This window comes from Rhinoraja longicauda, chromosome 37, assembly GCF_053455715.1.
Source record: "Rhinoraja longicauda isolate Sanriku21f chromosome 37, sRhiLon1.1, whole genome shotgun sequence".
Classification (NCBI taxonomy): Eukaryota; Metazoa; Chordata; class Chondrichthyes; order Rajiformes; family Arhynchobatidae; genus Rhinoraja; species Rhinoraja longicauda.
The window spans coordinates 4,532,561-4,667,029 of NC_135989.1; the positions used below are offsets into that span (position 1 = coordinate 4,532,561).

A 134,469-nucleotide genomic window follows, 5' to 3' on the forward strand; every position below is an offset into this window, starting at 1 on the left:
TAGAACAATGAAATTGGTCCTTGCAGCAGCACAACACAATATGGAAACAGTGAACTGGGCGGTCACGGTGGCGCAGCGGTAGAGTTGCCGCCTTACAGCGAATGCAGCTCCGGAGACCCGGGTTCCAACCCGACTAAGAGTGCTGTCTGTACGGAGTTTGTACGTTCTCCCCGTGATCTGCGTGGGTTTTCTCGGGGATCTCCGGTTTCCTCCCACACTCCAAAGACGTGCAGGTTTGTCGGTTAATTGGCTTGGTAAATGTTAAAAATGTCCCTAGTGGGTGTAGGATAGTGTTAATGTGCGGGGATCGCTGGTCGGCGCGGACCCGGTGGGCCGAAGGGCCTGTTTCTGAGCTGTATCTCTAAACTAAACTAAATAATATATAAAAAAGGCAGATACGATAGTGATGTTTAAGAGACATTTGGATTGGCGCATGGGCAGTATGGGGTGAATGGAATTATGTTATGGCAGATAAGAGTTGGTCTTGGCATCATTTGTTCGAGTGCTGTGCGGTTCGAAGTTCTATGTTCTCTGCTCTGGCCACAGGGGGCACGTGCAAACTCCACACAGACAGAACCGGAGATCAGGATCGAACCCGTGTCTCTGGCGCTGGGAGGCAGCAGCTGTGCCACCTCTCCTGTCTTTTCCCTGGAGATCAGTCTCCTACGTCTGTGTTACCAGCCTCTCCTCACAGATCAACACCAATACTACTGTTGCGGCTGACGGACACAAAAAGCTGGAGTAACTTAGCGGGACAGGCAGCATCTCTGGAGAGATGGAATGGGTGACGTTTTGGGTCGAGACCCTTGACTGTTGAGCCTTCCCGAGCTGTCATGGACCTAACTGAACGAGACACCAATGAAGGGAGGTGCCCACTTAAAACCCCCATTGACATACTGGCATAGACAATAGACAACGGACAATAGGTGCAGGAGGAGGCCATTCGGCCCTTCCAGCCAGCACCGCCATTCAATGTGATCATGGCTGATCATTCTCAATCAGTAACCTGTTCCTGCCTTCTCCCCATACCCCCTGACTCCGCTATCCTTAAGAGCTCTATCTAGCATCTACACATAGATAGCTTATTACTGAATATGGAGTAAGTTATTGTCCCAAAGCATAGAAAAATAGCATAGAAAATAGATGCAGGTGTAGGCCATTCGGCCCTTCAATCCAGCACCGTCATTCACTATGATCATGGCTGATCATCCACAATCAGTACCCCGTTCCTGCTTTCTCCCCATATCCCTTGATTCTGTTAGCCCCTAGAGCTCTATCTAACTCTCTTTTAAATTCATCCAGTGAATTGGCCTCCACTGCCCTCTGTGGCAGAGAGTTCCACAGATTCACAACTCTCTGGGTGAAAACGTTTTTCCTCACCTCAGTTTTAAATGGCCTCCCCTTTATTCTAAGACTGTGGCCCCTGGTTCTGGACTCCCCCAACATCGGGAACATGTTTCCTACATCTAGCCTGTCCAATCCATTAAGACATGTATATGTTTCTATCAGATCCCCTCTCATCCTTTCAAATTCCAGTGATTACAAGCCCAGTCTATCCATTCTCTCGAATAAGTGTAGAAAGGTAGTTCCGATACTACTTTGGCCTTGGGCTTGGTTTTGCTGGTTGCGTGCTTATCCTGGTGTTAAAACACAAGTACTTTGTGCTTTAACATTACAAAAAAGTAGTAGTTTCGTTTATTGTCACATGTACCGAGGTACAGCAAATACCTCTGTTTACGTGCTATACAGTCACAAACATACTGTATTAGCCAAGTATGTTTTGCAACATATGAGGAATATCATTTGCCGTACAGTCATACCAATAAAAAGCAACAGGTCACGCAAAATACATTTTAACATGAACATCCACCACAGTGACTCCTCCACATTCCTCACTGTGATGGAAGGTGAAAAAAAGTTCAATCTCTTCCATTCTTTGCCGTCCAGCGGTCGAGGGCCTCGAGCCTTCCGTTGACAGGATGATCTTAACTCCCGTAGCCGGCGGCTGGCCTTCCTCGTCGGGGCGATCAAGCTCCTGCATCGGGGGGGGGGGAATCACAGCTCCCCCACGCCGGCCGGATCTTCCCGACACCGGTCTCAACCCGAGACTGCGAGCTCCGCGATGTTGAAATCCGTAGGCCGCGGTTGGAGCGTCGATCCCAGGCAAGGGATCGCAGGCTCTGATGGTAAGTCCACGCCCCGCGGTGGGGCTCAAAGTCAGTCGCAGGCAAGGCTGCCAACTCCACAATGTTAGGCCGCAGAGCGACCGGAGGTACCATCCGGAAAACAATCGCATCTCCAGCAAGGTAAGAGATTGGAAAAAGGTTTCCCCCTCCCCCCTCCCCCCCCCCCACCCCCACATAAAACAAACCAGAGAACATCAACACAGACTTTAAAACACACCAAAAATAACAAAAAAAGTTTGAAAAGGACAGACAGACTGTCGGCGAGGCTCCCATCGTGCGGCACCTCCTGGTGGTCAGAGAAAAGACTGTACATGACTACAATCGAGCCGAGCACAGTGTACAGATGAAGGATCAAGGGTACAACAAACATACTGTGCAAACATATAACATTAAAGTCCAAAATCAACCAATTCACGTAATACAAATTTGTCAAAGATAACCGGGACGCAGCGGTAGAGTTGCTGCCTCGCAGCGTCGGAGACCCGGGTTCCATCCCGACTACGGGTGCTGTCTGTACGGAGTCTGTATGAAGGGAGGAGGGGAAAGGGGGGCTCCACTAACAGCTTGGAAAAATGTCTTTCGAAATGAGATGTCTGAACTTTAAAATGTCTACAACTTAAGAAATATAAGACGGATTTAAATAAAATTGTTATGGGCAGTCGCCGCAAGAGTGGTGATTAAGGTGGCGCAAAAATTGTGGTGCTACGGTTTACCGTTTTGGAAAGATCACAGATACATACAGATATATATATATAATCGCTGGATGGTGCAGACTCGATGGGCCGAAGGGTCTGTTTCCGCGCTGCATCTCTAAAGTATAACTCAGTGGGTTGGGCAGCGTGTCTTGTGGGTTAATTGGCTTCTGTAATAATTGCAAAATTGTCCCTAGTGTCTGCAATAGAACGTTTCCTCCCACACTCCAAAGACGTGCAGGTTTGCAGGTTGATTGGCCTCTGTAAATTGTCCCTAATGTGTAGGATAATCCAGTGACCCTGGTCTGATCCTGACTACAGGTGCTGTCTGTGCGGAGTTAGCACGTTCTCAGTGAGGCAGTGCAGCGGAGGTTCACCAGGTTAATCCCCTGGATGGCGGGACTGTTATACGAGGAAAGATTGGAAAGACTGGGCTTGTATTCACTGGAGTTTAGAAGGATGAGAGGGGATCTTATAGAGACGTATACAATTATAAAGGACTGAACACGCTAGATGCAGGAAAATTTTTCCCAATGTTGGACGAGTCCAGAACCAGGGGCCACAGTCTAAGAATAAAAGGGAGGCCATTTAAAACTGAGGTGAGAAGAAACCTTTTCACCCAGAGAGTTGTGAATTTGTGGGATTCTCTGCCACAGAGGGCAGTGGAGGCCAATTCACTGGATGGATTTAAAAGAGAGTTAGAGCTCTAGGGGCTAGTGGAATCAAGTTATATGGGGAGAAGGCAGGCACGGGTTACTGATTGTGGATGATCAGCCATGATCACAACGAATGGTGGTGCTGGCTCGAAGGGCCAAATGGCCTCCTCCTGCACCTATTTTCTATGTGACCGCGTGGGTTTGCTCAGGGTCACCGCTGGTCGGCGCGGACACGGTGGGCCGAAGGACCTGTTTCCGTGCTGTATCTCTGCACTGAACTAGACTGTGTCAGTGTACCCTGCTCACAGCATGGATGCTGTGGCTGAAACCCTGGCGATCAAAGACCTGGTGGGGAGGAGGTATGTGCCCGTGACAGCTGACACACACTGGCGTGACTTTGTGCTTCTTTGTGCATGAGAACGCTGTTGATTAGAGATTTTGCAAGTCACAGCTGCAGTTCCCTTGTGTCCTGGGAGTTCCGCCGCCCACTAAATCCTGTGACTGCCTTCAAGTGTGAGCTCCTCGCGGCACGGTGACGCAGCAGTAGAGTTGCTGCCTCACGGCGCCAGAGACCCGGGTTCCATCCTGACTACGGGCGCTGTCTGTACGGAGTTTATACGTTCTCCCCGTGACCTGCGTGGGTTTTCTCCGGGTGCTCCGGTTTCCTCCCACACTCCAAAGACATCCAGGTTTGCAGGTCAATTGGCTGCTGTAAATTGTCCCCTAGTGTAGAGAGAGGGTAGTGCTAGTGTGCAGGGCGATCGCTGGTCGACGACAACGACGACGACTCGGTGGGGAAGGAAGGGCCTGTTTCCACGCTGCATCTCTAAACCAAACTAAACTAAACACATAGTGGGATATGTCACAGGTCCATCAGTGTTACAGTGTGAGGTGTATCAGTGTTACAGTGTTACAGTGTGGGGTGTATCAGTGTTACAGTGTGGGGTGTATCAGTGTTACAGTGTGGGGTGTATCAGTGTTACAGTGTGGGGTGTATCAGTGTTACAGTGTGGGGTATGGTGTGTTACAGTGGGGTGTATCAGTGTTACAGTGTGGGGTGTATCAGTGTTACAGTGTGGGGTGTATCAGTGTTACAGTTTGGGGTGTATCAGTGTTACAGTGTGGGGTGTGTCAGTGTGGGGTGAGGGGTGTATCAGTGTTACAACAAGCCTTGCAATAGATTAGAGGAAATACATAAGAATGCAAGATGTTGTGTGTGTGACCGTGTTAGGTTTGAGATGGGAGGAATGTGAAAATGTTTTATCGTCAAAGTGAGATACGTCCGTCCTAGCAAGGGTGAGTGATGCGTGTGGTTAGGTCAGGGTGTTTAGGTGAGGGAAATGGGATCCATCACTGCCACCGTGAGACATGTGGAGTTTAGCAGAAGGTTACCGTGAGCACATGGAGTTTTACCTTGAGAGCAAGTGCCAAGGGAGTGTCACAGCGAGCAAGAGTCCAGAGTGCTTTAGTGTCACACCAGACCAAGTGGACCCGTTGGGCCCAAACCTCTCCTGCATTGGTGCAGCACCCTCTCCCCCTCCCCCTCCCCTCGCCCCCTCCATCCCCCTCCCTCCTCCCCTCCCCTCTCCTCCTACCTCCCCTCCCACCTCCCCTCCCCAATCCCCCTCCCTCCTCCCACCTCCCCTCCCCACTCCCCCTCCCCCATCGCTCCCTCCATTACACCTCCCCACTCCCCCTCCCTCCCGCCTCTCCCCCTCCTCCTCCCTCCTCCCTTCCCCCCTCCCGCTCCTCCTTCCCTCCCCTCAACCTCCCCTCCCTCCTCCTCCCCTCCCCACTTTCCTCCCCCTCTTCCCCTCCCCCACTTCCCCTCTCTCCTTTCCCTCCCCCCCTTCCCACCCCCTCTTCCCCCTTCCCCTCCCCCCTTCCCCACTTCCCCTCCCCCTCCCTCCTTTGGAGATAGATTTAAACTTGAATAACTTTAAAAATATAACACCGATTTCAATGAAACTTCTTCCATTAGCACCAAAGGGACGACGGTGAGTAAGGTGGACCTAAAATTGTCGCGCTATCGTGTACCGTTTTGGCTGTAGTTCAGGGACAAACAAACAAACAAACGAGAGTTTTAGTGCATAGATGTCCCAGATAGAGCAATGACAATCTTACTTGCAGCAGCACAACAGAATATGGAAACATATTACACTGTAAACAGTATAATAAACAAGAAGAAAACGTTCAGTGTGTGTATATATATACATGCACATACTCACACATACACGCACATATCATTTAGTTTGGTTTAGAGTTACAGTGCAGAAACAGGCCCTTCGGCCCACCGGGTCCGCGCCGACCAGCGATCCCCGCACACTAACACTATCCTACACACGAGGGACAATTTACCAATTTTACCGAAGCCCATTAACCTACAAACCTGCACGTCTTTGGAGTGTGGGAAGAAACCCACGCAGGTCACGGGGAGAACGTACAAACTCCATACAGACAGCACCCGTAGTCGGGATGGAACCCGGGTCATTGGCGCTGTGAGGCAGCAACTCTACCGCTGCGCCACCGAGTTCCTCCGGCACTTTGCTTTTTGTTCCCGATTCCATCATCTGCAGTTCCTCCTGCCTCAGTTTAGTGCAGTGAACCTGGGGTGAATAATTTTGCCATGTACTTTGGAACTTTCCTGGAAACATGAGTGATATTATCAAACTGGGAAATATTCTAGCGTCTATGGTACAGGGTCATCTACTCAAACAGAAAGCTGGAAATAGTCACTGAATCATTTCCTGTAGTTGAATGCAGTCAGAACAATTCAAACACAAGCCTTAATAAGGGTGGCGCAGCGATAGAGTTGCTGCCTCACAGCGCCAGAGACCCGGGTTCCATCCCGACTACGGGCGCTGTCTGTACGGAGTTTGTACGTTCTCCCCGTGACCTGCATGGGTTTTCTCCGGGATCTTCGGCTTCCTCCCACACTCCAAAGACGTGCAGGTTTGTAGGTTAATTGGCTCGGGTAAGAATGTAAATTGTCCCCAGTGTGTGTGTGGGATAGTGTTAGTGTGCGGGGATCGCTGGTTGGCGCTGTCTCGTTTTTTTCCGCGCTGTATCTCTAAACTAAACTAAACTTATACCAGGACTATATTATCACAGAAAGAAAGATAGAAAGAGAAAGAGAGTACATTGTTTACAGTGTACTATCTGGGACATCTATACACTAAAACTCTCGTTTGTTTCTTCCTGAACTACAGACAAAACGGTACACGATAGCGCGACAATTTTAGACCCACCTTACTCAGGAAGAAGATGCAGAGAGTTATGGATGTAGCCCACTCCATCACACAGACCAGACTCCCCGCCACTGAGTCCATCTACACCTCACGCTGCCTCAGAAAAGCAGCCAACACAATCAAAGACTTGTCCCACACTGGTCATTCCTCCTTCTCCCGTCGGGCAGAAGATACAGAAGCTTGAAAGCGCGCACCACCAGACTCACGAACAGCTTCTTCCCCTCTGTTATCAGGCTTCTGAACGGCCCTTCCATAAGCTAGGGAGCTGTCTGATTCACTCATAGTCATACTCATAATCATACTTTATTAGCCAAGTGTGTTTTGCAACATACGGGGAATTTAATTTGCTGTACAGTCATAACAATAAAAAGCAACAGGTCACACAAAATCCATGTTAACATGAACATCCACCACAGTGACTCCCCCACATTCCTCAAGTATGTTACAAAATACTTGCCGATAACTACAGGTCCACCACCGATATTCATCTCCATATGTTCTTGGAGCAGAATTGTGCGGTCACGGTGGAGCAGCGGTAGAGTTGCCGCCTTACAGCGAATGCAGCGCCGGAGACCCGGGTTCCATCCCGACTACGGGTGCTGTCTGTACGGAGTTTGTACGTTCTCCCCGTGACCTGCGTGGGCTTTCTCCGAGACCTTCAGTTTCCTCCCACACTCCAAAGACGTGCAGGTATGCAGGTTAATTGGCTTGGTAAATGTAAAAAATGGCCCTAGTGGGTGTAGGATGGTGTTAATGTGCGGGGATCGCTGGGCGGCGCGGACAAGGTGTGCCTGTTTCCGCACTGTATCTCTAAACTAAATTAAACTAATTAGGCCATTCAGTCCATCAAGGCTACTCCGCCATTCAATCATGGCTGATCTATCTCTCCCTCCTAACCCCATTCTCCTGCCTTCTCCCCTTAACACCTGACACCCGTACTAATCAAGAATCAAGAATCTATCTCCGCCTTAAAAATATCCATCAACTTGGCCTCCACAGGCAATGAATTCCCTCTGACTAAAGAAATTCTTCCTCATGTCCTTTCTAAAGGAACGTCCTTTAATTCTGAGGCTGTGGCCTCTGTCCTGGACTCTCCCACTAGTGGAAACATCCTCTCCACATCCACTCTATCCAGGCCTTTCACTATTCACTCCTCATTATATTCCAGCAACTGGTGGTCTGGTACCTCCTTTCATCCGGACAAAATTACAAAATCTATTGCAACGTAAGATGTAAGAGTCAGGATATAGATGTTATGGCAAGAAGGGCAGTTTCAGGGACTATTGGCTGATAGACAATAGGTGCAGGAGGAGGCCATTCGGCCCTTCGAGCCAGCACCACCATTCAATGTGATCATGGCTGATCATTCTCAATCAGTACCCCGTTCCTGCCTTCTCCCCATACCCCCTGACTCCGCTATCCTTAACAGCTCTATCTAGCTCTCTCTTGAATGCATTCAGAGAATTGGCCTCTGAGGCAGAGAATTCCACAGATTCACAACTCTCTGACTGAAAAAGTTTTTCCTCATCTCTGTTCTAAATGGCCTACTCCTTATTCTTAAACTGTGGCCCCTGGTTCTGGACTCCCCCAACATTGGGAACATGTTTCCTGCCTCTAACGTGTCCAACCCCTTAATAATCTTATAGGTTTCGATATGTGGCGTTGCAATGTATTTCCTGTTTGTGGCTATATATGGCAATGTGTGGCATCCAGTGTGATTGTAATGTGATATGGTACAACTTACCTACTGTCAAAACTCTCACTCAAACCATACAACTCTCGAAAATCCTTTTTTGTTTGTTTGTTTTGTTGTTTTGTTTTGGTCTGTTTTTTCCCTCCCTTATACTGTGCATAATTGTAAAATTAATTCTCATTTGTATTTTTATGAAGCTTAATAAAATAATTAAAACAAAACAAAAAAAAATCACAAAAAAAAGTCACTAGAACGCACTTGAAATCTCCCTGGAAGTCCCCCCGAGAATGTGGTGCCCAGGCCGGGTGAGGCGGCCGATCCCGACCTCATCGGGACTTCCGCGGCCGATCGGCGGGTCGAATTTGCTCCCTGCGGCCGGGGCTCTGGAACTCCGGCCCGGCCGGCGCCGGCAGATCCGTTCCCATGGCCGACTACCGAGGGTGACTTTGGTGGCCGGTATCTCAGCTCCTCGGCGGCCTAGGCGGAACTTTCCGGTACCGTTGGACTCCTCTCGGAGGCCTCGACCTCTGAGGCAAATCGGAGAATCCAGAAGGGCTCTGGAACCGAGCGTGACGGAAAATCACTGGTGGACCCCTACGTCCATTCCTTCGACACTCCAACTTGATCTTCATCATCATAATCATAATCATACTTTATTAGCCAAGTGTGTTTTGCAACATACGAGGAATTTCATTTGCCGTACAGTCATACCAATAAAAAGCAACAGGACACACAAAATACATTTTAACATGAACATCCCCCACAGTCACTCCTCCACATTCCTCACTGTGATAGAAGGCGAAAAAAAGTTCAATCTCTTCCCTTCTTTGTCCTCCAGCGGTCGGGGGCCTCGAGCCTTCCGTTGACAGGACGATCTTGGTTCCCGTAGCCGGCGGCTGGCCTTCCTCGTCGGGGCGATCAAGTTCCTGCATCGGGGGGGGGGGTCTGAAGAAGGGTCTCGACCCGAAACGTCACCCATTCCCTCTCTCCTGAGATGCTGCCTGACCTGCTGAGTTACTCCAGCATTTTGTGAAATAAATGCCTTTGATTTGTATCAGCATCTGCAGTTATTTTCTTAAACTTAATATTATTTCTAAACTCTGGCTGTGAGCTTCAGCAGAATGGATGAATTTCGCCCTTATCTCCTTCTTATCAACCAACATGAAGTGTTTTTTCCTGCCTGCGAGCATTTCCCCTTACTCATTTCAGCTTTGTATTTATAAAGTCTGCTCTCTATCCATAGAATCATCCGTTAAGCAGCACACTGACTTGATTGCAATCTCCGCTCTCCTGATAACGCAGATGACTGCAGTTGTGGACTGTCAGTGAGGGGAGGGAAGCTGAATGCAGAGGTGTAGTCCGCGACCTTGTTGAAACATAGAAACATAGAAAATAGGTGCAGGAGGAGGTCATTCGGCCCTTCGAGCCAGCACCACCATTCATTGTGATCATGGCTGATCGTCCACCTTCTCCCCATATCCCTTGATTCCACTAGCCCCTAGAGCTCCATCTAACTCTCTCTTAAATCCATCCAGTGAATTGGCCTCCACTGCCCTCTGTGGCAGAGAATCCACAAATTCGCAACTCTCTGGGTGAAAAAGTTCCTTCTCACCTCAGTTTTAAATGGCCACCCCTTTATTCTAAGACTGTGGCCCCTGGTTCTGGATTCGCCCAACATTGGCAACATTTTTTCTGCATCTAGCTTGTCCAGTCCTTATATAATTTTATGTTTCTATAAGATCCCCTCTCATCCTTCTAAACTCCAGTGAATATAAGCCTAGTCTTTTCAATCTTTCCTCATATGACAGTCCTGCCATCCCAGGGATCAATCTCCTGCACCTACGCTGCACTGCCTCAATTACAAGGATGTCCTTCCTCAAATTAGGAGACCAAAACTGTACCCAATACTCCAGATGTGGTCTTACAACTGCAGAAGAACCTCTTTACTCCGATACTGAAATCCTCTCGTTATGAAGGCCAACATGCCAATAGACGCAAAAAGCTGGAGTACCTCAGCGGGTCAGGCAGCATCTCTGGAGAGAAGGAATGGGCGACGTTTTGGGTCGAGACCCTTCTTCAGACACAGGGGAGACGTAGAGATATGGAAGGGTACGGTGTGAAAATGAGAGATCAATGGGGATGATGGTCAAGGAAAGTGTAGAATGTGTTAGCTGAGGGGAACAGTCAGTAATATAACACAATCAGTAATATTTAATCAGGAGGACAGAAAATGTAAGAGCACTAGGGTGGGGGAGAGATGGAGAGAGAGGGGAAGCAAGGGTTACTTGGAGATATAGAGAGTTTCTCCAGCACTTTGTGATTTAAATTGGAGTGTTCACTCCTACTCTTTCCACAGATGCTGCCTGATCTGCTGAGTGTTTCCGCTATTTACGGTTTCTATCTCAGATTTTCAGCATCTGCAGGTTTGTTTTGATTTCTGTTTTTGCTTTGTTCTACGCGTGACCCTTGCAGTCCCGGCTAGTGTGTGACAGGACCGGACAGCCTTATTCTTTTAGCACTTTTCCAAATTATTTCTTATTTAGTCTGAAGTCAAATATGTTTGTGCTGCAAAGCCTCATTAAATGATTTATTAGGGCCTATGTAAATACAAGGCACTGGTCTTAATATTGTGCTGCAGATTAATATGGATGTACTGGCCAGTTTACTGCCCTAGCAAAGGGAATGAGACCGATTGCAGTTGTAGTTTAGCTTAGAGGGTGGTCATGGTGGCCCAGCGGTAGAGTTGCTGCCTTACCGCAAATGCAGCGCCAGAGACCCGGGTTCCATCCCGACGACGGGCGCCGTCTGTACAGAGTTTGCACGTTCTCCCCGTGACCTGCGTGGGTTTTCTCCGAGATCTTCGGTTTCCTCCCACACTCCAAAGACGTGCAGGTTTGTAGGTTAATTGGCTTGGTAAATGCAAAGATTGTCCCTAGTGTGTGTAGGATGGTGTTAATGTGCGGGGATCGCTGATCGGCGCGGACCCGGTGGGCCGAAGGGCCTGTTTCCGCGCTTTATCTCTAAACTAAACTAAACTAGCAATACAGCACAGAAACAGGCTCATCGGCCCACTGAGTCCTCTCCGACCAGCGATCTCATGTTCACACAAGTTCTGTTATCTCACTTTCTCATCCACTCTCTGCATACCAGGTATGAATGACAAAAACCAGTGTCCGGGCCTACAGTGTCCGGGCCTACAGTGTCCGGGCCAACAGTGTCCGGTCCTTCAGTGTCCGGGCCTACAGTGTCCGGGCCTACAGTGTCTGGGCTTACCGCGTCCGGGCCTACCGCGTCCAGGCCTACATTATCCGGGCCTACAGTGTCTAGGCTTACCGCGTCCGGGCCTACAGTGTCCAGGCCTACAGAGTCCGGGCCTACAGTGACCAGGCCTACAGTGTCCGGGCCTACAGTGCCTCCCGGGCCTAATACAGGACAAGGGCGGAGCAATTAGGCTTGTATACACTGGAATTTAGAAGGATGAGGGGGGATCTTATTGAAACATATAAGATAATTAGGGGATTGGACACATTAGAGGCAGGAAACATGTTCCCAATGTTGGGGGAGTCCAGAACAAGGGGCCACAGTTTAAGAATAAGGGGTAGGCCATTTAGAACGGAGATGAGGAAGAACTTTTTCAGTCAGAGAGTGGTGAAGGTGTGGAATTCTCTGCCTCAGAAGGCAGTGGAGGCCAGTTCGTTGGATGCTTTCAAGAGAGAGCTGGATAGAGCTCTTAAGGATAGCGGAGTGAGGGGGTATGGGGAGAAGGCAGGAACGGGGTACTGATTGAGAGTGATCAGCCATGATCGCATTGAATGGCGGTGCTGGCTCGAAGGGCTGAATGGCCTACTCCTGCACCTATTGTCTATTGTCTATAAACCAATTTAGTCCAAAATACGGGATGTCCCGGCTAATACGGGACAGTTGGCGACCCGTAGTCAGGATGGAGCCCGGGTCTCTGGCGCTGTGAGGCATCAACTCTACCGCTGCGCCACCGTGCCGGCCTTGTTTTAATACTATACACAGGGTTAATGAAAATCTGAGAAGACCTATTCTAAAAAGAGTCTCGCTGTCACTTGCTGATTCACACAGCAATATCTAATGTCAAGCAGCTTGTTCTTGTCATGAAATGGCTGTTTGAACTCTCTGCTCTGTCTGAGTGGGGTCGATATTTAGAAACATTCTGCGTTCACTAATTTTAATTCAACTCATCGAGAAGCCACCAGCGTGCAAAGTGGATTAACTACACATCAACTACTTTGAAGACACAAGGAACTGCAGACGATGGTTTACAAAACAAAAAAACACAAAGTGCTGGAGTAACTCAGCAGGTCGGGCAGCATCTCTGGAGAACACGGACAGGCGACATTTCCGGTCGGCATCCTACTTGAGACTGATTGTTTAGAGATACAGCGCGGAAACAGGCCCTTCGGCCCACCGGGTCCGCGCCGACCAGCGATCCCCATTTTATTAACACTATCCTACACCCACTAGGGACAATGTTTACATTTACCAAGCCAATTAATCTACAAACCTGCACGTCTTTGGAGTGTAGGAGGAAACCGAAGATCTCGGAGAAAACCCACGCAGGTCACGGGGAGAATGTACAAACTCCGTACAGACAGCACCCGTAGTCGGGATGGAACCCGGGTCTCCGGCGCTGTATTTACTGTTAGAACTAGTGTAGTAGTGTAGGGGATCACAGGTCGGCCCACACTCGGAAGGCCGAATGGCCTGTTTCCACGCTGTATCACCAAACTAAATGAGGTTGTAAGCTATCCAAGTGGGAGCCTTGAAGACTGACACGAAAAGCTGGAGTAACTCAGCGGGACAGACAGCATCTCTGGAGAAAAGGAATGGGTGACGTTTCGGGTCGAAACCCTTTTCCAGACGTGAAGACTGGTTTCCTGATTAAAATCTCCCCTGTAATAGGGGGAGTCCCAAGCTTGGTTACTCACTGGTTAAGTTTCTCTCCTGAGTTGACTTTTGAAATCCTCTCGTCTGCCACTAAAATTGTATAATATTGTCATAATCCAATAATGAGAATCAATTCAATAACACATGAAAAGATCAATTAGACACAAAATGCTGGAGTAACTCAGCGGGTCAGGCAGCATCTCTGGACAGAAGGAATGGGTGACTTTTCGAGTCGAGGCCCTTCTTCAGTCTGAGAGTCAGGGGAAAGGGAAACGAGAAATATAGACGGTGATGTGGAGGGATATAGAACAAACTAGACCAAGTGGACCCGTTGGACCCAAACCTCTCCTGCATTGATGCAGCACTATCTCCTTCCCCTCCCCTCTCCCCCCTGCTCCCCACCCCTCCCCTCCACCCCCTCCCTCCCCCCATCCCCTCCCTAACCCCCTCCCTCCTGTGCTCCCTCGTCCCCTCCCCCTCCCTCCACCCCTTCTCCACCCCCTCCCTCCTCCCCTCCCCCCTTTCCATCCCCCCCACTCCATCCCCCTTCTCCTCCCCGTCCCTCCCTCCCCCCCTCCCTCCCTCCCTAGGAGATAGATTTAAACTTTAAAATGTGAATAACTTTAAAAACATAACACCGATTTCAGTGGAACTTCTTCCATTAGCACCAAAGGGACGACGGTGAGTAAGGTGGGCTTAAAATTGTGGCGCTACCGTGTACTGTTTTGGCTGTAGTTCAGGAACAAACAAACAAACAAACGAGAGTTTAGTATATAGATTATATGAAATATATATGAAATATGAAAGATATGCAAAAAAGTAACGATGATAAAGGAAACGGGCCGTTGTTAGCTGTGGGCTAGGTGAAAACAAGTGACAGACAACGAGACTCAACAAGATGAGTAGTGGCAGCTGGTGGGACTGGGTTGGGGGGAGGGACGGGGAGAGAGGGAATGCAAGGGTTCCTTGAAGTTAGAGAAATCAATATTTGTACCGCTGGGCTGTAAGCTGCCCAAGGCAAATATCAATTGTTGCTTTTGTCAAATGAGTGGGTTGTTTTGAAAAAAAAAATGTATTTTAACAAATACTTTATTCCAAAACAAAACCAAACATTCAAAGTAGTAACGCGGTCAAATCAAAAGCTGCCCGTGTCGGCAGTTTACAAACAAAACATTTATCAAATTAAAATCCCGCCAACTTTGTCGATAATACATTGGACCTCCCGCGGCGACCGCCGTTCACGGAAGCCCCCCCAGGGTCCCCTTGGGCACCGCGTGTGCGTGTTTCCGCTCCAGGGACACGCGGGCACGGACGTTACTGTCGACTGTCCGCTGCTTGGACCCGCTGCGAGCGGCCATCTTGGCCAGGCCCAGGAGCAGACCAACAGGGAGACTCCCTCCCTCCTGACCCTCCTCCCTCTGTACCGGGTGCCCAAAAATCTGGAGCCAAATGCTGAGTGGGTTGTCGGGAGTGAGTGCTTGGCTCGGTGAAACAGCTGTCCTAGCAACAGCTGTGGTGGGGTGGGGTGGAGTGTGGTGTGTCCACAGGCTTCTGTCTCATGTCATCCTCAGGACCGCTCGTCGGACCTCACCCCCCCCCATCCAACATCTGCGGAGTTTCCCCGCACCGATAGCACGCCTATTATTCATCTCTGAGCCACATGCTCGTGAATCAAAGGAGGATTCATGTAGAATACTCTGGGCTCTGACCTTGCCCCAAGCAGCTTCCTGGTTTTGTCACGGTTATAATGAGAGGATGTGGCAAGCAGCGATCACATTGAGCACGGCCAGACTGTACAACACTCTGACCATACCCTCGGCACCATGGCAAGCACAGTAGTCCTACTGGGTAAGAGACTTTTATATAACTAACTCTAAGCTGCCTTTTATCTAAAGATCGGAGTGAACACAGACGGAATGTAGAGGCACTGAGATTCTCTGAAGTGTTTTTGCACAGTTTGTGTATATTTGTTCTGAATAAAACTTACTTTTGAAGTAAAAGTACTGTAATCCCCCTCCCCAGCTGGAGAATCATTCTCTCCTGCAGATTTTCTTCTTTTATTTAAACAAGGTGATTTAATTTTCGACTCGCTGTGTTTGCTGATCACCACATCAAAGCCACATCACCGCTCTGAGCATTGGCTCAGTGGGTCTGATTTAGGACAGAGTACTACATGAAAATAACTGCAGATGCCGGTACAAATCGAAGGTATTTATTTCACAAATTGCTGGAGTAACTCAGCGGGTCAGGCAGCATCTCCGGTACTGTTGTTTTGGATCTCTGAAGTGCTTGTGAAGGGTGCAGTATCTTTCCAAGTCAGGCCAAGGTGCTGAGAAAAGTGGAGCGGATTTTGATATTCTGGAGAGGCAGCGAGGATTTTCAACAAGAAGGATGCCAGTAACCAGGATATCGCTTGTCCTTTGCTTGTAGCTCAGCAACTTGTTGCGATCTGGAATTCATTGCCTTTGAAAAGCTCGGTGGAGGCAGATTACGAAGAATTAAAACACTGGAGCAGGGACGGAACTAATTTGGCAGCTCCAGAATAAATGCTAATGTGCTTTGCAGCAAGACCACGAAATGTTATTTTAATAATATTTCCTGCTATCAAATTGTCTTTTTTTTTCAGTGCTAGTTACTTTTGAGTTCAATTATTTATCGATTTATTCTTTCTTTCTGAGGGACAAGAAATAGCAAATTGTTAGGAAAGTGGTAACTGTAAAGATAGACTCGAAATGCTGGAGTAACTCAGCGGGACAGGCAGCATCTCTGGAGAGAAGGAATAGGTGAAACATAGAAAATAGGTGCAGGAGGAGGCCATTCGGCCCTTCGAGCCAGCACCGCCATTCATTGTGATCATGGCTGATCATCCACAATCAGTAACCTGTGCCTGCCTTCTCCCCATATACCTTGATTCCGCTAGCCCCTAGAGCTCTATCTAACTCTCTCTTAAATCCATCCAGTGAATTGGCCTCCACTGCCCTCTGTGGCAGAGAATTCCACAAATTCACAACTCTCTGGGCGAAAACGTTTTTTCTCACCTCAGTTTTAAATGGCGTCCCCTTTATTCTAAGACTGTGTGGCCCCTGATTCTGGACTCGCCCAACATTGGGGAAAAAAATTCTGCATCTAGCTTGTCCAGTCCTTTTATAATTGTACACGTTTCTATAAGATCCCCTCTCATCCTTCTAAACTCCAGTGAATACAAGCCTAGTCTTTCCAATCTTTCCTCATATGACAGTCCCGCCATTCCGGGGATCAATCTCGTGAACCTACGCTGCACTGCCTCAATAGCAAGGGTCGAGAAGAAGTCTGAAGAAGGGTCTCGACCCGAAACGTCACCTATTCCTTCTCGCAAGAGATGATGCCTGAACCGCTGAGTTACTCCAGCATTATGTGTCTTTCCTCCACTATGTAAAGTCAGTTGTTGTTAGAGGTGAGCCCCATTGTTAGTCTTCACTCCTGCCCATATCTTCACTTCCTTTGTTCCTTTTATTGCTTTGCTTTCTTTACCTTTATTCATGACAAAAGCAGTGGGTTTCTCGTGTCAGTGGCCCTGTTAATGCAGAGGATAGGCACAAAATGCTGGAGTAACTCAGCGGGACAGGCAGCATACATGGATACTGAGATACATAGACAATAGGTGCAGGAGTAGGCCATTCGGCCCTTCGAGCCAGCACCGGCATTCATTAACATATAACATATAACTACAGCATGGAAACAGGCCTGTCCGGCCCTACCAGTCCACGCTGACCATTCTCCCTGACCTAGTCTCATCTACCTGCACTCAGACCATAACCCTCCAATCCCCTCCTATCCATATACCTATCCAATTTTCTCTTAAATAATAAAATCGAGCCAGCCTCCACCACTTCCACCGGAAGCCCATTCCATACAGCCACAACCCTCTGAGTAAAGAAGTTCCCCCTCATGTTACCCCTAAACCTTTGTCCCTCAATTCTGAAGCTATGTCCCCTTGTTGGAATCTTCCCCACTCTCAAAGGGAAAAGCCTACCCACGTCAACTCTGTCCGTCCCTCTCATAATTTTAAAAACCTCTATCAAGTCCCCCCTCAACCTTCTACGCTCCAAAGAATAAAGACCCAACCTGTTCAACCTCTCTCTGTAGCCTAAGTGCTGAAACCCAGGCAACATTCTAGTAAATCTCCTCTGTACCCTCTCCATTTTGTCGACATCCTTCCTATAATTTGGCGACCAGAACTGCACACCATACTCCAGATTCGGCCTCACCAATGCCCTGTACAATTTCAACATTACATCCCAACTTCTATACTCGATGCTCTGTTTTATAAAGGCAAGCATACCAAACGCCTTCTTCACCACCCTATCCACATGAGATTCCACCTTCAGGGAACAATGCACAGTTATTCCCAGATCCCTCTGTTCCACTGCATTCCTCAATTCCCTACCATTTACCCTGTACGTCCTATTTTGATTTGTCCTACCAAAATGCAGCACCTCACACTTATCAGCATTAAACTCCATCTGCCATCTTTCAGCCCACCCTTCCAAAAGGCCCAAGTCTCTCTGTAGACTTTGAAAATCTACCTCACTATCAACTACTCCACCTATCTTAGTATCATCTGCATATTTACTAATCCAATTTGCCACACCATCATCCAGATCATTAATGTAAATGACAAACAACAGTGGACCCAACACAGATCCTTGGGGCACTCCACTAGACACTGGCCTCCAACCTGACATACAATTGTCAACCGTTACCCTCTGGTATCTCCCATTCAGCCATTGTTGAATCCATCTTGCGATCATCGTCCACAATCAATACCCCATTCCTGCCTTCTCCCCATATCCCTTGATTCCGCTACCCCCTAGAGCTCTATCTGACTCTCTTTTGAACGCATCCAGTGAATTGGCCTCCACTGCCCTCTGTGGCAGAGAATTCCACAAATTCACAACTCTCTGAGTGAAAAGGTTTTTCTGCATCTCAGTGCTAAATGGCCTCCCCTTTATTTTTAAACTGTGTGACCCCTGGTTCTGGACTCCCCCAACATCGGGAACAATTTTCCTGCATCTAGCCTGTGCAAACCCTTAAGAATTTTATATGTTTCTATAAGATCCCCTCTCATCCTTCTAAATTCCAGTGTATACAAGCCTAGTCGCTCCAGTCTTTCAACATAGGACAGTCCCGCCATTCCGGGAATTAACCTAGTAAACCTACGCTGCACGCCCTCAATAGCAAGAATATCCTTCCACAAATTTGGAGACCAAAACTGCACACAGTACTCCAGGTGCGGTCTCACTAGGGCCCTGTACAACTGCAGAAGGACCTCTTTGCTCCTATACTCAACTCCTATTGTTATGAAGGCCTTTCTTCACTGCCTGGGACGGGACTCCCATCCATTTTCCAACGTCACCTATCCATTTTCTCCACAGATGCTGCCTGACCCGCTGAGTTACTCCAGCACTTTGTTTCTTTCCCCCCCCCCCTCGTAAACCAGCATCTGCAGTTCTCTCGTTTCCCTGATTTTGGTAGCTTGTTCAGAATGGGGCTGTGGAATGGGACTCCTTCTACACCATAAGGTTCAATGGTAAGATGTTTTGTGAAGGAAGGAAGACAAAACAAGGTACACAAAAACATGGGGGGGGGGGGGGAAAGGAAACGATAAGTAACTGTTGGCTGGCTGCCGTGCACACGGCCCCTTCAGCGGAACAAACAAACAAACAAACAAACAAACATACACAGACTTATCCCCTGGGTAGAGGATTCTAAACTAGAGTGCCCCCCCCCCCCCCCCCACCGGGTCTTCCTTTGTCCTCCCACCGTCCCTCACGGCGGTCCTCCCCACACCAGGTCCTCCATTGTTCCTCACGGCGATCTCCCCACATTGTCTTCCCTTAGAAGGAATGGGTGACGTTCCAGAAGTTGAGACCCTTCTGTGGTGTGCCCTGTGTTTCACTTCATCCACTGACACATGGAAGATATCTCTCCAGAGAGAGCTACTGGGCACGTCTCTTTCAGTTGGCAGTGATCTTGCATTTTTTTATGGTGAAGGACTTATAGTTTCCAAATTACTGTTGTCACTTAATGTAATAAAAAGGGACTGCAGATGCTGGTTTATACCAAAGATAGACACAAAACGCTGGAGTAACTCAGCGGGTCAGGCAGCATATGGGTGACCTTTCAGGTCGCGACCCTTCTTCAGTCATAAGTTCATCCGTTCATACGTTCTAGGAACAGAATAAGGCCATTCAGCCCATCAAGCTAGAGAACATAGGTTCGAGGTGAAGGGGAAAAGATTTAATAGGAATCTGAGGGGTAACTTTTTCACACAGAGGGTGGTGGGTGTATGGAACAAGCTGCGAGAGGAGGTAGTTGAGGCTGGGACTATCCCAACGTTTAAGAAACAGTTAGACAGGTACATGGATAGGACAGGTTTGGAGGGATATGGACCAAGCGCAGGCACGCGAGACAAGTGTGACTGGCTAATGTTGGCCGGTGTGGGCAAGTTGGGCCGAAGGGCATGTTTCTACCTTGTATCGCTGAATGGACTTTGCTGGCTTTACCTTGCACTAAATGTTATTCCCTTGTCATGTATCTATACACTGTAAATGTCTCGATTGTAATCATGTATTGTCTTTCTTCTGACTGGACAGCACGCAACAAAAGCTTTTCACTGTACCTCGGTACACGTGATAATAAACTAAACTGAACTGACTCTAAGTCCACTCAGCCATTCAACCATGGCTGATCTATCTCTCCCTCTCCATCCCATTCTCCTGCCTTTTTCCCATAACCCCTGACACCCGCACTAATCAAAAATCTGCCAATCTATAAAAATATTAAAAATATCCATGGCTTGGCCTCCACAGCCTTCTGCCTGAAGGGTTAACTCTCCATATTCTCCAGAGATGCTGCCCGGCCCACTGAGTTACCCGGAATTTTGTGTCTATCTTTACAAACTTCACTTTCCTGCCCATTTGTCATGTCTCTTCCCTCAGGAAGAAAGAATGAATCGGTAAATAATCCAGCTCAAAAATAACTCACAATGAAAAATGACATTTTTGGTGCAAGAAAGAGTATTATCAAAATAACCCCATTGTTCCGTTTTGGTGCAGATGACAATTAAACGCTCTTGACCATTGTCTGAGAAAAACTGCAGATGCTGGTTTAAATCGAAGATAGACACAAAATGCTGGAGTAACTCAGCGGCTCAGGCAGCATCTCTGGAGAGAAGGAATGGGTGACGTTTCGGGTTGAGACCCTTCTTCAGACTGACATATGAATCAGTCTTAAGAGTTATGAATCTCTTGAGTTTGAGGGTTTAGGTTTAGCTTCATTATTGTCTGAGTAGTTCATCACGACTGTAGTTTAGAGAAACAGCGCGGAAACAGGGTCTTCGACCCACCGGGTCTGTGCCGCCCGGCGATCCCCGCACACTAACACTATCCTACACCCACTAGGGACAATTTTTACATTTACACCAAGCAAATTAACCTGCAAACCTGCACGTCTTTGGAGTGTGGGAGGAAACCGAAGATCTCGGAGAAAACCCACGCAGGTCACGGGGAGAACGTACAAACTCCGTACAGACAGCACCCGTAGTCAGGATGGAACCCGGGTCTCTGGCGCTGTAAGGCGGCAACTCTACCGCTGCGCCACAGTGACCGCCTTGACAGTGAAAGGCTTTTTGCGTGCTGTCCAAGCAGACCAGATCATGCTATACATGGAAATGCACCTCGACCCGAAACGTCACCCATTCCTTCTCTCCAGAGAAGCTGAGTTACTCCAGCATTTTGTTTCTATACATGGATACAATCAAGTGTTGTTGTGCCTTCTTGGCCAGTGCACTATTTTTGTATTTTATTGATTTTATTTTGTTTCATATTTTTTATATGATGACTTTGTTAGTTTATTATGTTTTGTGTTTACAGACCTGTTATGCTGCTGCAAGTAAGAATATAATTGTTCTGCTTTATTGGCACATTTGATAATTAAACATGCTTGATTCTTGAATGTAGCAGCTTTGTATAAAACGAAGAGGACTCTTCCTTCTTTTACCCGAATGGTAGGTGCAGAATAATTCTATGTCGGAAAAAAACTGCAGATGCTGGTTTAAATCGAAGGCAGACACAAAATGCTGGAGTAACTCAGCGGGTCAGGCAGCATCTCAGGAGAGAAGGAATGGGTGACGTTTCTGGTCGAGACCCTGGCAGTCTGAAGAAGGGTCTCGACCCGAAACGTCACACATCCCTTCGCTCCAGAGATGCTGCCTGACCCGCTGAGTTACCCCAGCATTTGTGTCTACCTGCAGAATAATTCTGGTTAGGTTTAATTTAGTTTCTTATCAGCACTTGTACTGAGGTACAGTAAAAAGCTGTGCTGCTACGTACTATCCAGTCAGTGAAATGATTACAATCAAGTGTGCAGATACAGGATAACTTTACTGTTACAGGGCCCTTCCAAAGGGGTTAATTAAGAGAGGGGAAAAAAGAGCATGAAAGAAAGCTTGCGAGGAATATAAAAACTGACTGTAAAAGCTTCTTTAGGTATGTAAAATGGAAAAGGTTAGTGAGGACAAATGTACTGTTGGCCCCTTACAGTCAGAGCCAGGTGAATTTATAATTCCCGATTGTTCCCGATGTTGGGGAGGAGGTGGCTGATTTGGGATCTGGTGTCAGGACAATAGCCTCCTCTTGAATGTCACTAAAACTAAGGAGCTGATTGTGGACTTCAGAAGGGCTAAACATCCAAGGACGTACACGCCACTGGAGATAAATGGGTCTACTGTGGATAGGGTGAGCAGTTTTAAATGCTTGGGAGTCCGCATCAAAGAGGATCTGACATGGACAACGTACATTGCCGCACTGGTGGGTAAGGCAAAGTAGCGCCTTTACCACCTTAGACAGCTGAGGAAATTCAGAGTGTCTCTCAGGATCCTTCATTGCTTCTACTCTGGGGCTGTAGAGAGCATCCTGTCCGGCAACATCACAGTCTGGTTTGGGAACAGCTCTGCCCAGGGCAGGATGGCCCTGCAGAGAGTAGTGCGTTCGGCAGAACGCACCATGGAAACTACACTCGTCCCCCTGCAGGACCTATACATCAGGAGGTGCAGATCCAGAACAAGCAACATTATGAAGGACCCCTACCACCCCAGCAACTGACTGTTCCAGCTGCTACCGTCAGGCAAACGCCTCCGCTGTCACGCTGTGAAAACGGAGAGGATGAGACGGAGTTTCTTCCCACAGGCCATCAGGACTGTCAACTTCTATAACTCCAGAGACTACATTTTTGTCTACACTATAGTAACTTATTAACATTATTTATATGCTGTAACTGTAATTCTTCTTTTTGCACAATCCGCAGGCATTGCCACTTTCATTTCACTGCACATCGTGTATGTGTATGTGACAAATAAACTTGACTTGACTTGGGGAAGTCCAGAACCAGGGGTCACAATTTAAGGATAAGGGGGAAGTCTTTTAGGACCGAGATGAGAAAACATTTCTTCACACAGAGAGTGATGAGTCTGTGGAATTCTCTGCCACAGAGGGTAGTTGAGGCCAGTTCATTGGCTATATTTAAGAGGGAATTAGATGTGGCCCTTGTAGCTAAAGGGATCAGGGGGTATGGAGAGAAGGCAGGTACAGGTTACTGAGCTGGATGATCAGCCGTGATCATATTGAATGGCGGTGCAGGTTCGAAGGGCCGAATGGCTTACTCCTGCACCTTGTTTCTATGTTTCTATGTTTCTATAATGGGAAACAAGGAAATGGCACAACAGTTCAACGAGTACTTTGGTTCCGTCTTCATTAAGGAAGGCACAAACAATCTCCCGGGAATACTAGGGGGACCGAGCATCTCGTGGGATGTTGTGGCATTGGAGAGGGTCCAGAGGAGGTTTACAAGAATGATCCCAGGGATGATTGAGTTAACGTATGATGAGTGTTTGACAGCACTGGGCCTGTACTTGCTGGAGTGTAGAAGGAAGAGGGGGGACCTCATTGAAACTTACAGTAATAACTAGACCAAGTGGACCCCATTGGGTCCAAACCTCTCCTGCATTGGTGCAGCACCCTCTCCTCCCCCTTCTCCCCCCCACCACTCCATCCCCCTCAACCCCCCTTGTCCTCCCTCCCTCCCCCTCCCTCCCTAGGAGATAGATTTAAACTTTAAAAGGTGAATAACTTAAAAAATATAACACCGATTGCAATGAAACTTCTTCCATTAGCACCAAAGGGACGACGGTGAGTAAGGTGGGCCTAAAATTGTCGCGCTATCGTGTACCGTTTTGACTGTAGTTCAGGAACAAACAAACAAACAAACGAGAGTTTTAGTATGCAGAAGATGAAAGGCCTGGATAGAGTGGATGTGGAGAGGATGTTTCCACTAGTGCGAGAGTCTTGGACCAGAGGGCACAGCCTCAGTGCCAGAGACCCGGGTTCGGTCCTGACTACGGGTGCTGTCTGTACGGAGTTTGTACGTTCTCCATGTGACCGCCCGGGTACTTCGGTTTCCTCCCACACTCCAAAGACGTACAGGTTTGTAGGTTGATTGGCTTGGTATAAATGTAAAATGTCCCTAGTGTGTGTGGGACAGTGTTAGTGTGCGGGGATCGCTGGTCGGCGCGGACTCGGTGGGCTGAAGGGCCTGTTTCCGTGCTGTATCTCTAAACTGAGCGAAACTGGGCTGCATGTACAACTCTCGGCAGTTCCATGCGGTCTTGGTCAGAGCTGTTCCCAAACCAAGCTGCGATGCAACCCGACTATCGTTGCTATGGTGCATCTGTAGATGTTGGTAAGAGTTGCTGGAGATGTGGTGAGGTTCCTCATCATGCTGTGGAAGTGGAGGCTTGGTCGGGCTCGTGGTGACGTGACATTCCGGGGCGTGGTCAGCACATGACTCAGTGACGTGGGTTGCCAACTTCTGTGGTGACTAGGGTTGCCAACCATCCCGTATTAGCCGGGACATCCCGTATTTTGAGCTAAATTGGTTTGTCCCGTACGGGACCGCCCTTGTCCCATATTAGGCCCGGGGGGCACTGTAAGCCCGGACACTGTAGGCCCGGACAGTGTAGGTCCGGCCACTGTAGGCCTGGACACTGTAGGCCCAGACAGTGTAGGCCCGGACACTGTAGGCCCGGACAGTGTAGGCCCGGACACTGTAGGCCCGGACACTGTAGGCCCGGACACTGTAGGCCCGGACACTGCAGGCCTGGACACTGTAGGCCCGGACACTGTAGGCCCGGACAGTGTAGGCCGCCAACTCCTCAACAGTGATCTAGTCTACATTTTCTTTGACCTGCATCCCCTTTGATCTCTCGTTTTTCACACTTTATCCTTCCATATCTCCCTCTCCCCTGACTCTCGGTTTGAAGAAGGGTCTCGACCTGAAACGTCACCCATTCCTTCTCTCCAGAGATGCTGTCTGTCCTACTGAGGTACTCCAGCATTTTGAGTCTATCTTCAGTGTAAACCAGCGTCTGCAGTTCCTACCTACGCCACCTCCCTTCATTGTCCTTTGTTTGTACTTGTTACCTCCCTCGGTTGCTCTCTCTGTGGTGATCCCACAGCTCAACCTATGTTTCGGCCCAGATCCTCACATGAAACCACTGTTTATTTTCACATGCTCCTTTAAGATCCACTCCCCCTTTCTAGTTATTCTCATTGAACCCGTGTAAACAAGGCTCCAAAATTATTAAACAAAGTCTTCATCATTTGTCATTTCAAATTTGTATGAGATTAATTACATTGGCAGCAAACATTGTCATCCAGAGAAAGCCAATCTCCTTTCCAAATGCCTTAGAGTCTTGGAGAGTCATCGAGTCATACAGTATAAGACTTTACAATAACTTCCTCCTTCAACACACTGACCCATGAAGGCAAGCATACCATAGCCTTCATAGAGTCATTGAGTGATACAGTGTGGAAACAGGCCCTTCGGCCAAACATGCCCATATCGGCCAACATGTCCCAGCTACACTAGTCCCACCTGTCTGCGCTTGGTCCATATCCCTCCAAACCGGTCCTATCCATGTACCTGAAGGTTTTTAATATGTAAACAGCAATTGGTCCATGAATGTTGGGTAGAGTGGATCTGAGAGAGGTTTCAAAGGTCACATGTACCAATTAAGGTACAGTGATATGCGAATTACCATACAGCCATATGAAAAAAAAGGAACAAGACACACAACTACATAAAAGTTAATATAAACATTCACCACAGCAGATTCCCCACATTCCTCACTGTAATGGAAGGCAAAAAGGTCCAAACTTCTTCCTCTTTATTCTCCCGCGGTCGGGGCAGTCGAACCATCCGTCGGGGCGATCGAAACTCCCGCAACGGGGCGGTCGAAGCTCAAACGGCTTGGAGCGCCCGAAATCGGTCTCTGACCAGAGACCGCGGGCTCCACGATGTTAAAGTCCCACAGGCTCCCGTGGTTGGAGCTCCGAGGTCGACCCCTGGCAAAGGGATCTCGGCCTCCGCGATGGAGCTCTCAACACCGGTCTTCAGCAGAGGCCGCCAGCTCCACGATGTTAGGCCGCAGTGCGGACAGAGATACGATACGGTTAAAAAATCGCATCTCAGTCGAAGTAAGGGACTAGATAAAGTTAACATCACCGCAAAAACTCCCACAAAAGGCTTCAGTACAGCGCATTTGGTTTACAAAGCAGTGAAATACTTACAACACAAGTAACAGATACAGGAATAGGCCATTTATCTTGTATCTGGTCATCATTTATCTGAAGGAGGGTCTTGACCCGAGACGTCACCTATTCCTTTTCTCCAGAGATGTTGTCTGACCCGCTGAGTTACTCCAGCTTTTTGTGTCTATCATTATTTAACAAGATCAATGGACCACAGGGTTAATTTCCTGCTATAACCACAGATCCCTTAATACACAAGAGTCTCTCACTCTCTGCTGTTGAGATATAAACACTTTAACAGGCACGCTCAGAGTTACTGCTTCCTCTCGTAACGGTGAAACAGGGCAAGATGCAAATGTGCCCCTCACAAAGGGCTGGAAGCACTCAGCAGGTCGGGCAGCATCTGTGGAGGGAATGGCCAGGCAACCTTCTAACCCACCACTCTATCTCCAGGTCCCTCAGGTCGGCCGACTTGGGGCTACTGACTATCCCGCGATCTAGGCTTAAGCTCAGGGGTGACCGCGCTTTTGCGGTTGCAGCTCCTAGACTGTGGAACAGCATCCCTCTCCCCATCAGAACTGCCCCCTCCATCGACTCCTTTAAGTCCAGGCTCAAAACCTATTTCTACTCCCTAGCGTTTGAGGCCCTCTGAGGGGGCGCTGTGGAGTGTTTATGTATGTGCTGTTATGTTTGTGTGCCATTGTATGTTCGTTTTCTTAGTACCTGAACTGATGTACAGCACTTTGGTCAACGTGGGTTGTTTTTAAATGTGCTGTACAAATAAAATTGACTTGACTTGACTTGAACGTCTCGGGTCGGGGCCCTTCTTCAGAATGAAGAAGAGTCCAGACCCAAAACGTCACCTCCTGTTGTGTAGGAAGGAACTGCAGGTGCTGGTTTAAACCGAAGATAGACACAAAAAGCTGGAGTAACTCAGTGGGACAGGCAGCATCTCTGGAGAGAAGGAATGGGTGACGTTTCGAGTCGAGACTTTCTTCAGTCTGAAGAAGGGTCTCGACCTGAAACGTCACCCATTCCTTCTCTCCAAAGATGCTGCCTGACCTGCTGAGTTACTCCAGCATTTTGTGAATAAATTGGGAACATGTTTCCTGCCTCTAACGTGTCCAACCCCTTAATAATCTTATACGTTTCGATAAGATCCCCTCTCATCCATCTAAATTCCGGTGTATACAAGCCTAGTCGCTCCAGTCTTTCAACCTATGACAGTCCCGCCATTCCGGGAATTAACCTAGTAAACCTAGGCTGCACGCCCTCAATAGCAAGAATATCCTTCCTCAAATTTGGAGACCCAAAACTGCACACAGTACTCCAGGTGCGGTCTCACTAGGACCCTGTACAACTGCACACAGTACTCCAGGTGCGGTCTCACTAGGGCCCTGTACAACTGCTAGCTAGACCATCGATTAGCCTGCGCAGTAGCACTATCCTACACACTGGGGAGAATTTACAAGTATCACCAAGGCCAATTAACTTCCCCCGCGGTCACGGGGAGAACGTACAATCTCCATACAGACAGCGCCCGTAGTTAGGATGGAACCCGGGTCTCTGGTGTTGCGAGGCAGCAACTCTACCGCTGCACCACTGTGCTGCCTCAAAGGTGATGCCCAATGTACAACCCAACATGCCACCAGAAGAGAATCATGCTCCCAGATGCCCCTCCAGGAAGCCCATCTACGTCACCCTGGAGAACGTCTGAAGATGCATGTCATTAGGCAATCATGTACGTTTAACCGTGTAGGAAAGAACTGCAGATACTGGTTTAAATCGAAGATAGACACAAAAAGCTGGAATAACTCAGCAGGTCAGGCAGCATCTCTGGAGAGAAGGAATGGGTGACGTTTCGGGTCGAGACCCTTCTACAGACTAGTGTAAATTTAACCAATGAGTTCCAATGATTGACCGGTGAGTTCGGATTTACTTGTTAAAATAATGTTTGTACGTTCTCCCTGTGACCTGGGTTCGGTTTTCTCCGGGTGCTCCGGTTTCCTCCCACACTCCAAAGACGTGCGGGTTTGTCTGTTAATTGGCTTCTGTAAATGTAAGTTGTCTCTTGTGTGTTGGATAGTGCTGGAGTAGAGGGTGCTCGATGGTACAGTGTGGACCCTGTGGGCCAAAGAGCCTGTTTCCATGCTGTATCTCTAAAGTCTAAATCTGCTTGTTTATCTGTCTATTACGTTCTTGTATTCTGGTTTATATAAATTGGCTGTTTCTTCCCCAACATAAACAATAATGTCCACACTTTAATGTACTGGAATTTAGAAGGATGAGAGGGGATCTTATCGAAACGTATAAGATTATTAAGGGGTTGGACACGTTAGAGGCAGGAAACATGTTCCCAATGTTGGGGGAGTCCAAAACAAGGGGCCACAGTTTAAGAATAAGGGGTAGGCCATTTAGAACGGAGATGAGGAAAATCTTTTTCAGTCAGAGAGTTGTGAATCTGTGGAATTCTCTGCCTCAGAAGGCAGTGGAGGCCAATTCTCTGAATGCATTCAAGAGAGAGCTAGATAGGGCTCTTAAGGATAGCGGAGTCAGGGGGTATGGGGAGAAGGCAGGAACGGGGTACTGATTGAGAATGATCAGCCATGATCACAATGTATGGTGGTGCTGGCTCGAAGGACCGAATGGCCTCCTCCTGCACCTATTGTCTATTGTTTATAAGTACAAGATTTCAAGATTCAAGATCAATTTATTGTCACGTGCACCAATTAAGGTACAGTGAAATTTGAGTTACCATACAACCACACTAAGTGAAAAGCAACAAGACACACAGTCACATAAAATAAGTGGCCATAAACATCCACCACAGCGGATTCCACATTCCTCACTGTGATGGAAGGTAATAAAGTTCAATCACCTTCCTCTTTGTTCACTCGCGGTCGGGGCTGTTGAACCGTCTGCAGTCGCCGCTGCCGACGGTCCAATATCTGAGCCCTCGCGTCGTAACGATCGAAACTCCCCGCGTCGGGGCGGTTGAAACTCTCTCCGTGGCGTGGAGCTCCCGAGTCGGCCTCTTCCCACCAGAGACTGCGGGCTTCACGGCGTTAGAGTCCACAGGCCCCGCGGTTGGAGCTCTCCACAGTCGATCCCCGGCAAAGGATCTCGTTGCATGGTCTCCCCTCCATTCCGTCCAACAGTTTTCAAACCGCATTCTCACGCTGTTTAAATCATTGTTTGTTGTATTCAGTGCAGTAGTCAGTATGCCACTTTACAGTCATAGAGTCACACAAAGTGGAAACAGGCCCCTGCTGACCAAGATGCACCATCTAAGCTAGTCCCCTTTGCCCACAATTTTGCCATAAACCTTTCCTACTGATGTATCTGTCCAAGGGTTTTTTAGGCCTGCAGAAGAGTCTCGACCTGAAACGTCACTCCAGAGATTCCTTCTCTCCAGAGATGCTGCCTGACCCGCTGAGTTACGCCAGCATTGTGTGTCTACCCCAGTGTTTTTAAATGCTTTTAGAGATACAGTGCAGAAACAGGCCCTTCGGCCCACCGAGTCCACACCGACCAGCGATCCCTGCACACTAACACTGTCCTACACCCACCAGGGACAATTTTACACATACATCAAGCCAATTAACCGACATACCTGTACGCCTTTGGAGTGTGGGAGGAAACCCACGCGGTCACGGGGAGAACGTACAAACTCCGTACAGGCAGCATCTCAAGGGAGAAAGAATGGGTGACGTTTCGGGTCGAGATCCTTCGAAAAACTCTGAAGAAGGGTCTCGCCCTGAAACGTCACCCATTCCTTCTCCCTTGAGATGCTGCCTGACCCGCTGAGTTACTCCAGCATTTTTTGCGTTCATCTTGAGAGCAGGACATGTGCCAGGGCACCAGAGACAATGTGCCGCTCCTCAGTAATGGTTCCCTCAGAGGGATGGTTTATACCCGTGGAAGGGGTGGAGTGTGACCTTGCGTAAATAGCTCACCCAGAGGGCCATAACTTGGGCTGTGAATTCACCCTCAGTTGGATCATCTACACAGAGTGAAACATGATTCCACGAAGATAGACGCACAAAACTGGAATAACTCAGCGGGTCAGGCAGCATCTCTGGAGAGAAGGAATGGGTGACGTTTAGGGTCGAGACCCTTTAGTTTAGCTTAGTTTAGTTGAGAGATAGAGGGCCGAAACCAGCCCTTTGGCCCACTTAGTGCGCACCGACCAGCAATCCCCGCACATTAGTCAAGTCAAGTCAAGTCAAGTTTATTTGTCAAATACACACACACACACACACGATGTGCAGTGAAATGAGAGTGGCAATGCCTGCGGATTGTGCAATTTTTTTTTTACAATTACAGCGTATAAATTAAAATTAATACAGAAAAAAAAATGTAGTCCTTGGAGTTATAATAGTTAACAGTCCTGATGTCCTGTGGGAAGAAACTCCGTCTCATCCTCTCCGTTTTCACAGCTTGACAGCGGAGGCGTTAACATTCTACACATCAGGGTCCATTTCACATTTACACCAAGCCAATTAACCTACAAACCTGCACGTCTTTGGAGTGTGGGAGGAAACCGAAGATCTCGGAGAAAACCCACGCAGGTCACGGGGAGAACGTACAAACTCCGTACAGACAGCACCCGTAGTCAGGATGGAACCCGGGTCTCTGGCGCTGTGAGGCAGCAACTCTACCGCTGCGCCACCGAGTCACCCTTCTTCAGACCCTTCCCTCCAGAGATGCTGCCTGTCCCGCTGAGTTACTCCAGCATTATTAAGGGGTTGGACACGTTAGAGGCAGGAAACATGTTCCCAATGTTGGGGGAGTCCAGAACCAGGGGCCACAGTTTAAGAATAAGGGGTAGGCCATTTAGAAACTGAGACGAGGAAAAACGTTTTCAGTCAGAGAGTTGTAAATCTGTGGAATTCTCTGCCTCAGAGGGCAGTGGAGGCCAATTCTCTGAATGCATTCAAGAGAGAGCTAGATGGAGCTCTTAAGGATAGCGGAGTCAGGGGGTATGGGGAGAAGGCAGGAACGGGGTACTGATTGAGAATGATCAGCCATGATCACATTGAATGGCGGTGCTGGCTCGAAGGGCCGAATGGCCTCCTCCTGCACCTATTGTCTATTTTGTGCCTGTCTCCTGTAAACCAGCATCTGCAGTTCCTTCTTACACATAAATTCACTAATGTCCAGCCTCCAGAGTTAAAATCTCAACAACGTTTTTTAAAGAGGTCAGTCAAACTCTATTAATATTGGCTCGATCCCCAGATGAAACTATAGTACTTGAAATATAATATATAGTGGTCTGTTCTGCTTCTTGTTTACACTGGACTGCAGCCAGTTGTGAAGCACTGATCAAAGCCTTCCAGTAATGCACTTGCTATTTCCAGCTCCCTTCCTCCCGGGCATCTTGTCCTTTACTAAACCACTACAAATCTTCAGCCACTCATCTAGGGATTAAGTTAAAAATCTGCAGATACTAAGGCTTCAGGCTTTAAAATTGGCTTTCATGGAGGGTAGCAGAGAAGGATACTGTGGAATTCACGCCGTGGAGGCCACGCGTGGACTTACAAACATAGAAACATAGAAAATAGGTGCAGGAGTAGGCCATTCGGCCCTTCGAGCCTGCACCACCATTCAATATGATCATGGCTAATCATCCAACTCAGTATCTGCCTTCTCTCCATACCCCCTGATCCCTTTAGCCACAAGGGCCACATCTAACTCCCTCTTAAATATAGCCAATGAACTGGCCTCAACCACCTTCTGTGGCAGAGAATTCCACAGATTCACCACTCTCTGTGTGAAAAAAAACGTTCTCATCTCGGTCCTAAAAGACTTCCCCCTTATCCTTAAACTGTGACCCCTTGTTCTGGACTTCCCCAACATCGGGAACAATCTTCCTGCATCTAGCCTGTCCAACCCCTTAAGAATTTTGTAAGTTTCTATAAGATCCCCCCTCAATCTTCTAAATTCCAGCGAGTACAAGCCGAGTCTATCCAGTCTTTCTTCATATGAAAGTCCTGCCATCCCAGGGATCAATCTGGTGAACCTTCTCTGTACTCCCTCTATGGCAAGAATGTCTTTCCTCAGATTAGGAGACCAACTTGGTGGGCTGAAGGGCCTGTTTCCACGCTGTGTCTCCATAAGCCCCTGTCCCACTTAGGCGATTGTTTAGGCGACTGCAGGCGACTAGGCTGTCACCACACGGTTGCCGGGGTGTCGCCTGTACGGTCGTGAGTCGTCTCCAAAGAGTCAGAGCGTTTTTCTGGTCGCCGCTGGATTTTGAAACGTTTAAAGATTTTCGGCGGCTGTTGGTTTGACGCCAATGATGGTAGCTTGACGTCTCCTGACGGGGGCGCTGTCGTAGGTTGTGGCCAGGTGATGTAGGTTGTGACTTCGGTGAATTCCATTGGCGACAACCTACATCAACCGGCGACAGGCACCGACCGGCGTCAAAACCGGAGGCCAAAATGACGTGAAATGTCTTCAGTTGTAGCCGACACGGTCGTAGCTTGTCGCGGGTCGACGTGGGTTGACTTTGGTTGTCGTAGGTTGTTGCCGGTTTGGTCATAGGGTGTCGTAGGTGCTGCCGTAGGTGGAAGTCCTAAGTCGCGCCGATTGGGTCGCCGGTTGTCGGTAGCTTGCCGCAGCTTGACATCGACTAGGTTGTTGGAGTTTGTCGTAAAAATCGAGTCTAAAGGTTCTAGGTTAATTGGCTTTGGTAAAAAAACATTGTAAATGGTCCCTTGTGTACAGATACTGCTGGAGCACAGGGTGATTGCTGGTCGGCACGGACTCAGTGGGACTCTCTAAACTAAACTAAACTGATCTAAACTCTAAACTGCGTTTTGGTCTTTTATTAGAAAATTAATGGTTTCAAAGTAGTTGAGTGGTTACAGTGATTCAGTTGGATAACAGTAATTATTTCCTCTGATGAGGAACTGGATCGATACAGGGCACGAGCATTAAGAGCTGGTTGAGAAGGCAGCCAAGTCTTGCAAAGTCTGTGGAAATCTGGGCCTGCTCGCCAAATGATAAGGGGTAGCAGGACGGGTTGAGTTTACAGGTAGGGTTGCCAACTGTCCCGTATTAGCCGGGACACCCCGTATATTGGGCTAAATTGATTTGTCCCGCACGTAACTGCCCTTGTCCCGTATTAGGCCTGGGAGGCACTGTAGGCCCGGACACTGTAGGCCCGGACGCTGTTGGCCCGAACACTGTAGGCCCGGACACTGTAGGCCCGGACGCTGTAGGCCCGGACGCTGTAGGCCCGGACGCTGTAGGCCCGGACGCTGTAGGCCCGGACACTGTAGGCCCCGACACTGTAGGCCCCGACGCTGTAGGCCCGGACGCTGTAGGCCCGGACGCTGTAGGCCCGGACACTGTAAGCCCGGATACTGTAAGGCCCGGATACTGTAAGGCCCGGACACTGTAGGCCCGGACACTGTAGGCCCGGACACTGTAGGCCCAGACACTTTAGGCCCGGACACTGTAGGCCCGGGGGGTGCTGTAGGCCCGGACACTGCAGGCCCGGACACTGTAGGCCCGGGGGGCGCTGTAGGCCCGGACACTGCTGGCCCGGGCACTGCTGGCCCGAACACTGTAGGCCTGGACACTGTAGGCCCGGACGCTGTAGGCCTGGACACTGTAGGCCCGGACGCTGTAGGCCCGGACACTGTAGGCCCGGGGGGTGCTGTAGGCCCGGACACTGCAGGCCCGGACACTGTAGGCCCGGGTGGCGCTGTAGGCCCGGACACTGCTGGCCCGGACACTGTAGGCCCGGACAGTGTAGGCCCAGACACTGTAGGCCCGGACACTGTAGGTCCGGAGGCCCGGGCACCGCCTAATGGAAGTTGCTTAGCAAACCGCCTCCCGGCCCGGGCGGCCGCCATTGGTGGAGCGGGATCACATGGCCGATGGCTGGGTGAGGTCACCTTTCGTCCCGTATTTGGGAGTGAGAAAGTTGGCAACACCTATTTACAGGTCTCTGATGGGACGGTGCTTGCTGAGATATCCTGGAGCATGCAGCAAAGTGTGGTGGTTGTGCAGAATGTTGACGAGGCTTTTGACTTGAGATTACAACATGGAAACAGGCACGTCAGCCCACCGAGTCCACGTTGTCCAGCGAGCTGGACACTAGCACTATCCTCAACACTCACTGCTCATTGGAGATCCTCGGACTATCTTTGATCGGACTTTACTATACTTTATCTAGCACTAAACGTTATTCACGTTATTCCCTTTATCATGTATCTATACACCGTGGACGGCTCGATTGTAATCACGTGTTGTCTTTCCGCTGACTGGTTAGCACGCAACAAAAGATTTTGACTGTACACGTGAATCAGAAACTAGAGGACAAAGGTTGAGGTGAGAGGGAAAAGATTTAATAGGAACCTGAGGGGTAACTTTTTCACACAGAGGGTGGTGGGTGTATGGAACGAGCTGCCGGAGGAGGTGGTTGAGGCTGGGACTATAACAACATTTGAAGGACATTTGGACAGGTACATGGACAGGACAGGTTTAGAAGGATATGGGCCAAACGCGGGCAGGTGGGACTTGTGTAGATGGGGCATCTTGGTTGGCATGGGCAACTTGGGCTGAAAGTGCCTGTTTTCACACTCTATGACTCTCAATGCACCTCAAAGACAGATCAAAGTAACTCGAGACCCAAAACGTCACCTATCCATGTTCTCCAGAGATGCTGCCTGTCCCGTTGAGTTTAGATTTTTTAGATTTAGATTTAGAGATACAGTGCAGAAACAGGCCCTTCGGCCCACCGGGTCCACGCCACCCAGCGATCCCCGTAACACTATCCTACACCCACTAGGGACAATTTTTACATTTGCCCAGCCAATTAAACTACAAACCTGCATGTCCTTGGAGTGTGGGAGGAAACCGAAGATCTCGGAGAAAACCCACGCAGGTCACGGGGAGAACGTACAAACTCCGTACAGACAGCGCCCGTAGTCAGGATTGAACCTGAGTCTCCGGCGCTGCATTCGCTGTAAGGCGGCAACTCTACCGCTGCGCCACCGTGCCGCCCTCCTTTACTCCAGCACTTTGTGTCTACCTTCGGTGTAGAAACATAGAAACATAGAAAATAGGTGCAGGAGGAGGCCATTCGGCCCTTCAAGCCTGTACGCACGGCCATTCAATATGATCATGGCTGATCATCCAGCTCAGTAACCTGTACCTGCCTTCTCTCCATACCCCCTGATCCCTTTAGCCACAAGGGCCACATCTAACTCCCTCTTAAATATAGCAAATGAACTGGCCTCAACTACCTTCTGTGGCAGAGAATTCCACAGACTCACCACTCTCTGTGTGAAGAAATGTTTTCTCATCTCGGTCCTAAAAGACTTCCCCCTTATCCTTAAGCTGTGACCCCTGGTTCTGGACTCCCCCAACATCGGGAACAATCTTCCCGCATCTAGCCTCTCCAACCCCTTAAGAATTTTATATGTTTCTATAAGTATGCTGTGTAAACCAGCATCTACAGTTCCTTCCTACACATGGGGTAAATGAACTTTGGCAAGGATTGAATAGCAAGGTTGTGTAAAGGACTGATTGGGCCCATCCCCATTCCTCATGCTAAATCCAACTGCTCGCCATGGAACGGGAAAAGCCCAAGCAACAATGAATACCCAACAAGGAAATGAAAATGATAACATTGGAAAGGAAGCCAAGGGTCACACAGAAAATAGATAACATACTGGCTGATATATTTCTGTGCCATTGTGTAAGAGACATTCATAAATCAGTGTGGCTGGAGGGTTTTCCCATGGTAACTAACTGGTAAAAGACCAGGAGCTGGATTTCATTCCCATGGGAAAATTATGAAGTATAAAATTATAAAAGGACTGGATAAGCCAGATGCAGGAAAAATGTTCCCAATGTTGGGGGAGTCCAGAACCAGGGGCCACACAGTCACAGAATAAAGGGGAGGCCATTTAAAACTGAGGTGAGAAAAAAACATTTTCACCCAGAGAGTTGTGAATTTGTGGAATTCTCTGCCACAGAGGGCAGTGGAGGCCAATACACTGGATGAATTTAAAAGAGAGTTAGATAGAGCTCTAGGGGCTAGTGGAATCAAGGGATATGGGGAGAAGGCAGGCACGGGTTACTGATTGTGGATGATCAGCCATGATCACAATGAATGGTGGTGCTGGCTCGAAGGGCCAAATGGCCTCCTCCTGCACTTATTTTCTATGTTTCTATGGAATAGTGATGAAGCTCCCAGTCAAACACATGCAGATGAACAAGTCAGTCTATAATGGTCAGGCACGCAAAGATTTCTACCTGCACCTCCTCCAACCTCATCTATTGTATCCACTGTTCCAGATGTCAACTTCTCTACACCGGCAAGACCAAATGTTTCGTTTCACTCAACTCCTTCGCTCAGTCCGCCTTAACCAACCTGATCTCCCGGTGGCTGAGCACTTCAACTCCCCCTCCCACTCCCAGTCTGACCTTTCTGTCATGGGCCTCCTCCAGTGTCATAGTGAGGCCCACCAGAAATTGGAGGAACAGCACCTCATATTTCGCTTGGGCAGCATGCAGCCCAGTGGTATGAACATTGACCTCTCCAACTTTAGATAGTTCCTCTGTCCCTCTCTTTCCCTCCCCCTTCCCAGTTCTCCCAGTAGTCAACCTGTCTCCAACTACATCCTATCTTTGTCCCACCCCCTCCCCTGACATCAGTCTGAAGAAGGGTCTCGACCCAAAATATTGCCCATTCCTTCTCTCCAGAGATGCTGCCTGACCCGCTGAGTTACTCCAGCATTTTGTGATACCTTCGATTTGTACCAGCATCTTCCCACTCTATTTTCCTACTCTATTTCTCTTTAGACTTTAGAGATACAGCGCTGAGAAAGGCTTGTTGACTCACCCACTCCACGCCGACCAGCGATCACCCCGCACACTAGCACAATCCTACACTTTATCATCTTTTTACCGAAGCAAATTAACCTACAATCGTTAGATTTTAGACAATAGACAATAGACACTAGGTGCCATTCGGCCCTTCGAGCCAGCACCGCCATTCACCGTGATCATGGCTGATCATCCACAATCAGTACCCCGTTCCTGCCTTCTCCCCATACCCCCTGACTCCGCTATCCTTAAGAGCTCTATCTAGCTCTCTCTTGAATGCATTCAGAGAATTGGCCTCCACTGCCTTCTGAGGCAGAGAATTCCACAGATTCACAACTCTCTGACTGAAAACGTTTTTCCTCATCTCTGTTCTAAATGTCCTACCCCTTATTCTTAAACTGTGGCCCCTTGTTCTGGACTCCCCCAACATTGGGAACATGTTTCCTGCCTCTAGCGTGTCCAACCCCTTAATAATCTTATATGTTTTGATAAGACTTTAGATATACAGCGCGGAAACAGGCCCTGCGGCCCACTGACTGCATCCGCCAGCGATCATCCCGTACATTCACACTATCCCACACACAAGGGACAATTCAGACCAAATTTTACCAAAGCCAATTAACCTACAAACCTGCACGTCTTTGGAGTGTGGGAGGAAACCGAAGATCTCGGAGAAAACCCACGCAGGTCACGGGGAGAACGTACAAACTCCGTACAGACAGCACCCGTAGTCAGCATGGAACCCGGGACTCCGGCGTTGCGAGGCAGCAACTCTACCGCTGTGCCACTGTGCTGCTCTCCTCTCCTTTAACATGAGGGGCCACTTAGGAAGAATGTAGTTTTTGTTCTCCAGAATAATTGATTTACTAGACCAAGTGGACCCGTTGGGCCCAAACCTCTCCTGCATTGGTGCAGCACCCTCTCCCCTCTCCTCTCTTCCCCTTCCCCTCCCCTCTCCTCCCCTCCCTCCCCCTCCTCCTCCGCCCCCTCCCCCTCCCCCCCTCCTTCCATCCCTCTCCCTCCCCCCTCCCTCCCTCCCCCCTCCCTCCCTAGGAGATAGATTTAAACTTTAAAATGTAAATATAACACCGATTTCAATGAAACTTCTTCCATTAGCACCATAGGGACGACGGTGAGTAAGGTGGGCCTAACATTGTCACGCTATCGTGTACCCTTTTGGCTGTAGTTCAGGAACAAACAAACAAACAAACGAGAGTTTGAGTATACAGATAAACCTCGCAGAAATACAATCAGGATGTGAGCAAATGGGCCTCAAGGTCATCAGAAAGCAGATTGATTTATTTAGTCGCGGTTAATTCCCCCATGCCATGGCTAAGGTTTGTATCCCGATCAATGGTCCAGAATCCAGCTGCTGATCCAGTAACTTCATCACACAATTGTGACTCTTAATTGTATAACATTTCCCCCGGCAAGCAGACAGTGTTTATGTGTATCATCTTTCATACAGCACGAATGATCTAATGCAGTCCCAGTTACTGTCTAATGGAGAACATCATCTTCCACAACAATTTATTCCTGGATAATTTCTTTTGAGTACAAGATACTTTGTAGAACTGCGATCAATAGGAAAATAATGTTATCTACTGATTTTAGTTTTAGTTTAGTTTAGAGATACAGCGCGGAAACAGGCCCTTTCGGCCCACCGGGTCCGCACCGCCCAGCGATCCCCACACACTAACACTATCCCACACCCACTAGGGACAATTTTTACATTTGCCCAGCCAATTAACCGACCAACCTGCACGTCTTTGGAGTGTGGGAGGAAACCGAAGATCTCGGAGAAAACCCACGCAGGTCACACGGGGAGAACGTACAAACTCCGTACAGACGGCACCCGTAGTCGGGATGGAACCCGGGTCTCCGGCGCTGCATTCGTTGTAAGGCAGCAACTCTATCGCTGCTCCACCTTGACATAAAGGGACATTAGGAGTGTGTCGGGGGGACTGCAGGTGCTGGTTTAAACCGAAGGTAGACACAAAATGCTGGAGTAACTCAACAGGACAGGCAGCATCTCTGGAGAGAAGGAATGGGTGACATTTCGGGGCGAGACCCTTCTTCAGACTGCAGTACATACATTAAGAAGGCAGGATGAAGAAGTCATGAACATAATATGTCATGGAAGTCATGGATGTCCCAAAACATATTTGGGATATAGTGTAGAAACTGGCCCTTTGGCCCACTGAGTCCGTGCCGACCAGCACCCCCCTACACAGGCAATGTCCTACACACTAGGGTCAATTTACAATCTTACTGTAGCCAATGAACTTACAAACCTGCAGGCCTGTTAGTGTGCGGAGATCGCTGGTCGGCGCGGACTCTGTGGACCGAAAGACCTGTTTCCGCACCCTATCTTTAAAACTAAACACTAAATAGTATTTCATAGTATTCACATTACAATGGTCACATATAGATAGGGTTGCCAACTGTCCCGTATTAGCCGGGACATCCCGTATTTTGGGCTAAATTGGTCTGTCCCGTACAGGACCACCCTTGTCCCCTATTAGGCCAGGGGGTGCTGTAGGCCCGGATGCTGTAGGCCCAGACACTGTAGGCCCAGACACTGTAGGCCCAGGCACTGTAGGCCCAGGGGGCGCTGCAGGCCCAGACACTGCAGGCCCGGACACTGTAGGCCCGGACACTGGGCCCAGACACTGTAGGCCCGGGGTGCGCTGTAGGCCCAGACACTGTAGGCCCAGGGGATACTGTAGGCCCGGACACTGCAGGCCCGGATACTGCAGGCCCGGACACTGTAGGCCCATGGGCCACTGTAGGCCGTTGGGCCGCTGTAGGCCGGGACATTGTAGGCTAATGGAGTGTGTTCGGAGAGCGGGGCCGAGTGTGTTTGCAAAGCGGAGGTTGCGTAGCAACCCGGGCGGCCGCCATTGGTGGATGGGTGAGGTCATGTGGCGGTGACGTCACCTTGTCCTGTATTTGGGAGTGAGATAGTTGGCAACCCCTAAAACCAGAGCACCCAAGAAAACCCACATGGTCACAGTGAGAACATATAAATTCCGTACAAACATCAGTCGTCAGGATCGAACCTGGGTCTCTGGCGCTGTAAGGCAACAACTCTGCTGCTGCTCCATGCCATCCCAGGGTGAAGATACTCCAGCACATGATGTCCTTTTGTGTAAACCAGCATCTGCAGTACCAAAATCTATCCAAGACTTGGGGGCCTGAGCTATAGTTTTTTCTCACCTCAGTTTTAAATGGCCTCCCCTTTATTCTTAGACTGTGGCCCCTGGTTCTGGACATTGGGAACATTTTTCCTGCATCTAGCTTGCCCAGTCCTTTTATGATTTTATACGTCTCCACAAGATCCCTGCTCATCCTTCTAAACTCCAGTGAATTCCTCCTCACCTCCTTCCTAAAGGAACGTCCTTTAATCCTGAGGCTGTGCCCTCTAATCCTAGACTCTCCCACTAGTGGATACATCCTCTCCACATCCACTCTATCCAGGCCTTTCACTATTCTGCCTGTTTCAATGAGGTCCTCCCTCATCCTTCTAAACTCCAGTGAGTACAGGCCCAGTGCTATCAAACGCTCATCATATGTTAACCCATTCATACATCAGGAATAACATTGAATTAGAAACAAAGGAACTGCAGGCGCTCATTTCCAAAAAAAAGAGACGGAATGCTGGAGTAACTCTTCATGTCAGGCAGCATCCCTGGAGAATGTGGATAGGTTGGGGCCTTTCTTCAGACTCAATGATTTTGATATTGTAGTGAGGAAGAATTTTTGTGAGATAATGGTGATAAACCAGGTGGCTCAGCGGTAGAGTTGCTGCCTCACAGCGCCAGAGACCCGGGTTCCATCCCGACTACGGGCGCTGTCTGTACGGAGTTTGTACGTTCTCCCCGTGACCTGCGTGGGTTTTCTCCGAGAACTTCGGATTCCTCCCACACTCCAAAGACGTGCAAGTTTGTAGGTTAATTGGCCTGGTATAAATGTAAAAATTGTCCCTAGTGAGTGTAGGATAGTGTTAGTGTGCGGGGATCGCTGGGTGGCGCGGACCCGGTGGGCCGAAGGGCCTGTTTCCGCGCTGTATCTCTAAACTAAACTAAACTAAAGTTTACGGACCTCATTCCTGGAGAGGGAGGGCTAGGCTTTGTGACCCTTCATTGACCAGTATTGACATAATGGGCCAAATGGACTCCTCCTGTGCCAAAGTCCTTCTGAACATTATAGTGGCATTTCAGAAGCCTCTGGATCGGCTTATATGCAGGGTTTGGCGAGAGATGGATTATTTGCAGGCTGATAAGAGTCTGAAGTAGGATCTCGACCTATAAGGACACCCATCTTTTTTCTCAGTTCAGTTTAGCTTATTGTCACGTGTACCGAGGTACAGTGAAAAGCTTCTGTTGCGTGCTAACCAGTCAGCGGAAAGACAACACATGATTACAATCGAGCCATTGACAATGTACAGATACATGATAAGGGTGTAATGTTTAGCGGACAGTAAAGCCTGCAAAGTCCGATCAAGAACAGTTCCAGGATCACCATTAAGGTAGATAGTGGTTCAGTACTATTCTCTGGTTATGGTAGGATGATCTCTCCAGAGATGCTGCCAGTCCTGCTGAGTTACTCCAGCCCTGCCACGATCTTCAGTATAAACCAGCATCTGCAGTTCCTTTCTCCACAGGTACATTTGGTCATAGAGTCATAGAGTGATATAGTGTAGACACAGGCCCTTCGGCCCAACTCGCCCACACCGGCCAACATGTCCCATCTACACTAGTCCCACTTGCCTGCGCTTGGTCCATATCCCTCCAAACCTGGCCTATCCATGTACCTGTCCAACTATTTGCCCAGAGTAGGGGAATCGAGGACCAGAGGACGTATGGGGAGAGGGCAGGAACGGGGTACTGATTGTGGATGTTCAGCCATGATCACATTCGCGGCACGGTGGCGCAGCGGTAGAGTTGCTGCCTTACAGCGAATGCAGCGCCGGAGATTCAGGTTCGATCCTGACTACGGGTGCTGTCTGTACGGAGTTTGTACGTTCTCCCCGTGACCTGCGTGGGTTTTCTCCGAGATCTTCGGTTTCCTCCCACACTCCAAAGACGTACAGGTATGTAGGTTAATTGGCTGGGTAAAATGTGTTTTTTTTAAATTGTCCCTAGTGTGTGTAGGATAGTGTTAATGTGCGGAGATCGCTGGGCGGCACGGACCCGGTGGGCCGAAGGACCTGTTTCCACGCTGTATCTCAAAATCTAAATCTAAATCTAAATCTGAATGGTGGTGCTGGCTCGAAGGGCCGAATGGCTTCCTCCTGCAGCTCCTGTCTATTGTCTATTGTTACCTCATCTGGCAGCTTGTTCCATACACCCACCACCCTCTGTGTTAAAATGTTACCCCTTGGATTCCTATTAAATCTTTTCCCCTTCACCTTGAACCTATGTCCTCTGGTCCTCGATTCCCCTACTCTGGGTAAAAGACTCTGTGCATCTACCCGATCTATTCCTCTCATGATTTCTTAGCATTATGACTTGCACAGATCGTGTGGGCCGAATGGCCTGTTCCTGTGCTGTACTGTTTTATGATGACACGATGAATTGATTCTGGGAAGATGATATAGTAAGCTGATGTTTGGGCAATAATGTTAAAATATTGAAAACTCCAAGAAATTAAGTTTGTGCGTATTAAAGTTAAAATTAGACGGGAGTTAGTTTACACTTGTTTGTAGAAGTTAGTGTGGCAAGTGTGTAGTTGGTAACCACAAGCATTGTCACACATCCTGTGGAATCTCACACTGCCATCGGCCTCCACTGCCTTCAGAATCTTTCTCAGTCTGAATCAATCTGAAGTGCTGAATCAGCAGAATGGTGAAAGGCCTGTAAAGGAGTGGATGTGGAGAGGATGTTTCACTAGTGGGAGAGTCTAGGACTAGAGGGCACAGCCTCAGAGTAAAAGGACGTTCCTTTAAGGAGATGAGGAGGAATTTCTTTAGTCAGAGGGTGGTGAATCTATGGAACTCATTGCCACTGAAGGCTGTGGAGGCCAAGTCAGTGGGTATTTTTAAGGCAGAGATAGATAGATTCTTGATTAGTGCGGGTGTCAGGGGTTAAGGGGAGAAGACAGGAGAATGGGGTTAGGAGGGAGAGATAGATCAGCCATGATTGAATGCCGGAGTAGACTTGATGGGCCGAATGGCCTAATTTTGCACCTATCACTGATGACCTGATGAAGAGAGCGGCAGTCATTGGCATTCGGAGAGTTGAACAGTTTCTCTTCCCTCTCCTCTCTCTCACTCCAGCAGAGGTGCCCCACACATCCCATTTGCCCGCTCTCCCAACGATTACAGGCCAAGGGCGGCACGGTGGCGCAGCGGGTAGTGTTGCTGCCTCGCAGCGCCAGAGACCCAGGTTCCATCCCGACTACGGGCGCCGTCTGTACGGAGTTTGGACGTTCTCCCCGTGACCTGCGTGGGCTTTCTCCGAAACCTTCGTTTTCCTCCCGCACTCCAAAGACGTGTAGGTTTGTAGGTTAATTAGCTTGGTAAACGTAAAAATTGTCCCTATTGTGTGAAGGCAATAGACAATAGGTGCAGGAGGAGGCCATTCGGCCCTTCGATACAGCACTGCCATTCACTGTGATCATGGCTGATCATTCTCAATCAGTACCCCGTTCCTGCCTTCTCCCCATACCCCCTGACTCCACTATCATTAAGAGCTCTATCTAACTCTCTCTTGAAAGCACCCAGAGAATTGGCCTCCACTGCCTTCTGAGGCAGAGAATTCCACAGATTCACAACTCTCTGACTGAAAAAGTTTTTCCTCATCTCCATTCTAAATGGCCAACCCCTTATTCTTAAACTGTGTGGCCCCTGGTTCTGGACTCCCCCAACATCGGGAACATGTTTCCTGCCTCTAGCGTGTCCAACCCCTTAATAATCTTCTACGTTTCGATAAGTAGGACGGTGTTAGTTTGCGGGGATCGCTGGTCGGCGCAGACCCGGTGGGCCGAAGGGCCTGTTTCCGCACTGTATCTCTAAAACTAAAAACTAAACTAAATAACAATATTTAAAAGACATTTGGACAGGTGCATGAACAAAGGGAGCCATCTTGGCTGGAGGCGTTGGGACAGTGGGCCTGTTTATCTGCTGTGTGATTCTATAACTTTTTACTCCATGGTGTCGTAAGCAATTGGCAAGGAATAGAAATGTAACAGGCAGAAGATGAGATGGAAAATACAGATTAGATTTGTGTCGGGGTAGAACTACTGTATGGTTTCCCCATTGTATCCCAAACCCAAATTAAACTAACCTAAACTAAACTGACCGTAACTAATCCAAAACTAATCTAAACTAAACTAAACTTAAAAGTCGTGACCCAAAATGCCACCGATTCACTGGCAGCTCATTCCATACACCCACCACACTTTTTTTTGGTGACAAAGGATGTATTATGACTGTGGTTTCTGAGATGCCATCAGTGAAATTGCAGACTGAGTTTTTCTACAAACCATGTTACCAGCTCAATAGGGGATTTCCACACTACACCACTGAGAATTGGTGCTAACTGAAGGCGTGTTTGATTGAACAGTCTTAACGCAAGCTGACCGCTGCCTTGTATAATCGCAATAAGTCTTCCTTCCACTTTCCACATTGATAGATTCTTGATTAATAGTTTTTTAGTTCAGTTTGGTTTAGTTTAGAGATACAGCGCGGAAACAGGCCCTTCGGCCCACCGGGTCCGCACCGACCTGATGCCTGACATTGCCAGAGACCCGGGTTCAATAGACAATAGACAATAGGTGCAGGAGGAGGCCATTCGGCCCTTCGAGCCTGTACGCACCGCCATTCAATGTGATCATGGCTGATCATTCTCAATCAGTACCCCGTTCCTGCCTTCTCCCCATACCCCCTGACTCCGCTATCCTTAAGAGCTCTATCTAGCTCTCTCTTGAATGCATTCAGAGAATTGGCCTCCACTGCATTCTGAGGCAGAGAATTCCACAGATTCACAACTCTCTGACTGAAAAAGTTTTTCCTCATCTCCGTTCTAAATGGCCTACCCCTTATTCTTAAACTGTGGCTCCTGGTTCTGGACTCCCCCAACATTGGGAACATGTTTCCTGCCTCTAACGTGTCCAACCCCTTAATAATCTTATATGTGTCGATAAGATCCCCTCAATCCTGACCTCGGGCGCTGTCTGTGTGGAGCTGGCACGTTCTCACTATGACCGTGTGGGTTTTGTCCGGGTGCTCCGGTTTCCTCCCACATCCCAAAGACGTGCGGGTTTGTGGGTTAATCGGCCCCTCTGTAAATTGCCCCCTGGTGTGTAGGGAATGGATGAGAAAGTGGGATAACACAGAACTAGTGCGAACTGGTGATCGATGGTCAGCGTGGACTTGGTGGGTCAAAGGATAGACACAAAACGCTGGAGTAACTCAGCAGGTCAGGCAGCATCTCTGGAGAAAAAGGAATAGTGATGTTTCAGGTCAGAAACCTTCAGACTGGCATCAAAGGGCCGATTTCAATGCTGCATCTTTCAATTCAATTCAATACTCACAATGGGGTTGTTTAGAGTCACAGAGTCATAGAGTGATACAGTGTGGAAACAGGCCCTTCAGCCCAACTCACCCATACCGGCCAACAATGTCCCAGCTACACTAGTCCCACCTGCCTGCGCTTGGTCCATAACCCTCCAAACCTGTCCTATCCATGTACCTGTCCAACTGTTTCTTAAACGATGGGATAGTCCCAGCCTCAACTACCTCCTCTGGCAGCTTGTTCCATACTCCCACCACCCTCTGTGTGGAAAAGTTACCCCTCGGATTCCTATTAATTCTTTTCCCCTTCACCTTGAACCTATGTCCTCTGGTCCTCAATTCCCCTACTTTGGGTAAGAGATTCTGTGCGTCTACCCGATCTATTCCTCTCATGATTTTGTACACTTCTATAAGATCTCCCCTCATCCTCCTGCGCTCCATGGAATAGAGACCCAGCCTGCTCAACCTCTCCCTGTAGCTCACACCCTCTAGTCCTGGCAACATCCTGGTAAATCTTTTCTGAACCCTTTCAAGAGGTTTAAGAGGTGCAGGTGCAGTACCACTGGAAGGCAATGAGTGCTCTGAGTGTAGACAGGGTTAATCAAGTAGGGAAAGATGGTTACAAGAACAAATTCATAGAATACATTTGTGATTGTTTCCTGGAATAACCCAGAGGGTAAACACAGTAACTCAGCAGGTCAGGCAGCATCTCGGGAGAGAAGGAATGGGTGACGTTTCGGGTCGAGACCCTTCTTCAGACTGAGTTTGAAGAAGGGTCTCGACCTGAAACGTCACCCATTCCTTCTCTTCCGAGATGCTGCCTGACCTGCTGAGTTACTCCAGCATTTTGTGGATAAATACCTTCGATTTGTACCAACATCTGCAGTTATTTTCTTATACTAGGGTAAACACAATGCCTGGGGAATATGGGCAATATGGCAGGTTTAATAAAAGACACCAGGGTTAGAGATCTCACTAGAAGATTAAAGCACGATAGAAATTTGTCGTTAGCACGAGTAAGAATCTCGGCTCAGAACTCAGAGTATTTATCTTCATTGAGAGGATTTACAGTGGAACGCAAAGAGTGTTGGCTAAACTAAACACAGCAAAGAGTAGGCAAAAGGCCGCAAATTTTAAGGAGGTATTTTAACCAGTAAAGAGGAAAGATTCTAAAGGAGGGAAAATTGCCAACAGTGGCAATCCAAAGTTAAAAGCTGATGGCATGTTGGCCTTCAAAACTAGATTGGAGGATAGCAAATGTTATCCCACTTTTTAAGAAAGGAGGGAGAGAGAAAACGGGTAATTATAGACCAGTTAGTCTGACATCAGTGGTGGGGAAGATGCTGGAGTCAATTATAAAAGACGAAATTGCTGAGCATTTGGATAGCAGTAACGGGATCATTCCGAGTCAGCATGGATTTACGAAGGGGAAATCATGCTTGACAAATCTACTGGAATTTTTTGAGGATGTAACTAGGAAAATTGACAGGGGAGAGTCAGTGGATGTGGTGTACCTCGACTTTCAGAAAGCCTTCGACAAGGTCCCACATAGGAGATTAGTGGGCATAATTAGAGCACATGGTATTTGGGGGTAGGGTACTGACATGGATAGAAAATTGGTTGACAGACAGAAAGCAAAGAGTGGGGATAAATGGGTCCCTTTCGGAATGGCAGGCAGTGACCAGTGGGGTACCGCAAGGTTCGGTGCTGGGACCCCAGCTATTTACGATATACATTAATGACATAGATGAAGGGATTAAAAGTACCATTAGCAAATTTGCAGATGATACTAAGCTGGGGGGTAGTGTGAATTGTGAGGAAGATGCAATAAGGCTGCAGGGTGACAGGTTGTGTGAGTGGGCGGATACATGGCAGATGCAGTTTAATGTAGATAAGTGTGAGGTTATTCACTTTGGAAGTAAGAATAGAAAGGCAGATTATTATCTGAATGGTGTCAAGTTAGGAAGAGGGGATGTTCAACGAGATCTGGGTGTCCTAGTGCATCAGTCACTGAAAGGAAGCATGCAGGTACAGCAGGCAGTGAAGAAAGCCAATGGAATGTTGGCCTTCATAACAAGAGGAGTTGAGTATAGGAGCAAAGAGGTCCTTCTACAGTTGTACCGGGCCCTGGTGAGACCGCACCTGGAGTACTGTGTGCAGTTTTGGTCTCCAAATTTGAGGAAGGATATTCTTGCTATTGAGGGCGTGCAGCGTAGGTTCACTAGGTTAATTCCCGGAATGGCGGGACTGTCGTATGTTGAAAGGCTGGAGCAATTAGGCTTGTATACACTGGAATTTAGAAGGATGAGGGGGGATCTTATTGAAACATATAAGATAATTAGGGGATTGGTCACATTAGAGGCAGGAAACATGTTCCCATGTTGGGGGAGTCCAGAACAAGGGGCCACAGTTTAAGAATAAGGGGTAGCCCATTTAGAACGGAGATGAGGAAAAACGTTTTCAGTCAGAGAGTGGTGAAGGTGTGGAATTCTCTGCCTCAGAAGGCAGTGGAGGCCAATTCTCTGAATGCATTCAAGAGAGAGCTAGATAGAGCTCTTAAGGATAGCGGAGTCAGGGGGTATGGGGAGAAGGCAGGAACGGGGTACTGATTGAGAGTGATTAGCCATGATCGCATTGAATGGCGGTGCTGGCTTGAAGGGCTGAATGGCCTACTCCTGCACATATTGTCTATTGTTTATTGTCTAGAGGGTTTGAGTACAGGAGTAAAGAGGTCCTTCTGCAGTTGTACAGGGCCCTGGTGAGACCACACCTGGAGTATTGTGTGCAGTTTTGGTCTCCTAATTTGAGGAAGGACGTCCTTGCTATTGAGGCAGTGCAGCGTAGTTTCATGAGGTTAATCCCCAGGATGGCAGGACTGTCATATGAGGAAAGATTGGAAAAACTAGGCTTGTATTCACTGAAATTTAGAAGGATGAGAGGGGATCTTATAGAGACGTATAAAATTATAAAAGGACTGGACGTGCTAGATGCAGGAAAAATGTTCCCAATGTTGGGGGAGTCCAGAACCAGGGGCCACACAGTCTAAGAATAAAGGGGAGGCCATTTAAAACTGAAGTGAGAAAAACTGAAGTCAGAAGAAGGGTCTCGACCCGAACCTTCTCTCCAGAGATGCTGCCTGTCCCGCTGAGTTACTCCAGCATGTTGTGATACCGTTGGATAAATGATTAATTGATTGAAAGATACGGCAGGGTAGCAAGTCCTTTGGCCCACTGTCCATGCTGACCATCGATCACCTGTTCACACCAGTTCTCTCTTCTCCCACTTTCTCATCCACTCCTAGCTGTTGCCAACTGTCCCGTAAAAGCCGAAACATCTCGTATTTTGGGCTAAATTGATTTGTCCCGTACTGGACCGCCCTTGTCCTGTATTATGCCTGGGGAGCGCTGTAGGCCCGGTCACTGTAGGCCCGGACACTGTAGGCCCGGACACTGTAGGCCCGGTCACTGTAGGACCGGACACTATAGGCCCGAACACTGTAGGCCCGGTCACTGTAGGCCCGGTCGGTCACTGTAGGCCCGGACACTGTAGGCCCGGACAGTGTAGGCCCGGAACTGTAGGCCCGGACAGTGTAGGCCCGGACACTGTAGGCCCGGACACTGTAGGCCCGGACACTGTATGCCGGGTCACTGTAGGCCCAGTCACTGTAGGCCCGGACACTGTAGGCCCGGACACTCTAGGCCCGGACACTGTAGGCCCGGACACTGTAGGCCCGGACACTGTAGGCCCGGACAGTGTAGGCCCGGACACTGTAGGCCCGGACAGTGTAGGCCCGGACACTGTAGGCCCGGACAGTGTAGGCCCGGATGCCCGGGTGCCGCCTAACGGAAGTCGCGTAGCAACCCCCTCCCGGCCCAGGCGGCCGCCATTGGTGGAGCGGGAGAACGTGGCCGCTGGCTGGGTGAGGTCACTTGTGGCGCGGGGCGGTGATGTCACCTTGTCCCTTATTTGGGAGTGAGGAAGTTGGCAACCCCTGTCCACTCCCTACACACGAGGGGGCCAGTTTGCAGTGGGCCAGTTCGCCTACAGACCCGCATGTCTTTGGGATGTGGGAGGAAACCGGTGCACCTGGAGAAAACCCTCGCGGTCACACGTGCAAACTCCACACAGACAGCACCCGAGGTCAGAATCAAAGATGGGTCTCTGGCGCCGTGAGGCAAGATTATTAAGGAAGTAATTATGCCATTTTGGAAAATAGTAATCTGATCAATCAAACTCAGCTTGAATATAGGAAGAGAAATTGTGTTTGACAAATTTATTCGAGGTTTTGTGAGAAACGTTTATCAGGGGTGAGGAAAGTGGTCAGGACTTGCCTTATAGTCAGGCCATTGAGTAACCAGCAGGACAGGCAGCACCTCTGGAGAGAAGAAACGCGTGACGTTTCAGGTTGAGATGATGTGGCATGGTGGCGCAGCGGTAGAGTTGCCGCCTTACAGCGAATGCAGCGCCAGAGACCCGGGTTCCATCCCGACTACGGGCGCCGTCTGTACGGAGTTTGTACGTTCTCCCCGTGACCCGCGTGGGTCTTCTCCGAGATCTTCAGTTTCCTCCCACACAGAGAGAGGAGATCTTATCGAAACGTATAAGATTATTAAGGGGTTGGACACGTTAGAGGCAGGAAACATGTTCCCAATGTTGGGGGAGTCCAGAACCAGGGGCCACAGTTTAAGAATAAGGGGTAGGCCATTTAGAACTGAGGTGAGGAAAAACGTTTTCAGTCAGAGAGTCGTGAATCTGTGGAATTCTCTGCCTCAGAAGGCAGTGGAGGCCAATTCTCTGAATGCATTCAAGAGAGAGCTGGATAGAGCTCTTAAGGATAGCGGAGTCAGGGGGTATGGGGAGAAGGCAGGAACGGGGTACTGATTGAGAATGATCAGCCATGATCACATTGAATGGCGGTGCGTACAGGCTCGAAGGGCCGAATGGCCTACTCCTGCACCTATTGTCTATTGTCTATTGTCCAAAGACGTACAGGTATGTAGGTTTATTGGCTCGGTAAGTGTAGAAATTGTCCCTAGTGGGTGTAGGATAGTGTTAGTGTGCGGGGATCGCTGGGCGGCGTGACCCGATTGGGCCGAAGGGCCTGTTTCCGCGCTGTATCTCTAAACTAAACTAAGCTAAAGAAGGGTCTGAAGAAGGGTATCGACCCGAAACGTCACCTCTCCAGAGATGCCGCCTGTCCCGCTGAGTTACTCCAGCATTTTGTGTCTATCTTCGGTTTAAACCAGCACCTGCAGTTCCTTCCTACACCGATGTCTCTTTTGTTTCCTAGTGCTCTACATCTGGTTCACTTCGGATCAACATGTCACTTGTTTAACATGTCAAGATGGATACATACCGCGTGACAACATCACGTGTGTCGGTGAGTTTCAAGCTTTCTTTTCAGATATGGTTTCCAAAAACGTAACATTATTCTGAGTTCAGTCTTCATGTTTTAGATTTGACGCCTTACTCACCTTGAACCATTGTTTTTCATTGTTGACCCAAGTTTTGGACTTGATTTAATTCAAAGCACATCACCTTAATAAAAGCAAGCCAGGCCTATCTACCTAGATACACAACAGCGTGGATTTCCCTCCCTCTCCCTCTCCCTCTCCCCCCTCTCCTTCCCCCCTTCCCCATCTATCTTTCCCTCTCCCTCTCCCTCTCCCTCTCCCTCTCCCTCTCCCTCTCCCTCTCCCTCTCCCTCTCCCTCTCCCTCTCCCTCTCCCTCTCCCTCTCCCTCTCCCTCTCCCTCTCCCTCTCCCTCTCCCTCTCCCTCTCCCTCTCCCTCTCCCTCTCTCTCTCCCCCATCTCCCTCTCCCTCTCTCCCTCTCACTCTCCCCTCTCTCCTCCCCCTCCCTCTCCCCCTCTCCCTCTCTGTCCCCCTCACACCCTCACCTTGACCCGAAACGTCACCCGTTCCTTCTCTCCAGAGATGCTCCCTGCCCCGCTGGGTTACTCCAGCACCTTGTGCCTGTCATGTATGGGGTACCTATGTGCAAAGATGTGGCAGTGGCCCTTAATACCTCAAAAATGTTTCACTCTAAAGTGCTTCAGCTTCTCATGATTAACTTCGATCAAAGTGCAGAAAACTGGGCAGGATGTAAACTGGGTGGGATGTACAAAGGGTCGAGACCCTTCCTCAGACCTCTGAACATACCGAACTTGCTTATTCTCCAGATGCAAGTATATTGATTTATTTTATACAATCACAAGATTATAACAGAAAATTAGATTATCAAATACTGATTAAAATTATCCAGTGCTTTTTTTTGGAAAATATTATTTTTATTACTTTTTCAAATAACATACAAAAACATTTAACATAACATAAAATAACATAACATAACAAGGCACATCAACAGCAAGGTCACTTTTAGGCACTTTAAATATAAAGGAAGTAAGGCACGTTTCTGCTATAGTACATGTTTATATATAAATATATATCAGTCTCCATCAGTCTGAAGAAGGGTCTCGACCCGAAACGTCACCCATTCCTTCTCTCCTGAGATGCTGCCTGACCCGCTGAGTTACTCCAGTATTTTGTGAATAAATCGATTTGTACCAGCATCTGCAGTTATTTTCCTATATATATATAGATATATATATATATATATATATATATATATATCGATATATATATATATATATATAGATATATATATATATATATATCTATATATATATACAAACTGCTCCCACCTTTAATAACCTAACCAGACAACAATCATAATGAAAATAAAGACAGTCAGCAGTTCACTACAAGGCCTTAGTAAAATCTTTCCCCTCCAGAAATTTCATAAACGAGCCCCAAATCTTTTCAAAAGTGTTGTATTTCCCCTTAACTATATATGTAAGTTTCTCCAAAGCAAGACACTGCAGTAATCCATCAACCCAACTTTGCTTGTCTGGTCCAGTGCTTGTTATTCATCGTCACGGTCTCGCTCGCTCACTGAAGCGTAAAGCAATAAAACCTACCAAATCATCGTCGTTTTGTACAAATGAACCATAGGTACACCCGGTTAATAGTTTTGAAAGCAGTATTTTCTTACCTCGAAGAAGCAAAACTTGGAAATACGGATGAAACGCACGTCTGTATACACGCAGCAGCTCGGCCGGCGAGAATGTTTAGCACGAGAGACCGATGACCTGGGCAGGCACAGTCGAGATACCAAATTCGCTTATTCTTTGCCACAGACGGCTGTGGAGGCCAAGTCAATGGATATTTTTAAGTCAAGTCAAGTCAATTTTATTTGTATAGCACGTTTAAAAACAACCCACGTTGACCAAAGTGCTGTACATCAGTTCAGGTACTAAGAAACGAACATACAATGCCACACAAACATAACAGCACATACATAAACAGTTCACAGCGCCCCCTCAGAGGGCCTCAAACGCTAAGGTGGACATAGATAGATGCTTCATTAGTACAGGTGTCAGGGGTTATGGGGAGAAGGCAGGGGAATGAAGAGATAGATCGGCCATGATTGAATGGCAGAGTAGACTCGATGGGCCAAATGGGCCTAATTCTGCTCCTCCAACTTATGATCATTAGCTAAAATCAACTGAACTAAAGTGAATTGTATGAGCGAGGACATCTGCCTGTGGCCCTGCTCACGACATCTTCTCTCTGTCTCAGATAAAGATGAATGCACTGAAGGTCTGTGTGGCCCCCATGCATCCTGCAGAAACACAGACGGGGGGTTCCACTGCAGCTGTTTGATGGGATTTGTCACAATATCAAACCGGCTACTGGATGATAAGGTGGTGTCCTGTGTAGGTGAGTGGGACTGAAAGGCCACACTGCCTCTTGCTCACGGTCACTCTCATTTAGTTGTTTCACACAGCTGTTTAGTTTAGTTACGTTTGGTTATCATTACTTAAGTTTGGTTAAGTTTAGTTCAGTTAAGTTTGGTTATGGCCAGTTAAGTTTGTTTAAGTTTAGTTCAATAGTTTAGTTTAATTTAGTGTACTTGTTTAGTTTGGTTTAGTTTCGTTTAATTCATTAGTTTAGTTTAGTTTAGTTTTATCGTTTAGCTTAGTTTAGTCATTTGGTTTAGATTAGTTTACGTTTAGTTAACAATGTTTAGTTTAGTTAAGTTTGGTTATGGCCAGTTAACTTTGTTTAAGTTTAGTTTAATAGTTTAGTCTAGTTTAGTCGTTTAGTTTAGTGGTTTAGTTTGGTTTCGTTGTTTAGTTAAGTCTAGTTTAATGAAGTTTGGTTAAGTTTAGTTGCTTTTTCTGTGGATCATAAGACAAGACGTGATATTATCAGCCTGTTAGTTACAATAATGTCCTCCTTTCTCTGACGATGCTCATTGTGGCACGGTGGCGCAGCGGTAGAGTTGCTGCCTCACAGCGCTAGGGACCCGTGTTCGATCCTGACTACGGGTGCTGTCTGTACGGAGTTTGCACGTTCTCCCCGTGACTGCGTGGGTTTTCTCCAGGTGCTCTGGTTTCCTCCCACACTCCAAAGACGTGCGGGTTTGTAGGTTAATTGGCTTCGGTAAAAATTGTAAATTGCGTGTAGGATAGTGTTAGTCTACGGGGTGATCGCTGGTCGGCGCAGACCCGGTGGGCCGAAGGGCCTGTTCCCGGCTGTATCTCTAAACTAAACCGTGTGCAGGGCCAGTATTGAACCTGTGGTGACTGAAGCTCTCACTAGCTTGTCACTCTGCAGTCAGAGTGCGGTGAATCTGCGGGATTCTTTGCCACAGGAGGCTGTGGAGGCCAAGTAAGGCAGAGATAGATAGACTCTTGATTAGCACGGGCGTCAGGGGTTACGGGGAGAAGGCAGGAGAACGGGGTTAGGAGGGAGGGATAGACCAGCCATGATTGAATGGCGGAGAAGACTTGATGGGCCGAATGGCCTAATTCTGCACCTATCACTTATGACCTTATGACTCTTGTTCTGTAGATGCAAACGAGTGCCTCTCTGGTCCATGTGGGTCCATAGCGTACTGTCACAACACTGTGGGCAGTTTTTACTGCTCCTGCAATAAAGGATTTAACTTAATTCCCGGTAATTGCAGTTTGGCTGGCTCCTCTGAGCTGTGCTGTAGAGGTAAGTGCAGTTATACCCTTGGCCACTGGGTCTTCATCTTACACCCGCTGCCTGGATTCTAGCCCCTTAACTCTTTTCCTGTTGACAACTACCAGCTACTTTTGCTCAAAGCCGTTCCACACTTCATCCTCTTCGTGCGGCGCGATGGCACGGCGGTAGAGTTGCTGCCTCACACGACCAGATGCCCGGGTTCCGTCCTGACCTCGGGCGCCGTCTGTGCGGAGTTTGCATGTTCTCCCCCTGACCTGCGTGGGGTTTTTCCGGGTGCTCCGGTTTCCTCCCACACTCCAAAGACGTGCAGGTTTGCCGGTGAATTGGCTTCGGTAAAAATGGCAAATTGTCCCTAGTGTGTGTAGGACAGTGCTAGTGTACGGGGTGATCGCTGGCCGGCGCGGACTCGATGGGCCGAATGGCAACAGTTTAAGAATAAGGGGTAGGCCATTTAGAACTGAGATGAGGAAAAACTTTTTCAGTCAGAGAGTTGTAAATCTGTGGGATTCTCTGCCTCAGAAGGCAGTGGAGGCCAATTCTCTGAATGCATTCAAGAGAGAGCCAGATAGAGCTCTTAAGGATAGCGGAGTCAGGGGGTATGGGGAGAAGGCAGGAACGGGGTACTGATTGAGAATGATCAGCCATGGTCACAATGAATGGCGGTGCTGGCTCAAAGGGCCAAATGGCCTCCTCCTGCACCTATTTTCTATGTTTCTATGTTTCTCTTCAATACCTTTCCTTCCTTCTGTGACTACTATCCTCAATCTCCCTTGAGAAAATTTGCCTCTAAATTTGCAGCATCCCATCTCCCTCTCTGTCCCTCCCCCACCCTGGTCGTCCTGCTAGTTTCACTGTCGTCCTGTTGAGTTTCACTGTCCACATAACTCGTAATCCCCTACCCCACAGCCAACAATGCACCATTGTGGGCTCCACCCTTCCTTGATCCTCGTTCATTCACTTGTCCTAAGTACCTGCCCTATCTCTGTGTCTCCCTCTCCCCCTGATTCTCAGTCTGAAGAAGGGTCTCGACCCGAAACGTCACCCATTCCTTCTCTCCAGGAATGCTGCCTGACCTGCTGCATTTTGGGCCCATCTTCGGTTTAAACCAGCATCTGCAGTTCATCCAAACACATGTTGTCAGAACTGTGTAGTTTAGTTTAGTTTAGTGATACAGCGCGGAAACAGGCCCTTTCGGCCCACCGGGTCCACGCCGCCCAGTGATCCCCGCACACTAACACTATCCTACACACACTAGGGACAATTTTTACATTTACCAAGCCAAGTAACCTACAAACCTTTGGAGTGTGGGAGGAAACCGAAGATCTCGGAGGAAACCCACGCAGGTCACGGGGAGAACGTACAAACTCCGTACGGACAGCGCCCGTAATCAGGATCGAACCCGGGTCTCCGGCGCTGCATTCGCTGTAAGGCGGCAACTCTACCGCTGCGCCACCGTGACCACCCTGCTCATCCCCACCACCTTCATTAGTCAGGAACGAATCTCTCTCTCCTCACCTCCCTCATAGTTTTGACATGGTTTAGACCCAGCTCTTTGGCCAAGTGTCTCTTGAGTCTTCCCCCCTGAGCTCACTTGGCTTTGGGGTCAGGGCATGAGGGCAATGGGTGCAGTCCAGACCATCACACCAACCAACCTCCCTCCCACTGACTCCATCTACACCTCACGCTGCCTCGGCAAGGCCAGCAGCATCATCAAGGACCAGTCTCACCCCGGCCACTCCCTCTTCTCCCCTCTCCCATCGGGCAAAAGGTACAGAAGTGTGAAAACGCACACCTCCAGATTCAGGGACAGTTTCTTCCCGGCTGTTATCAGGCAACTGAACCATCCTACCACAACCAGAGAGCGGTCCTGACCTCCTCATTGGAGACCCTCAGACTATCTTTGTTTGAACTTTATCTTGCATTAAACATTATTTCGCTCAACCTGATCTCCCGGTGGCTGAGCACTTCAACTCCCCCTCCCACTCCCAGTCTGACCTTTCTGTCATGGGCCTCCTCCAGTGCCATAGTGAGGCCCACCGGAAATTGGAGGAACGGCACCTCATATTTCGCTTGGGCAGCTTGCAGCCCAGCGGTATGAACATTGACTTCTCCAACTTTAGATAGTTCCTCTGTCCCTCTCTTCCCCTCCCCCTTCCCAGTTCTCCCTCTATCTTCCTGTCTCCACCTATATATATCCTTCCTTTGTCCCGCCCCCCCTGACATCAGTCTGAAGAAGGATCTCGACCCGAAACGTCACCCATTCCTTCTCTCCTGAGATGCTGACTGACCTGCTGAGTTACTCCAGCATTTTGTGAATAAATTCCCTTGTCATGTATCTGAACACTGTAAACGGCTCGATTGTAACCATGTATTGTCTTTCCGCTGGCTGGACAGCAAGCAACAAAAGCTTTTCACTGTACCTCGGTACACGTGACAATAATCTAAACTGAACTGAACTGACTCTAAGTCCACTCAGCCATTCAACCATGGCTGATCTATCTCTCCCTCTCCATCCCATTCTCCTGCCTTTTTCCCATAACCCCTGACACCCGCACTAATCAAAAATCTGCCAATCTATAAAAATATCAAAAATATCCATGGCTTGGCCTCCACAGCCTTCTGCCTGAAGGGTTAACTCTCCATATTCTCCAGAGATGCTGCCCGGCCCACTGAGTTACCCGGAATTTTGTGTCTATCTTTACAAACTTCACTTTCCTGCCCATTTGTCATGTTTCTTCCCTCAGGAAGAAAGAATGAATCCGTAAATAATCCAGCTCAAAAATAACTAAGACTGTTGCCGCTGTTTCTCATTGCTGTTTGGCTCCCGTTGATCGACACAAAATGCTGGAGTAACTCAGCGGGTCAGGCAGCATCTCAGGAGAGAAGGAATGGGTGACGTTTCGGGTCGAGACCCTTCTTCAGACTGATGTCAGGGGAGGGGGTGGGACAAAGATAGGATGTAGTCGGAGACAGGAAGACTAGTGGGAGAACTGGGAAGGGGGAGGGGAAAGAGAGGGAAAGCAGGGACTATCTGAAGTTGGAGAAGTCAATGTTCATACCGCTGGGGTATAAACTACCCAAGCGAAATATGAGGTGCTGTTCCTCCAATTTGCGCTGGGCCTCACTCTGACAATGGAGGGCCCCATTGACGGTGGGCTTGAAGATGTATGGACCACAACGTGCCGTCTGTTCACTTATACAAGCGGACGCCCTGTCACTGAAGATACAGCAGGGATTTGCCATAGCCACAGTCACAGAGTGACACAGCGTGCAAACAGGCCCGCCGACCCAACTTGCCCACACCGGCCAACATGTCCCATCTACACCAGTCCCACCTGCACGGCGTTTGGCCCATAACCCTGTCCTATCCATGTAACTGTCCAAATGCTTCTTAAACGTTGCGATAGTCCCTGCCTCAACTACCTCCTCCGGCAGCTCGTTCCGTACACCCACCACCATTTGTGTGGAGAAAGTTGACCCTCAGGTTCCTATTTTTCCCCCTCACCTTAAACCCATGTCCTCTGGCTTTGTGTGGTGGCTTTAACGGGTTCAAGTGATGAGGTTACAAGAAGATTAACCCAAAGATGCTAAATGTACTCCTTGCAATCTTTAGTTTAGCTAAGATAGAGTGTGGAAACAGGCCCTTCGGCCCACCGAGTCGGCAGCCACCAGCGATCACCGTGTACACTAGTTCTATCCTGCACACTAGATAACCGCATGAGTTTTCTCTAGGTGCTCTGATTTCCTCCCACATTCCAAAGACGCATAGATTTGTAGCTTAATTGGCCTCTGTAAATTGTCCCTAGCGTGTAGGATAGAACTAATGTATGTGTGATCATTGGTCAGTGTGGACACGTAGAGTCATAGAGTGATACAGCCTGGAAACAGGCCCTTCGGCCCAACTTGCCCACACCGGCCACCATGCCCCAGCTACACGAGTACTACTTGGCTGAGCTTGGTCCATATCTAGGGTTGCCAACTTCCTCACTCCCAAATAAGGGACAAGGTGACGACACCACCCTGCGCCCCGTGTGATCTCACCCAGCCAGCGGCCACGTGCTCCCGCTCCACCAATGGCGGCTGCCCGGCCCGGGAGGAGAGTTGCTACGCAACCTCCGTTAGGCGGCGCCCGGGCCTACACTGTCCGGGCCTACAGTGTCCGGGACTACAGTGTCCGGGCCTACAATGTCCGGGCCTGCAGTGTCCGAGCCTACAGCGTCCGGGCCTACAGTGTCCGGGACTACAGCGTCCGGGCCTACAGCGTCCGGGCCTACAATGTCCGGGCCTGCAGTGTCCGAGCCTACAGCGTCTGGGTCTACAGCGTCCGGGCCTACAGCGTCTGGACCTACAGTGTCCAGGCCTACAGTGCCCCCCAGGCCTAATATGGGACAATTGAGCCCAAAATACGGGATATCCCGGCTAATATGGTAGCGCAGCGGTAGAGTTGCTGCTTTACAGCGAATGCAGCGCCGGAGACTCAGGTTCGATCCTGACTACGGGCGCTGTCTGTACGGAGTTTGTACGTTCTCCCCGTGACCTGCGTGGGTTTTCTCCGAGATCTTCGGTTTCCTCCCACACTCCAAAGACGTACAAGTATGTAGGTTAATTGACTGGGTAAATATAAAAATTGTCCCTAGTGGGTGTAGGATAGTGTTAATGTGCGGGGATCGCTGGGCGGTGTGGACTTGGTGGGCCGAAAAGGCCTGTTTCCGCGCTGTATCTGAAATATGAAAATATGAAAATAGTTGGCAACCCTCGGTAAAGGGTCGGTGGACTGAAGGGCCTGCTTTATCTCTAAACGAAACTAAACTAAAAGAAGGATGTGAAGGGTTTTGCGAAGACTGTAGATGAGGTTCAACAGAAACCAAACGCAGTCAGTCAATATGTACAAATCCAGAATCGACAAATTTACCCCCTGGGTTGGGGACATTTACCCCCTGGGTTGGTGTGACATTTACCCCCTGGGTTGGGGACATTTACCCCCTGGGTTGGGGACATTTACCCCCTGGGTTGGGGACATTTACCCCCTGGGTTGGGGACATTTACCCCCTGGGTTGGTGTGACATTTACCCCCTGGGTTGGTGTGACATTTACCCCCTGGGTTGGTGTGACATTTACCCCCTGGGTTGGTGTGACATTTACCCCCTGGGTTGGTGTGACATTTACCCCCTGGGTTGGGGACATTTACCCCCTGGGTTGGTGTGACATTTACCCCCTGGGTTGGTGTGACATTTACCCCCTGGGTTGGTGTGACATTTACCCCCTGGGTTGGTGTGACATTTACCCCCTGGGTTGGTGTGACATTTACCCCCTGGGTTGGTGTGACATTTACCCCCTGGGTTGGTGTGACATTTACCCCCTGGGTTGGTGTGACATTTACCCCCTGGGTTGGGGACATTTACCCCCTGGGTTGGTGTGACATTTACCCCCTGGGTTGGGGACATTTACCCCCTGGGTTGGTGTGACATTTACCCCCTGGGTTGGTGTGACATTTACCCCCTGGTTTGGGGACATTTACCCCCTGGGTTGGTGTGACATTTACCCCCTGGTTTGGGGACATTTACCCCCTGGGTTGGTGTGACATTTACCCCCTGGGTTGGGGACATTTACCCCCTGGGTTGGTGTGACATTTACCCCCTGGGTTGGGGACATTTACCCCCTGGGTTGGTGTGACAATCACCCCCTGGGTTGGGGACATTTACCCCCTGGGTTGGGGACATTTACCCCCTGGGTTGGTGTGACATTTACCCCCTGGGTTGGGGACATTTACCCCCTGGGTTGGTGTGACATTTACCCCCTGGTTTGGGGACATTTACCTGTAAGAGGGAACTGCAGATGCTGGCTTACCCTGAAGGTTTACGCCAACTTATTCATCCCATCTGCTTATTGCCTCCAACCTCATCTATTGCATCCGCTGCTCCAGATGTCAACTTATTTACATCGGCGAAACCAAGCGCAGGCTCGGCGATCGCTTCGCTCAACACCTGCGCTCGGTCGGCATTGACCAAACTGATCTCCCGGTGGCTGAGCACTTCAACTCCCCCTCCCACTCCCAGGCTGACCTTTCTGTCATGGGCCTCCTCCAGTGCCATAGTGAGGCCCACCGGAAATTGGAGGAACAGCACCTCATATTTCGCCTGGGCAGCTTGCAGCCCAGTGGTATGAACATTCACCTCCAACTTTAGATAGTTCCTCTGTCCCTCTCTTCCCCTCCCCCTTCCCAGTTCTCCCTCTATCTTCCTGTCTCCACCTATATCCTTCCTTTGTCCCGCCCCCCCTGACATCAGTCTGAAGAAGGGTCTCGACCCGAAACGTCACCCATTCCTTCTCTCCTGAGATGCTGCCTGACCTGCTGAGTTACTCCAGCATTTTGTGAATAAATACCTTCGATTTGTACCAGCATCTGCAGTTATTTTCTTATACAGCTTATTGCCCTTCATGTGTTGCAGATAATGACGAGTGTCTGTCTGATCCGTGTGGAGATAACGCAGTCTGCCAGAATACTGCTGGCAGTTTTAAATGCAAATGTGACAAAGGGTTTTACTCTGGAGAACACATATTCACCGACCCCACTCTGTCTGTCTGTAAAGGTGAGTGCAGCCACAATCAACGTCTGCCTGCTCTGTTGTAATATGGGGCCACCTCTCCAGCTTAGCTTAGTTCATTGTCACCTGTGCCGAGGTACAGCTAAAAGCATTCTTGTCACCCGCTAACCAGTCAGTGAAAAGACGATACATGGTTACAATCATGATTACATTTGGCAGCACGGTGGCCCAGCGGTAGAGCTGCTGCCTCACAACGCTGGAGACCCGGGTTCCATCCCGACTACGGGCACCGTCTGTACGGAGTTTGCACGTTCTCCCCGTGACCTGCGTGGGTTTTCTCCGAGATCTTCGGTTTCCTCCTACACTCCAAAGACGTACAGGTATGTAGGTTAATTGGCTGGGTAAATGTAAAAATTGTCCCTAGTGGGTGTAGGATAGTGTTAATGTACGGGGATCGCTGGGCGGCACGGACTTGGTGGGCCGAAAAGGCCTGTTTCCGGCTGTATATATATGATATGATATGATATGATATGATAATATGTACAAATCCAGAATCGACAAATTTACCCCCTGGGTTGGGGACATTTACCCCCTGGGTTGGTGTAACATTTACCCCCTGGGTTGGTGTGACATTTACCCCCTGGGTTGGTGTGACATTTACCCCCTGGGTTGGGGACATTTACCCCCTGGGTTGGGGACATTTACCCCCTGGGTTGGTGTGACATTTACCCCCTGGGTTGGTGTGACATTTACCCCCTGGGTTGTTGTGACATTTACCCCCTGGGTTGGGGACATTTACCCCCTGGGTTGGTGTGACATTTACCCCCTGGGTTGGGGACATTTACCCCCTGGGTTGGTGTGACATTTACCCCCTGGGTTGGGGACATTTACCCCCTGGGTTGGTGTGACATTTATCCCCTGGTTTGGGGACATTTACCCCCTGGGTTGGTGTGACATTTACCCCCTGGGTTGGTGTGACATTTACCCCCTGGGTTGGTGTGACATTTACCCCCTGGGTTGGGGACATTTACCCCCTGGGTTGGTGTGACATTTACCCCCTGGTTTGGGGACATTTACCTGTAAGAGGGAACTGCAGATGCTGGCTTACCTTGAAGGTTTACGCCAACTTATTCATCCCATCTGCTTATTGCCTCCAACCTCATCTATTGCATCCGCTGCTCCAGATGTCAACTTATTTACATCGGCGAAACCAAGCGCAGGCTCGGCGATCGCTTCGCTCAACACCTGCGCTCGGTCTGCATTGACCAAACTGATCTCCCGGTGGCTGAGCACTTCAACTCCCCCTCCCACTCCCAGTCTGACCTTTCTGTCATGGGCCTCCTCCAGTGCCATAGTGAGGCCCACCGGAAATTGGAGGAACAGCACCTCATATTTCGCCTGGGCAGCTTGCAGCCCAGTGGTATGAACATTCACCTCCAACTTTAGATAGTTCCTCTGTCCCTCTCTTCCCCTCCCCCTTCCCAGATCTCCCTCTATCTTCCTGTCTCCACCTATATCCTTCCTTTGTCCCGCCCCCCTGACATCAGTCTGAAGAAGGGTCTCGACCCGAAACGTCACCCATTCCTTCTCTCCTGAGATGCTGCCTGACCCGCTGAGTTACTCCAGCATTTTGTGAATAAATACCTTCGATTTGTACCAGCATCTGCAGTTATTTTCTTATACAGCTTATTGCCCTTCATGTGTTGCAGATAATAACGAGTGTCTGTCTGATCCGTGTGGAGATAACGCAGTCTGCCAGAATACTGCTGGCAGTTTTAAATGCAAATGTGACAAAGGGTTTTACTCTGGAGAACACATATTCACCGACCCCACTGTGTCTGTCTGTAAAGGTGAGTGCAGCCACAATCAACGTCTGCCTGCTCTGTTGTAATATGGGGCCACCTCTCCAGCTTAGCTTAGTTCATTGTCACCTGTGCCGAGGTACAGCTAAAAGCATTCTTGTCGCCCGCTAACCAGTCAGTGAAAAGACGATACATGGTTACAATCATGATTACATTTGGCGGCACGGTGGCCCAGCGGTAGAGCTGCTGCCTCACAACGCTGGAGACCCGGGTTCCATCCCGACTACGGGCGCCGTCTGTACGGAGTTTGCACGTTCTCCCCGTGACCTGCGTGGGTTTTCTCCGAGATCTTCGGTTTCCTCCCGCACTCCAAAGACGTGCAGGTTTGTAGGTTAATTGGCTGGGTATAAGTGTAAATTGTTCCCAGTGGGTGTAGGATGGTGTTAGTGTGCGGGGATCGCTGGTCGGCGCGGACCCGGTGGGCCGAAGGGCCTGTTTCCGCGCTGTATCTCTAAACTAAACTGAGCCATCCACTGTGTACAGATACACGATATAGGGAATTATAAGCATGAAATGCTGGAGTAACTAATCAGGACAGGCATCTTCTTTGGATAGAAGGAATGGGTGACATTCTGATCCGTTGTTCCTTGTGTGTATCTGTCACATACCTTACTGCTGTGTGGGAAGGAACTGCAGATGCTGGTTTAAACCGAAGATAGACACAGAGTGCTGGAGTAACTCAGCGGGTCAGGCAGCATTTCTGGAGAACATGGATAGGTGACGTTTCACAGAGTGCTGGAGTAACTCAGCGGGTCAGGCAGCATCTCGAGAGAAGGGATGGGTGGCCCATCTTCAGATGTCTTAACACTGCTTGGCGCCTGCCTTTGCGGCATTTGATAACCTCGGCCATCACGGCAGAGCTGCCCAACGGACGGAGCAGTCAGTGGATAGAGCTGTGGAAGGCTGATTGCTGCCTGTGTTTGCTCCTACAGACTACAATGAATGCTACAGCAGCCCCACCATCTGTGGTAGCAACGCCACCTGCTACAACACCTGGGGGAGCTTCTACTGCCTCTGCGAGATGGGCTTCGCCGGACGGTCCGGGGAGACCAACTTCACCGGCTACGGGGGGCGATGCTGGGGTGAGACCCTCAGTCACCAGGCAACAGGGTCTTATTGCCATGTTCCCCAGCCCCCCACAACAATGGACCTCACATTTGCAGCAGCACAACACCATGTGGAAACATAGTGCACTGGAAACAACATCATAAACCAGAAACACACACGCACATGTATACACACACGCACATGTATTCACACACATGTATACACACACGCACACATGTATATACACACGCACATGTATACACACACACTCACGCGCATGTATATATACACACACACATGTATACACACACACATGTATACATACACACACGCACATGTATATACACACACACATGTATACACACACACATGTATACACACACATGTATACACACACACATGTATACACACACACATGTACACACACACACGCACATGTATACACACACACTCACAAGCACATGTATATATACACACACATCATGTATACACACACACACATGTATACACACACGCACATGTATATACACACATGTATACACACACGCACATGCACATGTATATACACACATGTGTAAACCTAGGGGGGTTGATCTACAACATGCACATGGATACACACACACGCACATGTGTATACACACACACACATGTATACACACACACGCACATGTATACACACACACGCACATGTATATACACACACACATGTATACACACACACGCACATGTATATACACACACACATGTATACACACACACGCACATGTATATACACACACACACATGTATACACACACCCATGTGTATACACACACGCACATGTATATATACACACACACATGTTTACACACAAGCACATGCACATGTATATACACACACATGTGTAAACCTAGGGGATTGATCTACAACATGCACATGGATACACACACACACTCACACACATATATCCCTCTCCACTGCCTGACCTGGAGAGGGATAAATGTTTTCTTTCTCTCTCTCTCTCTCTCTCTCTCTCTCTCTCTCTCTCTCTCTCTCTCTCTCTCTCTCTCTCTCTCTCTCTCTCTCTCTCTCTCTCTCTCTCTCTCTCTCTCTCTCTCTCTCTCTCTCTCTCTCTCTCTCTCTCTCTCTCTCTCTCTCTCTCTCTCTCTCTCTCTCTCTCTCTCTCTCTCTCTCTCTCCTTCCCTCCCTCCGTCCCTCCCTCTCCTCCCTTTCCTTCCCCTTCCAAGGGTCGGCTTTGCACCTTCCACAGAGTGCAGTGTTTCAGGCTGCATTGCGGTAGTGAAACACCTTCTTCCTCTCTCTCTCTCTCTCTCTTCCTCTCTCTCTCTCTCTCTCTTCCTCTCTCTCTCTCTCTCTCTTCCTCTCTCTCTCTCTCTCTCTTCCTCTCTCTTTCTCTCTCTGTCTGTCTCTAGACGTGACACAGAGCCGTGGCTGTCTGCCTTCACCACCGAGACAGCCCACACGCCATGTTTCATCATCATTGCACGAAACGCCTGCCACAAACCCCACAACAGGCTGCAAACAATGACACAGACACCATGCACCCATGCAAACGTCAACAGGCCTGGTGTCAGCTGGACTCTGTTTAAACAAAAAAGACACAAAGTGCTGGAGCACAAGACATCAGTGAGGCCACATTTATAGCATCGGAAGGAACTGCAGATGCTGGTTTACACCGAAGAAAGACACAAAATGCTGGAGTAACTCAGCGGGTCAGGCAGCATCTCTGGAGAGAAGGAACGGGTGACGTTTCAGGTCGAGACCCTTCTCCAGCACGAGAGACTGAGAGCATTTTGTGTCTTCCTTCGGTGTAAACCAGCATCTGCAGTTCCGTCCGACACTATCAATGTGGCCTCACTGATGTCTTGAACTCCAGTTCCTTCCTACAAATACATTTTAGGTTCAGGTTTATAATTGTCGCCCGTGACTATCAGACAGAAGAAGGGTCTCGACCCACAATGCCGGAGTAACTCAGCGGGTCAGGCAGCATCTCTGGAGAGAAGGGATGGGTGATGTTTCGGGTGGAGACCCTTCTTCAGAATATTGAATATTGAAAGTATTGGTTTGGACTCTGTGTTGCAGATGTTGACGAGTGTCTATTGAAGCCGTGCGATCCCAACGCCAGCTGTAATAACACGGTGGGCAGTTATTCCTGTGCCTGCAATCTGGGATTCATTTCATCACCGGGGGGCAGCAGACAGAACCCTGGTGGTGTCTGTGTCAGTAAGTAGCGTGATACACAGTCTCCACACCCCCTACTCACACAACACAAGCCTGAAAGGGTGCAGAGACCATTACCTTGAGTTTTGTGTAAGAAGGAACTGCAGATGCTGGTTTACACCAAAGACAGACGCAAAGTGCTGGAGTAACTCAGCGGGTCAGGCAGCATCTCTGGGGAGAAGGAATGGGTGACGTTTCTGGGTCGAGACCCTTCTTTAGTTTTGTTTAGTTTAGTGATACAGGGCAGTTTAGTTTAGTTTAGTTTAGTTTAGTTTAAAGATACAGCGCAGAAACAGGCCCTTCGGCCCACAGAGTCCACTCCGCCCAGCGATCCCCGCACACTAACACAATCCTACACACACTAGGGACAATTTCGATTTTACCGAAGACAATTAAACTACCAACCAGTATGTCTTTAGAGTGTGGGAGGAAACCGGGGAGAACGTACAAACTCCGTACAGACAGCACCCCTAGTTAGGATGGAACCCGGGTCTCCGGCGCTGTGAGGCAGCAACTCTACCGCTGCGCCACCGTGCCGTCCATCGCTCACCCGTTCACAATAGTTCCCTGTGATCCCACTTCTGCATCAACCAGGGGGCAATTTACAGAGGGCCAATTAACCTAAAAACCCGCACGTCTTTGGGATGTGGGAGGAAACCGGAGCACCCGGAGAAAACCCACGGGGTCACACGGAGAACGTACAAACTCCACACACACACACACACACACACACACACACACACACAGACAACAGCAGAGTTCAGGATGGAACGTGGGTCTCTGAGGCAGCAGCTTTACCCGCTGCAAGAATGTGCTGTCCCAACGCGTTCTCAAACGTTGTGACCCACTCTTAGGGTTGCCAACTGTTCCGTATTAGCCGGGACCACCCGTATATTGGGCTAAATTGGTTTGTCCCGTACGGGACCGCCCTTGTCCCGGATAGGCCCGGAGGGGCGCTGTAGGGCCCGACACTGTAGGCCTGGACACTGTAGGCCCGCGGGCCGCTGTAGGCCCGGACAGTGTAGGCCCGGACACTGTAGGCCCGGGGGCCGCTGTAGGCCCGGACAGTGTAGGCCCGGATGCTGTAGGCCCGGACACTGTAGGCCCGGACACTGTAGGCCCAGAGGGGCGCTGTAGGCCCCGACACTGTAGGCCCCGACACTGTAGGCCCGGACACTGTAGGCCTGGACAGTGTAGGCCTGGATAGTGTAGGCCCGGACACTGTAGGCCCGGACACCGTAGGCTAGCGGAGTGTGTTCGGGGAGCGGGGCCGAGTGTGTTCGCCTAACGGAGGGTGCGTAGTAACCCGCCTCCTGGCCTGGGCGGCCGCCATTGGTACAATGGGAACACGTGGCCGCTGGCTGGGTGACGTCACCTTTTGTCCCTTATTTGGGAGTGAGAAAGTTGGCAACCCTATCCACTCTTATCAGGAGGTATTGGGACAGGTGACTGGCGGAGAGCTGGGTTGTAAAAGGACAATTATTCTCCTGTTATGTAATGTCGCATTCACAGGGAACAGGAGTACCACAGTCCCTGTGGGGCCGGAAGCCTTCTAGTTGGCTGCTTGCTCTCTGGCACTCTCTGTAGTGGATTCCATTGCATTCACTGAATGAAACTTGATCAGGAGACTACAGACGCTGGCTGTGTGCCTTGCCCTTTATCACTTCCTCAGTGTTAGGGCCGGCACGGTGGCGCAGCGATAGTTGCTGCCTCACAGCGCCGGAGACCCGAGTTCGATCCCGACTACGGGCGCCGTCTGTACGGAGTTTGTACGTTCTCCCCGTGACCCGGGTGGGTTTTCTCCGAGATCTTCGGTTTCCTCCCACACTTCAAAGACGTGCAGGTGTGTAGGTTAATTGGCTTGGTATAAATTGTAAATTGTCCCTAGTGCGTGTAGGATAGTGTTAGTGTGCGGGGATCGCTGGTCGGTGTTGACTCGTTGGGCCGAAGGGCCTGTTTCCGTGCCGTATCGCTAAACTAAACTACACTAAAAATTCCTGCCTCAATGTTTGCCCAAATTAGAACCCTATTGGACAGTTACAGGGATAAATAAAGGTTTAGGTGTCTTGGTCGAAATGTGGGCAGGTGGGATGAGTGCAGATGGGGCATTTTGGTCAGTTTTTAGTTTTAGTCTAGAGATACAGTGCGGAAACAGGCCCTTCGGCCCACCGGGTCCGCGCCGACCAGCGATCCCCGCACACTAACACTATCCTACACACACTAGGGACAATTTTTACATTTACCAAGCCAATGAACCCACAAACCTGCACGTCTTTGGAGTGTGGGAGGAAACCGAAGATCTCAGAGAAAAATCCACGCAGGTCACGGGGAGAACGTACAAACTCCTTACAGACGGCGCCCGTAGTCGGGATGGAACCCGGGTCTCCGGCGCTGCATTCGCTGTAAGGCGGCAACTCTACCGCTGCGCCACCGTGACCGCCCTTGACAAGCATTGACAAGTTGGGCTGAAGTGTCAGTTTGCATGCTGTATGACTGACTCTATAGCTCTATCAATACGTTATGGTTCAGTTGAGTTTATTGTCACGTGTACCGCTTTTTGTGTAAAGCTTTTTGTTGCCTGCTAAGCAGTCAGCGGAAAGACAACACATGATTGCAATCGAGCCGTTCACAGTATACAGATACAGGATAAAGGGAATAACGTTTAGTGCAAGGTAAAGCCAGCAAAGTCCAATCAAAGATAGTCTGAGGATCTCCAATGAGGTAGATAGTAGTTCAGCACTGCTCTCTGGTTGTGGTGGGATGGTTCAGTTGCCTGATAACAGCTGGGAAGAAACAGTCCCTGAATCTGGAGGTGTGTGTTTCCACACTTCTGTACCTCTTGCCCGATGAGAGAGGGGAGAAGGTTATTACATTATCATATCATATCATATATATACAGCCGGAAACAGGCCTTTTCGGCCCTCCAAGTCCGTGCCGCCCAGTGATCCCCGTACATTAACACTATCCTACACCCACTAGGGACAATTTTTACATTTACCCAGCCAATTAACCTACATACCTGTACGTCTTTGGAGTGTGGGAGGAAACCGAAGATCTCGGAGAAAACCCACGCAGGTCACGGGGAGAACGTACAAACTCCTTACAGTGCAGCACCCGTAGTCAGGATCGAACCTGAGTCTCCGGCGCTGCATTCGCTGTAAAGCAGCAACTCTACCGCTGCGCTACCGTGCCGCCATTACCATTGTTACACTCATCTCTCCTTCCCAGTTCTACATTACCATGACTAGGGTACGTAATTTTGTTACGAATTTGCTGATAGCTTCTCGATTTATTTTTGGATTGGTGAGAGTTTACTGAAGAAAGATGTGACCGTTCTGTGTGGATTCATCTCTTCGTTTCTCCCCAGAATTTGACTGCCCAAGCCCTGTTTATAACAGATGCCCAGCAGTACCCAAGGAGGTGGGATCAGTACAGGTAAGACTTCCCTCCTCAACACCTTTCTTTACTTTGACTTATTTGCTACTGTAGATGCTATCTGATGATTTTACAAAATCATGAGAGGAATAGATCGGGTAGGTACACAGAGTCTTGCCCAGAGTAGGGGAATCGAGGACCAGAGGACATAGGTTCAAGGTGAAGGGGAAAAGATTTAATAGGAATCTGAGGGGTAACTTTTTCACACAGAGGGTGGTGGGTGTACGGAACAAGCTGCCAGAGGAGGTAGTTGAGGCTGGGACTATCCCATCGTTTAAGAAACAGTTGGACAGGTACATGGATAGGACAGGTTTGGAGGGATATGGGCCAAGCGCGGGCAGGTGGGGCTAGTGCTGGAGTAACTCAGCGGGTCAGGCAGCATCTTTGGAAAGAAGGAATGGGTGACGTTTTGGATCAAGACTCTTCTTCAGACTGAGAGCCAGGGGAGAGGGATGGAAGAGAGAAAGAAGAAAAAAAACGACCCGAAACATCACCTATTCATTTTCCCCACAGATGCTGCTTGTCCCGTTGAGTTGCTCCAGCACTCTGTGTCTAGACGTGGTGTAAACCAGCATCTGCAGTTCCTTCCCACACATAGTGTAATGTAAAGTCCATTAAAGACAATTCGCAGATCTCCAAATGAGGTAGATGGAAGGTCAGGACTAGGGTTGCCAACTGTCCCGTATTAGCCGGGACAACCTGTATTTTGGGCAAAATTGGTTTGTCCCGTACGGGACTGCCCTTGTCCCGTATTAGGCCCGGGGGGCACTGTAGGACCGGACGCTGTAATCCCAGACGCTGTAGGCCTGGACAGTGTAGGCCTGGACGCTGTAGGCCCGGACGGTGTAGACCCGGTCACTGTAGGCCCGGACGGTGTAGGCCCGGACACTGTAGGCCCGGACGGTGTAGGCCCGGACGGTGTAGGCCCGGGGGCCGCTATAGGTCTGGAGGCCCGCACGCCACCTAATGGAGGTTGCGTAGCAACCCGCCTCCCGGCCCGGGCAGCCGCCATTGGTGGAGCGGGAGCACGTGGCCGCTGGCTGGGTGAGGTCACGTGGGGCGCGGGGCGGTGATGTCACCTTGTCCCTTATTTTGGAGTGAGATAGTTGGCAACCCCTAGTCAGGACCGCACTCTAGCTGGTGAGAGGACCGTTCAGTTTAGTTGCCTGATCAAAATATATTAAGGGAACTTTAGCAGGTGCATATGTTTAGTGGAAAGGTGGGTTCCAAAATGAATGTGCGTGTGGTTTGTTTCATGAATTCGGAATCTGCCTCAAGACTTGGCATGAAAGCTGGTGTGAGTCATGTACCATCCAGCTGCTCTGGAAGCAAGTCCAGATGTTCATCTGACTGTATGTTTTCGAACATACAACAGTACAGCACAGGAACAGGCCCTTCGGCCCACAATGTCTGTGCCTAGCCGTATGCAGAAGGCAATTAACCGACAAACCTGCACGTCTTTGGAGTGTGGGCGGAAACCGGAGCACCCGGAGAAAACCCACGCAGGTCACGGGGAGAACGTACAAACTCCGTACAGGCAGCGCCCGTAGTCGGGATGGAACCCGGGTCTCTGGCGCTGTGAGGCAGCAACTCTACCGCTGCGCCACCGTGCCACACTGGTGTGCAGTGTAAGGAATGGATGAGAAAGTGGGATAACATTGAGCCAGGATAAACGGGAGATCAATGGTCGGCGTGGAATCGGTGGGCCGAAGGGCCTGTTCACATACCGTACCTCTAAACTGAACTATGCTAAGCATAGGACTAGTGTGAAGATAGACGCAAAAAGCTGGAGTAACTCAGCAGGTCAGGCAGCATCTCTGGAGAGAAGGAATGGGTGACGTTTCAGGTCGAGACCCTTCTTCAGACTGAGAGTTGGGGGAATGGGAAACGAGAGATATCGACGGGGATGTGGAGATTTCTGGGAACTACACTAAACATAGTGTGTATGGGTGGTCGATGGTTGGCGTGGACTCAGTGGGCCGAACAGCCTATTACCATGGTGTATCTCTAAACTGAACTATACTAAACATACACTGATGAGCCAAAACATGATGCCATCATGGGCACTCTGATACGCAGGGATATGCCCCATACGCAGCAGGGTGCGATGCACTGTGTATTGTGACACATTCCTCCCGTGACCACCATTAACATTTTCTGTGACTTGTGCCACAGTCGACCTTCTGTCGGTTCGGACCAGACGGGATAGCCTTCGTTGCCCTCGCGCATCGATGAGCCTTGGGCGCCCAACACCCTGTCTGTCGCCGGTTTGTGGTTTGTCCCTCCTCGGACCACTGTCGGTCGGTACTCACCAATGCTGACCGGGAGCACCCCACAAGCCTTGCTGTTTCAGAGATGCTCTGACCCAGTCGTCTGGCCATAACAATTTGGCCCTTGTCAAAGTCGCTCAGGTCTTTACTCCTGCCCATTTCTCCTGCATCCAACACATCAACTTCAAGAACTGACTGTTCACTTGCTGCCTAGTATATCCCACCCCTTGACAGGTGCCATTGTAACAAGATCATCAATGTTATTCACTTCGCCTGTCAGTGGTCATAATGTTTTGGCTCATTGGTCTAGAACTAGTGTGTACAGGTGGCATGGACTCGATGGGCTGAAGGGCCTGTTTCCACGCTGTATCTCTGAGCTACACTGAACCTTTAGGCCACTGCTGATGTGATGCATCTTTTCCCTGCAGATGGTTGGGTCTGGTGTGGTGACTGATGATGTGTTCTGCTCCATCATGGGCTCTCTGCAGCAACACAGCGTGTGTGACAGGTTACAGAGTGAGGAGCACTTTGACCCCGAGCAACACTTCCAGGTGAGCAGAGCCTTGAACGAATATCGCAGACGGATTCTCATCCCCTGCATCCTGCTAGGTTCAGCTCAGGCCCTGACACAGCATGTCAGTACTAGTCAGCGGAAAGATTGCACCTGATTACAATCGAGCTGTCCGCAGTGCACAGATACCGTTTGGTGCTGTACTGCTAATAGGGGTTGCCAACTTTCTCACTCCCAAATACGGGACAAGGTGACGTCACCGCCCCGCGCCCCACGTGACCTCACCCAGCCAGCGGCCACGTGCTCCCGCTCCACCAATGGTGGCCGCCCGGGCTGGGAGGCGGGTTGCTATGCAACCTCCGTTAGGCGGCGCTCGGGCCTCTGGACCTACACTGTCCAGACCTACAGCGGCCCCCGGGGCCTACAGTTTCCGAGACTACAGTGTCCGGGCCTATAGTGTCTGGGCCTACGGAGGCCTCCGGGCCTACAGAGGCCTCCGGGCCTACAGTGTCCGGGCCTACAGAGGCCTCCGGGCCTACAGTTTCCGGGCCTACAGTGTCCGGGCCTACTGTGCCTGGGCCTACAGTGTGCGGGCATAGAGCGGCCCCCGGGCCTAATACGGGACAGGACAAACCAATTTCGCCCAATATGCAGGATGTCCCAGCTAATAAGGGACAGTTGGCAACCCTAATTGCAAACATTCCCATGCCGTACTGTCCCATGTTCTAATGTTTGCTGTTCAGCATAGACAATGTGGGCCGAAGGGCCTGTTCCTGTGCTGTAACGTTCTATGTTCTAATGTTGCTGTTCGACATGGATATTGTGGGCCGAAGAGCCCTTTCCCGTCCTGTGTTGTTTTACGTTACCATGTTGGATGTTCGGCATGCACATTGTGGGCCGAAGGGCCTGTTCCCGTACTGTACTGTTGTAATATCAGTTGTTCAGCACAGATATTGTGGGCCGAAGGGCCATTTTTGTGCTGTTCTGTTCTATGTTCCAATGCTTGATGTTCGGCACAGACATTGTGGGCCGAAGGGCCTATCCCGTACTGTACTGTTTTACGTTGTAATGTTTGCTGTTCAGTATGGACATTGTGGGCCGAAGGGCCTGTTACTATGCTGTTCCACGTTCTAATGTTCACTGTGTGGGAAAGAACTGCAGATGCTGGTTTAAAACGAAGGTAGGCACAAAATGCTGGAGTAACTCAGCGGGTCAGGCAGCATCTCGGTAGAGAAGGAATGGGTGACGTTTCGGGTTGAGACCCTTCTTCAGACTGAAGAAGGGTCTCGACCCGAAACGTCACCCATTCCTTCTCTCCCTAGATGCTGCCTGACCCACTGAGTTACTCCAGCATTTTGTGTCTACCTTCTAATGTTCACTGTTCAGTACAGACATTGTGGGCTGAAGGGCCTGTTCCTGTGCTGTGTTCTAACAAGTAGTGTCTGTGCACAGTGGCGCAGTGGTAGAGTCGCTGCCTTACAGCGAATGCAGCGCCGGAGACCCGGGTTCCATCCCGACTACGGGCGCCATCTGTACGGAGTTTGTACGTTCTCCCCGTGACCTGCGTGGGTTTTCTCCGAGATCTTCGGTTTCCTCCCACACTCCAAAGACGTGCAGGTTTGTAGGTTAATCGGCTTGGTAAATGTAAAAAATTGTCCCTAGTGGGTGTAGGATGGTGTTAGTGTGCGGGGATCGCTGGTCGGCGTGGACTCGGTGGGCCGAAGGGCCTGTTTCCGCGCTGTATCTCTAAACTGAACTGAGCTTCTTGCTCCTGCAGAGTATCTCATCGTTCACGGCTCGGCTGATGGGGAACGGTTCCCTGCTGGGCAACATGGACCGGGGGAAGCAGCAGGAGGCCCTGGCATGGTCTCTGCAGACGGTGGAGAGCTCGGTGATGGCCATGGTCTTCACGCTGGCCGACGAGGAGAAGAGGAACATGTCCTTTGGCAACATCGGTAACGAATGCTCAGGAGAACGGGCTCTGGGTAACAAGCTCGCCAGGAAGGCCGGCTCTGTCCTGGAGTTGGGTTCACGGGAGGTGGGCTTGGAGGGGAGGATGCTCTTCAAACTGCGGATGGTCCTGGACAATACAGCTCACCCCCTCCACGACACACTGGCCAACCTGAGGAGCACCTTCAGCAACAGCCTGGTCCCACCAAGATGCAGCACAGAATGCCACAGGAGATACAGCTCTCAGCTTATTATCTCAATGGTGTCAGATTAGGTAAAGGGGAAGTGCAACGGGACCTGGGTGTCCTTGTACACCAGTCACTGAAAGTAAGCGTGCAGGTACAGCAGGCAGTGAAGAAAGCTAATGGCATGTTGGCCTTCATAACGAGAGGGTTTGAGTATAGGAATATAGGGTTCCTTCCGCAGTTGTATGAGACCACATCTGGAGCACTGTGTGCAATTTTGGTCTCCTAATTTGAGGAAGGACGTCCTTGCTATTGAGGCAATGCAGTGTAGGTTCACAAGGTTAATCCCCGGGATGGTGGGACTGTCATATGAGGAAATATTGGAAAAACTGGGCTTGTCTTCACTGGAGTTTAGAAGGATGAGAGGGGATCTCATAGAGACGCAGTCTAAGTATAAAGAGGAGGCCATTTAAAACTGAGGTGAGAAAAACTTTTTCACCCAGAGAGTTGTGAATTTGTGGAATTCTCTGCCACAGAGGGCAGTGGAGGCCAATTCACTGGATGGATTTAAAAGAGAGTTAGATAGAGCTCTAGGGACTAGTGGAATCAAGGGATATGGGGAGAAGGCAGGCACGGGTTACTGATTGTGGATGATCACCCATGATCACAATGAATGGTGGTGCTGGCTCGAAGGGCCTCCCCTTTATTCTAAGACTGTGGCCCCTGGTTCTGGACTCCCCCAACATTGGGAACATTTTTCCTGCATCTAGCTTGTCCAGTCCTTATATAATTTTATAACAGCATCCCATTTGATCTGTCATTTTCACACCTTGCCCTTCCATATCTCTGTGTCACCCTCTCCCCTGACTCTCAGTCTGAAGAAGGGTCTCGACCCGAAACGTCACCCATTCCTTCTCTCCACAGATGCTGCCTGACCCACTGAGTTACTCCAGCTTTTTATTTATATATATATTAGACAGTTGGACAGACAATAGACCGCAGACAATTGTACATGGACGGTCCATGGATAGGAATGGTTTGGAGAGATAAGGGCCAAATGTGGGTAAATGGGACTGAAAATCAAAACAAAAACCTGCAGATGCCAGAAATCAGAACTAAACACAGAACATACTAGAAACGCTCAGGAGGTCAGGCAGTAACTGTGGAGAGGTCAACAAATCTGTGGAGAGGTGGCCCAGCGGTAGAGTTACTGCCTCACAGCTCCAGAGACCCGGGTTCCATCCCGACTACGGGTGCTGTCTGCACGGAGTTTGTACGCTCTCCCCGTGACCTGCGTGGGTTTTCTCCGGGTGCTCCAGTTCCCTCCCACACTCCAAAGACGTGCAGGTTTGTAGGTTAATTGGTATCGGTAAAATTGTAAATTATCCCTAATGTGCATAGGATAGTGTTAGTGTGCGGGGATCGCTGGTCGGCACGGACCCGGTGGGCCGAAGGGCCTGTTTCCACGCTGTATCTCTAAACTAAACTACACGATAACTAACCTAAACAAAACAAAACTAATCTAACCTAGCCTAAGCGTCCTCCACTGCCGCCCGCTCTGTGCCCCTCACCCCGCGATCCCATCGCCCCCACCCCCACCCTCACCCCTCACCCCCACCCCCCACCCTCACCCCCACCCCCACCCCCACCCTCACCCTCACCCCCACCCCTCAACCCCACCCCCACCCTCACCCTCACCCCCACCCCCACCCTCACCCCGCGATCCCATCGCCCCCACCCCCACCCTCACCCCTCACCCCCACCCCCACCCCCACCCTCACCCCTCACCCCCACCCCCACCCTCACCCCCACCCCTCACCCCCACCCCCACCCTCACCCCCACCCCCACCCCCACCCCCACCCTCACCCTCACCCCTCACCCCCACCCCCACCCTCACCCTCACCCCCACCCCCACCCTCACCCCCACCCTCACCCCCACCCCCACCCTCACCCTCACCCTCACCCTCACCCTCACCCCTCACCCCCACCCCCACCCCCACCCTCACCCCCACCCTCATCCCCCACCCCCACCCCTCACCCTCACCCTCACCCTCACCCCCCACCCCTCACCCTCACCCCTCACCCCCACCCTCACCCTCACCCTCACCGTCCCCTTTCTCTGCTCCACCAGTGGTCGACATGGAGGTTCTCCGGGATGGCAATGTTTCGGCGACGGACACCGCCACGCTGTCGGCCAATGGCAACCGGCTGGAGGTCCCCTGGCGGGCGGTGACCAAGGGAGCAGACCCCGGTAGGAACCCCGCTACCAACACTGGGTCATGGGCATAGGGGCAGGCAGGAGACACGTCAGGCAAACTCGGTCTCTCTCTCCCTCCCTTCCTCCCTCCCTCCCTCTCCCCATCCCTTCCTCCCTCCCTCCCTCCCTCCCTCCCTCCCTCCCTCCCTCCCTGAGGTTTCCCCTGGTCTGGGGGTTTCCCACCCTGGGGTGGGGACTCGGGCTGAGTGTGGGGGCTATGTATGTAGGTGCTGATGGGTAGGGTGGGTGCTGTGTCCGTGGGTGGCATGTGTGCTGACCATGGGTGCTGTGGGTACCTTGGGTGCAGTGCCCATGGATGCTGTGCCCATGGGAGGTGTGGGTGCAATGGGTGCAGTGCCCGTGGGTGGTGTGGGTGCAGTGGGTGCTGAGCCTGTGGGTGGTGTGGGTGGTGTGGGTGCTGGGCCTATGTGTGCTATGGGTGCAGTGGCTGTGGGTGCAGTGCCCGTGCGTGTGCTGAGCTGTGCGTGTTCTGACCCATGCGTGTGCTGACCCATGCGTGTGCTGAGCTGTGCGTGTGCTGACCCATGCGTGTGCTGACCCGTGCGTGTGTGTGCAGGCCGTGTTGGCGTTGCTCTGATCGCCATGTCGCGCGTGGGCTCGGTGATGAACGGCTCGCTGGATGGCGAGGGGCGGCTCCAGCTCAACTCTGACGTGCTGACGGCAGCAGCGACGCGGAGACCAGCCCAGCCCCTGGTGGAGCCCCTCAACCTCACCTTCCACAACAACAAGGTCAGCACTGTCCCCCGGCCCGGCCCGGCCCATCCCACCCCATCCCATCCCACCCCATCCCATCCCACCCCATCCCATCCCATCTCATCCCATCCCAACGCACCACAACCCATCCCACCCCACCCCACCCCATCCCATCCCACCGCACCCCATCCCATCCCACCCCATCCCATCCCATCCCAACGCAACCCACCCCATCCCACTCCATCCAATCCCATCCCACCCCACCCCACCCCATCCCACCCCATCCCATCCAATCCCACCCCACCCCATCCCATCCAATCCCACCCCATCCCATCCCATCCCATCCCATCCCACCCCACCCCTTCCCATACCATCCCGTCCCATCCTATCCCATCCCCACCCCATCCCACCCCACCCCATCCCATCCCAACCCACCCCATCCCACCCCTTCTCATCCCCACTCCATCCCATCCCACCCCATCCCACCCCATCCCATCCCACCCCATCGCACCCCATCCCATCCCACCCCACCCCATCCCATCCCATCCCACCCCTTCTCATCCCCACTCCATCCCATCCCACCCCATCCCACCCCATCCCATCCCACCCCATCACACCCCATCCCATCCCACCCCACCCCATCCCATCCCATCCCACCCCACCCCACCCCATCCCATCCCACCCCACCCCACCCCATCCCATCCCACCCCACCCCATCCCATCCCACCCCATCACACCCCATCCCATCCCACCCCACCCCATCCCATCCCATCCCACCCCACCCCACCCCATCCCATCCCATCCCACCCCACCCCACCCCATCCCATCCCATCCCACCCCATCCCATCCCATCCCATCCCACCCCACCCCACCCCACCCCATCCCACCCCACCCCATCCCATCCCATCCCACCCCACCCCATCCCATCCCACCCCACCCCATCCCATCCCACCCCACCCCATCCCATCCCACCCCACCCCACCCCATCCCATCCCACCCCATCCCATCCCACCCCATCCCATCCCATCCCACCCCATCCCATCCCACCCCACCCCACCCCATCCCATCCCACCCCACCCCACCCCACCCCATCCCAACGCACCCCATCCCATCCCACCCCACCCCATCCCATCCCACCCCACCCCATCCCATCCCACCCCATCCCATCCCATCCCATCCCACCCCACCCCACCCCACCCCATCCCAACGCACCCCATCCCATCCCACCCCACCCCACCCCATCCCATCCCACCCCACCCCACCCCATCCCATCCCATCCCATCCCATCCCATCCCATCCCATCCCATCCCACCCCACCCCATCCCATCCCATCCCATCCCATCCCCAATCCTTGCACATTTCCAATCCTGGACTTTCCACTCATCACTTTACTTTCATGTTTCATGAATCTTGTTGTGTTTTAATGACTGTTGACAGATCAATGTCCCTCCTGGGATTAATAAAGTTCTATCGTGTCGTATACGGGTGTCAGGGGTCATGGGGAGAAGGCAGGAAAATGGGGATTAGGAGGCAGAGTAGATTGAATGGCGGAGTAGACTCGATGGGCCAAATGGCCTAATTCTACTCCTATAACTTGGTAACTTGTTAATTTGTATAGAGTCTAGGACTAGAGGTCACAGCCTCAGAATTAAAGGATGTTCTTTTAGCAAGGAGATGAGGAAGAACTTCTTTAGTCAGAGGGTGGTGAATCTGTGGAATTATTTGCCAAAGAAGGCTGTGGAGGCCAAGTCAATGGATATTTTTAAGGCAGAGATTGATAGATCCTTGATTAGTACGGATGTCAAGTCAAGTCAAGTCAATTTTATTTGTATAGCACATTTAAAAACAACCCACGTTGACCAAAGTGCTGTACATCAGTTCAGGTACAAAGAACGAACATACAATGGCACACAAACATAACAGCACATACATAAACATTTCACAGCGCCCCCTCAGAGGGCCTCAAACGCTAGGGAGTAGAAATAGGTTTTTGAGCCTGGACTTAAAGGTGTCGATGGAGGGGGCAATTCTGATGGGGAGAGGGATGCTGTTCCACAGTCTAGGAGCTGCAACCGCAAAAGCGCGGTCACCTCTGAGCTTAAGCCTCGACCGCGGGATAGTGAGTAGCCCCAAGTCGGCCGACCTGAGGGACCTGGAGATAGAGTGGTGGGTTAGAAGATTTTTGATATGGGGGGGGCAAGCCCGTTTAGGGCTTTGTATGTGAATAGGAGGAGCTTGAAGTTGATTCTGTACTGTACTGGGAGCCAGTGGAGAGAGACCAGAATCGGGGTGATGTGGTCCCTTTTACGGGTACCCGTCAGGAGTCTCGCTGCGGCGTTTTGGACCAGTTGCAGGCGGGACAGGAATGATTGGCTGATCCCAGTGTATAGGGAGTTGCAGTAGTCTAGGCGGGAGGAAATGAAAGCGTGAATGATTTTTTCAATGTCGTCAAATTGGAGGAATGGTTTGATTTTAGCTGTGGTACGAAGCTGGAGGAAGCTGGCTTTTACCACAGCGTTGACTTGCTTATCAAACTTTAATGCAGAGTCAAATATCACACCAAGGTTTTTGACATGCGGTTTGACTAGGGAGGATAGGCTTCCAAGGCTGCCTGTTATCGTTTTGATGGAGTTGGAGGGGGGGCGAATAGGATGACCTCAGACTTGCTCTCGTTTAGTTGTCAGGTGTTATGGGGAGAAGGCAGGAGAATGGGGTTGGGAGAGAGAGATAGATCAGCCATGATTGAATGGCAGAGTAGACATGATGGGCCGAATGGCCTAATTCTGCTCCTATGACCTTATGTATCATCTCCTCTCCTGGTCCAGACCATGAAGGCGCAGGTGGTGGTGTGTGTGGCGCTGAACAACACGAGGGCGGGCAGCCACTGGTCACGCCAAGGCTGCAAACTGGTGAAGACCAACGGGACGCACACGGTGTGCCAGTGCACACGGCTGACCAGCTTCGCCGTGCTGATGGCCCTGTACGAGACCCAGGTACGGGCACACGGGGCACCATAGGGGAGACCCCTCCACGCATCCCGTCACCGCAATCACAGCTCCCCCCACCCCACCCAACCCAACCCAAACACAACCCAACCCAACCCCACCCCAACTCCATCCCACCCCAACCCAACCCCACCCCAACCTCACCCAACCCAACCCAACCCCGCCCAACCCAACCCAACCCAACCCCACCCAACCCAACCCCACCCCAACTCCATCCCACCCCAACTCCATCCCACCCCAACCCCACCCAACCCAACCCCGCCCAACCCAACCCACCCAACCCAACCCAACCCCACCCAACACAACCCAACCCAACCCCACCCCAACTCCATCCCACCCCAACCCCACCCAACCCAACCCCACCCCAACCCAACCCCACCCCAACCTCACCCAACCCAACCCCGCCCAACCCAACCCAACCCAACCCAACCCAACCCCACCCAACACAACCCAACCCAACCCCACCCCAACTCCATCCCACCCCAACCCAACCCAACCCCGCCCAACCCAACCCACCCAACCCAACCCCACCCAACACAACCCAACCCAACCCCACCCCAACTCCATCCCACCCCAACCCAACCCCACCCAACCCAACCCCACCCCAACTCCATCCCACCCCAACTCCATCCCACCCCAACCCCACCCAACCCAACCCCACCCAACCCAACCCACCCAACCCAACCCAACCCCACCCAACACAACCCCACCCCAACTCCATCCCACCCCAACCCAACCCAACCCCACCCAACCCAACCCCATCCCACCCCAACCCAACCCCACCCCACCCCAACTCCATCCCACTCCAACCCAACCCAACCCCCACCCAACCCAATCCAACCCAACCCCACCCAACCCAACCATACCCAATCCCCTCCCTACCCCACCCAATCCCCTCCCAACCCCACCCAACCCAACCCAACACAACTCAGCCCAACCCATCCCCACCCCACCCAACCCTCCCCACCCCACCCCACCCCAACCCCGCCCCACCCCACCCCACCCCACCCCTCCCAATCCAACCCAACCCCACCCCCTCCCCTGCCCACCCCACCCCACCCTCTCGCTCGGTTTAAACCAGCATCTGCAGTTCCTTCCTACACATTCTACCTGCTGAACCCGTAGTCCTGGCATTCCCTCTCTCTCTGCCCCTCTCCCATCCAAGTCGCACCAGCTTCTCGTTAACACCCTGCAAACAGCTAACAATGGCTTGTTTCCTTTATCATCTTTACGTTTTTGCACATCTTTCATTCATATTTTCTACATCTCTCTTCATCACCGTCTATATCTCTCGTTTCCCTCTCCCCTGACTCTCAGTCTGAGGAAGGGTCTCGACCCGAAACGCCACCCATTCCTTCTCTCCAGAGATGCTGCCTGTCGCGCTGAGTTATTCCAGCATTTTGCGTCTGTTTTCGGCTGAATCCTTACCCATGTTTCTCCCTTCTCCATCCCCTCAGGAATATCCACACTGCCACCTAGTGTTCTATCATCTACAAACTTTAGACTTCACTTTAGACTTTTACTTTAGAGATACAGCGCAGAAACAGGCCCCTCGGCCTACTGAGTCCGCGTCGACCAGCGATCCCCGCACACTAACACTATCCTACACACACTAGGGGCAATGTACATTTTTTTACCAAAGTCAATTAGCCTGCAAACCTGTACGTCTTTGGAGTGTGGGAGGAAACCGGAGCACCCGGAGAAAACCCACGCAGGTCACAGGGAGAACGTACAAACTCCGTACAGACAGTGCCCGTAGTCAGGATCGAACCTGGGTCTCTGGCGCTGTGAGGCAGCAACTCTACCGCTGTGCCACCGTGCTGTTAAGATGCTCACCCCATCCATCCTTCTTTCTCCAGGACCTCTGGCATCTGTGGAACCTCAGCCTGATCTCCTACGTTGGCATCAGCATCTCTCTGGTGTGTCTCTTCATTTCGTTCGTCACCTTCTTGGCGTGCCAGGCAATTCAGGGCACACGGACCACCATCCATGCCCACCTGTGTCTCTGCCTCTTCCTCGCCGAGCTCTTGTTCCTCGTTGGCATCTCGCAGACCAGCAACAAGGTAAGCTGTCACGCCCGTTCAGTGCAGGAAGGAATTGCAGGTGCTGGTTTAAACCGAAGGTAGACACAAAATGCTGGAGTAACTCAGCGGGTCAGGCAGCATCTCTGGAGGAAAGGATGGGTGACGTTTCGGGTCGAGACCCTTGTTTAGTTTAGTTTAGTTTTAGAACATAACAATGATATTGATACATAGGGATCAGGATTACATTAACAACAAATGTAGCCTTAATATAAATCCAGTTTCAAAATACATATAGACCATTATTTGGTGGAACAGATTTAACAACAAACAGGGGTCTAAACTGTTGACATTTTTTTGTTTTTTGCAACCCTGATTCTGTTTTGTTTTGTTTTTTTTTGTCTGTTTGCTTATTTTAGTTTAGGGGGGTAAATATTATTATTTTCTTTAATTTTTTTTTTTATCTTTAAAAAAAATATATATATATATATGTTCTCTTTTAACCTTTGATCTATAATTACATAGAGACTGGGAGGTCTATACCCTATATGTATTTTGAAACTGGATTTATATTAAGGCTACATTTGTTGTTAATGTAATCCTGATCCCTATGTATCAATATCACTATTATTTTTTGAAGTGTAATAAAAAGATTTGAAAAGTTAAAAAAAAACAAAAAAAACAGAAATACAGCGTGGAAACAGGCCCTTCGGCCCAACTCGCCCACACCGGCCAACAATGTCCCAGCTACCCTAGTCCCACCTGCCTGCGCTTGGTCCATATCCCTCCAAACCTGTCCTATCCATGTACCTGTCCAACTGTTTCTTAAACGATGGGATAGTCCCAGCCTCAACTACCTCCTCTGGCAGCTTGTTCCATACACCCACCACCCTCTGTGTGAAAAAGTTACCCCTCGGATTCCTATTAAATCTTTTCCCCTTCACCTTGAACCTATGTCCTCTGGTCCTCGATTCCCCTACTCTGGGCAAGAGACTCTGTGCATCTACCCGATCTATTCCTCTCATGATTTTATCCACCTCTGTAAGATCTCCCCTCATCCTCCTGCGCTCCATGGAATACAGACCCAGCCTACTCAACCTCTCCCTGTAGCTCACACCCTCTAGTCCTGGCAACATCCTCGTAAATCTTCTCTGAACCCTTTCAAGCTTGACAATATCTTTCCAATAACATGGTTCCCTGAACTGAACACAATATTCTAAATGCAGTCTCACCAACGTCTTATACAACTGCAACATGACCTCCCAACTGCTATACTCAATGTTAGATGAACGAGGTGTCTGGCTGTGGGGAAAGGTCTCCAAATTTGAGGAAGGATATTCTTGCTATTGAGGGCGTGCAGCGTAGGTTCACCAGGTTAATTCCTCGAATGGTGGGACTGTCGTATATTGAAAGACTGGAGCGACTAGGCTTGTATACACTGGAATTTAGAAGGATGAGAGGGGATCTTATTGAAACATATGAGATTATTGAGGGATTGGCACATTAGAGGCAGGAAAAATGTTCCCAATGTTGGGGGAGTCCAGAACCAGGGGCCACACAGTTTAAGAATAAGGGGTAGGCCATTTAGAACGGAAACAAGGAAAAACTTTTTCAGTCAGAGAGTTGTGAATCTGTGGAATTCTCTGCCTCACAAGGCAGTGGAGGCCAATTCTCTGAATGCATTCAAGAGAGAGCTAGATAGAGCTCTTAAGGATAGTGGAGTCAGGGGGTATGGGGAGAAGGCAGGAATGGGGTACTGATTGAGAATGATCAGCCATGATCACATTGAATGGCGGTGCTGGCTCGAAGGCCGAATGGCCTCCTCCTGCACTATTGCCTATTGTCTATTGTGTGTTGTCTATTGTCTATTGTGTGTTGTGTATTGTGTATTGAAGGGCCCAATGGCCTCCTCCTGCTCCTATTATCTGTTGTGTATTGTCTCTGGTGGAGGGAGGTTGGCATTGGGTGTGTTGTGTTCACAGGGTGTCCCTCTGTCCACCAGGTGCTCTGTGCGGTGGTTGCTGGCTTCCTGCACTACCTCTTCCTGACTGTCTTCGCCTGGATGTCTCTGGAGGGGGTCCAGCTCTACCTCATGGTGGTGAGAGTCTTCAACGCCGACTGCCTGAGGAAACACCACATGCTGCCCGTCGGCTACGGGCTCCCGCTCCTGGTCGTCGGCATCTCCGCCGCGGTGCACAGCGAGGGCTACGGCACCCCGAAACAGTGAGTACCGCCACCCTGGCGTACCGCCAGCAACGGCGCCGAGGGGTGGCACGGTCGAGTTGCTGCCTCACAGCGCCGGAGACCCGGGTTCCATCCCGACCACGGGTGCTGTCTGTACGGAGTTTGTACCTTCTCCCCGTGACCTGCGTGGCTTTCCTCCGGGCGCTCTGGTTTCCTCCCACACTCCAAAGACGTACAGGATTGTAGGTTAATTGGCTTCTGCAAATAGTAAATTGTCCCAAGTGGGTGTAGGATAGTGTTAGTGTGCAGCGATTGCTGGTCGGCACGGACCTGGTGGGCCGAAGGGCCTGTTTCTGTACAGTATCTGTAAACTAAGCCAAACAGCATATAACTCTCTGACATTTTTGCTGATCACCTCCAACGGGATCCCACATCTTCCCATTCCCTCCCCTCTCTGTGTTCCGCAGAGACCGTTCCCTCCGTAACTCCCTGGTCCACTCGTCCCTTCCTACCCAAACCACCCCATCCCCGGGCACTTTCCCCTGCAATCGCACGAGATGCAACACCTGTCCCTTTACCTCCCCCTCCCTCGACTCCATCCAAGGTCCCAAACAGTCCTTCCAGGTTCTCTCCACAGATGCTGCCTGTCCCGCTGAGTTACTCCAGCTTTCTGTGTCTATTTCAGGTTTGTAGGTTAATTGGCTTCTGTAAATGATTTGGCAGCAGGTAGCATAGAATTAGTGGATGGTTGATCGTTGGTCGGTGCGGACTCAATAGACAATAGACAATAGGTGCAGGAGGAGGGCATTCGGCCCTTCGAGCCAGCACCGCCATTCAATGTAATCATAGCTGATCATTCTCAATCAGTACCCCGTTCCTGCCTTCTCCCCATACCCCCTGACTCCGCTATCATTAAGAGCTCTATCTAGCTCCCTCTTGAATGCATTCAGAGAATTGGCCTCCACTGCCTTCTGAGGCAGAGAATTCCACAGATTCACAACTCTCTGACTGAAAAGGTTTTTCCTCGTCTCCGTTCTAAATGGCCTACCCCTTATTCTTAATCTGTGGCCCCTGGTTCTGGACTCCCCCCAACATTGGGAACATTGGGACTTGGTGGTCCAGGCCTGTATCACTAAACTAAACTAAATTCATGATCAACCTGGTTCACCCCAGGACAACACAAGCTTTGTAAAGAATACCTATTGTATGCCTGCCTTCAATGGTGAAGGCACTGAGGATAAGAATCATGCTCCGATCACTCATGACCTTATAGCATCTGATCACAGTTCAAGACAACTTTGAATTGTGAACGCAACTACTTACAGCAGAAAAACAGCATGTCCTTTTCAAACAGTTGGGGCAACAGGAATCTCACCAGCAGGAAGTCAGGTGTAAGAAAATAACTGCAGATGCTGGTACAAATTGAAGGTATTTATTCACAAAATGCTGGAGTAACTCAGCACGTCAGGCAGCATCTCAGGAGAGAAGGAATGGGTGACGTTTCGGGTCGAGACCCTTCTTCAGAATGACTCAGTAACTCAGAGTAACTCAGTGGGTCAGGCAGCATCTCTGGAGATCATGGACGACCTGAAACATCACATATCCATGCTCGCCAGTGATTCTGCCTGACCCGCTGAGTTACTCCAGCACTCTATGCGTTTTTAGTTTAGAGATACAGCATGGAAATAGGCCCTTCGGCCCATCGAGTCCTCGCCAACCATCGATCACCTGTTCACACTTATCCCACTTTTTCATCCACTCCCTACACACTGGGGGGCAATTTACAGAGGGGCCGATTAACCCACAAACCTGCACGTCTTTGGGATGTGGAAGGAAACCAGAGCGCCCGGAGAAAACCCACGTGGTCACAGGGGGAACGTGCAAACTCCGCAAAGACAGCACCCGTGGTCAGGATCGAACCTGGGTCTCTGGCGCTGTGAGGCAGCAGCTCTACCCGCTAACCCACTGCGCTGCCCTTATTTTTAAGGCCTTCAGATCTTGAAGGATGTAAGATGGCGCTGGAAACGTGATGATCATTGAGTACGATTGTGCCTCTGCACAGTAAGATGTTGATTGAAGTGTATGCAGAAAAGAAACAGCACTGTACCTCGGTACATGTGACAATAAACAATCACGGTGGCGAGGCGGTAGAGTTGCTGCCTCACAACACCAGAGACCCGGGTTCCATCCCGACTACGGGCGCCGTCTGTACGGAGTTTGTACGTTCTCCCCGTGACCACGTGGGATTCCTCCGAGATCTTCGGTTTCCTCCCACACTCCAAAGACGTGCAGGTTTATAGGTTAATTGGCTTGGTAAATGTAAAAAATAATTGTCCCTAGTGGGTGTAGGATGGTGTTAGTGTGCGGGGATCGCTGGTCAGCGCGGACCCGGTGGGCCGAAGGGCCTGTTTCCACGCTGTGTCTCTAAATTTATACTAAACTAAACTAAACTACTGTTGTACTTGAATACAATTGTCATTACAAGGAACATGATTTTTTTTCCACACAGAGGGTGGTGGGTGTATGGAACAAGCTGCCACAGGAGGTAGTTGAGGCTGGGACTATCCCATCATTTAAGAAACAGTTGGACAGGTACATGGTTAGGACAGGTTTGGAGGGATATGGGCCAAACGTGGGCAGGTGAGGCTAGTGTAGCTGGGACATTGTTGGGCGGTGTGGGCAAGTTGGGCTGCAGGGCCTGTTTGCACACTGTATCTCTCTGTGACTCTATGATTCTGCAAAGTGCGGCCGAAACTCTCACTGGAGGTTTCACTGAGACTGCGGAGAGCCGAGCGAGCTGCAGGCAGCTGTAACCACACGAGGGGAGCTGGCCTACATCTCCACACGCTGCCTGTCTCGCACACCCCCGCGCTGGCCTCCCGTCACTTCCTTCCTGGCAGGCTGTAGCGCAGAGGGACGGGTCCTGGCAGAGGGAAGGGTCCCCAGTGCCCCCCCCCCCCCGTGTGGACCTGCCTCCACGCACCATGCAGACAGTGTTGGATCATGCAGAATCATGGAGCAATCCCCTCACTGACCCGTCCACAGTGTGCTCCTCACACGGCCAGCACCACCCCAGCTGCTCAGCTCAGTGCAGTACAGATCCATCCAGCTCAGTCCAGTGTAGATCAGTCCAGTGTAGATCAGTCCAGTCCAGTGTAGACCAGTCCAGTCCAGTGTAGACCAGTCCAGTCCAGTGTAGACCAGTCCAGTCCAGTGTAAATCAGTTCAGCTCATTCCAGTGTAGATATCATCATATCATATCATATATATACAGCCGGAAACAGGCCTTTTCGGCCCTCCAAGTCCGTGCCGCCCAGCGATCCCCGTACATTAACACTATCCTACACCCACTAGGGACAATTTTTACATTTTACATTTACCCAGCCAATTAACCTACATACCTGTACGTCTTTGGAGTACAGTCCAGTCCAGTGTAGACTAGTCCAGTCCAGTGTAGACTAGTCCAGTCCAGTGTAGATCAGTCCAGTGTAAATCAGTCCAGTCCAGTGTAGGTCAGATCAGTCCAGTCCAGTGTAGATCAGTCCAGTCCAGTGTAGATCAGTCCAGTCCAGTGTAGACTAGTCCAGTCCAGTGTAGATTAGTCCAGTCCAGTGTAGACCAGTCCAGTCCAGTGTAGATTAGTCCAGTCCAGTGTAGATCAGTCCAGTCCAGTGTAGATCAGTCCGGTCCAGTGTAGACCAGTGCAGTCCAGTGTAGATTAGATCAGTTCAGTTTATCATATCATATCATATCATATCATATATATACAGCCGGAAACAGGCCTTTTCGGCCCTCCAAGTCCGTGCCGCCCAGCGATCCCCGTACATTAACACTATCCTACACCCACTAGGGGCAATTTTTACATTTACCCAGCCAATTAACCTACATACCTGTACGTCTTTGGAGTGTGGGAGGAAACCGAAGATCTCGGAGAAAACCCACGCAGGTCACGGGGAGAACGTACAAACTCCTTACAGTACAGCACCCGTAGTCAGATCGAACCTGAGTCTCCGGCGCTGCATTCGCTGTAAAGCAGCAACTCTACCGCTGCGCTACCGTGCCACAATTTAATTTAGATCAGTTTAGTTTAGTTTAGAACAGTCTAGTTTAGTTAAGAACAGTTTAGTTAAGAATAGTTTAGTTTAGATCAGTTTAGTTAAGAATAGTTCAGTTTAGTTTAGATCAGTTTAGTTTAGTTTAGATCAGTTTAGTTAAGAATAGTTCAGTTTAGTTTAGATCAGTTTAGTTTAGTTAGAACAGTTTAGTTTAGATCAGTTTAGTTAAGAATAGTTCAGTTCAGTTTAGTTCAGCTTAGTTCAGTTTAGATTAATTTAGTTTTTTGTTTAGTTCAGTTTAGTTTTAGTTTTTAATTTAGTTTAGCTGAGATATTTAATTTTTAGTTGTTTTTAGTTCAGTTCAGTTTAGTACAATTTAGTTTAGTTTAGTTTAGATTAGTTCAGTTCAGTTTAGTTTGGTTTTTAATTGATTTCCTAATTTGGTTTAGTTTTTAGTTTTCTTTAGTTTTCTTTAGTTTTGATTAGTTTAGTTTCTAATTCAGTTTAGCTTTCAGTTTAGTTTAATTTAGCTTTTAGTTTAGCAGGGTCTTACAGTTCGTTATGTTTTTAGTCTGTGGCGATGAATTTTACAGATTCACCACCCTCTGGCTAAAACATTAATTACACGTAAATTCTACCAGTGACAAGACAAAAGTGTGCAAAGCAATAAAAGACGTTAGTGCCAAAACACACAGTTAGAAAGCATTTATTCACAAAATGTTGGAGTAACTCAGCAGGTCAGGCAGCATCTCGGGAGAGAAGGAATGGGTGACGTTTCGGGTCGAGACCCTTCTTCAGACTGATGTCAGGGGGGCGGGACAAAGGAAGGATATAGGTGGAGACAGGAAGATAGAGGGAGATCTGGGAAGGAGGAGGGGAAGAGAGGGACAGAGGAACTATCTAAAGTTGGAGAAGTCAATGTTCAAGCTGCTGCCAACGTGCAAGCTGCCCAGGCGAAATATGAGGTGCTGTTCCTCCAATTTCCGGTGGGCCTCACTATGGCACTGGAGGAGGCCTATGACAATTTAGACTTGCTTGTTAGAAAGCAAGTCCATGGTAGTGCAAGAGGTAGTTGGTAGTTTATGGCTGTCCAGATCATTTATCTGGTATCGAACCATCCTTCATTTCCTTGCCTAGCCTCTTCCCCCTCCTCGCCATCCTTTAGAATCTCTCCCCATTCAATGGGATACACTCCTAGTGGAGTAATGGCAAAGTCGCTACATCTCAGTTTATGTTGCTTTAATTTGGCATCATGTTTGGCACAGACATAGTGGGCCGAAGGGCCTGTTCCTGGGCTGCACAGTTCTATGTTCCAGTCTTCCCCATTCAATTGGATGTACTTCTGAAGGGAGTAATGGCAAACTCACTAAGTATGAGAAGGGTCTCCTGGGCCTGAAACAGCGTCTCTGGAGAAAAAGGACAGATGGGTGACGTTTCGGATCAGGACACTTCTCCAGCGGTCTGAAGAATGGTTTCAACCCGAAACGTCATTGAGTCATAGAGTGATACAGTGTGGAAACAGGCCCTTCGGCCCAACTCGCCCACACCGGCCAACAATGTCCCAGCTACACTAGTCCCACTTGCATGCGCTTGGTCCATATCCCTACAAACCTGTCCCATCCATGCACCTGTCCAACTGTTTCTTAAACATTGCGATAGTCCCAGCCTCAACTACCTCCTCTGGCAGCTGGTTCCATACACCCACCACCCTCTGTGTGAAAAAGTTACCCCTCGGATTCCTAATAAATCTTTTCCCCTTCACCTTGAACCTATGTCCTCTGGTCCTCGATTCCCCAACTCTGGGTAAAAGACTCTGTGCGTCTACCCGATCTGTTCCTCTCATGATGGAGTCAATGGAAGGGAGGTTGGTTTGTGTGATGGTCTGGGCTGCATCCACAACTCTCTGCACTTTCTTGTGGTCTTGGATGGAGCTGTTCCCAAACCAAGCTGTGATGCATCCCGATAAAATGCCTTCTACAGTGCATCTGTAGAAGGTCACTGCATTAGATGGTGTGAGACCCAGTCTGCTGTAGAAGGTCACTGCATTAGATGGTGTGAGACCCAGTCTGCTGTAGAAGGTCACTGCATTAGATGGTGTGAGACCCAGTCTGCTGTAGAAGGTCACTGCATTAGATGGTGTGAGACCCAGTCTGCTGAAGAACCCCCCACTAACAGTCTGTCTCCTTTCCCTTTGCAGCTGCTGGCTGTCCTTGGAGAAGCATTTCCTGTGGAGCTTCCTGGGCCCGGTCTGCACCATTATACTGGTGAGGGGCAGGCAGGGCGCTCAGTGCAGGGTGGTGGTTAGGGGTTGCCAACTCTCTCACTCCCAAATAAGGGACAAAAGGTGACATCACCACCCCACGCCCCACATGACCTCACCCAGCCAGCGGCCACGTGCTCCCGCTCCACTAATGGCAGCCGCCCGGGCCGGGAGGTGGGTTGCTATGCAACCTCCATTAGGCGGCGCCCGGGCCTCCAGGCCTACACTATCCTGGCCTACAATGTCCGGGCCTGCAGTGTCGGGGCCTACAGTGTCCGGGTCTGCGGTGTCGGGGCCTGCAGTGTCCGGGCCTGCAGTGTCCGGGCCTGCAGTGTCTGGGCCTACACTGTTCAGGTCTACAGTGTCCAGGCCTGCAGTGTCGGGGCCTACAGTGTCCGGGCCTACAGTGTCGGGGCCTACAGTGTCCGGGCCTATAGTGTCCAGGCCTACAGTGTCCGGGCCTACAGTGTCCGGGCCTACAGTGTCCGGGCCTACAGTGTCTGGGCCTACAGCGCCCCCCTCCCCTCCCGGGCCTAATACGGGACAAGGGCGGTCCCGTACAGGACAAGCCAATTTAGCCCAAAATATAGGATGTCCCGGCTAATACGGGACAGTTGGCAACCCTGGTGGTGGTGGGGGGAAAGGGGGCGCACAGAGTTATGGGGAATCACACGCTGAAGATGGGTGGAATTGGGGAAAGGATTCACTTGAGGATGTGGGTGGATGGGTCTGGAGTATGTCACTGGGGGAATGGCGTGAAACAGGGTCTGGATTGGGGGCTGGGGGGGAGGAGGGGTCATGTGATCAATTCTGGGAGGGGGTCACATGATGGGCAGAGTAGTTATGTGACAGGGCGATCGTGTGACAGGTCTGATCATGTGATTGGGTGATCATGTGATGAGCGATCGTTTGACAGGTAGGATCATGTGACCAGGATCGATCACATGATGGGAGGGTGATCATGTGACTGGGGAGCGATCACGGGACAAGGGTTGTCTCTTGACGGCCTGATAAAGTGACCGGGAGAGATCACATGATGGGCAGTGATCACGTGATGGGCAGTGATCACGTGGTGGAAGGGTGATCACATGACTGGGTGATCACATGATGGGAGAGGGGTCATGTGATGGGGAGTGACCACATGGGGAGTAGTCGGCATGGGCAAGTAGGGCTGAAGGGCCTGCCAGAGGAGGCAGCTGAGGCATGTACTCTAACGATACTTAAAAGATACTTGGACATGTACATGGATAGGACAGGTTTGGAGGGATATGGCCAAACGCAGGCAGGTGGGACTAGTGTAGATGGGACATGTTGGCCGGTGTGGGCGAGTTGGGCCGAAGGGCCTGTATCCTCACTGTATCACTCTATGACTCTAAGTGGTGGAGTAACTCAGTGGGACAGGCAGCATCTCTGGTGAGCGTGGATGGGGGGCGGTTGGGTTGGGAACCTTGTTGCTGCACTGGTTGTAACTGGATCTCTCGACTTTCAGATCAACATCGTGTTCTACTGCATCACGCTGGTTAAGCTGGCAAAGAGGATGTCCACTCTGAAGAAAGATAAGACCCCACTGAAGAAGATCAGGTAATGGATGCTGCCACAGAGCACTGCATTCCCCTCTTGTTGCCCCAGAGGCCCTTTGGCTAGGGTTGCCAACTGTCCCGTATTAGCCGGGACATCCCGTATTTGGGCTAAATTGGTTTGTCCCGTACGGGACCACCCTTGTCCCGAATTAGGCCCGGGAACCGGACACTGTAGGCCGGGACACTGTAGGCCCGGACACTGTAGGCCCGGATACTGTAGGCCCGGACACTGTAGGCCTGGACGCTGCCTAACAGAGGTTGCGTAGCAACCCACCTCCCAGCCTGGGCGGCCGCCATTGGTGGAGCGGGAGCACATGGCCACTGCCTGGCTGAGATCACGTGGGGCGCGGGGCGGTGACATCACCTTTTGTCCCTTATATACCTCTAAATGCATAGCATCTCTCTACCAGAGCATCTTGCTAGTATCAGCCTTTACTTTAGACTTTAGGCTTTAGAGATATTAGAGATACAACGTGAAAACAGGCCCTTGGTCCCACGGAGTCCGTGCCAACCACCGATCACCCAGTACACCAGAATTATCCTACGCACTGAGGATTATTTACAATTCACAGAAGCCAATTAACATACAAACCCGCACGTTTGGTTTAGTTTTGGTTTAGTGATACAGCGTGGAAAGAGGCCCTTCGGCCCACCGAGTCCGCACTGACCAGCGACCCCCCCTTACACTAACACTATCCTACACACTTGGGACAATTTACAACTTCTACTGAAGCCAATTAACATACAAACTTTGGAATGTGGGGGGGAACAGGAGCACCAGGAGAAAACCCACGCAGGTCACGGGGAGAACGTACAAACTCCGTACAGACAGCAGCCTTAGTAAGGATCGAACTAAGGTGCCTCTGGTGCTGTAAGGCAGCAACTCTACCGCTGCACCACCATGCCTGGCCCTTACACTGTGTTCTTCTATATTATTCCTCAACATATATCCATCCGATTCCGTTCTGAAAGCCACAGTGAACCTGCATTAGTAGTTCAGTTCAGATTAGATTTAGTTTAGAGATACAGCACAGAAACAGGCCCTTCGGCCCACCGAGTCCGCACCGACCTGCGATCCCCACACACTAATAATATCCAACTCACACAAGGGCCAATTTGCATTTATACCAAGCCAATTAACCTACAAACCTGCACGTCTTTGGAGTGTGGGAGGAAACCGAAGATCTCGGAGAAAACCCACGCAGGTCACAGGAGACATTTCTTTAGTCAGAAGGTGGTGAATCTGTGGAATTCTTTGCCACAGGAGGCTGTGGAGGCCAAGTCAGTGGATATTTTTAAGGCCAAGATAGATAAATAGATTAGAACGGAGATGAGGAAAAACTTTTTGGGTCAGAGAGTTGTAAATCTGTGGAATTCTCTGCCTCAGAAGGCAGTGGAGGCCAATTCTCTGGATGCTTTCAAGAGAGAGTTAGATAGAGCTCTTAAGGATAGCGGAGTCAGGGGGTATGGGGAGAAGGCAGGAACGGGGTACTGATTGAGAATGATCAGCCATGATCACATTGAATGGCGGTGCTGGCTCAAAGAGCCGAATGGCCTCCTCCTGTACCTATTGTCCATTCTTGATCAGTGCGGGTGTCAGGGGTTACGGGGAGAAGTCAGGGAAATGGGGTTAGGAGGGAGAGATAGATCAGCCATGATTGAATGGCGAAGTAGACTTGATGGGCCGAATGGCCTGATTCTACACCTATCGCTGTGACCTTATAAACCTAATCAGCTCTGTCTGCCATCTCTCTGGTGTTGGTCACCTCTCGCCTTTCCCTCTGAATCTCCAGGTCCTTCACGCTGGCTGCCATTGCCCAACTGTTCCTGCTGGGATGCACATGGATATTTGGGATTTTCCATTACCGGGAAGAAACCATCGCCATGGCTTATATATTCACCGTCATCAACAGCTTCCAGGGCATGTTCATCTTTGTCCTGCACTGCCTCCTCAATAAACAGGTAAGGATGCTCCCCGCACTTCACTGAAACAGAGAGTGGTGAGTCTGTGGAATTCTCTGCCACAGAAGGTAGTTGAGGCCAGTTCATTGGCTATATTTAAGAGGGAGTTAGATGTGGCCCTTGTGGCTAAAGGGATCAGGGGGTATGGAGAGAAGGCAGGTACAGGATACTGAGCTGGATGATCAGCCTTGATCATATTGAATGGCGGTGCAGGCTCGAAGGGCCGAATGGCCTACTCCTGCACCTATTTTCTATGTTTCTATGTTTCTAACACTGATACACCCCACACTGTAACACTGATACACCCCACACTGTAACACTGATACACCCCACACTGTAACACTGATACACCCCACACTGTAACACTGATACACCCCACACTGTAACACTGATACACCCCACACTGTAACACTGATACACCCCACACTGTAACACTGATACAGCCCACACTGTAACACACCACACCCCACACTGTAACACACCACACCCCACACTGTAACACTGATACACCCCACACTGTAACACTGATACAGCCCACACTGTAACACTGATACACCCCACACTGTAACACACCACACCCCACACTGTAACACTGATACACCCCACACTGTAACACTGATACACCCCACACTGTAACACTGATACACCCCACACTGTAACTCTGATACACCCCACACTGTAACTGATACACCCCACACTGTAACACACCACACCCCACACTGTAACACTGATACACCCCACACTGTAACACTGATACACCCCACACTGTAACACCCCACACTGTAACACTGATACACCCCACACTGTAACACTGATACACCCCACACTGTAACACCCCACACTGTAACACTGATACACTGTAACACCCCACACTGTAACACCCCACACTGTAACACTGATACACCCCACACTGTAACACCCCACACTGTAACACTGATACACCCCACACTGTAACACCCCACACTGTAACACCCCACACTGTAACACTGATACACCCACACCTCCTTCGGCCCACCGATTCCATGCCAACCATCGATCGCTCGTTCACACTAGTTCTGTGATATCCCACTTTCTCATCCACTCCCTGCACACCAGGGGGCAATTTACAGAGGACCACTGACCTACAAACCAGCACGTCTTTGGGATGTGGGAGGAAACCGGAGCACCCGGAGAAAACCCGCGCAGGTCACAGGGAGAACGTACAAACTACTGGACTTTACCTTGCACCAAACGCTGTTCCCTTTATCCGTACCTGTGCACGGACGGCTTGAATGTAATCATGTATAGTCTGACCGGACAGATAAATTATAGGGTATAGACAGTTAGGGTTGCCAACTGTCCCGTATTAGCCAGGACATCCCGTATTTTTAGCTAAGTTGGTTTGTCCCGTACGGGACCGCCCTTGTCCCGTATTAGGCCCGGGGGACACTGTAGGCCCGGACATTCTAGGCCCGGAAACTGTAGGCCCGGACACTGTAGGCCCGGACACTGTAGGCCCGAACACTGTAGGCCCGAACACTGTAGGCTCGGACACTGTAGGCCCGAACACTGTAGGCTCGGACACTGTAGGCCCGGAAACCATAGGCCCGGACACTGTAGGCCCGGACAGTGTAGGCCCGGACACTGTAGGCCCGGCCACTGTAGGCCCGAACACATTAGGCCCGGACACTGTAGGCCCGGACACTGTAGGCCCGGACACTGTAGGCCTGTACACTGTAGGCCCAGACACTGTAGGCCCGGACAGTGTAGGCCCGGACACTGTAGGCCCAGACAGTGTAGGCCCAGAAGCTGTAGGACCAGGCACTTTAGGCCCGGACACTATAGTCCCGGACACTGTAGGCCCGGACACTGTCGGCCCAGACTGTGTAGGCCTGTACACTGCGCTGTAGGCCCGGAGGCCTGGGCACCACCTAACGGAGGTTGCATAGCATCCCACCTCCCGACCCGGGAGGCCACCATTGGTGGAGCGGGAGCACGTGGCCGCTGGCTGTGTGAGGTCACGTGGGGCGCGGGGCGGTGACGTCACCTTTTGTCCCTTATTTGGGATTGAGAAAGTTGGCAACCCTATAGACAGTAGATTATAGGCTGACTGAACAGCATGCACCAAAAAAGCTATTCACTCTGCCTCAGTACACGTGACAATAATAAACAAAACTAAACTCCACATAGACAGAGCCTGGGGTCAGGATCGAACCTGGGTCCCTGGCACCGTGAGGCAGCAGCTCTACCCCCTGCGTTACTGTGCAACTGCGCCATCTCAACATATCCTGCTCTTGGAAGTGCACATTGTTTCAGGAACTTTCCCACTTAATTTGCACAACACGGTTGGCACGGTGGCGCAGCGGTAGAGTTGCTGCCTCACAGCGCCGGAGACCCGGGTTCCATCCCGACTACGGGCGCCGTCTGTACAGAGTTTGTACGTTCTCCCCGTGACCTGCCTGGGTTTTGTCCAAGAACTTCGGTTTCCTCCGGCACTCCAAAGCCGAACACAGGTCAATTAGGAAGATTGTCGGTCAATTAGGAAGATCGTAGATTAATAGGCTTGCTGTAAATCTAAAAATCGTGTGTGTAAGTTAGTGTTAATGTGCGGGGATCGCTGGTCGGCACAGACCCGGTGGGCCGAAGGGCCTGTTTACATGCTGTATCTCTAAACGAAACTAAATGAAACCAGAGGGAGGGAGGTAGATGCAAATGCTGACCTTTATTCTGCTTTGAATCACTTTGCATTTTATATTTATAGGTGCGGGAGGAATATTGGACGTTTTTCGCCGGGATCCTTGGTTTAAAGGTCCCTCTGTACTCTGAGTTTGCAGTCAGCTCCTCAGTGCCATTGGGCAGCTTACAGCAGAGGCAAACCTCCAGCAAGCAGGTTGGTTTCCATGTCAGAAATGACAGCCCCTCATCACAGAGATGAATGAATGAATGAATGAATCGTTACTGCCACATGTGACAAATCACAGCTGACACAAAATAGACATAGACATAGACAATAGGTGCAGGAGGAGGCCATTCGTCCCTTCGAGCCAGCACCGCCATTCATTGTGATCATGCCTGATCATCCACAATCAGTAACCCGTGCCTGCCTTCTCCCCATATCCCTTGATTCCACTTGCCCCTAGGGCTCTATCTAACTCTCTCTTAAATCCATCCAGTGAATTGGCCTCCACTGCCCTCTGTGGCAGAGAATTCCACAAATTCACAACTCTCTGGGTGAAAAAGTTTTTTCTCACCTCGGTTTTAAAGTGGAGTGGAGGAGTGGAGCTGAAAGCCATGATCGTGTTAGAACATGGAACACGGAACACAAAAAGTAGAACATGGACCATAGAACAGCACAGCACAGGGACAGGCCCTATGGCCCACAGTGTCTGTACTGAACATGGGGATCTTATCGAAACGTATAAGATTATTAAGGGGTTGGACACGTTAGAGGCAGGAAACATGTTCCCAATGTTGGGGGAGTCCAGAACAAGGGGCCACAGTTTAAGAATAAGGGGTAGGCCATTTAGAACGGAGATGAGGAAAAACTTTTTCCTCCCACGCTCCAGACATACAGGCTTGTAGACTTTAGAGATACAACGCGGAAACAGGCCCTTCGGCCCACCGAGTCCGTGCCGCCCAGCATATTATCACTATCCTACACACACTAGGGACAATTATTTTAAACATTTACCCAGTCAATTAACTTACATACCTGCACGTCTTTGGAGTGTGGGAGGAAACCGAAGATCTCGGAGAAAACCCACGCAGGTCATGGGGAGAACGTACAAACTCCGTAGGTTAATTGGCTTTGGTAGAGATTGCAGATTGGCCCCGGCGTGCCGGATCGTGCTAGTGTACGGCACAGACTCGGTGGGCCGAAGGGCCTGTTTCTGCGCTGCATCTCTAAAGTCTGTAAGGGGCCTTCAGTCCACCGTGCCTGTGCCGAACATGATGCCAAGACCATTTCCTACCTACGTGTGTATAATCCACACCCCTCCATTCCCTTCTTGGCCATATGCCTGTCCAAAAGCCTCTTAAATGTCACTACTGAATCTGCCTCCATCGCACTCCAAAGATGTGCAGGTTTGAAGGTTAATTGGCTTCGGTAAAGATTGGAAATTGTCCCTAGTCAAGTCAAGTCAAGTCAAGTTTATTTGTCACATACATATACATGATGTGCAGTGAAATGAAAGTGGCAACACCTGCGGATTGTGCTAAACTACAAACAGAACAGAATTATTTTTTTAAACACAAAATGCAGTCAATTAAATGAGTCCCTGGTGATATAATAGTTGACAGTCCTGATGGCCTGTGGGAAGAAACTCCGTCTCATCCTCTCCGTTTTCACAGCGTGACAGCGGAGGCGTTTGCCTGACCGTAGCAGCTGGAACAGTCCGTTGCTGGGGTGGTAGGGGTCCCCCATAATCTTACTTGCTCTGGATCTGCACCTCCTGATGTATAGGTCCTGCAGGGGGGCGAGTGTAGTTCCCATGGTGCGTTCAGCCGAACGCACTACTCTCTGCAGAGCCTTCCTGTCCTGGGCAGAGCTGTTCCCAAACCAGACTGTGATGTTCCCGGACAGGATGCTCTCTACAGCCCCAGAGTAGAAGCACTGAAGGATCCTCAGAGAGACTCTAAATTTCCTCAGCTGTCTGAGGTGGTAAAGGTGCTGCCTTGCATTACCCACCAGTGCGGTGACAGTGTTGTCCATGTCAGATCCTCTGTGATGTGGACTCCCAGGTATTGAAAGCTGCTCACCCTATCCACAGTAGACCCATTTAACTCCAGTGGTGTATAGGCTAGTGCTAGTGCAGGGGGATTTCTGGTCGGCACGGACTCGGTGGGCCGAAGGGTTTGTTTCCCCATTCTATCTCTAAACTAAAACTAGGGGCATTTTGCATCGGCCTATTGCTCCCACACTCCAAAGACGTGCATGTTTGTGGGCTGATTTGCTTCTGTAAAATTGTAAATTGTCCCTGGGGTGTCGGGGGGGGGGATGGGAAAGTGGACAGGAGCTCGCGGGTCGGCGCAGACTCGCCGGGCTGAAGGGCCTGTTTCCGTGCTGTATCTCTGAACTAAACTAGCCTCCACAGGTGTGTAAACAGCACCAGAGATTCTCAGCTCCCTTCCTCTGACATCTCTCTGGCACCCCATCTCCCTAAAATTTCCAGCGACACCTCAAACTAAACTAAACTGAACTAAACTGAACTAAACTGAAGCAGTCTAGACTATACTAAACTATATGGACAGGCAGACTGTCCACCTTGTCTCCATGTTTAGTTTAGTTTAGTTTAGATTAGTTTAGTTTAGTTTAGAGATACATCGCGGAAACAGGCCCTTCGGCCCACCAGGTCCACGACGACCAGCGATCCATGCACACTACATTTACCAAGCCGATTAACCTACAAACCTGTGTGGGAGGAAACCGAAGATCTCGGAGAAAACCCACGCAGGTCACGGGGAGAACGTACAAACTCCGTACAGACAGCGCCCTTGGTCGGGATGGAACCCGGGTCTCCGGCGCTGCATTCGCTGTCAGGCGGCAACTCTACCGCTGTGCCACCGTGACCGCCTCCATGTCTCTACCTCCTATCTCTTTTCCTCTTGTTTCAGAAGTCCAGGATCAGCCTTGCCTTGGAGCAGTGAGCATCTTATGCCGGCGATGGAGGGGATGGACTTGAAGCACTTTATTACGATGAGTTTACCTGGTGGACCTCCAATGTGAATCCCACCGCCTATCCCTCACCGCGAGGAACTGTGGCCAGAAACCTTCAGGGATTTTGTTTCTCCCACCATTCCTGGTGGCCAGGAAGGTTTAGTTTACTTTAATTTAGTTTCGTTTAGAGATAAAGTGCGGAAACAGGCCCTTCGGCCCACCGAGTCCGCGCTGACCAACGATCCCCGCACACTAACACTATCCTACACCCACACACTAGGGACAATTTACGATTATACCAAGCCAATTAACCTACAAACCTGCACGTCTTTGGAGTGTGGGAGGGAACCCGGAGAAAACCCACGCAGGTCACGGGGAGAACGTACAAACTCCGTACAGACAGCACACATGGTCTGTGGTCCAGAACCAGGGGCCACAGTTTAAGAATAAGGGGGAGGCCATTTAGAACGGAGATGAAGAACAACTTTTTCAGTCAGAGAGTTGTGAATCTGTGGAATTCTCTGCCTCAGAAGGCAGTGGAGGCCAATTCTCCGAATGCATTCAAGAGAGAGCTAGATAGAGCTCTTAAGGATAGCGGAGTCAGGGGGTATGAGGAGAGGGCAGGGACGGGGTACTGATTGAGAATGATCAGCCATGATCACATTGAATGGCGGTGCTGGCTCGAAGGGCCGAATGGCCTCCTCCTGCACCTATTGTCTATTGTCTATTGAATGGGTGACGTTTCTGGTCGAGACCCTTCTTCAGATCTTCAGGTCCATCCCGGGACCCCCACCTTCCTGAAAGACTTTCCCGCTGCTGTTCCTCCAGGTCACTGAACAATGGTGGCGCAGCGGTAGAGTTGCTGCCTTACAGCGTCAGAGACCCGGGTTCCATCCTGACTACAAGTCCTTGCCCGTACTATCTGCCCGTGACCGGGCATGTTTACCCCAGTCTCTGAATGCATTCAAGAGAGAACTAGATAGAGCTCTTAAGGGTAGCGGAGTCAGGGGGTATGGGGAGAAGGCAGGAACGGGGTACTGATTGAGAATGATCAGCCATGATCACAGTGAATGGTGGTGCTGGCTCGAAGGGCCGAATGGCCTCCTCCTGCACCTATTGTCTATTGTCTATTGGGATCTCCGGTTTCCTCCCACACTCCAAAGACGTGGGGGTTTGTACGTTAATTTGCTTCGTTGAAATTGCCAATTGTCCCCAGTGTGTGTAGGATAGTGTTAGTGTGCGGGGATCGCTGGTCGGCGCGGACACGGTGGGCCGAGGGGCCTGTTTCCACGCTGTATCTCTAAACTAAAAATGGGATGTTGTACAGTAATGTTTCAGGACCCCAGCGACAGGCTGACGGATTTACGGAGACGTTGCAACATCGACAGGTGCTCCTCAACGTACGATGACGTTACGATCCGATAAACCCATCGCAAACCGGAAATATCGCAAGTCGAAATGCATTGAATACACCTGAGTGCGAGGCCGGAGGCGAATGGCGGCTCGTTGCCATTGCCCAGCGTTTGCACCATTGTATGTCGGGGAGCATCTGTAACCTCTTCCACCCAGCGAGCTGGGAGTGGTGGAACGCTGTGTTGTGTTGTCCTCACCTGTCTCTACTCATCTCCACATCTGGATCTGTGCAGAGGGAGGTGGGGCAGCTCGCCAGCTGTGGCCATCAGCCAGTGGTCCTGTGATATCGCCAGTGCGTGGGGATCCGTAAACTGGAGGGAACCCCCCGTGATCGTGCAGCTGTGCACTGGCAGAGGGCAGTGATCCCAGTGCAACTCTGTGTCAATGGTGCCAGTGTAACTAGGGGTTGCCAACTTCCTCACTCCCAAATAAGGGACAAAAGGTGACGTCACCGCCCCGCGCCCCACGTGACCTCACCCAGCCAGCGGCCACGTGCTCCCACTTCACCAATGGCGGCCGCCCCGGCCGGGAGGCGGGTTGCTACGCAACATCCGATAGGTGGCACCTAGGCCTCCGGGCCTACACTGTCCGGGCCTACAGCGGCCCCCGGGCCTACAGTGCCTGGGCCTACAGCGGCCCCCCCGGCTCACAGTGTCCAGGCCTACAGTGCCCGGGCCTACAGTGGCCCCGGGGCCTACAGTGTCCCCCGGGCCTACACTGTTCGGGCCAACAGTGTCCGGGCCTACAGCGGCCCCCGGGCCTAATACGGGACAAGGGCGGTCCCGTACGGGACAAACCAATTTAGCCCAACATACGGGATGTCCCGGCTAATACGGGACAGAGGTGATTCCAGTGTAACACTGGCATGGCGATGATCCCAGTGTAGAACTGACTATTGTAAATGTACTGTTCAAAAAGTAGACATGTGTTTGTAAATAAAGGGATTAATCGTGCAATTAATCACATTTGTTTAAACTATTGGTGATTAAGAAATGGATCTGTTTCCATGAAGCTCAAGCTGAGTTTAACTGGCCTTTGGGTAGGACGGATGGAACTGTAGATGCTGGTTTGATCCGAAGATAGACACAAAATGCTGGAGTAACTCAACGGGACAGGCAGCATCTCTGGAGAGAAGGAACGGGTGACGTTTCGAGTCGAGACCCTTCTTCAGATTTCTGAAACGTCACCCATTCCTTCTCTCCAGAGATGCTGCCTGTCCCGCTGAGTTACTCCAGCATTCTATGTCTAGCCTGATCCCTTTATTGTCTTTCGATGCAGTGGGTAGACCTGCAGCCTCACAGCGCCAGAGACCTGCCTTCGAGCCTGACTACGGCCAGGCCCATAGCAGGACACAGGTTACAGACGAGAGGGGCAAGATTTAAAAGGAACCCGAGGGGCAACTTTTTCACGCAGAGAGTGGTGGGTTTATGGAACGAGCTGCCGGAGGAGGCAGTTGAGGAAGGTACTATAACATTTATGACATTTGGACAGGTGTGTGGGTAGGAAAGGTTCAGAGGGATAGGAGAATGAAGTGATAGAAGAATTAGGCCATTCGGCCCATCAGCTCTACTCCGCCATTCAATCATGGCTGAGCTACCTCTCCCTCCCAACCCCATTCTCCTGCCTTCTCCCCATAACCCCTGACACCCGCACTAATCAATAATCTATCTATCTGACTTGGCCTCCACAGCCATCTGTGGCAAAGAATTCCACAGATGCACCACCCTCTGACTAAAGAAATTCCTCCTCATCTCATTCCTAAAGGAGCGTCCTTTTATTCTATGACATCTGGTCCCTGATTCTCCCATTGGTGGGAACATCCTCTCCACATCCACTCTATCCAAGGATATGGGCCAAATGTGGGCAGGTGGTAGCAGTGTCGATGGGGCATCTTGGTTGGCATGGGCATGTCGGGCCGAAGGGCTTGTTTCTGTGCTGGTTGACTCTATGGCTCAAAGTGCGTCACTGCCTCTAATGATGGCTTCGGGCATGAGGGGCCGGTGCGTGAAAGGTAGGGGTTGCCAACTATCTCACTCCCAAATAAGGGACAAGGTGACGTCACCACCCCACACCCCACGTGACCTCACCCAGCCAGCGGCCACGTGCTCCCACTCTACTAATGGCGGCCGCCCGGGCTGGGAGGCGGGTTGTTATGCAACCTCCGTTCGGCGGCGCCCGGGCCTCCAGGCCTACACTGTCCGGGCCTACAGTGTCCGGGCCTACAGCGTCTGGGCCTACACTGTCCAGGCCTACACTGTCCGGGCCTACACTGTCCGGACCGACACTGTCCAGACCTACACTGTCCTGACCTACAGTGTCCAGACCGACACTGTCCGGACCTACACTGTCCGGGCCTACACTGTCCGGACCGACACTGTCCGGACCTACACTGTCCGGGCCTACACTGTCCGGGCCTACACTGTCCGGACCGACACTGTCCAGACCTATACTGTCCTGACCTACACTGTCCGGACCTACACTGTCCGGGCCTACACTGTCCGGGCCTACACTGTCCGGACCTACACTGTCCGGACCTACACTGTCCGGGCCTACACTGTCTGGACCGACACTGTCCGGACCTACACTGTCCGGGCCTACACCTTCTGGACCGACACTGTCCGGACCTATACTGTCCGGACCTACAGTGTCCGGACCTACAGCGTCCGGGCCTACACTGTCCGGGCCTACAGCATCCGGGCCTAAAGTTTCCAGGCCTAGAGCACCCCCCGGGCCTAATATGGGATAAGGGCGGTCTCGTACGGGACAAACCAATTTAGCCCAAATTACGGGATGTCGCGTTCACTAGCGTGGAAGGTGCCTCCATTGTTTAACCGCTTGTGGCTTGAGTGCGCGAGGTAGTGTGGCTCGTGCTTCCCTCCGCAGCCTGTGGTGTTACCACTGCTGGGTTTCCCACCATCGACGTTGCCAGGGTCACGTCCGATCAGAAACTCAACCAGTTTAGCCACAGCAGAGGCTGTGGAAGACTGTGGTGTGTGACTCACCTCCTGACAACACACGGCCTCTCCACCACCGAACCATCACGTGACAATAATAAACTGAACTAAACCAAACTCAATACTATAGGTACAACCTGGGTCTCTGGTACTGTGAACAGGGTTGTCAACTGTCCCGTATTATCTGGGACATCCCTTATTTTGGGCTAAATTGGTTTGGTCCATGCGGGACCGCCCTTGTCCCGTTTTAGGCCCGGGGGGGCGTTGTAGGCCTGGACACTGTAGGCCCGGACACTGTTGTTGTGATATTGCTGGGACTACTTTGTGTATCCAAGAACTACTTTGTATGGCTGTGTATATAAGTGATGGGTGTGATTAGGCGGTCACTCTGGATCCAGGCGGCCTTGGAATAAACAGCCTGGAGTACAAGCTGCACCATGATAACATCTTAAACATCTGCACTCGTGGTCCGTCCAGAGTCACAACAAAGGTACAACAGGTACCGGACCACGAAGAACAACATGGTGGCAGCGGCTTGGGTGTTCAGCCTAGAAAAGGAAAACAACAAAAACCCCAAGAAAAAAAGTTAACAAGTGCGTAAGAAAGAGAAAACAAAGAAGGTTAACAAAAAGGAACCCAGCAAAAAGGTTAACAGGAAGATAAGATAGAGCCCTGAAGAACGAAAAAAGTTTCCCGCTCGGTAAGGGGCCAATATATGTAGGTATACTTACCTGCTCAGTAGTCAGCGGCGAGCTGCCGACGTGACGCTGCGAGCTGCTGAGGGCGGTGTGTGCAGGCCCGAGATTAGGAGCCTGCGACTGCTTCGCGGGGGAGAGACCGGAGGCGACCGGGAGACCCGACACCCACGGAGGTGTGCGGCGACCGGAGGGACCGACCACCCGCGGAGGTGCGGCGGCCGGTAAAGGCCGAGGCACTACATACTCACCCAGGCGCGTCGACGGTAGAGTTGGGACGGCCCTGGGCCCGAGGCAGCGGCAGCGCGTTGGAATTGCGCGGCAGCTGCCGGGAGCACCTGTGGGCGGGGCCGGGGAGCACCTATGGGCGGGGCCAGCGCGCAGCGGCAGCGCGTTCGAAAAGTTGAGCGGCAGCTGCCGGGAGCACCTGTGGGCGGGGCCAGCGCGCACTGCAGAGGAGGCGCGATCGCACCGCGATTACAGCATTGTCAGCCCAGCAGTGCCAGCCCAGCAGTGCCAGCCCAGCAGTGCCAGCCCAGCAGTGGCAGCCCAGCAGTGGCAGCCCAGCAGTGCCAGCCCAGCAGTGGGAGCCCAGCAGTGGGAGCCCAGCAGTGGGAGCCCAACAGTGCCAGCCCAACAGTGCCAGCCCAGCAGTGCCAACCCAGCAGTGCCAGACCAACAGTGCCAGCCCAACAGTGCCAGCCCAACAGTGCCAGCCCAACAGTGCCAGCCCAACAGTGCCAGCCCAACAGTGCCAGCCCAGCAGTGCCAGCCCAGCAGTGGGAGCCCAGCAGTGCCAGCCCAGCAGTGCCAACCCAGCAGTGGGAGCCCAGCAGTGGGAGGCCAACAGTGGCAGGCAAGTCATGGTGGTGGAGCATCTAGAGCCTACACTACGTTTGATCTACACAGCACGTCTTCTTGAGGGGAAGATATGGAACAAAATGAATATTTTGTGTTTAATGATCTGTGCAGTGATCTGTGTACTGAAAGCTTAATGTATTATATTTGATGCTTTTGTATCAATGTATATATCTGTGGAGTGACCACACGGAGTGAGTGACCACCTGGAGTGAGTGACCACACGGAGTGAGTGACCACACGGAGATGAGTGACCACCCGGAGATGAGTGACCACACGGAGTGAGTGACCACACGGAGTGAGTGACCACACGGAGATGAGTGACCACCCGGAGATGAGTGACCACACGGAGTGAGTGACCACACGGAGTGAGTGACCACCCAGAGTGAGTGACCACACGGAGTGAGTGACCACACGGAGTGAGTGACCACCCAGAGTGAGTGACCACCCAGAGTGAGTGACCACACGGAGTGAGTGACCACACGGAGTGAGTGACCACCCAGAGTGAGTGACCACCCAGAGTGAGTGACCACACGGAGTGAGTGACCACACGGAGTGAGTGACCACACGGAGTGAGTGACCACACGGAGTGAGTGACCACACGGAGTGAGTGACCACCCGGAGTGAGTGACCACCCAGAGTGAGTGACCACACGGAGTGAGTGACCACACGGAGTGAGTGACCACAGAGGGTCCACAGAGGAGTGACCACCATGATGGCGAAAAAAGCAACTGTGTTTAATTGTGATTAGTTGTGCTATTGGTTTTTATGCAAAAAGCAATGGTGTTTTGGTTTTGTTTGTTAAATATATTTTAGCCCTCGAATGGTAAAGAAAACAATTTTATATAAGACAAGTGGGATGTTGTAATATATAAGACAAGGGGGATGTTGTGATATTGCTGGGACTACTTTGTGTATCCAAGAACTACTTTGTATGGCTGGTTGAGCTCCAGCAATGTAACCTTTTATACAAGTGTACTTGTGGTCCGTCCAGAGTCACTAAAGGTACAACAGGTACCGGACCACGAAGTATAACAACTGTAGGCCCGGACACTGTAGGCCCGGACACTGTAGGCCCGGACACTGTAGGCCCGGACACTGTAGGCCCGGACACTGTAGGTCCGGACACTGTAGGCCCGGACACTGTAGGCCCGGACACTGGAGGCCCGGACACTGTAGGCCCAGACACTGTAGGCCCGGACACTGTAGGCCTGGACACTGTAGGCCTGGACACTGTAGGTCCGGAGGCCCGGGCACCGACTAACGGAGGTTGCATAGCAACCCGCTTCCCAGCCCGGGGCGGCCGCCATTAGTGGAGTGGGAGCACGTGGCCGCTGGCTGGGTGAGGTTACATGGGGCGTGTGGCGGTGACGTCACCTTGTCCCTTATTTGGGAGTGAGATAGTTGGCAACACTAACTGTGAGGCAGTGAGTCTATCAAAGGCGCCACTGTGCCACCAAAGGGAGGAAAGACGAGATCCCATGGTGGAAATCCAGAATGAAGAGATGATGGAGACAGAGCTCTACTGATTAGTTTAGTTTAGTTTAGAGATATAGCGCGGAAACAGGCCCTTCGGCCCACCAGGTCCACGCCGACCAGCGATCACCGCACACTAACACACTAGGGAACAATTTACATTTATACCCAAGCCAATTAACGTACAAACCTGCACGTCTTTGGAGTGTGGGAGGAATCCGAAGATCTCGGAGAAAACCCACGCAGGTCACGGGTAGAACGTACAAACTCTGTACAGACAGCGCCCGTAGTCGGGATGGAACCCGGGTCTCTGGCGCTGTGAGGCAGCAACTCTACCGCCGTGCCACCGTGCCGTCCTTCTCAGGACCACCGAGGGACGAACACTCAATGCTGTCCTTGCTCCTGATGTCCACATCTCCAGCAGCAAACCAGCAACGAGTGTGCTCTTCAAGAATCAAGAACGCGCCATTGTCATATGTACCACCAATGGAGCAACAACATTCTTACGTGCAGTACCACAACAGGCCTGTAAACCCAAAACTCATAGATAGTCTTTGGGTACTTTTAAAGCAGTGATTGAGAGGTTTTTGATTAGTGAGGGTGTCCAGGGTTATGGGGAGAAGGCATGGGGAAGGAGAGATAGATCAGCCATGATTGAGTGGTGCCTGTCCACCATCTAACCACGCAGGTCACGGGGAGAACGTACAAACTCCGCACAGACAGCACCCGTAGTCAGGATCGAACCCAGGTCTCTGGCGCTGCAAGCCACCACTGTGCTGCAGTGTAGTTAGGGTTGCCAACTTCCTCACTCCCAAATAAGGGACAAAGGTTGACGTCACCACCCCGCGGCCCATGTGATCTCGCCCAGCCAGCGGCCACGTGCTTCCGCCCCACCAATGGCGGCCGCCCCGGGCTGGGAAGTGGGTTGCTATGCAACCTCCGTTAGTCGGCGCCCGGGCCTCCGGACCTACACTGTCCAGGCCTACACTGTCTGGACCTACACTGTCCGGGCCTACAGTGTCTAGACCTACAGTATCCGGAAGGTAGACACAGATTTTAATCAGCATCTGCAGTTTTTTCCCTTCTACACTGTCCAGACCTACAGTGTGCGGACCTACAGTGTCCGGGCCTACGCGACCTCCGTTAGGCGAACACACTCCGTGAGCCTACACTGTCCAGGCCTACAGCGGCCCCCAGGCCTACAGTGTCCAGGCCTACAGTGTCCAGGCCTACAGTGTCCGGGCCTACAGCGCCCCCCGGGCCTAATACGGGACAAGGGCGGTCCCTTACGGGATAAACAAACTTACCCAAAATACGGGATGTCCCGGCTGATACGGGACAGTTGGCAACCCTAAGTGTCGTGTTCAAGAGCATGATGGTTGTAGGGAAGAAACTGTTCCTGAACCTGGACTTTACAGTTTTCAGGCTCCTGTATCTTCTTCCCGGTTGTAGGAGTGTAATGAGAGTGTGGGCAGGGTGGTGTGGGTCTCTGATGATGCCAGCTGCCTTTTCGAGGCAGCCACTCCTGTAGATCCCTTTGATGGTCAGTACCCATGATGGACCAGGCAGTGTTCACCACTTTCTTTAATCTCATTTGTTCCTTGAGTTAAGTATAAGCTGTTGAAGATTATAACGACAGATGACAAAATGCCACCTGCTCCATTTCATTCTTGGAAACAAGGCGACAGTTAAACCACAGACACATCAGTGATTCTTTATTGTAACATAAACAGACATACAGTGAAATTATTTTTTTTGTGTACAGTTCAGTCAAGTATTGCTCTACCTAAGCACAATCGTCAATTAGAAACATATAAACATAGACAATAGATGCAGGAGTAGGTCATTCGGCCCTTCGAGCCAGCACCGCCATTCAATATGATCTTGGCTGATCATTCTCAATCAGTACCCCATTCCTGCTTTTCCCCCATATCTCTAAGTACAAAGTGCATAGAAATAGTCCACTGAGACCGCAGGCAAGAGTCATCATGTTTTGGCGCAGTTTCCAAGGTCCCGTGCTCAGTCTCCTGGAGCGGGCCGTGATCCAGGCGACCCCCAGGCTGCTGCAGGGCCTCCAGCCGTCGCCTCTGTCCGGATCATCGCCTGAAGCATCGTCCTTCTCCTCGCCCACCTTCAGCCTTTGGCAAGACCCCGGTTCACTCTCACACTGGCCCCTGCCCTCCCATAGGGTTGCCAACTGTCCCGTATTAGCCGGGACATCCCGTATTTTGAACTAAATTGGTTTGTCCCATAAGGGACCACCTTTGTCCCGTATTAGGCCCAAGGGGCGCTGTAGGCCCGGACACTGTAGGCCCGGGGGGGCGCTGTAGGCCCGGACACTGTAGGCCCGGGGACCGCTGTAGGCCCGAACATTGTTGGCCCGGGGGGGCGCTGTAGGCCCGAACATTGTTGGCCCAGGGGGGGCTGTAGGCCCGGACACTGTAGGCCCGGGGACCGCTGTAGGCCCGAACATTGTTGGCCCAGGGGGGGCTGTAGGCCCGGACACTGTAGGCCCGGGGACCGCTGTAGACCCGGACACTGTAGGCCCAGGGACCGCTGTAGGCCCGGACATTGTTGGCCCAGGGGGGGCTGTAGGCCCGGACACTGTAGGCCCGGGGGGGCGCTGTAGGCCCGGACATTGTTGGCCCAAGGGGCGCTGTAGGCCCGGACACTGTAGGCCCGGGGGGGCGCTGTAGGCCCGGACACTGTAGGCCCGGGGACCGCTGTAGGCCCGGACACTGTAGGCCCGGGGACCGCTGTAGGCCCGAACATTGTTGGCCCAGGGGGGGCTGTTGGCCCGGACACTGTAGGCCCGGGGGCCGCTGTAGACCCGGACAGTGTAGGCTAACAGAGTTTGTTCGGGGAGCGGGGCCGAGTATGTTCGCCTAACGGAGGTTGCGTAGCAACCCGCCTCCCGGCCTGGGCGGCCGCCATTAGTGGAGCGGGAGCACGTGGCCGCTGGTTGGGTGAGATCACGTGGGAAAAATAAAAAATTTCAATCTATTTATTTGATCTGTTAAATTTAAAATTTTAATTTTTAAAACAGTGTCTCATTGGATTGCTGTGCCTGGTGGTGAACACGACTCTGGTGAACAGAGACATCGCGCTTCCCGCTAGGATGGTGGCTTCTCACCCACCGTCCCCATCTTTGGCCACCGTGTGCGTGGGGGAGAGGGTGGGGGGGCCAAGGATGTCCTGGTCGGGCTGCTCCTGGGCCTGGCCAAGATGGCCGTCTGCGAGTCACGGCGCTAGGCGCAAGAGGCCTCTGCCTGAGCCGGCTGCCCGCCCCGTTTCCGGGGTTACGTCTGTCCGTGCCCGGGTGGGGTTAGAGAGGGACCACGCACTGTCCACGGGCACCCTGGGGGTTTCCGGTACCGCTGGGGGTGGGGAATGCATCCTGGACAAGGAGTGTAAGATAGTTGTATCATAGTTTATTGTTTGTCTCGTGTAATGGCGGCGGGTTCTGCTTTGGTTTTATTGTGTTGTATATATTATTTTCACATTTGAATAAATATTTTTGATTAAACAAAAGACCGGCCACAGCCTGCTCTCGCTGAGTGAGGGGATGAGCATGGTGGCTATCTCAGCGCAGGTGATGCTTGCTGCCGTTACTGAGCCGCAGGTTCGTCTGGCAACAGGTGTCTGGGCTCGGGGGCGGTTGTGCCTTGGAGCCAGAGAGTGTGGGAGAGTGCACGTCACTGAAACCCACCATCAAAACCACCTCCAGAGCCCAGGGTGCTGCAACTCTGAACAAGGAAGACAGCTGTGAGTGTAACAGGCACACACAGGTCTATGGGTCTACCACATTCAGACACATTACTGTTCAGTTTAGTCTGAAGAAGGGTCTCGACTACGGGTGCCAACTATCTCACTCCCAAATAAGGGTCAAGGCGCTCCACGTGATCTCACCCAGCCAACGGCCACGTGCTCCCGCTCCACCAATGGCGGCCGCCTGGGCCGGGAGGTTGGTTGCTACGCAACCTCCGTTAGGCGGCGCCCAGGCTTCCAGGCCTACACTGTCCAGACCTACGCTGTCCGGGCCTACAGTGTTGCAGCCTACAGGGTCCGGGCCTACAGTGTCCAGGCCTACAGCATCCGGGCCTACAGCGCCCCCCAGGCCTAATACAGGACAAGGGTGGTCCCGTACGGGATAAACCAAATTACACCAAAATACGGGATGTCCCAACTAATAGGGGACAGTTGGCAACCCTAGTCTTGACCCAAAATGTCACCCATTCCTTCACTCCAGCTGCCTGTCCCACTGCCCGGGCCGGGAGATGGGTTGCTATGCAATCTCCGTTAGGCATCATCAGGGCCTCCGGGCCTACACTGTCCCCCGGGCTTACAGCGGCCCCTGGGCCTAACACGGGACAAGGGCGGTCCCTTACAGGACAAACTAATTTTGCCCAATATACGGGATATCCCGGCTAATACGGGACAGTTGGCAACCCTACGCTATGCTGACGATCCCTAATCGCTCCTTGCTTTCCTAAATACAGGACCATCACAGATTTCCCGGCACCCTTGCTTGGTTCCAGCGCCTTATCCATTTTGCCAAAACAACCTGTTTCCCAAGAACACGTTCTCTCAATGATTCAATTTAATAATTCAATGACTCTGGCTGCAATTCCTCAACAAACTAAACAATCCACGGACCAAGATCAAGACAACCTTCAGGCTTCACACCATCACACAAACCACCTGGGCGGTCACGGTGGCGCAGCGGTAGAGTTGCCGCCTTACAGCGAATGCAGAGCCGGAGACCTGGGTTCCATCCCAACTACGGGCGCCGTCTGTACGGAGTTTGTACGTTCTCCCCGTGACCTGCGTGGGTTTTCTCCGAGATCTTCGGTTTCCTCCCACACTCCAAAGACGTACAGGTTTGTAGGTTAATTGGCTTGGTAAATGTAAAAATTGTCCTTGGTGTGTGTGGGATAGTGTTAATGTGCGGGGATCGCTGGTTGGTGTGGACCCGGTGGGCCGAAGGGCCTGTTTCCGTGCTGTATCTCTAAACCTCCCTTGCATTGACTCCATCTACACCTCGCGCTGCCTCGGCAAGGCCAGCAGCATTATCAAGGACCAGTCTCAGCCCCGGTCACTCCCTCTTCTCCCCTCTCCCATCGGGCAAAAGGAAAGATAGATCAACCATGATTGAATGATAGAGTGGACTCGATGGGCCAAATGGCCTAATTCTGATCCTATCACTAATGAAGGTATGGACTTATAAAGGTGCAGAAGTGTGAAAACGCACACCTCCAGATTCAGGGACAGTTTCTTCTCGGCTGTTATCAGGCAACTGAACCATCCTACCACAACCAGAGAGTGGTCCAGAGGTAGTATCTCCCTCATTGGAGACTCTCGGACGATCTTTAATGGGACTTTATCTTGCACTAAACGTTATTCCCTTTGTCCTGTATCTGTACACTGTGGACGGCTCGATTGTAATCATGTACAGTCTTTCCGCTGACTGGTTAGCACGCAACAAAAAAGCTTTTCACTGTATCTCGTGACAATAAACTGAACTAAACTAAAAAGCTATGCTAAATTAAGCTGAGCTAAACTAAATTAATCTAAACTAGGCTAAACAAAACGAATCTAAACTAAACTAATTTAAACTAAATTAAACTAAACTAAATTAAACTAAACTAATCTAAACTAGGCTAAACTAAACTAATCTAAACTAGGCTAAACTAAACTAATCTAAACTAGGCTAAACAAAACTAATTTAAACTAAATTAAACTAAACTAATCTAAACTAAACTAAACTTAGCTAAACTAATCTAAACTAGGCTAACTGAATTGAACTAAACTAAACTAATCTAAACTAAGCTGAGCTAAGCCTAACTAAACTAAGCTAAACTAAACTGAACTAAATTAAACTAAGCTAAACTAAAAGAGAAACACAGCAGGTCGGGCAGCATCTGTGGAGAGAGGTGGAGAGAGGGAATGCTGAGTTAATGAGGGTGATGGGCCAGTGGCCAGCTCTGGCATGGAGGGAGTCTCAGGCTGCCGGTTGCCGAGGGCAACAACAGGCCCAGTGAGGGGCCGGGCTCTCCCGTACGGACACCGGCCTCCACTGGGCAGTGTCTGAGACCACAGGTGGAGGGCAGTGCAGAGCTGGGGTGGAGAACTGGGCGGCACGGTGGCGCGGCGGTAGAGTTGCTGCCTCACGGCGCCAGAGACCCGGGTTCCATCCCGACTACGGGCGCTGTCTGTACGGAGTTTGTACGTTCTCCCCGGGTGCTCCGGTTTCCTCCCACACTCCCAAAGACGTGCAGGTTTGTAAGTTAATTGGTCCTCTGTAAATCGCCCCCAGTGTGCAGGGAGTGGATGAGAAAGTGGGACAACATAGAACTAGTGTGAACGGGTATCGCTGGTCGGTGTGGACTCGGTGGGCTGAAGGGCGTGTATCTATGCTGTGCATCTAAACTAAACTAAACTAAACTAAACTAAACTAAACTAAACTAAACTAAACTGATCTTGCCCCTTTTCACCATCCTGCCCAGACATTTTGTCTCCAGCTGTTTATTTCTGTTCTAATCCTCCTCTCTCTGGTCTCCTACACCCTCTCTCCTATCTCTCACTCATTTTCTCACTCCCTCTCTCTCAGGTCTCTCGTTGCCTCTCTCACATTCTCTCATTCTCCATCTCTCTAATCTTTCACTCCTCTCTCAGTCTCTCTCTCCGTGTCTCAGTTGCTTACTCTCCATCTCCACTCTCTCGTTCACTCACTCCAATTTCTCTCTCTCTCTCTCTCTCTCTCTCTCTCTCTCCAGTTTCTCCCTCCTCTCTCCAATCTCTCGTTCCCTCTCCCCCTCGCGTCTCTCAGTCTCTCTATCCCCCTCTCAGTCACTCACTCCTCAGTCTTTCACTCCCTCTCTCCAATCTTTCTCTCTCTCGCTCAGTCTCACGTTCCCTCTCTCCCGTCTCTACGCCCTACTGCTGGCCAGACCTATCTCAGCTCTCGTGGACAAACTCAGTCCTGGTGAAGATTTTGAGCAGCTCCAACCACAAAGCCCCAGAAGCAGAATTTTGTTTCAGATTAAATTTCCCCATGTTGGGGGAGCTCAGAACCAGGGGCCACAGTTTAAGAATAAGGGGAGGCCATTTAGGACTGAGATGAGGAAAAACCTTTTCACCCAGAGAGTTGTGAATCTGTGGAATTCTCTGCCACAGAAGGCAGTGGAGGACAATTCACTGGATGTTTTAAAGAGAGAGTTAGATTTAGCTCTTCGGGCTAACGGAATCAAGGGATGTGGGGAGAAAGCAGGAACGGGATAATGATTTTAGATGATCAGCCATGATCATATTGAATGGCGGTGCAGGCTCGAAGGGCCAACTGGCCAACTCCTGCACCTATTTTCTATGTTTCTATGAAGAAGGAAACCACACAAAGCTATATCAAAGAAGGGGGTGAGCTAATCCACAAAATTACTGAGTAAAACCGCTGTGGGTCTCGGCCACAACAGGAAACATGAGGGGAAAGATTTAGTTTAGTTTAGTTTAGAGATACAGCGCGGAAACAGGCCTTTCAGCACACCGTGTCCGCGCCGACCAGCGATCCCCGCACACTAACACTATCCTACAACCACGAGGGACAATTTTACATTTACCAAGCCAATTAACCTACACACCTGTACGTCTTTGGAGTCAATAGTCAATAGTCGTTTATTTGTCACATACATATAAATGTGTAGTGAAATGAAAGATTACCCGCAGTTGAAACACTAAGACCAATAAGAATAATCAATAAAAATGCAATAACACATTCAATCATACACTAACACCAAACAAAAGAAACATCCATCACAGTGAGTCTCCTCCAGTCCCTTCTCACTGTGATGGAAGGCCAAAATGTATTTTCTCTTCCCTGCCGTCTTCTCCCGAGGTCAGGCTGTTGAACTTGCCACGTCGGGGCGGTCGGGGCTCCCGACATTGGAGCGCCGCGCCGGACGGTGAAAGGTCCACGGCCTATTCCAGGCCGCGACGGACGGTGAAAGGTCCGCGGCGGGCCGACCCAAGCCCCGCGATTCGGGGCGGGCGAACACGCTGCCTCTGCCGCTGCCGGAGCTCCCGATGTCGGCCCCCACCCAGGGGCCTGCGGGCTTCCGACGTCCACGCGGCCCGCGCCGGAGCCTCCGGAGACGAGTCGCAGCCGCTCCCGCAGCATCCGCAGGCAGCCAGCGCCGCAGGTGGTGAGTCCGGGCCGCGGGCTCTGCAAACCAGAGCCCCAGGTGGTCCCTGGTGCATGGCCGGTGGGAGGCCGCAACGGGAACGGAGACACGGCACAGAAACAAAGGTCGCGTCTCCGTTCGGGAGAGAATTTTTTTTACAGTTCCCGTTCCCTCCCACCCCCTCCCCCCCCCCCCCCCCACATAACATACAAACACTACACCATATTAAAACTACAATTCATACAAAAACAACAAAAAACACAAAAGACAGACGGACTGCAGGCAAGCCGCAGCTGCGAGGGCAGAGGAAACCGAAGATCTCGGAGAAAACCCACGCAGGTCACGGGGAGAACGTACAAACTCCGTACAGACGGCGCCCGTAGTGGGGATGGAACACGGGTCTCCGGCGCTGCAAGCGCTGTAAGGCGGCAACTCTACCGCTGCGCCACCGCGCTGCTCTTCTACTAGTTTCAGTAAAACCCCCACCTCGAACTCGCTCCTGGTCCCACATCCCCTCTTCCACATAACGCTCACCAAGAACGGTGGCACCACGCGCAGCGGATCAAGCTGCTGCCTCACAATGTCACCGACCCTGGTTCCATTCCGAGCTCGGTCGCTGTCTGTGTGAAGAGTTTGCATGTTCTCCCTGTGATCGTGTGGGCTTCCTCTGAGTGCGCCGGTCTCTTCCCATTATGTACTTCACTGGGGATTGGACTAGTGTGGGGCAATAATCTTACTGATCTGTGTGCAAAAATTAAATTTCACCGTACCTTGGGACATGTAATAATAAAGAACCATTGACTATTGAACCAGTGAACCATTGACCATTGAACCATTGATCATTGAACGATTGACCATTGACCATTGAACCATTGACCATTGAACCATTGACCATTGAACCATTGACCATTGAACCATTGAACCATTGACCATTGAACCATTGACCATTGAACCATTGACCATTGAACCATTGACCATTAATCCATTGACCATTGAACCATTGACCATTGACCATTGTTCATTGATCATTGACCATTGACCACTGAATCAGTGACCATTGAACCATTGACCATTGACCATTGAACCATTGAACCATTGACCACTGAACCATTGACCATTGAACCATTGATCATTGTTCATTGACCATTGAACCATTGACCATTGACCATTGAAGCATTGACCATTGACCATTGACCATTGAACTATTCACCATTGAACCATTGACCATTGAACCATTGACCATTGAACCATTGACCATTGAACTATTGACCATTGAACCATTGACCATTGAACCATTGACCATTGAACCATTGACCATTGAACCATTGACCATTGAACCATTGACTATTGACCATTGAACCATTGACCATTGAACTATTGACCATTGAACCATTAACCATTGACCATTGACCATTGAACCTTTGACCATTGAACCATTGACCATTGACCATTGAACCATTGACCATTGGATTCACATCTCCAACAGAGGAAAGATTGGAAAGACTGGGCTTGTATTCACTGGAATTTAGAAGGGTGAGAGGGGATCTTATAGAAACATATAAAATTATTAAAGGACTGGACAAGCTAGATGCAGGAAAAATGTTCCCAATGTTGGGGGAGTCCAGAACCAGGGGCCACAGTCTAAGAATAAAGGGGAGGCCATTTAAAACTGAGGTGAGAAGGAACTTTTTCACCCAGAGTTTCCAAATTCGTGGAATTCTCTTCCACAGAGGGCAGTGGAGGTCAATTCGCTGGATGAATTTAAAAGAGAGTTAGATAGAGCTCCAGGGGCTCGTGGAATCAAGGGATGTGGGGAGAAGGCAGGCACGGGTTATTGATTGTGGATGATCAGCCATGATCACAGTGAATGGCGGTGCTGGCTCGAAGGGCCAAATGACCTTTTCGTGCACCTATTTTCTATGTTTCTATGAACCTTTGTGGAACAGGGAAGAAAAGGTGAACTGGATGGAAGGAAGAGCTTGCATTTCATTGCCTGAGGACAGGGAGGTGCTTTCAGTGAGGGGATGCAGACTCTGCGGAAGCCGAGGGCAAGTTAGCAAGTTCCCCAGCCTGCAAGGGTCCCGTGAGGATTAGTGGCAGTGGCGCTGGTTGGAAATACCCATTGCTCAGGGCGGCTGGGACTTCCCCAGCTCCCCTGAGGAACGCTGCCAGGCTGCTGGGTTTCATAAGCGATCCTCTGTGGATGTGCTCGAACTCTCACCTCATCATGCAGACAAACAAGGGAAGCAACTAGGCCGGTAACGCAAAGGTGGATCCTCAGACTCAGTTAGAGTCATCGAGTCATTGGGTGATACAGTGGGGAAACAGGCCCTCCAGCACAACGTGCCCACGCCAGCCAACATGTCCCACCTGCTTGCACTTGGTCCATCTCCCTCCAAACTTGTCCAATCCATGTACCTGCCTACATTTCTTAAAGGTTGGGATAGTCCCTGCCTCAACTACCTCGTCTGGCAGCTTGTTCCATACACCCACGGTGGCGCAGCGGTAGAGTTGCTGCCTTACAGCGAATGCAGCGCCGTAGACACGGGTTCCATCCAGCCTACAGTGTCCGGGCCTACAGTGTCCAGGCCTACAGTGTCCAGGCCTACACTGTCCGGGCCTACACTGTCTGAGCCTACACTGTCCGGGCCTACACTGTCCGGGCCTACACTGTCCGGGCCAACAGTATCCGGGCCTACAATGTCCGGGCCTACACTGTCCTGGCCTACACTGTCCGGGCCAACAGTGTCCGGGCCTACAGTGTCCGGGCCTACACTGTCTTGGCCTACACTGTCCTGGCCTACAGTGTCCGGGCCTACAGTGTCCGGGCCTACAGTGTTCGGGCCTACACTGTCCTGGCCTACAGTGTCCGGGCCAACAGTGTCTGGGCCTACAGTGTCCGGGCCTACAGTGTCCGGGCCTACAGTGTCCGGGCCTACAGTGTCCGGGCCTACAGTGTCCGGGCCAACAGTGTCCGGGCCAACAGTGTCCGGGCCTACAGCGCCCTCCCCCCCCCCCCCCCCCAGGCCTAATACGGGACAATGGCGGTCCCGTACGGGACAAACCAATTTAGCACAAAATACGGGATGTCCCGGCTAACATGGGACAGTTGGCAACCCTATCGCCAACCCGCGTCCCCCTCCTCGCCCGCCCGGATACCCTCTGTGTCCCGGGGAACCTCCTGCAGCCGGCCTTGAAGATGCTGGAGCCATTAACCCCCTTCCCTCTCCTGATGGCCTACATCGAGGTTTAGAGGGATATGGGCCAAACGCGGGCAGGTGGGACTAGCATAGATGGGGCATGTTGGTTGACATGGACAAGTTGGGCTGAAGGACCGGTTTCCATGTTGTTTGACTCTATGACTCTTTGGTCCAGATCTTGGGGATGGCATGGATCTTCTGGGCAGATCCACCACCCCTTGGTCAACAGGGGCCACTAATTACTTGTTGCCACCAGTTGGGTCCAAGCCTTACATCCTCTTTCTCTTAGAACGGGTGTTGGTTCCACCCTCAGATACTGGATCAGACCAGGTCACTTCAGTTTAGTTTAGTTTGGAGATACAGCGCAGAAAGGACCAACACCCGACTGTTCTTCCCTTGTCCGCAAACTTCCTGTGATTCTTGGACAAGATCCCACGCCCTCTTTAGTTTAATTCCCTCTTTTAGAGATACAGCGCGGAAACAGGCCCTTCGGCCCACCGAGTCCGTGCCGATCAGCGGTCCCCGCACACTAACACCATCCTACACCCACTAGGGACAATTTACATTCATACCAAGCCAATTCACCTGCAAACCTGCACGTCATTGGAGTGTGGGAGGAAACCAAAGATCTCGGAGAAGACCCACGCAGGTCACGGGGAGAACGTACAAACTCCGTACAGACTTCCTCTGATTACCTCCGGTCTGTGGAATTCTTTGCCACAGACGGCTGTGGAGGCCACAAGTCAATGGATATTTTTAAGGCAGAGATAGATAGATTCTTGATTAGTACGGGTGTCAGGGGTTATGGGGAGAAGGCAGGAGAATGGGGTTGGGAGGGAGAGATAGATCAGCCATGGCCGACAGTGTCCGGGCCTACAGTGTCCGGGCCTACAGTGTCCGGGCCTACAGTGTCCGGGCCTACAGTGTCCGGGCCTACAGTGTCCGGGCCTACAGTGTCCGGGGCTACAGTGTCCGGGCCTACAGTGTCCGGGCCTACAGTGTCCGGGCCTAGTGTCCGGGCCTACAGCGCCCCCCAGGCCTAATTTGGGACAAGGGCGGTCCCGTACGGGACAAACCAATTTAGCCCAATATATGGGATGTCCCGGCTAATACGGGACAGTTGGCAACCCTAATGAACCCGTCGCTTGCGTTCCTCCTGTTTTTGAAAAACACAATTTTATTTTGTCTCAAAAAACATATATTTATAGACGAGAGCGGGACTTTCAGTTCTTCCACAGATGGCTGATTGTGACATTGTCTTTCCCTGAAGGCCGGAGTAACCTTGGATCACGGTGGCTGGTGATAAGATGTACTCCCTCTTCCATGGAATGTACTTTTTCCTGTGGGAAATGTTCACCGAAACTCTGGTCTACACTCCTCATGGTGTCATAGAGTGATACAGCGTGGAAACAGGCCCTTCGGCCCAACTTGCCCATGCTACACTAGTCCCACCTGCCTGTGTTTGGCCCCTATCACTCCAAACCTGTCCTGTCCATGTACCTGTCTACATCTATCTATATATCTGTATATATAAACTCTCATTTGTTTGTTTGTTTGTTTGTTTGTTTGTTTGTTCCTGAACTACAGCCAAAACGGTACACGATAGCGCGACAATGTTAGGCCCACCTTACTCACCGTCGTCCTTTTGGTGCTAATGGAAGACGTTTCATTGAAATTGGTGTCAAATTTTTGAAGTTATTCACATTTTAAAGTTTAAATCTATCTATTAGGGAGGGAGGGGAGGGAGGGAGATGGAGGGAGGGACGGGGGAGGATAAGAGGGGTTGAGATGGATGGAGTGGGGGGGGGAGGGGAAGGGGAGGGGAGAGGAGGGGCCCCACCTTACTCACCATTGTCCTGGGGTGGGCTGGAGGAAGGTTTCATTCAAATTGATGTATTGTTTTTAAAGTTATCAACATTTTTTAAGTTTAAAAATGACATTTTCCATTTTTCCATGGCCGTCAGCCGCGGTTGACGTCACAATGGCACCCGCCCGAGTGACACGGGAGTGGCGGCCAATGAGGGGGGGGTGGCTGCTGAGCCGACGAGCTGCTGCTAACTTTAATAAATGCCCCCCCCCACCTCTCCCCAACCGCCGGAAGGACGAGCTGCGTTTTCGACGTCAGTCCACGCGTGCGCAATCGGGCCCGCAGGAGAGGTTTGGGCCCACGGGGTCCACGCCCGTATAGTGTTTCTTAAATGTCATGATAGAACCATTCTGAGAGGCACAGAAGTGTGGAAACGCACACCTCCAGATTCAGGGACTGTTTCTTCCCGGCTGTTATCAGGCAACTGAACCATCCTACCACAACCAGAGAGCAGTGCTGAACTACTATGGTAGACCCTCGGACTTTCACTAATCAGACCTCACTGGACTTAAACGTACACTGAACGTTATTCCCTTTATCACGATGGCTGCGGACGGCTTGATTGTAATCATGTGGAATCTTTCCGCTGACTGGTTAGCACGCAACAAAAGCTTTACACTGTACCTCGGTGGGTGTGACAATGAACTAATCAAAGCTAAACTAGGGCGGCACGGTGGTGCAGCGGTAGAGTTGCTGCCTTACAGCGAATATAGCGCCGGAGACCCGGGTTCGATCCTGACTACGGGCGCCGTCTGTACGGAGTTTGCACGTTCTCCCCGTGACCTGTGTGGGTTTTCTCCGAGATCTTCGGTTTCCTCCCACACTCCAAAGACGTGCAGGTTTGTAGGTTAATTGGCTTGGTAAATGTAAAAATTGTCCCCAGTGGGCGAACTGGCACTAGTTATATCGTCAAATGCCAGCCAATGATAGCCTGTTGCTGCAGATTAGCCTCGTTTAGTTTAGTTTAGTTTAATTTAGTTTAGGTTTGATTAGATTAGTTTAGTAAGCGACTAGGCTTGTATACACTGGAATTTAGAAGGATGAGAGGGGATCTTATTATTAAGGGGTTGGACACGCTAGAGGCAGGAAACATGTTCCCAATGTTGGGGGAGTCCAGAACCAGGGGCCACAGTTTAAGAATAAGGGGTAGGCCATTTAGAACGGAGATGAGGCAAAACTTTTTCAGTCAGAGAGTTGTGAATCTGTGGAATTCTCTGCCTCAGAAGGCATTGGAGGCCAATTCTCTGAATGCATTCAAGAGAGAGCTAGATAGAGCTCTTAAGGTTAGCGGAGTCAGGGGGTATGGGGAGAAGGCAGGAACGGGGTACTGATTGTGGATGATCAGCCATGATCACATTGAATGGCGGTGCTGGCTCGAAGGGCCGAATGGCCTACTCCTGCAACTATTTTAGAAACATAGAAAATAGGTGCAGGAGTAGGCCATTCGGCCCTTCGAGCCAGCACCGCCATTCAATGTGATCATTTTCTATGTTTCTATGTAATAGTGTGTTTTTATTGCAGTGCTTCCGTAGAAGAGTGGTTGGAGACATGGAGGGAGAAATCTGATCAGAAGGTAACTGCACTTCCCCTTTGTAATGAAGATTATTATCTGCAAAAGTGTCGATGATGAAGGCTCATCTGATAAAATCAGACACTTCCTGCACGACCTCAGTCCTGATGGAAGTAAAAGATTTGTCAGGCAATTGTGTCAGGCACGATTGTCTATTCTGCATCTCCAGCACAGTAGGCCCTTCAATATCGATTCTGCCCTTGAACCTTGCACCAGGTGGTACATCCCTAGCTTCTGCTTCCATCAGGAGAGAACATTGACTGGAAAACAGGGGGCACTGGTGTAGGGGTAGACAACTGTACAGAATGGTCAGAAGGTACACACGCAAATAGCTGGAGTAACTCAGCGGGTCAGGCAGCATCTCGGGAGAGAAGGAATGGGTGACGTTTCTGGTCAAGACTCTTCTTCAGGCAGTCAGAATAAGAAAATAACTGCAGATGCTGGTACAAATCGAAGGTGTTTATTCACAAAATGCTGGAGTAACTCAGCGGGTCAGGCAGCATCTCGGGAGAGAAGGAATGGGTGACGTTTCTGGTCAAGACTCTTCTTCAGGCAGTTACATAAAGTTGTAGCTTCCAAACCGTCCCACCTCTTGAATCCAACACTAACGCCTAGGGGGACACCTGGAGTCTACCGAGACATGTCGGGGAAGTCCGAGTTTAGTTTAGCTTGGAGATACAGTGGGGAAACAGGCCCTTCAGCCCATCGAGTCTGCACCAACCAGCGATCACCCCGCATGCATGCTCTATTTTACGCACACTAGGGACAATTTATAGAAGCCATTTAACCTACAAAGCTGCATATCTTCAGGATGTGGGTGGAAACCACTGATTTATTTTAAATGGGTTTTTTAAAACATTTTCTGCAACCTGATATTTAGCCTTCCACACTAACTGCGGGGGTGTGCACAATTCAGTTGCTGTCTAGTTTAGTTAAGAGATACAGCATGCAAACAGGCCCTTTAGCCTGAAGTCTGAAGAAGGGTCTCGACCCGAAACATTACCCATTCCTTCTCGCCTGAGATGCTGCCTGACCTGCTGAGTTACTCCAGCATTTTGTGAAATAAATACCTTCGATTTGTACCAGCATCTGCAGTTATTTTCTTATACTACCTTTAGCCTACTGAGTCCGCGCCGACCAGCGATCCCCGTACACTAACACTGGGCGCAGCGGTAGAGTTGCCGCCTTACAGCGAATGCAGCGCCGGAGACCCGGGTTCCATCCCGACTACGGGCGCCGTCTGTACGGAGTTTGTACGTTCTCCCCGTGACCTGCGTGGGTTTTCTCCGAGATCTTCGTTTTCCTCCCACACTCCAAAGACGTGCAGGTTTGTAGGTTAATTGGCTTGGTGTTAATGTAAAAATTATCCCCAGTGGGTGTGGGATAGTGTTAGTGTGCGGGGATCGCTGGTCGGCGCGGACCCGGTGGGCCGAAAGGGCCTGTTTCCGCGCTGTATCTCTAAACTAAACTAAACTATCTTACACACACTAAGGACAATTTTACAATTTTACCAAACTTATAAATCTGCACGTCTTTGGAGTGTGGGAGGAGTTGAGTTGTTTAGTTTATTGTCACGTGTACCGAGGTACAGTGGAAAGCTTTTGTTGCGTGCTAACCAGTCAAAGGACAGAGTATACATGGTTACAAACTGGAGCTCACGGAGAAAACCCACGCAGGTCACGGGGAGAACGTACAAACTCTGTACAGACAGCGCCCGTAGTCGGGATGGAACCCGGGTCTCCGGCGCTGTGAGGCACCAACTCTACCGCTGTGCCACCATAATTGATAGGAACAGCTCAGAAACGGCAAGCTCTGGACTCTGGGCTGGATGCCCACTGCATTTACTGACGATAAAGGGAACTGAAGGAACAATGGTGGCTGTGTTCATTATAAAGCCAGCTTCTGTGCGCTCTGATTCACAGCGAAGTGGCTCAGCTCCAACCTCCCCTACCCTCCCCTCCCCTCCCTCCCCTCCCCTCCCTCCCCCTCCCCTCCCCACTCACCAGGCAGCATGGTCTGAGTTCAGTTCTGTGAATTCAATCTGTTTTGTTCACTTCTCTGCAACCTCTAATCTACAACCCAGCCTGACCTAATTCGAGAGATGAGGTTGAACGATGTGTGTTCCCTCAGCTCTTCCTCTGTTGGAGGGAGATGGCCATCGCTGGCCCTCCCCGTGGCTCCACCGTGCCAGCCAGTTTAGAACTCCAAAGACGTGCAGGTATGTAGGTTAATTGGCTTGGTAAATGTAAAAATTGTCCCTAGTGTGTGTAGGATAGTGTTAGTGTGCGGGGATCGCTGGGCGGCGTGGACCCGGTGGGCCGAAGGGCCTGTTTCCGTGCTGTATCTCTAAATCTAAAAATCTAAATCGAAAAAAAATACAGCGTTTAGTCTAAACTAAACTACCTTATCTATTGGAAAAAACTCAAGACTGTTTAAAGTCATCAAAGACTTAGCACTAGAACCATTAATTTCTTAGTTGCAGTAGCATAACAGGCTTGTAAACACAATACTCATAGATGACATCTATAAACTAAAACTCTCGTTTGTTTGTTCCTGAACACAGCCAAAACAGTACACGAAAGCGAATGGTATGTTGGCATTCATAGCGAGGGGATTTGAGTATAGGAGCAGGGAGGTTCTGCTGCAGTTGTACAAGGCACTGGTGAGACCACACCTGGAGTATTGCGTACAGTTTTGGTCTCCTAATCTGAGGAAAGACATTCTTGCCATAGAGGGAGTACAGAGAAGGTTCACCAGATTGATTCCTGGGATGGCAGGACTTTCATATGAAGAAAGACTGGATAGACTCGGCTTGTACTCGCTGGAATTTAGAAGATTGAGGGGGGATCTTATAGAAACTTACAAAATTCTTAAGGGGTTGGACAGGCTAGATGCAGGAAGATTGTTCCCGATGTTGGGGAAGTCCAGAACAAGGGGTCACAGTTTAAGGATAAGGGGGAAGTCTTTTAGGACCGAGATGAGAACGTTTTTTTTCACACAGAGTGGTGAATCTGTGGAATTCTCTGCCACAGAAGGTAGTTGAGGCCAGTTCATTGGCTATATTTAAGAGGGAGTTAGATGTGGCCCTTGTGGCTAAAGGGATCAGGGGGTATGGAGAGAAGGCAGGTACGGGATACTGAGTTGGATGATCAGCCATGATCATATTGAATGGCGGTGCGTATAGGCTCGAAGGGCCGAATGGCCTACTCCTGCACCTGTTTTCTATGTTTCTATGTTTCTATGACTCTCCCCGCTCTCTCTCTCCCATCCCACGGCTCACTGCTGCTGCAGTTCAAGTGGTCAGGCCCATGTGAACCCATCCAACTGAACTCTCACTTCCAGATCAGACCCGGTCTATGAGAACCGAGGGTGCTGGTTATCAAGGGTGTTACCAGAGTGGACGACGTGGTGAGGCCATATTTAGAGTACCGTGAAGACACACACAAAATGCCCGTTGCCATGGCGACCCCCGATCCTCTCGTCCGCCACAGCCGCCATCTTGAAGAGAGTGTGGAGAGAATGCGTCACAGGCAAAAATAGCAGCAGGCGGCGATTGTTCTGTGAGCCAGCACAGACCCAATGGGCAGAATGGCCTCCTTCACTTGCACAAGGAATCATGGAAATAACTCTGCTCTTTCAGTCACAGAAACCAAGCATTCAACCAATTCCACTGGAAATTGGAGGAACAGCACCTCATATTTCGCTTGGGCAGCTTGCAGCCCAGCGGTATGAACATTGACTTCTCCAACTTTAGATAGTTCCTCTGTCCCTCTCTTCCCCTCCCCATCCCAGATCTCCCTCTATCTTCCTGTCTCCACCTATATCCTTCCTTTGTCCCGCCCCCCTGACATCAGTCTGAAGAAGGGTCTCGACCCGAAACGTCACCCATTCCTTCTCTCCTGAGATGCTGCCTGACCTGCTGAGTTACTCCAGCATTTTGTGAATAAATTCAATCAATGCAATCGGTTTAGTTTAGTTTTAGTTTAGAGATACAGCGCAGAAACAGGCCCTTCGGCCCACCGAGTCCGTGCCGACCGGCGATCCCCGCACGCCAACACTATCCTATACAGGCGGGACAATTTACAAATGTTACCAAAACCCATGAACCTACAAACCTGTACGTCTTTGGAGTGTGGGAGGAAACCGGGGCACCTGGAGAAAACCCACGCAGGTCACGGGGAGAACGTGCAAACTCCGTACAGACAGCACCTGTAGTCAGGATCGAGACAGCGCTATGAATATTGATTTCTCTAACTTCAAGTAACCCTTGCTTTCCCTCTCTCTCCATCTCTCCCCCTTCCTAGTTCCCCAACCAGTCTGACTGTCTCCCTGATTAAATGTTACTGTAGGCCTCGTTGTCATCTTCCCCACAACTAACAATCCATTCTACATTTTCCTTGTGCCTCGTCCCCTTTGATGTCTCAGTTTCACACCTTTCCCTTCCTTATCTCTGTGTCTCCCTCTCCCCTGACTCTCGAACCGAAGAAGGGTCTCGACCCAAAAAGTCACCCGTTCCTTCTCTCCAGAGACGCTGCCTGACCCGCTGAGTTACTCCAGCATTTTGTGTCTATCCGGTGCAAACCAGCGCCTGCAGTTCCTTCCCACTCAAGCACTCAGTTAGCCCTCACTGTGTGTAGTGTTGGCATTCTGCTTCTCACGGACAGGGCAGGTCTGCTCTCTCACGCAACCTTCCCCTCCCTCACACATATGTATTCCCCTCTCTCCCAGAGCTCTGTGTCTCTCTCTTGGTCTGGTGCGATCACTTGACAAGGCAGAAGCACCTCAGGACCAGAGGGCTGATGTGGCTCCAGGCACGAAAATAGAAGCCTCACCCCTCTCCCTCTCCCTCTCCCTCTCTCTTCACCCCTCTCCCTCTCCCTCTCCCTCTCCTCACTGCTCTCCCTCTCCCCCTCTCCTCACCCCTCTCCCTCTCCCTCTCTCCTCACTCCCTCTCTCTTCACCCCTCTCCCTCTCCCCCTCTCCTCACCCCTCTCCCTCTCCCTCTCCCTCTCTCCTCACCCCTCTCCCTCTCTCCCTACCCCTCTCCCTCTCTACCTCTATCCCTCTCTCCCTCTCTCTCTCTCATGCTTTCATGCTCTCACCATCTCTTTTCCCCTCTCTCCCCTTTTTCTCTTCCCACTCTCTCTCCCCTTCTCTATTTTTCCCTCCCCCCTCTCTTTCTCCACTCTCTCTGTGTCTCTTCCCTCTCTTCCCCCTCTCTTTTTCCCTCTCTCCCTCTCTCTCCCTCCCTCGGTTTCTCTCCCTTTCTCTCCGTTTCTCTCCCTTTGTCTCTCTCTCTGTCTCTCTCCCTCTCTCCCTCTCTGTCTCTCTCTCTCTGCTTCTCCCTCACTCTCTCCCTGTTTTTTTTCTCTCTCTCTCTCTTTTCTCTCTCTCTCTCTCTCCTTCTATTTCTCTCTCTCTCTCTCTCTCTCTCTCTCTCTCTCTCTGTGTGTGTTTCTCTCTACTTCTCTATCTCTCTCTCCCTCTGTTTCTCTCTCCCCCTCTCTCTCTCCCTCTCTCTCTCTCCCTCCCTCCCTCTGTTTCTCCTTCCCTCTCTCTCTCACCATCTCTCTCTCCCTAATGAATGGTGATATCATTGAAGGTGATGTCATGAAGGATGATGTGCCAAAAGTGTGATGTCATGAGTGATGATATCATTAAAGGAGATGAAGTGATGGGTGATGTTATGAGGGTGATTTCATGGAGGGTGAAGTCAGGGAGAATGCTCTTTAGTTTTAGTTTGGTTTAGAGATTGCGCAGAAACGGGCCCTTTACTTTCGTTGAGTTTACGTATTGTGTTGTGTGGAGGGAGATGCAGTGAAATGCTTGTTCCACATGCCACCCAGTCAAATCATGCTGTACATGAGGACAATGGATCTCTTTAGGCGTTAGAGATAAAGTGTGGAAACAGGCCCTTCGGCCCACTGAGTCTACACCGACCAGCGATCACCCCGTACACTAATACGATCCTACACACACACACACACACACACACACACACACACACACACACACACACACACACACACACACACACACACACACACACACACACAACCATTAACAATTTTAGCAAAGACAATAGACAATAGACAATAGGTGCAGGAGGAGGCCATTCGGCCCTTCGAGCCAGCACCGCCATTCAATGTGATCATGGCTGATCGTTCTCAATCAGTACCCCGTTCCTGCCTTCTCCCCATACCCCCTGACTCCGCTATCCTTAAGAGCTCTATCTAGCTCTCTCTTGAATGCATTCAGAGAATTGGCCTCCACTGCCTTCTGTGGCAGAGAATTCCACAGATTCACAACTCTCTGACTGAAAAAGTTTTTCCTCATCTCTGTTCTAAATGGCCTACCCCTTATTCTTAAAATGTGGCCCCTGGTTCTGGACTCCCCCCAACATTGGGAACATGTTTCCTGCCTCTAACGTGTCCAACCCCTTAATAGTCTTATACGTTTCGATAAGATCCCCTCTCATCCTTCTGAATTCCAGTGTATACAAGCCTCATAGTCATACAGCATGGAAACAGGCCCTTTTGCCCAACTTGCCAAACAATATGCCCCATCTACCCTTGTCCCACCTGCCTGCAAGTGGCTCATATTCCACTTCTTCTTTGGTGTCCATCATCCATGTTTCAAATGGTAAATCACTGTCATCGTCCGTCCTGAAGAGGGCGCAAGCTTCCGGCGACAATCAGTGGGAGCCATCTCTTGTACAATAGATGATGGTGGTAGCAGAATTAGTTCAGGACACTTCCAGTTTCTAGCCCCACGACGTGGATGCTTCAGCTATGGGGTACATATCCCTCCAAACATGTCCTATCCATGTACCCGTCCAAATGGTTTTAAAACATTGTGATCGTACCCGCTTCATCCACCTCGTTCCATACACCTACCGCCCTTTAAAAAGTTGCTCCTCAGGTTCCTATTAAATCTTTCCTCCCCCCTCATCCTCAACCTATTTAAAGTTAAGGGGTGGCGCAGCGGTAGAGTTGCTGCCCCACAGCGCCCGAGACTCGGGTTCGAATCTGACCACGGGTGCTGCCTGTACGGAGTTTGTACGTTCTCCCCGTGACCTGCGTGGGTTTTCTCCGGGTGCTCCGGTCTCCTCCCACACTCCAAAGATGGACAGGTTTGTAGGTTGATTGGCTTGGTATAAATGTAAATTGTCCCTAGTTCTCTAAGTAGTGTAAGAAAATAACTGCAGATGCTGGTACAAATCGATGGTATTTATTTCACACAAAGTGCTGGAGTAACTCAGCGGGTCAGGCAGCTTCTCAGGAGAGAAGGAATGGGTGACGTTTCGGGTCGAGACCCTTCTTCAGACTGATGTCAGGGGGGGTGGGACAAAGGAAGGATATAGGTGGAGACAGGAAGACACATAGGAGATTAGTGGGCAAAATTAGAGCACATGGTATTGGAGGTAGGGTACTGACATGGATAGAAAATTGGTTGACACACAGAAAGAGTGGGGATAAATGGGTCCCTTTCAGAATGTCGGGAAGCTTCAATGCCACACGATGTTCGATCGGCCCCGACCCGGGGTAGATTGCCCGGCACGGGGGAGCTGAGATCCCCCCTGATGCAGGAGCTTGATCGCCCCGACAAGGAAGGCCAGCCGCCGGCTACGGGAGCCAAGATCGTCCCGTCAACGGAAGGTTCGAGGCCCCCGACTGCTGGACGACAAAGAAGGGAAGAGATTGAACTGTTTTTCGCCTTCTATCACAGTGAGGAATGTGGAGGAGTGACTGTGGGGGATGTTCATGTTAAAATGTATTTTGTGTGCCCTGTTGCTTTTTATTGGTATGACTGTACGGCAAATGAAATCCCTCGTATGTTGCAAAACATACTTGGCTAATAAAGTATGATTGTGATTGTGATTGTGATTGATTGTGATTGTGTGTGTGTTGGGAAGTGTGAATGTGCGGGGATGGGTGGGTCGAATGGCCTGTTTCTGCGCTGTATCTCTAAACTAAACTAAACTAAACTAAACTAAACTACGGCGCGTGGGAAGAGATGTTTTTCCACCTGCACCAAGGGTGAAACTTCCTCTGTGACATGAAGCCTTCGAGCTCATCAGAACCAATCCCCTCCACTCCCTCGACTCCCACCAGCAACTCCCACAGGTTCCCACCTCACATGTGTGACCTTTCTAACAATGTGACTCAGAGCATCGCTGAACACGTAACCGCAGCGGCCATGCGATGTACGAGACCGTGTCGTGGTGAACACTGAGGCCTCAGAGTAGATGACTGCTGTGTCAGCAGTAGATGACTGCTGTGCTGTGTGACGGTGTGGACTTTGTCCATGCTGAAATGTGATGGGGAAACGGGATGGGGAGATGGGATGGGATGGGATGGGATGGGAAGACGGGATGGGGAGATGGGATGGGATGGGGAGATGGGATGGAATGGGGTGGGGAGATGGGATGGGGAGTTGGGATGATGGGATGGGGAGATGGGATGGGATGGGGAGATGGGATGTGATGGGATGGGGAGATGGGATGGGGAAGATGGGATGGGATGGGGAGATGGGGAGATGGGATGGGATGGTGAGATGGGATGGGATGGGGAGATGGGATGGGATGGGGAGATGGGATGGAATGGGGTGAGAGATGGGATGGGGAGTTGGGATGATGGGATGGGGAGATGGGATGGGATGGGGAGATGGGATGTGATGGGATGGGGAGATGGGATGGGGAAGATGGGATGGGATGGGGAGATGGTGAGATGGGATGGGATGGGATGGGGAGACGGGATGGTGAGATGGTGAGATGGGATGGGATGGGGAGACGGGATGGGGATGATGGGATGGGGAGATGGGGATATGGGATGGGATGGTGATATGGGATGGGATGATGGGTCATGGTGGGATGGGACTGAGATGGAGGAGCTTTGAGACAGTTTGCCTGTCACGGTGCTCAGCCACGTCGGAGCCACCTGCTGCTCCAGGACGCGTGGAAACCGACATCGTTGAACCCTCGCCAAAGGTGAAGCTTCCCCTCTGTGATGTGAAGCTCCCTCGCTCATCGGAACCAATCACTCCACTCCCGCCAGCAACACCCACAGTGGTTTCTGCCAAACAGCTGATGAGAAAGGTTGTGACCTGACTAATAACGTGAGTCAGAACATCGCTGAACAAGCGGCTGTGTGACCGTGTCGTGGTGAACACTGAGGCCTCAGAGTGCAGGCATTTTGTTTGCACAGCACTCACCACAACCACGCACCATCAACAATTCTCAGCAAAATTCTGTAGTCAGCAAAATAATTCCATTACAGGTTGGATGTAGGGGGCTAGCGTAAAGGTTGCTGAAAAAGGGTTACCAGAATGCTGCCTGGATTAGAGAGTGTTAGCTGCAATAAAGGTCGGACAGACTTGGGGGTGAAGACACAGAGTGCTGGGGTAACTCAGCGGGTCAGGCAGCATCTGTGGAGAACATGGACAGGTGACGTTTCACAGAGTGCTGGAGTAACTCAGCGGGTCAGGCAGCATCTCTGGAGAACATGGATAGGTGACGTTTCACAGAGTGCTGGAGTAACTCAGCGGGTCAGGCAGCATCTCTGGAGAACATGGATAGGTGATGTGAGTGAGTAAGAAAGGTCTCGACCCGAATCGTCACCTGTTCCTCTCTCCAGAGATGCTGCCTGCCCCGCTGAGTTACTCCATCTTTTTTGTGCCTATCTTCCATGGGTAGGTGACGTTTCAGGTCGGAATCTTTCTTCAGACTTGGATTGCTTTCTCTGGAACGTCAGAGGTTGTGGGGAGACCAGATAGAAGTGCGTGAAACGATGAGAAGCAAGACTCTCATTTCGCTCTTGCCATTGGGAAGAAGGTACAGGAGCCTGAAAACCATGAGCATCTGATTCAAGAGCAGCCTCTTCCCAGTAATCCATCAAGGGTCAAGAATGTTTTATTGTCATATAGACCAAGTGGACCTGTTGGGCCCAAACCTCTCCTGCATTGGTGTAGAGCCCTCTCCTCCCTTCCCTTCCCCCCCCCCCCCCCCCATCTCCCTCAAACCCCTCCCTCCCTCCCTAGGAGATAGTATTGAACTTTAAAATGTGAATAACTTTAAAAATATAACACCGATTTCAATGAAACTTCTTCCATTAGCACCAAAGGGACGACGGTGAGTAAGGTGGGCCTAAAATTGTCGCGCTATCGTGTACCGTTTTGCCTGTAGTTCAGGAACAAACAAACAAACAAACAAACAAACGAGAGTTTTAGTGTATTGGATGTCCCAGATAGAACAATGACAATAGACAACAGACAATAGGTGCAGGAGGAGGCCATTCGGCCCTTCGAGCCAGCACTGCCATTCAATGTGATCATGGCTGATCATTCTCAATCAGTACCCCGTTCCTGCCTTCTCCCCATACCCCCTGACTCCACTATCCTTGAGAGCTCTATCTAGCTCTCTCTTGAAAGCATTCAGAGAATTGTCCTCCACTGCCTTCTGAGGCAGAGAATTCCACAGATTCGCAACTCTCTGACTGAAAACGTTTTTCCTCATCTCCGTTCTAAATGGCCTACCCCTTATTCTTAAACTGTGGCCCTTTACATTCAAACTTGCAGCAGCACAACACTAACTCCGGTATCACACAATGCTGGGGTAAATCAGCGGGTCAGGCAGCATCTAGGAGAGAGGGAATGGGTGACGTTTCGGGTCAAGACTCAACACTAACTATGATTTTCTGTGGACTATGTTTAGTGGGGGGATGAGAGGCGTAGATAGGGTAGACAGTCAGAACCTTATTGCCGGAGCGGAATTATCAGGGGCGGGAGGGCTTAGTTTAAATATGAGGGGGCGAAAGTTTAAATGAGATGTGTGGGGCAGGCTTTCTTTACACAGAGGGTGGTGGGAGCCTGGAACGTGCTGCCAAGGGGGGGGGTGTGGTGGAGGCAGAGACGATAGTGGTGTTGAAGACGCTTTTAGATAGGCAGATAGATACAAAAAGCTGGAGTAACTCAGCATCTCTCTCTCTCTCTTTTCTCTCCCTGAAGAGGAAGCTCATGCTCTCATGGTAAAAGTATGTATTTATACAATAATTTTATCTCGGAGAACAACAGGCAATTATCCTCCTTGGTACCGTAAAGGGGGGGTTGGGGGTGAGTTTATAACTATGTGTCCTATCAGATATTGAGCTGGTCTCGGATGTCTCTGGGAAAGCAAAGCTTATCTCAGTGACCTTGCAGGTGGCCTCATGATCTACCGGTTCCTTTGAATTAGCCCAAGCATTCTTCCAAAACATCTACTTGTTTTCCCGAAGCAGGGTTTGGAATTTGCTATGCTGCAAATTTAGCTGACAATCTGACTCTCAGTCTTAGGAAGTGGTAGAGTTGCCGCCTTACAGCGAATGCAGCGCCGGAGACCCGGGTTCCATCCCGACTACGGGCGCTGTCTGTACGGAGTTTAGATTTTTTTTAGAGATACAGCGTGGAAACAGGCCCTTCGGCCCACCCTTCAGATAATTAGCCTCCACTGCCTTCTGAAGCAGTGAATTCCACAGATTTACAACTTTCTGACTGAAAAGGTTTTCCCCCATCTCCGTCCTAAATGGCCTACCCCTTATTCTTAAACTGTGGCCCCTTGTTCTGGACTCCCCCAACATTGGGAACATATTTCCTGCCTCTAACGTGTCCAACCCCTTAATAATCTTATATGTTTCGATAAGATTGCCTCTCATCCTTCTAAATTCCAGTGTATACAAGCCTATTCGCTAAATCTCCATTCTATTCTAATTCCATTCGGTAAATTGCCCCTAGTTTAGTTTTAGAGATACAGCGCAGAAACAGGCCCTTCGGCCCACCGGGTCCGCGCCGACCAGCGATCCCCGCACACTAACACTATCCTACACCCACTAGGGACAATGTTTTTACATTTGCCCAGCCAATTAACCTACAAACCCGCACGCCTTTGGAGTGTGGGAGGAAACCGAAGATCTCGGAGAAAACCCACGCAGGTCACGGGGAGAACGTACAAACTCCGTACAGACAGCGCCCGTTGTCAGGATCGAACCTGAGTCTCCGGCGCTGCATTCGCTGTAAGGCAGCAACTCTACCGCTGCGCCACCGTGACCGCCCTAAGTTTGTACGTTCTCCCCGTGACCTGCGTGGGTTTTCTCCG

The 134,469-nt window shown here is 50.7% G+C and overlaps 1 protein-coding gene across 3 annotated transcripts; it reads left to right on the top strand.

Annotated features, from left to right (window-relative positions):
• Positions 1 to 14,989: 14,989 nt before the first annotated feature.
• LOC144610713 (adhesion G protein-coupled receptor E3-like) lies at positions 14,990 to 100,331 on the top strand. 3 transcript variants are annotated; one of them, XM_078429618.1, is made up of 21 exons: positions 14,990 to 15,237; positions 50,672 to 50,761; positions 53,021 to 53,161; positions 54,299 to 54,445; positions 60,886 to 61,026; positions 62,691 to 62,831; positions 63,776 to 63,925; positions 65,973 to 66,113; positions 69,478 to 69,545; positions 72,244 to 72,366; positions 74,104 to 74,281; positions 76,594 to 76,713; positions 77,297 to 77,469; positions 80,259 to 80,426; positions 82,298 to 82,501; positions 84,462 to 84,682; positions 90,896 to 90,962; positions 92,448 to 92,539; positions 94,332 to 94,500; positions 97,241 to 97,369; positions 100,093 to 100,331. In XM_078429618.1, the coding sequence occupies exons 1-21, from the start codon at positions 15,213 to 15,215 to the stop codon at positions 100,123 to 100,125; spliced, it is 2,721 nt and encodes a 906-aa protein (XP_078285744.1). In that variant the 5' UTR covers positions 14,990 to 15,212; the 3' UTR covers positions 100,126 to 100,331. The 3 variants fall into 3 exon arrangements, with proteins under 3 accessions (XP_078285744.1, XP_078285745.1, XP_078285746.1); XM_078429619.1 differs by lacking the exon at positions 54,299 to 54,445; XM_078429620.1 differs by lacking the exons at positions 53,021 to 53,161; positions 54,299 to 54,445.
• The last annotated feature ends 34,138 nt before the right edge of the window (positions 100,332 to 134,469 follow it).

What these genes read in the sequence shown, in the direction of transcription:
- LOC144610713 (XM_078429618.1), top strand. Translation starts at nt 15,213, where the DNA reads ATGGCAAGCACAGTAGTCCTACTGG. An exon ending in TGGCCCTGTACGAGACCCAG is followed by an intron (nt 80,427 to 82,297) that starts GTACGGGCACAC and finishes TTCTTTCTCCAG; the next exon opens with GACCTCTGGCATCTGTGGAA. An exon ending in GGCAAACCTCCAGCAAGCAG is followed by an intron (nt 97,370 to 100,092) that starts GTTGGTTTCCAT and finishes CTCTTGTTTCAG; the next exon opens with AAGTCCAGGATCAGCCTTGC.